Source organism: Budorcas taxicolor, chromosome 11 (assembly GCF_023091745.1).
Source record: "Budorcas taxicolor isolate Tak-1 chromosome 11, Takin1.1, whole genome shotgun sequence".
NCBI lineage: Eukaryota > Metazoa > Chordata > Mammalia > Artiodactyla > Bovidae > Budorcas > Budorcas taxicolor.
In genome coordinates this window covers 15973480-16117658 of record NC_068920.1, presented here as the reverse complement: position 1 = coordinate 16117658, position 144179 = coordinate 15973480, and the positions used below count along the sequence as shown (strand labels likewise).

Genomic DNA, 144179 nt, shown 5'->3' with positions numbered 1-144179 from the left:
CTTTGAACAAAATTCAGTTGGAGGTTTTGATCAAATTATCACTTAGGCTAATTCAGCTCAGAACAAACACGGACTGTGTGTAATTAAATAGTTCCTGGTGAAAGAAGCTTGGATGGTTGGAACTGCATATTTAAGTCAAAAGTAGAGTTAGGCTGCCTTTGGGCGAACATACAGAGGGTCTGTGCAGAGGGTGGCCAGCTAAGATGTGTGTGTGTTAGTAGATTGAACAGATGATCCAATGTAGATGGTTCTGAGGAGAAGGAAATGGCAACCCACTCCACTGTTCTTGCCTGGAGAATCCCAGGGATGGGGGAGCCTGGTGGGCTGCCGTCTATGGGGTTGCACAGAGTTGGACACGACTGAAGTGACTTAGCAGCAGCAGCAGCAGCAGCAGCAGCAGATGGTTCTGAGTAGAATGAACAGTCACACATCACTAGTGAGGTCCATGAGCTTGTCTTGGGACCTTCCCATCTTATCATCTCTTGCTTTCTCTCTCCCTTAGAAGCACAACGCTCAATACCTAATATAGATGCTCAATGTATGCGTTCTTTGCCAATGACTTGATGTTGCCTCTTTCATTTATAGTTAATAATAATTAGTAACATATTATCTCAAGAACTGTGTAACTGCCTCTAAAATCTGGAGAGCTGTAGTATCTTGAAACTGGTCACCATATCTAGCACAGTAACAACTCAGCTCAGACTAAAAAAAAATTCCCCTCTTTCACACTGGGGGTGTGTGGTAATAACATCAGAGTCCTTAACCATACAATGACAGAGTCACAGAATGCTCGCAACGGAGATGGTTATCAGTCAACATTTAAAAGGTTTTTTCATGCACTCTGCAACTTGGAATTCCCCATTCTCCCACCACCTTGATGTCAAGAGGAGTTACACTTGTGGGTCAGCTCTGTAAAGGGCCACACAAGTAAATCTGAGATTACCCTGGAAATTCCCTCCCATGGGTGTGGTGGTGCAGTGGAATGACAGGTGATTTTAGGGGGCAAACGTCTTTCAATATAACACACATTTTAAACAGGACCAAAAAAATAGCACTAAAAAATAAAAAAAGCAAAAATAGCATTAACACTGTGCTTTTCTTAAGGCTTCTTATATTTCAAGCAGGTCAACACTTCTCATTTATTGATTAAAAAAATGAAGAGTTTCCTGTGTATTAGTGGGATCCCATGTGGGTGCTTGAGCTCATGAAGAAAGAGAGGACAGAGTGAGAAAGGAAGAAATTAAGGTCCAGGAACCACAACATTTAATTGTTGGAGCATGAAAGATAAAGTTGAAAATGGTCTCCCAGAAGTGCTCAGAAGAGTAGGAGAAAATTTAGGAGTACATTAGGGGTCTAGAAACCTAGGGAAGAAACAGTTTCAAGAAGGTTGGAGTGGACAATACTCCTAAATTCTATGTAAGGTCAAATAAAATAAGAAAAAGAAAAAATTATTTCGTATATTATGGACTGAGTTCCAACCCCAAAGAAAGGCAATGCCAAAGAATGCTCCAACTACAGCACAATTGCACTCATCTCACACACTAGTAAAATTCTGGCTCAAAATTCTCCAAGCCAGGCTTCAACAGTACGTGAACCATGAATTTCCAGATGTTCCAGCTGGTTTTAGAAAAGACAGAGGAACTAGAGATCAAATTGCCAACATCTGCTGGATCATGGAAAAAGGAAGCGAGTTCCAGAAAAACATCTATTTCTGCTTTATTGACTATGCAAAAGCCTTTGACTGTGTGGATCACAATAAACTGTGGAAAATTCTGAAAGAGATGGGAATACCAGACCAACTGATCTGCCTCTTGAGAAACCTGTACGCAGGTCAGAAAGCAACAGCTAGAACTGGACATGGAACAACAGACTGGATCCAAAGAGGGAAAGGAGTACATCAAGGCTGTATATTGTCACCCTGCTTATTTAACTTATATGCAGAGTACATCATGAGAAACGCTGGGCTGGATGAAGCACAAGCTGGAATCAAGATTGCCAGGGGAAATATCAACAACCTCAATCATGCAGATGACAGCACCCTTATGGCAGAAAGTGAAGAAGAACTAAAAAGCCTCTTGATGAAAGTGAAAGAGGAGAGTGAAAAAGTTGGCTTAAACCTCAACATTCAGAAAACGAAGATCATGGCATCTGGTCCCATCACTTCATGGGAAATAGATGGGGAAACAGTGGAAACAGTGGCAGACTATTTTGAGGGGCTCCAGAATCACTGCAGATGGTGACTGCAGCCATGAAATTAAAAGACACTTACTCCTTGGAAGGAAAGTTATGGCTAACTTAGACAAGTGTATTAAAAAGCAGAGACATTACTTTGCCCACAAAGGTCCATCTAGTTAAGGCTATGGTTTTTCCAGTAGTCATGTATGGATGTGAGAGTTGGACTGTAAAGAAAGCTGAGTGCTGAAGAATTGATGCTTTTGAATTGTGGTGTTGGAGAAGACTCTTGAGAGTCCCTTCGATTGCAAGGAGATCCAACCAGTCCATCCTAAAGGACATCAGTCCTGGGTATTCATTGGATGTTGAAGTTGAAACTCCAGTACTTTGGCCACCTGATGCGAAGAGCTGACTCATTTGAAAAGACCTTGATGCTGGGAAAGATTGACGGCAGGAGGAGAAGGGGATGACAGAGGATGAGATGGTTGGATGGCATCACTGACTCAATGGACATGGGTTTGGGTGAACTCTGGGAACTGGTGATGGACAGGGAGGCCTGGCGTGCTGCGGTTCTCGGGGTCGCAAAGAGTCAGACACGACTGAGCGACTGAACTGAACTGAACTGAACTGGACTGAGTTCTACCTTTCCAAATTCAAATGTTGAAGCACTACTGCCCCATTAACAGTTTTTTGAGACAGGACCTTTAAAGATGTAATTAATGTTCAATGAGGTATTGAGGTTGGGACCTCATTCAATACGCCTGGTGTCCTTATAAGAAGAAAAGGAGAGTCCGGAGACGCGTGTACACAGAGGAAAATCTGTGTGGGGACACGGGGAAAAGGTGACCGTCTGCAAGTCAAGGAGAGAGGCCTTGTGAGCAAACAAAACTGCTGGCACCTTGATCTTGGACTTCTATCCTCCAAAACTGTAAGAAAACAAATTCTGTTGTTTAAACTGCTTAGCTGTTTCATTACGGCAGTCCTAGCCAACTAATACAAGCAACAAGGGTCTTAGATTACCGATGATAAAGTTGTTATGGGAAGAGATGGAGATGAAAAAGTAGATTGGAGCATGTTGAGAAATAAGTGGGAGATGAGTAAAGAGAGACAGGGAGCAAAGTTAACCCTCTTAAGACATTTGAATGTGAAGGAGAAAACCAGAGACAGGATGATCAACTGCAGAAATGCAGGGTTTCAGGATTATTAGGATTAAACTTGAAAAGTAGCAAATAATGAATGAGATCATCTATGCAAAAGCCACATTAAAAAGACAAACCATCTCTCAGAGTAAAGATCAGGATTAGAAAACAGTCATAACAGCAACAATAAATAATAAAAAATAGTGATATACCAATAACAGTATCACTTATCAAGCAACTCATATAAGCCAAGTTATGAGGGTCACGCTTTATAGATTTTACAAAGTTTTATCTTCATAGCACAGTGCCTGCCACCTACCATGTTCAATACACTTTTTCTGACTCAATAAAAAAGACTCTACAAAATAGATATTATTATTCCCAAGTTATTCCCCATTTATATATGAGGAAATTAAGACTCACATAGTTTCAATAACTTATTCAAGGTTTATGTGGCCCTAAAGTCTAATCAATAATGTAGACATGGCCAAAGGAAGATGCGCTAAGTAAAAACACAAAATGAGAGGTTAGAAAGGTAAAAACTGAGCTCACTTTTATTATGCTGTCCAGAGGAGAGGATACAGGTCAGTGGTGCCACTGGCTTGGAGAGAGCAACCAGCTCGTGGGGAAAGGTGTGGGAGGCTTCAGGCTGCTGGCGATTAAGGTCATTCCACCATGCCCCCTCTGCCTGGGATCTGGGGACCAGTCTGTGGACCTTGTAGACACCTGTAAGAACTCTCAGGAGGATGGGAAACAGTTGGAGGATTTTAAGAAGAGGAATTTTATCATCTCATAAAAGCTTTCTAAGGCTGCCACAAGGCTGCTTTCAAGGCTGGATGGCATAAACAACAGAACTTTATTTTCTCATAGTTTTGGAGGCTGGACATCCAAAGTCAAGGTGCCAATGGGGTTGTCTACTCCTGAGACCTCTCTCCCTGGAGGCAGCCTCCTGTGGTGTCGTCACACGGTTGTCCCTCAGTCTGGGTATCATCTGTGTCCTAATCTGGTCTTCCTAGAAGGACCCCAGTCATATTGGATTATCATGGCCAACTCTCGTGACTGCTTTTTAACCAAATTACCTCTACAAGGACCCTGTATCCAAACACATGAATTTTCTGATGTACTGAGGATTAGGGCTTCAACATATGAATTTCGAGGGGACACAGTTTAGTTCATAACACTTCACCTGGAATTTTTTAACATGAATTTTTAACATCATGGAATTATTAACATGGAATTTTTAGCATGATCACTGGGTGCTGTGCTGAGAATAGATTATAATGCTGCATGGATGCAAGAGGGCAAGTGTGTGTGTGCTCAGCCGCTCAGTCGTGTCTCTTTGCAGTCCCATGGACTGTAGCCCACCAGGCTCCTCTGTCCACGGGGTTTTCCAGGCAAAAGTACTGGAGTGGGTTGCCATTTCCTACTTCAGGAGATCTTCCGGACCCAGGGATTGAACCTGAATCTTTTGTGTCTCCTATGCTGCAAGCAGATTCTTTACCACTGTGCCACCTGGGAAGCCCCAGAGTACAGGAGGGGAGAGCTATGGAGGTGGCTCAGTCCAAGGTGACAGTATCATTGAGGTGGTAATATAGGTTTGCAATTGGGAAATATTTTTAAAGCTGAGCTGAAAGAAGTTGCTCTTGAATTGAGTACAGGCTACATAAGAAAGAAGTTCAAGAATAACTCCAGGGCTTTTGGCCTGAGTAGCTGGAAGGAAAGAGTTGCCATTACCAGAGATGGGCAGATTATGGAAAAAGCGAATTAGGGTGAGAGGATAGGAATTCTGGTTAGGACATATTAAGTGTGAGATGTTAATTAGACATCTAAATAGAGATGTCAAGTAGGCATTTGAACATGAGTATGGAATTTGCAGCAGAGGTGTGAACTAGACATAAATTCTGGAGTCACTATTGTATAAATATATCTTATTATAAGATAATATTTTTTTAAGAAGCTGTATGAAACTGCTGAGGGGAAGGATAGAAAAAAAGTCCAAGGGTTGAGCTCCAGAGCACAACAATGATAAGAGGCCAAATGCATGAGGAAGAACAAGCAAGAGACAAAGCCTGAATGACCAGGGAGGGAAGAGGAAACCCAGAAGCCTACAGTGCCTGGAAGCCAGGTGATGTCATAGTTTCCAGAGCAGAGAGAGTGACTGCCAAATGCTATGGATAGTCCAGTAAGATGAGGACTGAGATCTGAGCACTAGATACAGCGGTGCGGAGGTCAACAGTGACTCTGAATATTTGTCTGCTTGGTGTGAGTCAGTGCATAAGAGCTTAATTAAATCTGGAGCGCTGGAAAGTTCAGTTTGTGGATCAAACTGTAGAAAGGATAGTGCCAAGGAAAATGTAACCCTCATGGCCTGCCTGCATGTCCAGCTGCTTCTTTAGTAATCTGCTGCCTCTTTCCAAAATTAAACCACAATTTTTCTACGTCTCAATGATGAGATTGGATACTGAGTCAACACTTGGTCTTTTAAGGTCTCTGAAATCTCTTCAGACCTCAAATATTTGTTTCTGTTGTCATTAAATGCTACCACAGTGCTTGGCACATGTTAGACAGCCAATAAATATCAAATGAAGGGTTTAAAAAATGAATGCTGTTGGTTACATAGGTATCAGTCAACAAATGACTGGTTTCCGTCCTTTACCTTGTGCTAATCTGAACCCCAATGAGAGACTCAAGATGAGATCTCCCAAAGGGACATGTTTCTGGGAGAAGGATAGGGAACGAAGCAGAAGAAGCTAGAAGAGCCAAGACCTTGGAGAAGAATGATGAAGGATGATGATGGAGATGAATGATGAAGGAAGGATGATGGAGAAGGATCTCAGACTGCAGTGCAGTTTTAAGGAAGTATTGGCAAACTTATTGGGGAGGCCTTGAGCCACAAGGGCTTCCTCAAGCCACAAAGAACCTGCCTGCCAGTGCAGGAGACACAAGAGACTCGGGGTTCAATCCCTGGGTCAGGAAGACATGACTGAAATGACTCAGCATGCATGCATGCACAGCCACAAGTGTCCATCTGAAGAGTCCCTGTCTTCCAGGAAAGGGTTCAAGTAATAACCCTGCCTCCCTCACTCACTGGCCTCGGAGCAGCCCATGGGAAGCAAGGTCTTGGAGCCAAAGTAGTGGCGATGCATTTCTGAATGCAGTAGCGGGGCTGTTGGTCAGTTATGCCCCCTGTAGCTAAGACCTGAGAGGCAGTTTTCACAGCCACTTCATATGTCATGTTTATTTTTAGCCTCCTACTGAATATTTTATAAAAATGAGTGAATACCAATAAAACTCCAAAGGAAATTGAAAAAAAAATTGTCTTTTTCAGAGTCTCTAGTCAACTACCTGGAGAAGGCAATGGCACCCCACTCCAATACTCTTGCTTGGAAAATCCCATGGATGCAGGAGCCTGGTGGGCTGCAGTCCATGGGGTCGCTAAGAGTCGGACGCGACTGAGCGACTTCACTTTCACTCTTCACTTTCATGCGTTGGAGAAGGAAATGGCAACCCACTCTAGTATTCTGGCCTTGAGAATCCCAGGGACGAGGGAGCCTGGTGGGCTGCTGTCTGTGGGGTCACACAGAGTCGGACACAACTGAAGCAACTTAGCAGCAGTCAACTACCACAATATTACTGTGTTAAATATGTCAAACAAAGACAACAAACCACTATTTAGGCAACTTAGAATTGGTATACAATTAATCTTTGGTCATAAACATCTACAATATTATCACTATCTCATTAAGTACTGATTTTGTATCTTTAATAGAAGACAAGGTAAATAGAAGCCACTGGGATTACTAGTGGCTCAGATGGTAAAGAATCTGCCCGCAACGTGAGAGATCCAGATTCAGTCTCTGAGTTGGAAAGATCACTTGGAGAAGGAAATAACTTCCTACTCCAGAGTTCTTGCCTGGAGAAATCCATGGATAGAGAAGCCTGGTGAGTTACAGTCCATGATGTCCCAAAGAGTCAGACACGACTGAGCTACTAACACTAACCAACAAGGTAAATGAAAAAAACAAAGAAAGAACATGCCCTCTCTTCTGCTTCCCACTTATCCTGTTCGTTACCAGCCTTGAATTAGTGCAAGACCCCAGCTTGCCTCCTCTTGCTTTCAAGCCCTCTCCCCACTAAGAAGTCCCTGTCAAGGTTACCCCTTGGATGGCTGCTCAACATCTGTCCCAGAAAGTCAAACAAAGCCCACTGTTCTGAATCCATGTTGTGAATGATACCTTCCGCCCACAAATGCACCTTAGTGCTATTATAAGATGTGATTCAACAACCGTATGCTAAGAACTTATTCCTTGTAAGATTGGAATTGATGAATCAAAAGTTAGTGATTTTTTTCAAATAAAGAAAAGTCTGACAGAGAATATCTGACCTGCTTTCCTCAGCACTGTGTGCTAAGATTTTGTAATATGATGTAGTCATTTTCCAAAGAAGCAAACTGAATCGTGGGACAAAGAATGATTTTACTTTCACATTTTCTTGTCAGTCGATATCCAAGTCAGAAATCATACGTTAGGTTCTCCGCTCCTGCCCGACCTCCGTCACTGCCCTGAGACGGCACTGCCTCTACAGGCTGAGAGCAATACTGAGAATCACACTGTGCACGAGAGGACAAAATCCCACACTTTTGAAAGAATATTGATTCTTCAGAGGTCTGTCATGTTAGACATACCATTTCACTTGAATGAAGCAAATTTTTTTTCAGTGTTGCAAGAGGGAAAATGTTGGTGCAGGATGGACTTCCCTGCTGATAGCTCAGCAGGTAGAGAATCCGCCTGCACCGTAGGAGATGTAGGAGATGCAGCTTCGATCCCTGGGTCAGGAAGCTCCCCTGGAGGAGGAAATGGCAACCCACTCGAGTATTCCTCAGTCCATAGGGTTGCAAAGAGTCAAACACGACTGAGCAAGCAAGCAAGCAAGCAATGACTTAAATGAGAACTTCCATTTTTAATTTCCCAGTAACCATGTTAGGCCCTGCTTTTCTCATTCTCCCCAGGAATATCTATGCATTTAGGATTTAAGGCAGGAGGTAAAAGGATTACAGATAGAGAAAAATTGGGTTTTTCTTGTTTTCAAGGGTGAAGGAATTTAGGAATTAATGATTATATAATGGATTTTGTAATTTTCCTTTTTTATCTAAGAATTGAAAGCTCAACGGCCCCTATCAACATAGCCCTGACACCAATATGTATTTCTCCAGATGAAACAAAAAAAAAAAAGCCTCACTTACCTTACTGAAAGTGTTTCTTTAGTTTTCATTATTCCATGTTTAGAAGTTGAACAATTCAGAGGAGTTAAAACAATTTTCTCAGGTCTTCAAAAGACCATCCTTATTTTGGAGCCTCAAGGTCCTCCGTGCTAGAAAGGTCCCTAAGATGTATCACCTATGAGTTTGTTCAATACAGAAATCGTCAAAATACAGCTTACTGATAGAAATCAGATCGCTATGCACAACCTTCCACAGCGAGTTTGAAAATGGCCACTCTGAATTGTGATGATTAGACGTTAAACAGTATTCTTTAAAAGACATGATAGAAAACTATTACACAGAGAAATATGAAAACTGAAAAGAAATCTGTCAGTTTTATTCACATAATATTGATAAATGACCGGATTTAAAGTGTAGCTTTTTGTCAGTGACACCAGCGAATTGGTTCACACCCTTATTTAGTTTGGCCGCACTTACTGAAATCCTATGGGTAGAATTAAACCTGGACTTCCTGCACAGATGAATATCTGTACAATCTTTCATCTGGCTTACAAAGACCTCAGAAAGGGAGATTATACAAGTTTTGTTCCAGAAAGTTATTTCTCTATTTTTTTTTCTCCTTTTCAGTGATTCTTATTTCCTTAAAAGTTTTTTTTTTTTTTGCTTTCTAGGAAACGTACATGAGTATCTCGATTAAGCAGCTTCTCCACCAACTTCCCAGGCAGCCATCCATCACATCATCATTATCAAATTATGATTTATTCAAAGATCTTATATCCCAAACATATAGAACCTGAAAGACTTTCTTTTTATTAACTCATGCAGTAAATTATTCAAGTGTCTAACTCTGGTGAGGCCCACCCTGGTGTCCTGGAGAAATCTCTGGGGATGGTCTCTGGGGTAGTGGCTCATGGCCTGGAGCTATGCAGGCAGGACACTCCTTCTCAGTGCTTTCAGCTTGGAGTTCGCTTGATCTTCACATTGTTTGCTTGATCTTCACATTGTGAGCAGAGAAAGAGAGGTGGTGGGGAGGGTGCTGGGGGGTAGGTAGGAAGGGCTGCCTCTTTCTTCAGTACCTCTTTAAAAAAAAAACTGGGGGAACAAGGAAACTTTTCCTAGAAATCCAGCAGAGCTTTCCCCTATTTTTCCTCTAGCCAAGGTGTGATTCCAGGAGCACTGCTGAAACTAGCACTAAGGAAAGAATGGGACCAAAATGTTTGGCTTAGACTAACCATTTCACAAGGAGTAGATACTGAGAAACCAACCAGAAGAGCTACAGCAGGCATGTAAACAAATCGTAAAGTGCAAGATAGAAAGTGCTGAACCGTTAAAGTGATGTAACTAAAGTGTTTTGGTGTTAAACCTGGAGAACTTATTTCCCATCTGGGGATGAAGAAAGAAAAGACTTCTGAATTGAAGACTGGAATCAGGAACAAGAGAATGAAAGACATCATTTTGACTTGCCAGTCAAGAAAACAGTAGTGGGAAAGAAAGGGGCCTGCAAGAGGTTACAAAATACATCTGGCTGGGACAAGAGAGGTACCTCGGTTAGATTTTACTGTGATAACAAATAAGCCCCACGTCTCAGACGTTTATAACCACAAGTTTTGTCTTGCTCACAGATCTTCTGCTTGTCTGTAGCTCTGTTTGGTGCTGCTTCAGGTATCTTCTTCTGGGAACGAGGCTAAAGGACCATCCCTTACCTGGGATATGCTCTTCTCGTGACTGAGAGCAGACGCCCAAATCTATGGGGAAATTTCTAGGGGCCCGGCAGGCTAGGGGATGTTGAGGTGCTCCGTGGAGATGCAACTGAAGTTGCATCGTCTTACGCCTTCTACCAAAGAGTCAAACACGACTGAGCGACTAACACATACACACGCGCACACATGCACACACACACACGCCTCCTACCACCGAGGGGCACGAGGTCTGGTAGAAACAGCTAGATACAGCAGGTAGCACATGTCACAGTGAAGTGTGCGGTTCTAATCGATTTAGTGAGTTTTATTAAGTCAGACCGTTTTGCCAGGGGTTGAAAACAAGAGCAGGGTCTGTCACACATCCAGACAACTATTAATGCATAAGCTGCTCTAAAACTTGGGTGTTTTGATCTAGCACATCAGATGGTGAAAGAAGTCTGAGATGCTGGATTAGAAATCTAAAAGCCTGGATAGGAGACTCATTCTGCAGACCTATTAGATGAATAGCGACGTCTGTCTTCTTCGGCAAACTAACTCTTGAGTTGGCCAGAAAGTTCATTTGGGTTTTTCCATTCACTATGGGGAAACTGAGTGAACGTTTTGGCCTATCCATACTATTCTTCTTGTGGAAAACTGTTCCTGGCTTGCTCCTGGTAAAGAATAAATATTTGATCATGAAAACCAAATGACCACCAGTCAGAATGTAATCACCTCCGTAAAATAATGGCTTCTCCTGCCCCCTTCCAAATCTCATACAAATAACTCACGTTGGCACATTCTAACCTGGAGTAATACAAAACAAAGGTCTCAGTTCAGTTCAGTCTCTCAGTTGTGTCCGACTCTTGGCTGGGTCCATGGACTGTAGCACGCCAGGCCTTCCTGTCCATCACCAACTCCCAGAGTTTACTCAAACTCATGTCCATTGAGTTGGTGATGCCATCCAACCATCTCATCCTCTATCATCCCCTTCTCCTCCCACCTTCAATCTTGCCCAGCAACAGGGTCTTTTCCAAAGAGTCGGTTCTTCACATCAGGTGGCCAAAGAGTTGGAGTTTCAGCTTCAGCATCAGTCCTTCCAATGAATATTCAGGACTGGTTTCCTTTAGGATGGACTGGTTGAATCTCCTTGCAGTCCAACAGACTCTCAAGAGTCTTCTCCAACACCACAGTGCAAAAGCATCAATTCTTCAGTGCACAGCTTTCTTTATAGTCCAACTCTCACATCCATACATGACCACTGGAAAAACCATTGCTTTGGCAAAGTAATGTCTCTGCTTTTGAATATGCTGTCTAGGTTGGTCATAACTTTTCTTCCAAGGAGTAAGCGTCTTTTAATTTCATGGCTACATTCACCATCTGCAGTGATTTTGGAGTGCCAAAATATAAAGTCTGCCACTGTTTCCATTGTTTCCCCATCTATTTGCCATGATGTGATGGGACTGGATGCCATGATCTTAGCTTTCTGAATGTTGAGCTTTAAGCCAACTTTTTCGCTCTCCTCTTTCACTTTCATCAAGAGGCTCCTTAATTCTTCTTCGCTTTCTGCCATAAGGGTGGTGTCATCTGCATATCTGAGGTTATTGATATTTCTCCCAGCATTCTTGATTCCAGCTTGTGCTTCATCCAGTCTGGCATTTCTCATGATGTACTCTGCATATAAGTTAAATAACCAGGGTGACAATACACAGCCTTGAAGTACTCCTTTCCCTATTTGGAACCAGTCTGTTCCATGTCCAGTTCTAACTGTTGCTTCCTGACCTGCATACAGATTTCTCAAGAGGCAGGTCAGGTGGTCTGGTATTCCCATCTCTTTTAGAATTTTCCACAGTTTATTGTGATCCACACAGTCAAAGGCTTTGGCATAGTCATTAAAGCAGAAATAGATGTTTTTCTGGAACTCTCTTGCTTTTTCGATGATCCAGCAGATATTTGCAATTTGATGTCTGGTTCCTCTGCCTTTCCTAAAACCAGCTTGAACATCTGGAAGTTCATGGTTCATGTATTGCTGAAGCCTGGCTTGGAGAATTTTGAGCATTACTTTACTAGCGTGTGAGATGACTGAAATTGTGCAGTAGTTTGAGCTTTCTTTGGCATTGCATTACTTTGGGATTGGAATGAAAACTGACCTTTTCCAGTCCTGTGGCCACTGCAGAGTTTTCCAAATTCGCTGACATGTTGAGTGCAGCACTTTCACAGCATCAGCTTTTAGAATTTGAAATACCTCAACTAGAATTTCCATCAACTCCACTAGGTTTGTTCATAGTGATACTTCCTAAGGCCCACTTGACTTCGCATTCCAGGATGTCTGGCTCTAGGTGAGTGACCATACTATCATGATTATCTGGGTCATGAAAATCTTTTTTGTACAGTTCTTCAGTGTATTCTTGCCACCTCTTCTTAATATCTTCTGCTTCTGTTAGGTCCCTACCATTTCTGTCCTTCACTGTGCCCATCTTTGCATGAAATGTTCCCTTGGTATCTCTGATTTTCTTGACGAGATCTCTAGTCTTTCCCATTCTACTGTTTTCTTCTATTTCTTTGCACTGATCTCTGTGGAAGATTTTTTTTATCTCTGCTGATCTTTGGAACTCTGCATTCAAATGGGTATGTCTTTCCTTTTCTCCCTTGCTTTTGGCTTCTCTTCTTTTCACAGCTATTTGTAAGGCCTCCTCAGGCAGCCACTTTGCTTTTTTGCATTTATTTTTCTTGGGGATGGTCTTGATCCCTATCTCCTGTACAGTATCACCAACCTCCGTCCATAGTTCTTCAGGCACTCTATCTATCAGATCTAGTCCCTTAAATCTATTTCTCACTTTGACTGTATTATCATAAGGGATTTGATTTAGGTCATACCTGAATGGTCTAGTGGTTTTCCCTACTTTCTTCAATGTAAATCTGAATTTGGCAATAAGGAGTTCATGATCTGAGCCACAGTCAGCTCCCGGTCTTGTTTTTGCTGACTGTATAGAGCTTCTCCATCTTTGGCTGCAAAGAATATAATCAATCTGATTTCAGTGTTGACCATCTGGTGATGTTCATGTGTAGACTCTTCTCTTATGTTGCTGGAAAAGGGTGTTTGCTATGACCAGTGTGTTCTCTTGGCAAAACTCTTTTAGCCTTTGCCCTGCTTCATTCCGTACTCAAAGGCCAAATTTGCCTGTTACTCCAGGTGTTTCTTGACTTCCTACTTTTGCATTCCAGTCCCCTATAATGAAACGGACATCTTTTTTGGGTGTTAGTTCTAGAAGGTTTTGTAGGTCTTCATGGAACCGTTCAACTTCAGCTTCTTCACCATTACTGGTCGGGGCATAGACTTGGATTACCGTGATATTGAATGATTTGCCTTGGAAACGAACAGAGATCATTTTGTCATTTTTGAGATTGTGTCCAAGTAGTGCATTTCAGACTCTTTTGTTGACTATGATGGCTATTCCATTCCTTCTAAGGGATTCTTGCCCACAGTAGTAGATATAATGGTCATCTGACTTAAATTCGCCCATTCCAGTCCATTTTAGTTTGCTGATTCCAAAAATGTTGACATTCACTCTTGCCATCTCCTGTTTGATCACTTCCAATTTGCCTTGATTCATGAACCTAACATTCTAGGTTCCTATGTAATATCACTCTTTACAGCATTGGACCTTGCTTCCATCACCAGTTACATCCACAACTGGGTGTTGTTTTTGCTTTGGCTCCATCTCTTCATTCTTTCTAGAGTTATTTCTCCACTGATCTCCAGTAGCATATTGGACACCTACCAACCTGGGGAGTTCATTTTTCAGTGTCCTATCTTTTTGCCTTTCATACTGTTCATGGGGTTCTCAAGGCAAGAATACTGAAGTGGTTTGCCATTCCCTTCTCCAGTGGACCACATTTTGTCATAACTCTCAACCATGACCCATCCTTCTTGGGTGGCCCTACACGGCATGGCTCATAGTTTCATTGAGTTAGACAAGGCTGTGGTCCATGTGATTAGATTGGCTAGTTTTCTATGATCCTGAGATTCTGTGAAATGCAGAGGCCCTAGGAGGGGTGGTGGTAATGCCAGATCGGGAAAGGGTAATGACATTGGAGAGATAGGTCGTGACTCAATCAGAAATGGCCTTAAGTGCTGTACTGAGAGAAAAAAAAAAAAGAAAGCAACAGAGAGTCTTCTAAGGATTTAGGATGAAGAGTGGCATGAGCTGGGGTTATTCTGAAGCTCCTTCAAGTTCTCTGTATATAGAAAGGCCACAAGGGGACCCGAGAACCATGACAGTTTCTCCTTAACTGTGGTCTTTTGTGCCTGACCCTAAAATACCTCATTTTATTTAATCTTTCGACTGAAGTTCTTTTAATAGTTTATATATTATCCTGGCAAAGTAGACTTTCTCAAGATCAGAAAACTGAGACACAGACAGGTCAAGGGACTTGCTCCTCTTTCCCAGCCTAGCAGATAGAACCGGGTACCTAAGTAGGTTTTCCTGGTCTCAGTGTCTGAACACCTCCACTCTGTAAGTCTGTCTCTTCCTGTGGACTGAAGTGTGGAGATGAGAGCCCACAGCCAGGAAAAGTCCATGGCGTAGGCAGCTCTGAGGGACTGACATCTCTTTACATCCATTCATTTATTCCTTCATTCAACACATCATTAGAGGTTACCTGTTAGGCAATTCAGAGAAGATTTGAAGGGCACTATTTTAGCATGCCTTCAACTGTCAGTCTTCAGATGCTATATTTAACTTGGGTCCAGGTGAATCAAACTCAGTTACAAAAACTACTGATTTGATTGTCATTTGCTCTAATATTTAAACTCTAAGAGGGCAGAGTAGAACATGTCTACCATATCCCCAAGTGTCTGTGTATGTTAGTTCCTCAATCGTGTCTGACTCCTTGTGATCCAGCCAGCCTCCTCTGTCCTTGGAATTCAATCTAGCGTGTGTATGTGGTGGTGGTTTAGTTACTAAATCACATCTGACTCTTGCAACCCCGTGGACTGTAGCCCGCCAGGCTCCTCTGTCCATGGGATTTTCCAGGCAAGAATACTGGAGGGGGTTGCCATTCCCTTCTCCAAGGGATCTTTCAACCCAGGGATTGAACCTGGGTCTCCTGCATTGCAGGCAGATTCTTTACCACCTGCACCGCCAGGAAAGCCCTCCAAGCATCTAGTACATAGCAATTTCTCAATAAAGATCTAAGGAGTAAATGTGGGAGCACCCGAGGGACTGGCTGAATCAAGGAGGAGAACCACAGAGCACTCACTTCTGTGGTGGTGAGAACTAGCCGGCAGTTGATCTGCTGCTGAGACTCCTTCTGCAAACCCAGAGCAGGAACTCTCCCTCACACGCAATGAAAAGCCTAATAACTGTCTTCCAGCCTGTGTCACTTCCAGCTAGTCCCCAGCCACAAGCAAAGTGAAACGTCCAAAACAGACACCTAGTTACCATGTTATTCTCCCAATGATCAACTGCTAGAGATCTTCCGCTTGACTCCAAAGTTTGGCATAATAGTTAGGGACTTTGGGAAGGTCATGTACACACTGCTAGATTTATAGGTCAGTTGGCAAAGAATCTGCCTTCAGTGTAGGAGACCCCAGTTTGATTCCTGGGTCGGGAAGATCCCCTGGAGAAGGAAATGGCAACCCACTCCAGTACTCTTGCCTGGAAAATCCCATGGACAGAGGAGCCTGGCGGGCTACAGTCCACGGGGTCACAAGAGTCAGAGGTGATTTAGTAACTAAACCACCACCACGTACACATGCTAGATTGAAAATGGATCACCAACAAGGACCTGCTGGGAAGCACAGCGGAACTCTGCTCAAGGTTACGTGGCAGCCTGGATGGGAAGGGGGTTTGGAGGAGAATGGAAATATGTATATGTATGGCCAAGTCTCTTCACTGTTCACCTACAACTATCACCTGGGTCTCCCTCATTGCAATCAGATTCTTTCCCGTCTGAGCCACCAGGGAAACCCGTTTTGTATCGGGGTATATAAAAGTTTGTATATATATGAACGGTAAAGAATCTGACTGCAATGAGGGAGACCTGGGTTTGATCCCTAGGTTAGGAGGATCTCCTGGAGAAGGGAAAGGCTCCCCGCTCCAGTATTCTTGCCTGGAGTATTCCATAGGCAGAGGAGCCTGGTGGGCTACAGTCCATGGGGTCACAAAGAGTTGGACACAACTGAGTGACTACAGTTTTCAATACAAAGTGTTTTTGGTATTAAAAAAAAACAGTTTGGCAGAGGACCCATGGGACAGAGGACCCATCAAAGGCCCCTTTGGAAGTCTGTCTTCAGCCCATCTTTCCATCACTTACCACCAGCTCAGCAACCCAAACCTCCAGACCCTCCATCCATATGGGACTATTTGCAATTTCTTATACTGCAGGCCCTCCTCCCTTTTTCCACCAGAACTCCCACTTACCCTTCAAGTCACAGCAGCTCAGAAATCCTATCACCTCATTTAGAGTGAGTCATGCCTTCTACTGAAATAAAGGACACCTTGTTTATAACTATCTTCCCATACTGCATTTTGATTAGGTATCCATGTCTATGGCTCCCTAGGTGTAGAGAAGGCAATGACAGCCCACTCCAGTGCTCTTGCCTGGAAGATCCCAGGGACGGGGGAGCCTGGTGGGCTGCAGTCCATGGGGTCGCTAAGAGTCGGACACGACTGAGTGACTTCACTTTCACTTTTCACTTTCATGCATTGGAGAAGGAAATGGCAACCCACTCCAGTGTTCTTGCCTGGAGAATCCCAAGGACAGAGGAGCCTGGTTGGCTGCCGATTATGGGGCCGCACAGAGTCGGACACGACTGAAGCAACTTAGCAGCAGCAGCAGCAGCAGGTGTAGAGAGAGCTCAGAAGTGAGACTTTATCTTCACATAGCGGGCTCCTAGAGAGGCAGCCAGCACGTCACAGGTGTTCAGCAACTGGTGGTTGGATGAATGAGCTTATGGAGTGAATGGCTGGAGGTTTCTGCTTAGCCACCAGGTTTTGGTCCAAGCTGCTTTGCCTGGGTGTCCATACTGGTTACAGACGGTTCCAGGGCCCTGTATCTGCCGCTGCAAGCAAAGGAGAAACTGTTCCTGGATGCTCAGTGTATATGTTATATATTTTCAGCCACAAAACCATACTTTGTTGGTGCTAGTAACCTGGGGTGGTTATGCTGGCAACCAGGAAGGAAATTATCCTCTGGGTTAAATCTGAGATGCTAGCCTTTGCATCAGCCTGACCCGCTGTCACCCTGGCTTTGCTGTTTTGACTAAATGGCCTTGTTGTGCAGGCTAATTTATGAAAACAGAAAACACACAGATGAAGACTCTGTGAAACTGGTGACCGCATGCCATTCCATCAAGGAGCCATCTAAAAAGGGGGCAGAAAAGATGTTGCTGTTTTTAACGTCCAGCGACATTGAGGATATGACTAGACACATTTCTCCCTTTCAGCTGAGAAATATTCCTCTGTCCTTTGTAGCAAGTAGAAGGATGACAGCAAACTTTCCTCTTCCCTGACAAGATAACTCAGACATATTTCTCAGGGAAAGGCAGCTGATCACTTGGCTGGGCTCAACGAAAACGTGGAGTGTAATCAAAGCACTCCTGGCCCCCCTCCTTACAGCTGCCATCTTTGAACACATGCGAGACACACAGGATATTCTTCATTAGACAAGGAGCACACTTACGATTTTTATTCCTAAAAGGCTCTTGAGTCCAGGGAGCTCCGACAAGAGGCCATTTCTGCTCTATAATGCAGACCAAAAGACCTCTTCTCCAGCCCCCAGACATGACCCTAACCTACCTACTCCGATCGACCTTCATGTCTGTCCTCTCTGAACTCTTAAAAGCTCTTCCTGCCTGAAGCGTACTGCAGAACATCATGGATTCTACTGAGCCACATGCCCTGCTCTTACGATTCATATTGTTTCGGGTAGATTTAAAACTTCTGAAGGACAGAGGACCCACCATATGCTTCTTGGGTAACCCCTAGAGTGCCTAGCGCAATGCTGAATACATACATACTTCATGCTCAAAAAATAATCTGATCAAAACATTTCCAAGCACCAGATATGTAAAGGTTGTGTGGGAGATTAATCATATTATGTCAGCTTCTTTTTAGGCAACTTCATAAGAAGCTATCACAATCTGTAACTTCACAGTGTCTCTTTAGGAGACCTAGATAACAAACATGGAGAAGGCAATGGCACCCCACTCCAGTGCCCTTGTCTGGCAAATCCCATGGATGGAGGAGCCTGGTGGGCTGCAGTCCATGGGTTCACTAAGAGTCGGACACGACTGAGCGACTTCACTTTCACTTTTCACTTTCATGCATTGGAGAAGGAAATGGCAACCCACTCCAGTGTTCTTGCCTGGAGAATCCCAGGAATGGGGGAGCCTGATGGGCTGCCATCTATGGGGTTGCACAGAGTCAAACATGACTGGAGCGAATTAGCAGCAGCAGCAGCAGCAGCAGATAACAAACAATGTTCCATGATCAATGACTCATACAATTTTCTGTCAGCCTAAAGCTGGAACCCTAGCTTGTGCTAACATGGCACTGTTTTTAACAAGAGGATTAAAGCAGCATCACATTCTTGAATCTAACCAGGACACATGTACCTGACGAATTCTGTGTGTCACTCTGTTGTTATAACTTAGAACAATAGTCAACAGCCATGGAGATCTGCGAGAAGGCGTTTTCAAAGAGTAATGTGATTGGATGCATTGTTTTAAGAAAATCAGTTCAGTTCAGTCACTCACTCAGTCGTGGCCGACTCTTTGTGACCCCATGAATCACAGCACACCAGGCCTCCCTGTCCACCACCATCTCCCGGAGTTCACCCAGACTCACGTCCATTGGGTCAGTGATGCCATCCAGCCATCTCATCCTCTGTCGTCCCCTTCTCCTCCTGCCCCTAATCCTTCCCAGCATCCGAGTCTTTTCCAGTGAGTCAACTCTTTGCATGAGGTGGCCAAAGTACTGGAGTTTCAGCTTTAGCATCATTCCTTCCAAAGAACACCCAGGGCTGATCTCCTTCAGAAAGGACTGGTTGGATCTCCTTGCAGTCCAAGGGACTCTCAAGAGTCTTCAACACCACAGCTCAAAAGCATCAATTCTTCGGCACTCAGCCTTCTTCACAGTCCAACTCTCACATCCATACATGACTACTGGAAAAACCATAGCTTTGACTAGATGGACATTTGTCAGCAAAGTAATGTCTCTGCTTTTGAATATGCTGTCTAGGTTGGTCATAACTTTTCTTCCAAGAAGAAAACATCTTTTAATTTCATGGCTGCAGTCACCATCTTCACTGATTTTTGGAGCCCAGAAAAATAAAGTCTGTCAGTGTTTCCATTGTTTGTCCATCTATTTGCCATGAAGTGATGGGATCGGATGCCATGATCTTTGTTTTTTGAGTGTTGAGTTTTAAGCCAACTTTTTCACTCTCCTCTTTCACTTTCATCAAGAGGCTTTTTAGTTCCTCTTCACTTTCTGCCATAAGGGTGGTATTATCTGCATTTCTGAGGTGATTGATATTTCTCCCGGCAATCTTGATTCCAGCTTGTGTTTCTTCCAGCCCAGAGTTTCTCATGATGTACTCTGCATATAAGTTAATAAGCAGGGTAACAATATACAGCCTTGATGTATTCCTTTTCCTATTTGGAACCAGTCTGTTGTTCCATGTCCAGTTCTAACTGCTGCTTCCTGACCCACATACAGGTTTCTCAAGAGGCAGGTCAGGTGGTCTGGTATTCCCATCTCTTTCAGAATTTTCCACAGTTTATTGTGATCTGCAGTCAAAGGCTTTGGCATAGTCAATAAAGCAGAAGTAGATGTTTTTCTGGAACTCTCTTGCTTTTCTGATGATCCAGTGGATGCTGGCAATTTGATCTCTGGTTCCTCTGCTCTTTCTAAACCCAACTTGAACATCTGGAATTTCTTGGTTCATGTGCTGTTGGATCCTGGCTTGGAGAATTTTGAGCATTATTTTGCTAGTGTGGCTAGTTAACTTCCACATACAAAGTTTACAAAATCACAAAGATAAAAATGTAGTGACAACAGGATTACCTATCAAAAGCTATAATTCTATTAATACCATTGGACGGACTGATGCTGAACCTGAAACTCCAATACTTTGGCCACCTGATGTGAAGAACTGACTCACTGGAAAAGACCCTGATGCTGGGAAAGATTGAAGGTGAAAGGAGAAGGGGACAGCAGAGGATGAGATGGTTGGATGGCATCATCAACTCAATGGGCATGAACTTGAGCATATTCTGGGAGAGAGTGGAAGTCAGAGGAGCCTGGCATGCTGCAGTCCATGGGGTTTTGAAGAGTCTGACATGACAAAGCAGCTGAACAACAACAAAGACACTTGACAAACAGCAGGTCTGGAGAATCCCTCATTGAGTGATCATATGATTAAAAACATAAATAAAACTTAGAAGGATTGGAATCATTTAATGTTGCACAGAATCACAACATATTATTTAAGGAAATCAGGAATACTTGAGGTTCTTGTGCTGAAAGCCAAATTACCATGTTTTCCCACAAAAGTCTTACTCCCTGGCCTTCTCAGACATACAGTATTGAGGGGATGGAGAGTATTGTGTTTCCCTATTATTATATGTTTTATTCTTTATCTCCAGTTTGAATTTTCTTTCCCTGGATTCCTACAGAATTTTATCTGTACCAACTTATACTAAGTAATCCATATGCGCTCTGCCTTCTATAAATATATGCATGTCATTTGCTCTAAGAGGTCCTTAGTGACAGAACTAATGATGATAAGGATGATGATGATATAACATAAGATAGCATTTATTATACTGTTACTCTGTGCCATGCTTTAGTGGGTTTCATTGATTCAGATTCATTTAATCACCATGCACTCAGCTTTGCATGTCCATTAGGCCTAACAGTACTAAAATAAAATTATCTATGAAATCAACAAATGGTAAGTAAGTTAAATTGTTTATTTTCCCTTCAAGTAGCCTGGGAACATGGGCAGATTTGTTTGAGATCCAGATACATGACTGGCTTTTCTCCTTAAAAATTTTCAGAAGCCTCTTCTATCATGCCCCAAGGGTCAGGTCTTCTGAAGGTATGTTTTCCTCCAAGTCCCTAGTGCCACAGTAGCTACCTAACAGGTTCTCAGAAAATGCCCTTAACTTATATATTCCACAGCAACAATTACGAAAAGTGACTTGGCATAAACAATAATGATCTGAGGACGCTGCTAAGGCCTGTAGACAGTGAACAGGCTACCCCTTCAAACCTATAAGCGTCAAGAAGATCATGAGGGATATACATATACATATATTGGGTTGGCCATAACATTCATTTGGGTTTTCCCATAACATCTTACAAAAACCCCGAATGAACTTTTTGGCTTACATGTTTCAAGTAAGCCCTGTGATGAGTTTGAGAGGTCCCTGGATGTTTCTAACTAATTTGACTATATCTTTGTAACAAATTCCGGGAGATAATGAAGGACAGGGAAGCCTCCTATGGTGCAGTCCAAGGGGTTCAAAGAGTCAGACACGACTAAACGACAAACAACACATTCTAGTCAATCTAAAATGTTCTAAAATGCCTGGGTCTGAAACCTTTTAATACCATGAAAATACTAAGAAACTGTGTGTGCTATTCTAATGCTCCGAAAAGCTTAAAAATAAACTTCAAATATCTGAAAGAAACTCCCACTCTTGGGGAAATTACTAACTTGTGAGTAACGTGAAGACATTCTCAATAGCTTCCTAGTTACATATCCCATTGCCTTCACTGTTTACTCTTTAATTAAAGTGAGTCCATCCTTTATCTCTCATGAACTCCCAAAGACACATAATGGCTCGACAAAAATAATCTCTCTCCCTACTCCGCTTTCTGCCCCACCCCTGCTCCCATCTAGCACGTCTTCATGGGGTTAGATTCTCCTGAACCAATGGAGCTTGGGAGAGAGAGGTGGGGGGAGAGGAAGCCAGGGAACCATGGCAACCATGAGCTCCCTTATCATCCTGGAAAATTCTGAAATGGCCTATCTTTGTAACAATCTATGGAATTTGCCTCAAAAAGAAAGCTGGAGAGTTTCCTCCTTTTCTGATGAGGGGAATCTTAGATCCTGGCCTCCGAGTTTATTTCTTCTTGGTGATGGGCGGGAAGTCAAGTGGCTCAATTCCCAAGCCTTCTGGATCTATGTGAAAGTTCTCAGCCTGTACCCAAGCCTTTTTCTCTGCCAAGTGGTGCAACGAAACTTGTGAGAACAGGTTTTTCTTGCGAGGTAGCTGATGCATCTGTACTCATTTCTGGCAGAAAACCCAAGTAAAAAAAAAAGATTTGGAGAAAAACTTACAAATATCGAAAGGGGCTTGATAGGAATTTGCTCTAGAAATTTAATGACTGCTCAAGGGAATGTGATTCTTGTTTGACCTTTATCTAAGCTGTTTCTCTCCAATCGTGGCACTTAAACGTAGCTGTAATTCAGCTTTACCAGCCAGGACTTAGGCAAACCACGTTTATTTAGATGAATTATAAGACTTTTACTAGTTCAACATGATCAGCATGTGGTCAAAGAAGTCTTTTTCAACAATGACATTCTACAATAATAAAGCCTTAAAACTGTATAAGCACTGGAGATTTCAAAGGCCTTTGACGTGAGTTACCACTTTTAATCCTAGGAGAGAATTGCTCCAACTGTACAACAAATTCATTGATTCTAACACTTCAGTTAAATAAATATTTTCTGTTTCCCATCCTTTCTCTTTGATAAGAAAAAATATCAAAAGGGAAATATGTATTCTTGTCTTTTATTCAGAAATGCATGGGGACACAGCTAACTGCTACGTCTCCTAAGCACTGGGGTCTCAACCAGCCCTTAGTGGTATCAACGGAATCAGTTTTAACTTTGCTTCCCCTCCACTCAGACTCAAGGACGGTCAGTCACTGAGAATCTGAGAAATCCCCACCATCCTCTTCTTCGTTCTGCTGTAAGAAGCCCACCATTATCCAACACACACTTGGCGGAGCATCCAAGTAAGGCTCAAGATCATCAACCAATAAGTTGATAAAGACTTATAAAGTGCTTAACTGGTTACCTCATTGAACTCTTAAAACAATGCTTAGGGGCAGACACTACTACTGGTCACTTTACAGACAAAAAGTCAGAATTTTAATGAGACATTCACAGAATCACATAGAACTTGGGCTGAATCCATGTCTCACGGCTCTTTGATGTTTGGGGTAAATCCACCACGTCCTTCCTCTTCAGAGCACGTTCTGGGCACCAGCAGCAATTGCATTACCTGGGAGCTTGTTAGCAATGCAGAGTCTTAGGCCTTCTCCAGAACTGCTGAATCTGCATTCTGTCTAAATCTCAGGTAGTCCGCCTGCACATTAAAATGTAAGGAGCACCACTCCACAACATGACTATCTCTATCCAGGAGAGAGTTCAGCTGAAGTTCAGGGGAAGTTCAGCTGAAGCTCCAAAAGCAGAATAACCAAACAAGAGGGATGTGTCTTAGGAGGGACATTATGGCCAGCTCATGCTAATGCTATATTACTCATTTGGAGCTAATTCCAAGATTTAAAACTCTCCACCTTTCCTAAGTCTAGTGAAACAGAATCTCCCTTTCTGTGGGGCAGGCGCGTCTCTACTCAATGCCTCTGCTCTGGGGTGGGGGTACGAGCTGGGGGAGGATGGAAAACATCATACTCATGTGAATCTTTTTGAAGACCCCTAATGGAAAGAGGCTCTCCTATCAATGCTAGTATCCTAGCTGATGTTGATTTTTTAAAAACCTGCTTAGTTTGAATGCTATTGAAGATATTTATAGATAAACAATGTCAATTTCTATTTGAACGAAAGCTACCTGGTAGTTTCAGGAAGTGGGAAAGGGTTGGGGGGAGAGGAACAGTTCTGGGGATCAAGGAGGAAAGCTGCCTCTGACTTCACTCTCTTGCCCACTGAACATCTCCTACAAGACAGAGCTGAGTAGGCTACTTAGGGTCTACTTTTGTATGAGTGTGTGTGTTTGTTGCTCAGTCATATGCAACTCTTCATGACCCCATGGACCGTAGCCTGCCAAGCTCCTCTGTCCATGGAATTCTCCAGGCAAGGATACTGGAATGGGTTGCCATTCCCTTCTCCAGGGGATCTTCCTGACCCAGGGATCGAACCCACATATCCTGCATTGCAGGTGGATTCTTTACCATCTGAGCCACTGGGGAAGCCCCACGGCCCACCTTTAAGGTGTTATAATCCAAACAAAAATATTTCTGGGGACCTCCCTGGTGGTCCAGTGGTTGAGAGTTCGCCTTCCAACCCAGGAGGTGCAGGTTCAATCCCCTGGGCAGTTGGGATCCCACACTTACTTTTTTTCCTTGAGGCCCAAGAGCCAAAAGCAAGGAACAGAACCAATATCATAACAAATCCAGTAAATCTCAAAATTGTCCACATCAAAAAAAGAAGAAACCTTAATTTTTAAAAAGTTTCCATTTTCTTTTCACCTTCTATCCTTCCCACTTTTCCAAAGAAGCAGTCAGGAAATCAAACAGAGATCGGGAAGATTCCAGTTATCCAAAATGCTCCTCACATTGCCTGTCCTTCAATTCCAGGAATTCTACTAATTAGTATTTCTGCTCAAGGTTATTTTTTATTTATCACAATTGGAATAGTCCTCCTTTTCTCGATGTTGGCTTGGGTGTTGGGACAGCTAGAAGATCCAAAATGGCCCCAGTCACATGGATGCTAGTCATGCTGGTGGTTATGTGGGGGCTTCACTGGACTATTATCTGGGAGCCTCTGTTCTCTTCCATGTGGGTTTGTCTATGTGTCTGCTTGGGCTTCTTCCCAGCATGGTTGTTAGAGTCTAAGAAGGAGCCTTCCAGAAAGTCAAGGCAAGTAGTTAAGACCTTGCCTTGGAGGTACACAGTGTAATTGGGAAATATTACACTAATCAAAAGAGTCACTTCCTAATCCAAAGAGAGTAGAGAGGGAAATAAGCTTCACCGCTTTACAAGAGGGTGGCAAGATTATAAAGCAAGAAGGCTGTAAAATGAAAGACATGGTGTACACACCTCGAAAACATAACCCATCACAGGCCAAGTCTTCCTGCAGGACTCAAACTGTTTAACACAGCAGGAAAGACCGTTGCAAGAACAATACACGTTGAAAGCAAATCAACAGCAGGAAAAATATCATGATGTCACTGTAAGAACATAGAGGGTGGAAGGCCTGAGATTTGGCGAGCTCTCAGATGAGTTCTAGAAGTACATTCTTACTCAACAGATGCAACGCATCTCCAATCAGTGCATGGGAAAAGGAAAAGTCAGGGTTCATTTTCACTACTTGACAAAAACAGTCAGCTGGGACTGCCAACTAGTGGAACACTGCATGTGTATTACCCTACGGCGATACACGGTGCGTGCTCCCTACACCTAGCACCAGACGGGGTACCATGGGTGGCACAGGAAGAGCCAGTGCTTGCCTTCTAGCACTTGTATACTTAGATATATGTTTGAAATGAGAATCCTATTAGAATTGAGCTCCCTAAAGTCTACCCAGTCACATACTCCTGAGGAGTCCTGGGAAGTTAGCTTAAATCTATCAAGAGTTTAACAAACACTTAAATCATTTAAGGAATCAAGGCTTGTCTTGCTACAATGCTTCAAAAAAGGAATGGTTAGTAGAACCTGATCTAGGGTGAGGTACAGACCATTATTTGGGGGGAAGGAGTCATAGTAGCAAAATCAAATTAAAACCAGAGGCTACATGGGTGTTCAGAGGAAGAAGGCAGAACCTTGAGGATGTTATCCAGGCATGTGACTCCCAATTGCCTACCTCTTATCCTTATTACCTAGCATAGAATCAGAAGCTCTGTTGGATGATCTGAACCTAGACAAAAAGAATACTTTCAAGCATCTTATTACAATAAACTCTGGCAAGAACAGAGCTGGCACTCTGTACAGTGATCTGAACATTTATCAGAGTACAAGACTATAGAGGATTTGTCTGTTGGCAAAATACAAAATCTATTCATTTTTTAGAATAAAAATGTACTTAACTATGTAATGTCTTATGGTAACATTCTTCCAAGATAGGGAAATGCTCCAGATTCGTGGATAGGGTCTGTGTGTGCATGCTCAGTTTCTCAGTTGTGTTTGATTCTTTGCGACCTCATGGACTGTAGCCCGCCAGGCTCCTCAGTCCATGGGATTCTCCAGACAAGAATACTGAAATGGGTTGCTATTTCCTTCTCTAGGGGATCTTCCCAACCCAGGGATCGAACCCACATCTCTTGCATTTCCTGCATTGGCAGGCAGAGTCTTTCCCACTGAGGCATCAATAGGGTTTCCACCTTTCATAGATATATAATAAAATGAGATTTGAACTTCTTGATATGGAGTGTCTCGTACCCCTTTCTACTTGGATTAGAAGGTCACCTTGGGTTTCCTAACTTGTGTAAGAGCAGCAAACACATAACAAGCATTCAGCGACTGCTACTGAATGGATAATTTCATGACTGAAACAGACAGGACAGCTTCTTTGGATTTTCCAGGTCTCACCACCTGCCCCCAGCTCCCATCTCACACACACAAACCGACCATTTGAGTTGCTTTCAAAGACCCAAGAGACTATAAGCTGCTTCAGATTCTGAGGCATTTCAATTCAAAAGTAGAGTAAATATTCCTCAATCTGAACCACACAGACTGCGTTCATTCAGTTTACTACTTTGGAACAGTTGTTTTCTGTAGCAAGACACTCAGCAGTTATAAGTAAGAAATAGGGCTCAAGTGGAAAATATTTATAAAGGGAACAAAAGCAAATGGTGTTGTGTTTGCCAATGACATCTTGGAGAACCAGTGGGTATTAAAAGAGGAAAAACAAAGAGGTCTGATATTATAATATGCCTTTCTTTCAAGCACACAGATACGCACAACCAAAATAAGGCAACCCCCTTTCAGGCTCTGAAAGGGGGAACACTTCTGGCAGAAATAATTGCTCTGTACTTATTGCTGCTGGAACTGTGGCCCAACAGGGGAATAGAAGGTACAAGGCAATGAAGTAGAGCTGCAAGGGGGACCAATGGGCACTGAACAGTTTACAAAAGGCTCAGTTTGTTCTACCTGGAAAGAGAAGTGTATATTTTAAAAAATCACATTTAATTAACACTTGAAGAGAGGAACCTAATGGCTCACACCAGTAATTCTAGGCAGCTTTTGTATGAAATAGATGAAGGGGAAAAAACCTGATTAGGCACTGGCCGTAAGCACAGTTTCCTTGGATTTCCTTTTTCCTCCTTACCATATAATAACACGGCTGAAAATTAGTTCTGACAGCTAATCAGTGTGAGTGGCTCTTTCTTTTCTTGGAGTGGTTAACAAGTACTGTGCGCTATGCCAACACACCATACTGCTGAATGGATGTAAGAAGGAAAGAACTGATTAGTTATTTCACTGCAGCTCTAAACCTCTGTTCAGTTGGATCAGAGGGATTCTGTGGTACTTGGGTCTGTTCTGTGTCTGAGGCCAACCTAGAAGTGTCAGAAGCCAGCTCTGCTAATATAGCAGCCCCTCCTCCTACCTACTGGCCCAGGCCCCACACCACCCCTCTCCAATGCCTCCCACTCAAAGTTACTTCTGTTCCTGATGGCACATTGGAAAGCTGAACTATGAAGATGGAGTGCTGAACTAAATTTAGCCTGTTAAATGATGAAACGGGAATTAGCTAAAGACAAAAGAAGTAGATCAAATCCAAGAGCTTGGACCCCAAGAGGCTGGCTCAGACCAGGCTCAGAATTTGCATGTAACAGGCAGATGTGAGCTAAGGCCATCCCAAGTGAATGGGCAGGAGTTTCCTTACCCAAGGAGTGTCCTTTAGTTGGCTGAAGGGAGTCTGCTTGCCTCACCAAGAATTTTGTTTTTATAGCTTGGAATGCAAAAAAAAAAAAAAAAAAGATTGTTGCTAAAAAGGGCTGTGATGGAATGGAATGGTGGTAAAGAGCTTTAAGATTCTCCAGATGAAAGCTGTGCAAAGGGGTACAGTGATTGCCCCACCAATTAAAAATAACGGCAACAGCAAAGGTGGCCCAAGGGGAGGTGTGTGGGCCAAAGAGCCCACGGGATTCCAAATCCTACCCCAGAGCTGGGTCTCACTCGAAATCCCAGGAAAGGTGCCTGAAACTATAGCTCCTGACATGTTCCTTCCTAGGGCAGGAGCCCAGGGAAAGTGTTATGAGCTTAGCAGGGCCATGTCATAAGCCAAGGCCTGAATGTGGCACCCCCCCACCATGAGGCTGAGAGTACCTATGTCCAAGGAATCAAGCTGGGGTGCTCTGTCACAACCCAGTTAAGCTCTGGGTCTGGTTCCTGGAATATTTCCCTTTCAAGGTGTCCCTCCAGGGTGGAATGGGCACTCATATTCTCCAGGCAGGCTTCCCTGGTGGCTCAGACGATAATGCGTCTGCCTGCAAGGCGGGAGACCCGGGTTCAATCCCTGGGTCGGGAAGATACCCTGGAGAAGGAAATGGAAATCCACTCCAGAACGCTTGCCTGGGAAATTCCATGGGCGAAGGACCCTGGCAGGCTACAGTCCATGGGGTCGCAAAGAGAGACACGACTGAGTGACTTTTACACTTTCATTTTTATTCTCCAGTTCAGTTCTCCTTGGCCCTCTGGAGGGAGGTGAGCCCCTGAAACAAGAATGAGTCTTCTTCAGAACCAATGTCCTGGCATTTTAGGGCTGTGTTTTGCTATGTGTATGGCAGAAGGTCAAAGAAAAAAGAAAAACCGAAATCACTTTTAAAATGCACAAGCTGTGTCTTGGCTAGATAAGCATTTGTCCTATTTTTTTTAAATTGTGATAAAATACACATAACAAAAAACTTATATTTTAATCATTTTGAAGTGTACAATTCAGTGGTATCAAGTACATTCATAATGCTGCTCAACCATCAGCACCATCTGGTTTCAGAACTTCTTCATCACCACGAAAGGAAACTGCTACCCACTGGCAGTGACTCCCTCATTTCTACCTCCCCCAGTCCTTGGCAGTCACTCATTCGAATGCTATTGCTATAGATTTGCTCCTTCCTATGTTTCATATAAATAGAACCACACAATATCTGGCCTTTTGTGTCTGGCTTCTTTCACTCTGTATAATGTTTTCAAGGTTCATCCATGTTTTGGCATGTACTTCATTCCTTTTATGGATGAGTAATATTCTGTGGTATGGATAGAGCCCATTTGGTTTATCCACTCATCAGTGGATGAACATTTGGGTTGTCTACAGCTTTTGCATGTTGTGAATAAAGCTGCTGTAAACATCTGTTTTCAAGCTTTTGTTTGAACATTTGTTTTCGATTCCTTTGAGTATATACCTACAAGTGGAATTGTTAGGCCCATATGACAAGTCTATATTTAACTTTTTAAGGGACTACTACCCTTCTATATAGATGCTGTGCAAGGCTATGGTTTTTCCAGTGGTCATGTATGGATGTGAGAGTTGGACTGTGAAGAAAGCTGAGCACAGAAGAATTGATGCTTTTGAACTGTGGTGTTGGAGAAGACTCTTGAGAGTCCCTTGGACTGCAAGGAGATCCAACCAGTCCATTCGGAAGGAGATCAGCCCTGGGATTTCTTTGGAGGGAATGATGCTGAAGCTGAAACTCCAGTACTTTGGCCACCTCATGTGAAGAGTTGACTCATTGGAAAAGACTCTGATGTTGGGAGGGATTGGGGGCAGAAGGAGAAGGGGATGACCGAGGATGAGATGGCTGGATGGCATCACTGACTCAATGGAGGTGAGTCTGAGTGAACTCCAGGAGTTGGTGATGGACAGGGAGGCCTGGCGTGCTGCAATTCATGGGGTCGCAAAGAGTCGGACACGACTGAGTGATTGAACTGACTGACTGATTGACTGTATCATTTTACATTGCCATCAGCAATGTAGGAAGTTTTTGATTTCTCCACATCCTCATAAACACTGGTCATTTTCTGTTTTATAATGGCCAACTTTGTGAATGTGAAGTGGTATCTCATTGTAGTTTTGATTCGCATTTCCCTAATTATGCAGAGTACATCATGAGAAACACTGGACTGGAAGAAACACAAGCTGGAATCAAGATTGCCAGGAGAAATATCAATCACCTCAGATATGCAGATGACACCACCCTTATGGCAGAAAGTGAAGAGGAACTAAAAAGCCTCTTGATGAAAGTGAAAGAGGAGAGTGAAAAAGTTGGCTTAAAGCTCAACATTCAGAAAACAAAGATCATGGCATCCGGTCCCATCACTCCATGGGAAATAGATGGGGAAACAGTGGAAACAGTGTCAGACTATCTTTTGGGGCTCCAAAATCACTGCAGATGGTGACTGTAGCCATGAAATTAAAAGACACTTACCCCTTGGAAGAAAGTTATGACCAACCTAGATAGCATATTCAAAAGCAGAGTCATTACTTTGCCGACTAAGGTCCGTCTAATCAAGGCTATGGTTTTTCCAGTGGTCATGTATGGATGTGAGAGTTGGACTGTGAAGAAGGCTGAGTGCCGAAGAATTGATGCTTTTGAACTGCGGTGTTGGAGAAGACTCTTGAGAGTCCCTTGGAATGCAAGGAGATCCAACCAGTCCATTCGGAAGGAGATCAGCCCTGGGATTTCTTTGGAAGGAATGATGCTGAAGCTGAAACTCCAGTACTTTGGCCACCTCATGTGAAGAGTTGACTCATTGGAAAAGACTCTGATGCTGGGAGGGATTGGGGGCAGGAGGAGAAGGGGACGACAGAGGATGAGATAGCTGGATGGCATCACTGACTCGATGGACGTGAGTCTGAATGAACTCCGGGAGTTGGTGATGGACAGGGAGGCCTGGCGTGCTGCAATTCATGGGGTCGCAAAGAGTCGGATATGACTGAGCGACTGAACTGAACTGAACTGAACTGAATGACTAAGGATGTTGAGCATGTTTTCAAGGGCTTGATGACCATTTGTATATCTTCTTTGGAGTTGTACAAATAACTACTGAAGTTATTACCTATTTTGATACTATTTTGTTGCTGTTGAGTTATAGGAGTTTTTATATGTTTTGAATATTAGACCCTTATCAGATATGTAATTTGCAAATAGATTTGTCCCATTTAACATGTTGTCTATTTACTATCCTCACTGTCCCATTTTCAAAGAGGGAATACCAAACAAAGCATTCAGATGCTTTTAAGAAAGGACTGCCAAATAAGATAGTAACAACTGTAACAGTTCTGAGCTAAGGAAAGTCTCCCTGCTGTCACTCTTTTACTCTCCTGGCCACAGCCCAACACTCCTCGAAATAACTAAACCAACAAGTCATATAAAGAGCCCATGTGCCAGACTGGGTGCTGAGTGCCTTAATTGCATTTTCTGCCATCCTTGTAGCTATATAAGTGTTATGACTCCCATTTTACAGATGAGGAAACTGAGGTGCAGAGGTGTTAATGAGTGACCAAAGGTCTCAATGATCACACACACCAGAGTCAGAATCTAAACGCAGGTTTGCCAGACTCCTTCCTACTCATCCATGTGTTTGTTAAATATTTTCTGGGGAGCGTTAGGGCCTCCATGTGGGTGCCTCTGGGGTTTTCCTGAACACAGAGAGGGGGATCAGTGAAGGGTTTCGGTCCTGGGGCCAGCACCCACTCCAACCACAGGCCCTCTGCTTTGATCTCTTTTGTAGTTTGGGGCTCAGAAATAGGACTTTGGGGGGGAAAAAAAAGAGGCTTCCAGTGTTAAAAAAAATGTTTGAAAACCACTGCTGAATCACGCTGCTTCATGGGAGGAGAACCCAAAGCTCTTGCAACTTCTTGTAAAATAGAGGTTTAGTTAAAGGAAAACCAGTTATAAATGTGGAGCTGTTGTTCAATGGGTATAAAGTTTCAGTTATGCTAAATGCATAAGTTAGAGAGATCTGCTGTATAACATATGCCTACAGTTAACAAGACAGGGCCGTGCACTTAACATTTTGTTAGGAGTGTAGCTCTCATGTTAAGTGTTCTGATCACAAGAAACAAAAACAATTTTAAAAGCCTAAGGAATACCAGGAAAAGTTGGGAGGTTTCAGAAATGTCTGCTACCTTGATTATAGTGATGGTATCATGTCTTTGCATACATCTGAACTCACCAGTTTGTACACCTTAGATATGTGTGTGCATGCTAAGATGCTTCAGTTGTGTCTGACTCTGTGTGACCCTATGGACTGTAGCCCACCAGGCTCTTCTGTCCATGGGTTTTCCCAGGCAAGAATACTGGAGCGGATTGCCATGCCTTCCTCCAGGGGATCTTCTCAGTTTAGGGATCAAGCTCGCGTCTCCCATGTCTCCTGAATTGGCAGGCAAGTTCTTTACCACTATCACCAATCTGGGAATCCCTAGATATGTGCGGTTTTCTGTATACTGATACTTCAATAAAGCAACTTCAAAAAAAGGGAATCCGGTTTTTGGCTTCAGTGATAGAAACCTTTTGTGCTGTATTCACACACGCACACATACCCTCTCCCTCCGTCGCCCTGTTCCTGTACATTCCTCCTTAAGGTGGACGATGCCAGCTCTGCAGGGTGTTGCCTCTGAACACCCACTCACGAAAAAAAAAAAAAGTGGCTCTTGCCAGCGACTGTGTCCCCACTTCCTGGGAGCCACAACTGTCCCCATTCATCAGTCAGGCATGCTGGCTGCTTACCTTTGAGAGCATTCTCACAAGCAGCCAGCCCCAGGGACTCCCCAGACCAGTGTCGCCCTTCTCGTTCTTCTATTTTGCAACTTAGCATGTGATGACCGTGGTTGGGAACAGAGCCATCCCTGTGGAAACAGCATAAGGTGAGGCTAAGTCTTAAGAAAAACAGGTTGCAGGTAAACATGCTACCAGACCGACAACTGGCTGGGACAGAGAGGTGGCTGCATCACCAGGTAAGCGGGCGAGGGCACTGCCCAGCCCACTCAGCGTTTCTGACCTTTGGGCAGAGGCGGCCAGTGGCCAGCGGAGCTCTGGGTTGGAAGACCCCCCTGCACGCAGGAAGCTGGTGTGGTCTCGACTCCCTGCCTTTCACTCTTAGGAAACTCGGGCCGCCGGACGTGAGCTCCACGCCTGGGAGTTGGCATTTGAACTTTATTAGGGTGTGAAGATGAGCAGTTGTGGAGAGGGCAAGGGGCCCTCCGGTGGGTGGGCAGCGACGTGGATTTGTGTGGCTTCTTAGAACTCCAGCTGGGGTTTCTGAACATTTGTTTTCTGTGCCAGTGAAGTGTTGCCAGATGTCTGCTCAATTCCAGTTCTCATGTGAAATCGCATGGAGAGGTTTAATGCCTTTTAAACTTCTTTGGTCAAAGATAACGGAGGGGTGAGAGGGTGATGAGGAATCTCCCTGCCCACTAGATACATTGAGATCTAAGAGCAGGATGCCCTTTCCTCCTTCACGTGTCATTTTCTCCAACTTAAACACTACGCAGGGCATCTTGTTTCTTTGTGTTCTTAAAATACCCACTGACAGTGAGTATCTATTATCAAACTCCTATAGGGTAAATGTCAGCACAGTGTCATAGAGATGTGCTTTCCGAAACACTGAAAGGCCTTCCTCACCTGCGCATCCTCCCCAGTGATGTGCTCAAGTACTCCTCCTCCTCTAATTTAGTGAAAACTTTCCTAAACTTTAAACCACTAAGTCACTATTGTGTTAGCTCTCCAATACAGCACTGTTGCCGCCGGAAGGCCCCTGGCAAGTACACCTGTCACTGCGGACCCTGTGCTGCTGAGTGACCATCTCTGGAAGGTCTAGACCAGAAAAACCCAATGAGGCACAGAGAAGAGCAAGCCAGGGGTGTCCTGCCACTTGCTCCTTTGGTGTTCACACCACTGCTGCTGCTGCTGCTGCTGCTGCTGCTGCTGCTGCTACGTCGCTTCAGTCATGGCCGACTCTGTGAGACCCCAGAGATGGCAGCCCACCAGGCTCCCCCATCCCTGGGATTCTCCAGGCAAGAAGACTGGAGTGGGTTGCCATTTCCTTCTCCAATGCAGGAAAGTGAAAAGTGAAAGTGAAGTCACTCAGTCATGTCCGACTCTTAGCGGCCCCATGGACTGCAGCCTACCAGGCTCCTCTGTCCATGGGATTTTCCAGGCAAGAGTACTGGAGTGGGGTCACACCAATGCTCGGCCACACCAAACACACCAATGCTAGGCCACACCAAACACACCTACCCAGCCAAGCTGTAGTGGGAGGGCCTCAGGCACCCAGCGTTTGAACGCTCCATGAATCATCTCTGGAGCACTGAGTGCGTACAAGTTGAGAAATGTCCCTTTCCTTCATCATTCTTCCTTTCAAAGCCTAGGCATCCAGCTGTAATTTATTCTCTTCTTTACAATCAGAAAAGGGCTTCCCTTGTAGCTCTGCCTGCAGTGAGTAAAGAATCTGCCTACAGTGCAAGAGACCCGGGTTTGATCCCTTACTCAGGAACATCCCCTGAAAAAGGAAATGGCAACCCATTCCAGTATTCTTGCCTGGAGAATTCCATGGACAGAGGAGCCTGGCGGGCTACAGTCTATGGAGTCGCAAAGAGTCAGACACGCCTTAGCGACTGACACTTTCACTAACACAATCAGAAAAAGTTTCCCCTATACCCTGAGAAAGAATGAAGCTAAGAGGAATTTAGCACCGTCTCGCCTGCCTTATTTCCCGATGTCCCAGGTATTGACATGCACCATGGTGCCTAGTGTTTTATTCTTTTATTTTTCAATCAACGAGATGAGTTACCACCAACGAGCCAGGGAAAGCTTTTGGTGGCAAAGTTTCCAGCTGGGAGCAGCAGAGGGGAAGAAAAGGGCACCCCCCACACACTGACTACTGGCCCCTAAGTGCCCCTCATCAAGCCTGATGCACCCCGCTCCACCCTGTCACAGCTCTTCAGCCTCTCAGCTTAAAAGGGATGAAACTGATAAGTACTTGAGAAACACTGAAAAACATCCTTAAGGTGTATGAGAGAGTGGGGAAGAAATCTGTTGGTGGACCACCGTGGCCCCGGAGGGAGGGGAATAGGATAAGGTGCTAAATTCACGTAAACCCTCTGTATCACAGTTTACCTTGCTGGTTAGGGTGAGTCGTGGTGCTTCTCCTGTTAGGTCTTCCTATTGAACTAAACCAGCAAATCTCAGGGATTTGATTTAGAATGATCAATACTTTTCTCTCAGGACTGACATGCTTTCAGTGAGCAGCAAATCATAGAATTCTGCTTGAGAATATGACTTCTGTGAAATCAAGCAACAAGAAACCTTCCTCTCTCACATCATGAGGCTCTCCCTAAAGCCCTCTGGCAACCCTGAGCCCTCAAAACATAAACTTAGGCAGCATTTCAAAGTAATCACAGGGCCAATCTTATTCAGAGGGTTAGATACACAAAATATGGTTACTGCAAGCATTCTTGCTCAATTAACCATGGCCTGCCAAATTAATTCCTATAAGCAAAGAAAGAAGTTCATTTTCTAATGACCCACATTGACTTTTCGAGGTCATGCATGTCTCTGAACAAAGAAAAGAGAAGAAAGTGGTGAAAGTGAATATTGAATTGCAAGAAGACTTTACGAGAAGCCTAAATTTGAATTGGGGTTTTATTTCTATTTCAACAATAACTGCTGCTAAGTCGCTTCAGTCATGTCCGACTCTGTATGACCGCATAGACGGAAGCCCACCAAGCTCCCCCGTCCCTGGGATTCTCCAGGCAAGAACACTGGAGTGGGTTGCCATTTCCTTCTCCAATGCATGAAAATGAAAAGTGAAAGTGAAGTCACTCAGTCATGTCCGACTCTTAGCTACCCCATGGACTGCAGCCTACCAGGCTCCGCCGTCCATGGGATTTTCCAGGCAAGAGTACTGGAGTGGGGTGCCATTGTCTTCTCCCCAACAATAACTACCATTCTCTTAATCAGTAGGCATACATAAAATTCTATCTTCAGAACCACGCCCTGTGTTCATGCTGGTACAGACAGGTCTGGATATGCTCAGGATCTGGGGATTAGGCTCATCTATTTAGGGTCTGTACGCTTACTGGGCTTAAGAGGTTCCTAGGAAGTGAATTATTCAACTGTCTCTGTCCTCCTGATTACATAACCCATCTGTGGCAGAAAGGAAAGTGTACAGTTGTGTGTCATCAGCTGTCTGTGTTCTTTTAGTGTCTCTTGGTTCTTTTAGTGTGTTCTCTTGGTGTCCCAGCGTCTGACCTAAGTCTCACTGTGAACCACAAATCAAGATATCTGATTTAAACAATTGTTTTTGGGGGGCTTTCAGGGTTGTGTGTGGCACAGTTGTTAATGAGACATGAATTTGCAAATAATTCTTCAGAAGCTTAAGACTAAAAAGGTATAATTTCTAAAGGATTTAGCATATTGAAAATGGATACATTCAAAACAAGCTTCCTTCTTGAGAAAGAAAATCAATTCTAAGTGTTGCGTCATAGAAACGTGGTGTTGCATCTGCATACATCTACACCCACAGCCACACACTCCGCCCCTCCATTTCCCCATTTCTAGCAATTCTGTGACAGAGGTCACGTTTCTGAGCTGTTGTCACCATGTTATAAAGTCAAGACTGTTTTACTTCACTTTCACTTTTCACTTTCCTGCATTGGAGAAGGAAATGGCAACCCACTCCAGTGTTCTTGCCTGGAGAATGCCAGGGATGGGGGAGCCTGGTGGGCTGCCGTCTCTGGGGTCGCACAGAGTCGGACACGACTGAAGCAACTTAGCAGCAGCAGCAGCAGCAAGGGTGCCTTGGTGATCACCCATTCCCACTGTCTCCTCCAGTATTTCTGGAGATATGAGTACAGCCCAATTACGGACTGCCTGCATGGGAGGGGCGGGGAGGGGATCTTATTCCAAAGGCTGATTCTTCCCCAGACCCACTGAAACAGAATCTCTTGGGTTGGCATCAGAGGTTAAAAAAGATCTCTAGCTAATTCTTGTGCACAATGAAGTTTAGTGACCGCTGACAGCAAGATCACAAGTCCATAAAGGAGCCAGACCCAATGCCTTGATTTCATTCTCATATGTATCTCAGCAACTGTATCTCCAGTTCACCACCATCCTCCAATGGTCCAGTGATAAGAAAAAGAAATGTACAGGAAAGGTTTAAATGTGAAGGAGCAAAATAAGAGAAATAAAACCTAAGTAATTCATGCTAAAATGTGAAACAAGATAATTTTTAACTCTTTTTAATGACACCAAGACATCTCAGACATAATTACTTTTAAAGCCATTGCGATTCAGGTAACCAATTGACTGAAATTACAAACACATTTTAATATGGATGCCGATTTAGAGCAAATGAACTAGAGACATGAGAACAGCAAAGCAAAGCAAAATAAGACAAAACAAAAAGTGGGGTTTTTCTTCAAAATATTTTTTAAAAATGCTTTATTAAAACATATGGATAGACAGTAAAAGTGTTAGTTGCTTAGTCGTGTCTAACTCTTGGCAACTTTATGGATTGTAGCCCACCACGCTCCTCTGTTCATTGAATTATCCAGGCAAGAGTACTGGAGCGGGTAGCCATTCCCTTCTCCAGGAGATCTTCCAGATCCACCGACCGAACCCTGGTCTCCTGCTTTGCAGGCAGGTTCTTTACCATCTGAGCCATCAGGGAGCCCTGGATAGATAGTTCAGTTCAGTTCAGTTGCTTAGTCGTGTCCGACTCTTTGCAACCCCATGAACCACAGCACGCCAGGCTTCTCTGTCCATCACCAACTCCCAGAGCTTACTCAAACTCATGTCCATCAAGTTGGTGATGCCATCCAGTCATCTCATCCTCTCTCATCCCCTTCTCCTCCCACTTTCAATCTTTCCCAGCATCAGGGTCTTTTCAAATGAGTCAGTTCTTTGCATCAGGTGGCCAAAGGACTAGAGTTTCAGCTTCAACATCAGTCCTTCCAATGAATATTTAGGACTGATTTCCTTTAGGATGGACTGGTTGGATCTCCTTGCAGTCCAACAGACTCTCAAGAGTCTTCTCCAACACCACAGTTCAAAAGCATCAATTCTTCAGTGTTCAACCTTCTTTATGGTCCAGTGCTCACATCCATACATGACTACTGGAAAAAACATAGCTTAGACTAGAGGGACTTTTGTTGGCAAAGTAATGTCTCTGCTTTTTAATATGCTGTCTAGGTTGTTCATAGCTTTTCTTCCAAGGAGAAAGAATCTTTTAATTTCACAACTGCAGTCACCATCCACAGTGACTTTGGAGCCCCAAAAATAAAGTCTCTCACTGTTTCCATCATTTCCCCATCGATTTGTCATGAAGTGATGGGACTGGTTGCCATGATCTTAGTTTTCTGAATGTTGAGGTTTGAGCCAACTTTTTCACTCTCCTCTTTCATTTTCATCAGGAGGCTCTTCAGTTCCTCTTCACTTTCTGCCATAAGGGTGGTGTCGTCTGCATATCTGAGGTTATTGGTATTTCTCCCAACAATCTTGCTTCCAGCTTGTGCTTCATCCAGCCCAGCATTTCATATGATGTACTCTGCATACAAGTTAAATAACCAGGGTGACAATACACAGCCTTGATGTAGTCCTTTCCCAATTTGGAACCAGTCTGTTGTTCCATGTCCTGTTCTAACTGTTTCTTCCTGACCTGCATACAGATTTCTCAGGAGGCAGGTCAGGTGGTCTGGAATTCCCATCTTTTTAAGAATTTTCCATAGTTTGTGGTGATCCACACAATCAAAGGCTTTGGCATAGTCAATAAAGCAGAAGTAGATGTTTTTCTGGAACTCTCTTGCTTTTTCAATGATCCAGCAGATGTTGGCAATGTAATTTCTGGTTCTTCTGTCTTTTCTAAATCCAGCTTGAATATCTAGAAGTTCACAGTTCATGTACTGTTGAAGCCTGGCTTGGAGAATTTGAGCATTACTTTGCTAGCGTGTGAGATGAGTGCAACTGTATGGTAGTTTGAACATTCTTTGGCCTTGCCTTTCTTTGGAATTGGAATGAAAACTGACATTTTCCAGTCCTTTTCCTGCGCCCACTGCAGAGTTTTCCAAATTTGCTGGCATATTGAATGCAGCACTTTCATAGCATCATCTTTTAGAATTTGAAATAGCTCAACTGGAATTCCATCACCTCCACTAGCTTTCGGAGAAGGCAATGGCAACCCACTCCAGTACTCTTGCCTGGAAAATCCCATGGACGGAGGAGCCTGGTGGGCTGCAGTCCATGGGGTCGCTAAGAGTCGGACACAACTGAGCAACTTCACTTTCTCTTTTCACTGTCATGCACTGGAGAAGGAAATGCAACCCACTCTAGTGTTCTTGCCTGGAGAATCCCAGGGACACGGGACCTGGTGGGCTTCCGTCTCTGGGGTCGCACAGAGTCGGACACGACTGAAGTGACTTAGCAGCCACTAGCTTTGTTCATAGGGTGCTCCCTAAGGCCCACTTGACTTCGCATTCCAGGATGTCTGGCTCTAGGTGAGTGATCATACCATTGTGGTTATCTGGGTCATGAAGATCTTTTTTGTACAGTTCTTCTGTGTATTCTTGGATAGACAGTAGTTACCAATAAATATACATATACTGGGGACAGAGATCAAAAGTTTTCTTGATCAGAATACAGACTCAGAGGTGTTGGGAGACTACCGCTTTATTTCATTCCTTCACAATCTTGGTAGTTCAGATCAATCTAATAAATTTTTGAATTACAAAATGATACTAATATATGGTCCTCTGTGACCCTTCTTAGAAGATATCTGTATTTTAACAGAGGACAATGCTTACTCCAGAGGAAGCCACTCAAGGTGAGTTTCAGGCTTGCTGGCTGGCAGGTAGATGAGACTTTGGGGTAGAGAAGACTTTCCCTTGGCTGGGAGGAGGAAATCAAGACAGGCATGATTTTTCAGTGAATTCACCACCAATTACCTTCTTTTTTCCCACCTGAGTGGGCTTCAGACTATGCTCAAGTAGGTTACTGGTGATGCCCTCAGATAGTCTGAGGCCAAGTGTCTTATTGGTGTTTCCTATATTCATACTTTTATTGCAGTTTTACATGGGCTATTTCAGTTTGAAGAATCAACTCCATGAGCACATCAATCCCTTCATTTGAAGAAATATTTTATTTGTGTTTTGCTTGGGAAGGAAAACTCAGTTCTTAATCTTGCCTCTGCGTTTCTCTCCCTTTCACTCTACATTATAGCCAGCACGGGTCTAATTCATGCTTTCAAAAATGCCAAACATATTTTGCAAAGGGATCTGCTTAGAGTGATGGAGTATCCTGGTTTGCCTAGGATTGTCTTGTTTTAACATTGAGTGTCCTGCATTCCCAGTCTTGCTCACCCAGAACCGCACTATGATATGATAGTAGGATTGCCACTTTGTTGTGGTTTAGTCGCTCAGTCATGTCCAACTTTTGTGATCCTATGGACTATATTCAGCCAGGCTCCTCTGTCCATGGGATTTTCCAGGCAAGAATACTGGAGTGGGTTGCCATTTCCTTCTCCAGGGGAGATTTTTGACCCAGGGATCAAACCCACACCTCCTACACTGCAGGCAGATTCTTTACCACTAAGCCTTCTGGACTTCCCCACTAGCCACATGAGGCAAATTAAGTCTCAGTAAGTTAAAACAGATAAAACAGCTTCTCACTTGCACTAGCTATAGTTGAAGTGTTCAATAACTACATGTGGCTTGTAGTTACCTTATTGGCCGGGGTAGACGTAAAAATCTCCAGCGTTGCAGCAAGTTCTGTTGGGTAGTGCTGAGCTAGAGGGTTTTTCCAGCAATTACCTAGAACTAACATCTTTGAAAACAGTACCCTGGTCAGGCATCACCAGTTGGTTGAGCAAACTCATGTGATGGGGCCTGCCGTCTCAGTGAACACACAGAGTGTGCTAGCTCAGCAAAGCCTCAGTGAAAACTTTTGTTTTTCAGAGTTCACATTTCCTGATGCATCAGGCTTCTGGAACCATGCCCCCAATCTTCCCGGCTCCTGGGGATTCATAAACAGTCGTTGGCATTTAGTGAAAATGGGGACATGGCGTATGAAACGAACATGACAGCAAGAAAAGATAACCTGCCTCCTTTTAAATTGTGTCCATGAGGGATGAGGGAGCACACCAATTGCGTTCCCATGTGTGGGTTTTCCCCTGATGCACAGCACAGCAAAGAGGGGAGCTGGACCTGACCGAGTTAGAGCCAAAGGAGGACATGCAAGAGGAAAACTGTCTTAGGAACAGGTGCTTTTAAGTCAGTTGCATCCCGACCCCAAGCCATCAGCTGGCTATAACAAGGCTGCTGCTTCTCTTACAAAGTGGCCAAGAGTCACGGAGGACACAGCACTTTGGCAACACCCCTGCTCCCCCAGGTCTAAGGAGAATTAGAGACAGAAGCAGGAACAAACCGCCCATTGGTCAGAAGTCTTTACTGCAAGATCTAATTGTGAGCACAGGGATTTATTTGTTTCAATAATAGGTTAAGCACCTATTATTGGCCCTGCTCTTGAGTCATTCACTGTCTAGGAGGGGGGATTAATATGTTCGCTGGCTTTTAAAATATAAAGTAACCAATGGTTGTTTGTGAAGACAGTGATGTGATAATGATGGCGGTGATGACTAACATTTATTGAGAGCTTTCCACGTGGTAGGCTCTACTCAGTGTTTCACGTGAAGAAATAAAAGAAGAACACTTTAGGAATATAGATGCCGGAAGGACCCCCAGGTGACAATGTAACACACTTTCAAAATTTCCAGGAAATTTAGCAAATAAGCAAAGCAAAACTCTCACAAGTTGCTTGAAAAAATAGTCTAGTGAATCGATTTAGACAATGGGTTTTATTTTTCAAATAACCTTCTTTATTTTGGAATGACTTTAGATTCACAGAGTAGTTTCAAAGAAAGCACACAGAGTCCCCATATGATAATTGATTTCTGAGTCAGAGAGAAATGCCTTCAAGTCCCAGTTCTGCTATTTATTGTTGTGCCCTTGGATGAGTTATTTAACCACTCAGACCCTCAGATGCGGCTTCCTCAATTGTGAAATGGCACAATAGAAGCTACTTTGGAGGGCTGTGGGAAGGAAAACAACGAGAGAATTTGTGTAAAGTGATTTGTACATGCCTGGGTCTCTGAAGTGCTTACTAAACAGTGCGTTATTATTTATGTGGATCAGATCTTTGTTTAACGAATTAATGAAAATAATATGTCATAATAGTTTTAAATGGCCAATATTTAATAGCTCTGGTTTCAGCTGGGAAAGATTGAGAGCAGGAGAAGGGGACGACAGAGGATGAGATGTTTGGATATCATCACCAACTCAGCAGAGTTTAAGCAAACTCCGGGAGATAGTGAAGGACAGGGAAGCCTGGTGTGCTGCAGGCCCTGGAATTGCAAAGGGTCGGGCACAACTGAGCGACTGCCCACCAATAAGCGCATAGTTTCCGCACGTCAGAGGACATGCTCTATTTCCTCATCTTGTTCCTTTTCTCAGGCAGTTGAAGAGGCCCTCAGTCTACCCTTCAACCAGATTCCGTCCGCACCAGGCCAAGCGGGTCCACTGTCACGTTGTCTCACGTTGTAAACATGTCTCTGCCCACCCGAAGAAATGGAGGGCCGGTGGAGTGTATGTAGCCACTGTCTTAGATAGCTCAGGCGGATATAACCAAAACACCGCAGACTGGGTGACTTAAGCACAGAAACTTATGCCATGTGGTTCTGGAGCCGAAAAGTCCAAGACCAAGGTGCCCGCAGACCCAGTGTCTGGTGTGAGATCACTCCGCAGCTCGTAGACCATTATCTTCTCTTTGTATCTTCACAAGGCAGAGAGCAGAGACAGGAAGCAAACTCTCCCGTGTATTCTCATAAAAGAGCACTAATCCTGTCTTGAGGGCTCCAGCCTCATGACCTAATTACCCCTCAAAGCGTCTCCAAACACCGGCCAATTGGGAACTAGAGTTTCAGCATGTGAGTTCTGAGAGGACACAAACACTCAGTCCAGGGAATCCATGCAGGATGGGAGGCTGAAATACCTTCCTCTGGTCTGTGCAGCGGAGGCTCCCTGAGAGGGCCCACACTGCATCTCCTCGGGAGCTCTAGGCATGGGCCCAGGGGCTCCTTCTTCTGTGGGCTTGGGGAAAGTTCCATAGCTCAGCGTCCCACTGTCCCCCTGCTGGGCTGGGGCTGGAAGCGGCAGGGCAGAGATGCGAGGACCTTTCGCAACTTCTTCCCTTTTCTTCCCAGTCTACGATCTCTGTGGTCCTGAAAGCTGTTCCTCTGTTTCTCAAACTCAGAGAACTCCCAGGAGCCTTGGGCCCCTGTGTGGTCCATTAGAGCCACACACGTGTGTCCCCATCTGAGTGGAGGAACAGTCACTCCTGCTGTCCGATTCCTTCAGAAGAAAATACTAACTAGATACTATTTGGGCTATGAATTCAAAATCAGTTTTCAGAGGCTTCAGAATTTGGTCAACAGTTGAACACACATGAATTTTTCCATATGTCACACTGTTAGCAGAAGACTTCTGACTATTACTTACAATCCTCCTTGATTAAAGCAAAGACTCCAGGTCAACACTTACCATTTACTTTTCTTCTTACCTACCCTTGCCCACAAGAACTCGCCCCCATTACACATACACACACACAAAGAGGTGTGATAATCCACAAACCTTGGACTTCACGTCTATTTCGGTTGCTCTTTTCAATTCCTAAGAAACCACTCAGTGGGCACTGGGGAATTCTGAGTTACAGGCTTAATGGAAAGCCCCAGGTCAAGAGTAACAGCTCTTCTTCAGTTTACAAGTTAATGTTGACCTTAAGAGAATTCTAAAATATGCTTGAAAATCGTTCCCATCAAATGTTTTCTGGAAAGAGTTCAGCCTTCTTGCAATGAAGAACCTATGACAGATTCAGCACCTCAACATGCCCTTCAGCAAAGATACACTGCGAAAGTCGGCCCTGCCACTTTCCGTTCCTGTACTTTCTAGTGGTGAGGTACCTGTTGGTTAGACGGGCATTCTGACCAGGTGCCACCTGTGAGGACAGACAGGCTGGGGGTAATTCCCATCATAAAACCTAACACTGACTGAATACTTACTTAGCACTTCACATGTACTGTCTCATTCAATCTGTGATGAGTTGGGCGTTCTTATTATCCCATTTTACAGTTGAAGAAACTGAGATTCAGAGTTTCATTCACTTGCTTGCTGTCACATGGGTGAGAAGAAGTGAAACTAGGGTTTGAAGAAGGACACACTGACTTTGGAGCCCACACTCTTGGCCATTAAATGACCGGGCTTTGCCTCACTTCACTCTGGAGTCCATGCTTCTTTGGAAGTCAACATTTAGCTGCAGACCAGCAGGTTCACCAAACAGAAAGCAATCTGAGCACCACCCAAATCATCCAGCATCTTGCAAACCTTTCCTCAGTCATCCCCTCTCTCTCAGTATCCCCGTAATGATGTCACTGATGGGAGAAAAACGGCAGTGCTGGGACTGAGCGCTGGGTTTTCCTGTGTAGCTCCTGAGATGGTCCTCCCTTCGAAAGCTACAACTAGACTCATAGGACCAGGGATGCTCACTTTAATACCATCAGAGAGCCAAAAACTTTGTAAAAACTGTTCCGTGTTATTACAACAGTTGGGAGTCAATAGGCCTGCTGTGAAACAATCACTGTTTCCAAGAACATAGAAAAAGTCACCTCCTCAGCACTTCAAGTAGCTCGTTGGCAAAGAGGTTTGAGGTCAACCTTGAAGACAAGTGGCTAGGCTTCATCTGCTCCCTATGTAAGCCTTTTCCATGTCATTTCCACATTACTCCCTCTGAATCTCGGAAAGCGGACAGGGAAGGGGAAAAGGCGGAATATCATGGGAAAAGTTTTGATATCTTTGAAGACAAGTATACAAAGGGTTGATACTGGAGTACAGGGTCAGGAAGAGACCTTACCTCTGACCAGCTGAGACGCAGCTGCATTTCTGTCCACAGGGGCTCACAAGCTATAAAACATTCTCATCCTGAGCAGGCCAGGTTTCAAAGAAATCTACTGTTGTTGAAGGTAAGAGAGAGATGCTGAGTTTATTCTGCATTGGCATGTGATTTATTTTTGGCACCAATAAAAACCGGAATCCCTTTGAGTAACCCCAAAATGCCATGATTCTGGAGGAGAATGATGGAAAATGTACCTCCACCAACCAGACAATGTGAAACATTCTAGATGAATAATTGATACATAATGATTCAGACAGGGTTGGCAGACAGAAAATGCCAAAGGGGCCTACAGATTTGACCTTAAACTTCAGCCATTTTGTAAACAAGTGTTCTGGGAGGTTTCACTTCATTTTCATACAGGTCAAGTGCGGCATTTCTATTCAGGAGTCAGTTGAGTAAATTATTAACCAAAACAACTCCTTTTGACCAAATGAGTCAATTCTGCAATAAACAGTTTGGCAGTTTGTATGCATTTTTGGATCTTTTTGTTTACTTTTTTGTTAAGGGGATTAAAAAAAAAAAACCACAGCAACCTTTTCCTTGCTTTTATGAAACACTGCCCTATGTTTCCAGGCAGAAAAGCAAAAAAAAAAAAAAACTTTCAAAAGGTTGCCTGATGTCATTTCAGCAATGCAGAAATAAGAAGAAAACCAACTAACATGAAAAAAAAAAAGTTGTATCAGATAACAATCTTTGGCAGATGTCTTAAAGCAGAATATATAAACATGCCTGCCATAGACGTAATACTAAGAGGATTTCACCTTGAAACTCGATAGCTGTAATTCCTTAATAAAGACCACTTGTTTGTCAAGGGCTAGATTAATCTCTGAGCTGGGTTCTACTGGAAATCAAACTCTGGTCCATTATAGGAGTCATTATCAATATCCTCCCTGAGTATAAATTTGAGATGGAACAAGAGGCAAATGAAGCCTTTCCTCATCCCAAGCCAGTGCATGTAAACACAGACTGAGATCCTGAGGTGCTTCTCTAAAGCTTCAGGGGAGAGCATACTCCCATCTCCCCACAGGCTCATGGCCTCTTCCGTATGGAGGACATTGAATTCTTTTGATTTCTATACAGTAATGGTCTTCACTTTAGGGATGATTTTCTCCCCATGGACTTTTGGTAATGTCCAGAGATACTTCTGGTTGTAATATTGGGACCCCCAGTGGCACCAAATACACAAAGTAAATAAAGGTAGCATCACAAAGGCTCAGGAAATTAGGTTGTCATTAGAACCATGGCCTACGAAAGTCAGGCCAGGACCTATGTGCTAACCCTAAACAGGGTGACTGATTGCTCAAATAAAAGGTTTAAATAGGATTCAGAGGGTCTTAAGACAATAATCAAAATTTCTAGGATACAACTGAAAACCCTGGCCATATCAAAAACCGGAAAAAGCACAGCTTGAATTCAAAGAAACAATCAACTTCTACCAACAGAGAAATGAATAGGATGTTGGAATTATCTGACAAAGAGTGTAAAGCAGCTTTACATTAATTTAATATGAAGCATTAAAAAATGCTTTAATGGGCAATTGAAAATTCTCTTGAAACAGATGAAAAATAGAAAATATCCACAAAGAAGCAGAAGCTATAAAGAAGAACCCAATTAAAATTATAAAATTGACAGATACAGTAATAGAAAACAAAAAACAAAAAACCTCACTGAATGGGCTCAGTACCAAAGTAGAGATAACAGAGGATACAATCAATTAACTTTTTTTTTTTAAGGAAGCTCCATTTATTTATTTATTGAAGGAATATTTTTTTTTATAGAATTCTGCTAGTTTCTGCCAAACATCATTTCTGGACCAATTTACTCAAGTCAAAAACCAGAGAGAAAATAGACTGGAAAAACAAAACCTAATTAGAAGAGCCCTTGGGAACTATGGGACAACAAGTAAAGATCCCAAATCCATACCACTGGAGATCAGAAGGAGAATAGAAAAAGAGCTAGATGAAAGAGCATTTTTTTTAATGGCTGAAAACTTCTCAAATTTGGTAAAAGATATAAATCTACAGACTTAAGAAACTACACAATCTCCAAATATGGGAAGTCCAGAGAAATTCAAGCCACAACACATTGTAAATACCCTTCAGGAAACTAAAGATAGTTTTCAAAACAACCAGAGACAAATGAAGCATTAACCATAGCGGAACATAGATTCAAATACAAGCATATTTCTTACCTAAAACAGTGGAGGCCAGAAGGAAGTTGCACAGTATTTTCAAGTGCTGAAAGAAAAGAACTGTTAACAGTGAATTCCGTATCTTAAAAACTATTCTTTAGGAATGAAAGGGAAATAAAAACATTCTCAGATGAGGGAAAACTTAAAAGAATTTTGTTACTATCAGACTTGCCCCTAAAACATGGCTAAAGAAACTACAGTCAGCCCTCCATATCTATAAAGACCCTGGTGGCTCAGATGACAAAGAACCTACCTGCATGCAGAAGACCTGGATTCGATCTCTGGGTCGGGAAGATCCCCTGGAGATGGAAATAGCAACCCATTTCAGTATTCTTGCCTAGAGAATTCCATGGACAGAGAAGCCTGGCAGGCTACAGTCCATGGGGTTGCAAAGAGTCAGACACGACTGAACGTGTCCAAATCTATGAGTTCCACATCTACAGATTCAACCAACTGCAGGTCAAAGATACTCCCCACCTCCCAAAATTCCAGAAAGTTCCAAAAAGCAAAAGGTTAATTTGCCAGACAGAAATTATTAACATAAAATTTTTATTGTATTTGTAACTATTCATAGACATACCTCATTTTATTGCACTTTGCTTCATGGTACTTCACAGAAAATTGTTGTGTTTTGTTTTTTTTTTTACAAATTGAAGGTCTGTGGTAACCCTGCATCAGGTAAGTCTATCAGCACCAATTTTCCAACAGATCTGTCACTGTGTGTCTCTATGTCACATTTTGATAACTCTCACAATATTTCAGACCTGTTCATTATTATTATATCTGTTTGGTGTTCTGTGATCAGTGAGTTTTGATGTTTCTACAATGACTCACCAAAGGCTCAGATGGTGACTAGCATTTTTTACTAATAAAGTATTTTTAAAATTAAGATATGTACATTCTTTCAGAAATAATGCTACGGCACACTAAATAAAGTATAGAAGGGTGTAAATACAACTTTTATATGCCCTGGGAAACCAAGAAATAGCAAGTGACTCACTTTATGATGTTATTTGCTTTATTATGGTGGCCTGGAACTGAACCTGTAATATCTCCAAGATCTGCCTGTACATACCATTTATTCTATAGTAAGGATTCTAAGTAATCTAGAGATGTAACATGTACAGGAGGATGTACCTAGGTTATAGGCAAATGCTACACCATTTTATATAAGGGACTTGAGCACGTTTGGATTTTGGATCTGCAGGAGGTCTTAAAACGAATCACCCGGGGATCTTGAGGGATGTCTATAATTCTAACTGGAAGACGATGACAGAAGGATGAAGCTTGAAGCATCAGAAAGGATGAAAGAACAGTGTAGAGAGCAGATGTGTGGTGTAAACAATAGGCTAACTCTTCTCAGGAGTTTTAAAAATTACTTAATGAGTAGAACAAAAATCGTAACACAATCTGATTTCTAAGACTAGGATATTTAAAAGTGGGGAAGGTAAAGGGATTAAAATGGAAGCAAGGAATCCAAGAGGCAAACTGTAATGCCAGGAGGCCGTAATAAGTCACATATGTATATTGTCATACCCAGAGCAATCATTAAGAAAACCATACAAACAGATACACTCAAAAATACTATAATTAAACCAAGGTAGAATCTTAAAAAGTGTTTAATGAACACACAGCAGGCATGAAAGGAGGAACAGTGGTAAAAAAAAAAAAAAAAAAAAGAGGAAACAAGGAGAAAACAAGTAACTAAATGGAAAACTTAAGTCCTAATAAACTAAAAACTCCCTTAAATGTAATTGCCTAAATATATCTATTGAAAGGCAGAGACTGGCAGAGGGGGTTAAGAAAAACCTCACAACTCGTCTATGATATTTACATGAAACTTGCTTTAATGTCAACAAAATAGATAGGCTGACAGTAAAAAGATTTAAACTATGTACCATGTAAGTATTAATTTCAAAAAGAAAGAGTAATAATATTAATATCAGATAAAGTTGACTTTGTCTGAGCAAAGAAACTTACTAGAGACAAGGTGGTACATTACCAAATGTTAAAAGGATTAATCACCAGGAAGATAAGTGATTCTGAAGTTGAATATACCAAACAATAGAGTCTTATCCCAGGGACGGGGGAGCCCGGTGGGCTGCCGTCTATGGGGTTGCACAGAGTTGGGCACGACTGAAGCGACTTAGCAGCAGCAGCAGCAGCACACACATAAAGGAAAGACCGAGAGACTGGAAAGTAGAGATAGCCTAATTTATAATTATTGTTAGGGCCTTCAATACTGCTTTTCAACAAATGGCATAACTATTAGATAAAAAATCAGCAAATCAGAGTGCAGTTTCTATATACAAATATACATGACTCAAACATGGTACTGTACAGACTGCTAAAATTAGGTAGCCAGAGCTTAACTGCTTAACTTCTTGTGGTGAATTTCCCAGGAAAATAGGCAGTCACATGAGTTTTAAAAGGTTGAAATTGGAATTGCTGATTGGTCAGTATTGAATACATTTCTTAACTTTGCTGATTAGTTCAACATGTAAAAGTCTACCTGAAATATCTGAGTTCTTTCATGAGAAAACTCACACATTTCTGATTACACAGTTTTGCAAAACATGAAATCTGACATAGCATTAAAAAAGTCATTTGTAGGAACACAATTTCTCTTTAATAACTTCATCAGACCTCACATAATCAACTAATACACTAATTAAAGCAAGAGAAATACACTTGAAAATTTTAGAACTTGGGTACAAAACAAAGCAATTCAAGAAATAGTGAAAACTCACTGGCCCGATTGTTAAGACACGTGTGTTCTGGTCATTGCTCCCCTCATTAATAGCTGTGTGATTTGGGGCAAGTCCCTTAACCTCTCTGAGCTTTACTTTCTCATCTGACCTCAAACGGTTCTTTCCTGCTCTAAACCTTCAAGACAATGTGAGTCAATTTCATGGTTATAAACAGGAAGAGTCCTTTGGCCTTGCAACTGAAAACACACCATCAAAATTATCGAGAGAACGCTGCTCCTTTGAGTGGGTCCAAGAAGGTTAATTCAGACACTGCATTCCACTGCGAAAGCAGAGCTGGATCAGAGAGTAAGGTATATCTGGATGGGGTTTCCCGATGCAACAGCCAACATGAAGGGCCAGAAAAGTCCTCATAGATTGGAAAAGGGAAGAAAAAAGGTTCTGATGTCTTTCAGAGTTGGCTTGGTATGGTGGCTGGAAACTCACACATGGTTTCACCAAATGGACTTCAGATGGGAACCTTTAATAAATGTTCTAGCTTTTGAAAAGCAGGGCAGTAACAATGACCTCCGAGAGAAACAAGTGCTGTTAGATGGGACATAAATAACCCAAAGGGTGAAACACTTCATTCTAACTCAGTTCTCAGCCACTTGTACAACAAATGGATGAGGGGCCCTTAGGGATGCAAATTCCACTGGAGGGAAGATGCTAATCTCCCTGAAACTGGCTTCAACTGGGCATGACAAAGATTTAATTATTTCCAGAAATACTACTTTTTATTGGGGGAAAGAGCCATTAAAAGATTGTGGGGGTGATATTGGTTCAGAGGCAGCAGGGCTTCTAGATAAATACAAACAGCTCTGGGTGATGAGAGCAGTAACGATCAGGAAATCCAAGGGTGAGAGAAACTTCCCCTGCCCCAGGCAGATATTAAGAAAACCACAATACCAGAACTGATCCATGCAAACAAAGTTTATTAGCATCTAGAATTTACCTGCTACCATAAACAGTGCTGGCTTCCCAGGTGGCTCAGTGGTAAAAAAAAAAAAAATCCACCTACCAATGCAGGAGACGCAAGTTTGATCCCTGAGTCGGGAAGATCCCCCTGGAGAAGGAAATGGCAACCCACTCCAGTATTCTTGCCTGGGAAATCCCCTGGACAGAAGAGCCTGGTGGGCTACAGTCCACGAGGTTACAAAAGAGTCAGACACGACTTGGTTACTAAAGAGCAACAAGTACAAAGTGCTGAGGACCCAGAGGTGTATCAGACACCCCGGGAGGAGCGCAGAATCTGACTGGCTCCCCAGAACTGCAGCAGAAAGAGGTGGCCCCCACTCAGCCGGGAATTTAATAATGGGACTGTTCACTAAACGGTGGACGAAGTGAAGAGAGTGTGCAAGGGCTGTGGAGGTACAGATCAACTTTGAAAAGAATGAGCCAAATCGAAATGGCTCTATATAGTTTAACAGGGTAAGTGGAATACAGATAAGTCCCACCAACTTGTCTTGAAGCTTAAAGGGACGAAGATTTTCCAGTTAGTTTGCTTAGCATCATCAGCTGGAGGGGTCCCTCCCTTGCGCCAGAACGAAACCATAATCCTTCAGCCTTTTCGCCATAACCTCAAGAATTCTGAGCTCCACAGCCCTTAATTCCCTCTCACCATTGTGCTACCTGCGGCCATCACTGTGAAGGGTCTTCCACTAACCCTTCCTCTGTGATTGGCTCTATGGCATGCCTGGGAGTGGGTGTGCATCTGTGGGGGCATGGGGCTTCCCTCCAGTCTCTTTGGAGGCTAGCCCTCTTCAACTACTCCTTTAGCCCAGCAGACATCCCGGTTTTAGGAAGCGAGACAATCACCATCTCTTACTTGAGGGAATTAACTAACACCCCAGTGGAAGCCAATGTCTGACCAGCTCAAGGTCACGCAGTAGACGCAAGCCCATGTTTGAGCCCCTGACCTTTGCACTTCGTCATTCTGTGACTGGCCTAGGAATGGGTTATCATTTCTGTCAGACAAAACTGTTCCCTGTGTTGGTGGCCATAACAACTTTCTTCAGGGAGATTACATTCATTCTTGCTTTCTCCTGCACAACCTCCAGAATCTCCCCTGCTTTAGTCAATGCATTCATCTTTAACTCCGTCTTCTGTATATTTAGAATGACAGAATAATTTGCAGGCTAATTTAGGCTCCATTAGTACGCTATGCCTGCCTCTGTTACAGTACTTATCACATCATGCTATAATTTTTTGTTTATATATCTGTCTCTGCCACTTGACTGTGAGTTCCTACAGGGATTAGCCTATGTCTTACTCATTGTAGTATTTTACCCCCTCCCCAGAAGCCAGCAGCTGAACATTTTTAATATAGTAGGTATTTAATGAATGAAACAGCTTTATAGTAAAGTTCAATAGACAAGGGGCTTCCCTTGTGGCTCAGCTGGTAAAGAATCCACCTGCAATGCTGGAGACCTGGGTTCGATCCCTGGATTGGTTCGATCCCTGGATTGGGACGATCCCTGGAGAAGGGAAAGGCTACCCACTTCAGTATTCTGGCCTGCAGAATTCATTAGACAAGCGCACCTGGTATGCACATATTCATTTATTCAACAGATATTTATTAAGTTCTTATTGTGTGCTTGGAGAAGGCAATGGCACCCCACTCCAGTACTCTTGCCTGGAATATCCCATGGACAGAGGAACCTGGAAGGCTGTAGTCCATGGGGTTGCTGAGGATCGGACATGACTGAGCGACTTCACTTTCACTTTCATGCTTTGGAGAAGGAAATGACAACCCACTCCAGTGTTCTTGCCTGGAGAATCCCAGGGACGGGGGAGCCTAGTGGGCTGCCGTCTCTGGGGTCACACAGAGTCGGACACGACTGAAGCAACTTAGCAGCAGCAGCAGCATTGTGTGCTTAACACTATGCTAAGCTCTAGGAATCAAAACACACCACCTGTATGTGTTTGAGAGATAATGGAACACAAAAAAAGATAAATTCCTAATTGTTATCGACTGTGTTTCTCCAAAATTCATGAGTTGAAATCTTACCCCCAAAGCGATGGTATAGGGAGATATCACCTTATGAAGATGATTACGTCATGAGGCTGGAGCACTGGTGATGGGGCTAGGGTCACTACAAACGATGCCCCAGAGAGATGCTGGCCCCTTCCCACATGTGCAGCAATGTGACTGTCTGGGAAGCAAGCTCTCACCAGACAGGATCTACCGGCACCTTGGCCTTGGACTTCCTAGCCTCCAAAACTGAGATAAATAAGTTTCTGTTGTTGATAAGCCACTCAGTCTGCGGTATCTTTGTTACAGCACTGAGACACTAGCCATCATGCAATTTGCAGAGATGCACAGGGTATTAAGGAAGACTGGAAGTGGCTATTCAACATGGCCTGGTTGGGGAGAGGTTCAGCTAAGGGTTCTAAGAGACGGAAACTGCTGAGCTGTATTAGTAAATGGTTATGGGATACCAAGTCAAAGACATGTTGGAAGGAGGCCACCAGGGAGAAGAAACAGTAAGGGGAAGGGCACAGGACGTGACATAGCTGGTGTGATTGGAAACTCTGCCAATTTGGGTTGTCAGAGGAGCATTAAGTATGAGACAAGAGTGAGGCAGGAAAGAGCATCAAAGCTAGGTGAGAGGGGCCACTTCATCAAGTTATGGGACTTGGATATTATTCTATTAATGATACCGACACAGTAAAGGGACCTGAGTTGGGGAAAGAGAAAGATGTTGAAGGTTGGCATTTTAGGTTGAATCACTCCGTGACCATGTGAAGAACACAGTTGGGGGATGAGACTAGAATTAGGAAAACCAGTTAGAAGAGAGTTACTGCAGTACTGGAAAGAGATGAAGAAGACTGCACTAGGGTAGCTGTAGGAGAAATGGAAAGAAGAGGCCTGACTCGAGCTGGACTGGGGAGATGAACTTGGCATCTTGAGAGGGAGGAAACAAGGAGGACTCTCAGGAAGGAAATGGGTCCATACGCACAGAGAAGGGAGGGAATAGTCAGGTGTGGGGTAAGGTAGTGAGTTGATCTTATACATCTTGAGTTTGGGGTGCATCTAACTAATTGAGGGAATGTCCAACATGTAGCTGAAGATATGTTTGAAGCTTGATGGGGATGGGTAGAGGGTTGGGACTAGAAGTATAAAATTTTGGTCATAAGCTAGAAAGCAGTGGTAGAGACCAAGATGGTGGCAAAATCACTGTGGTCAATACATAGTGTGAGATGGACAAAGGGCTGGACCAGCTCCCTGGGAAACGCCAGGGAGACTGAGGCCTTTATCTCCTTTCCTTTCCCAATATTTCCTCAAATCCTTACCCATCTGCAGACCTGTGTTTGAGATTTTGTATAAAGAGATAAAAGTCCCTCAATCTATGATGATGCTTACTAGGAATCCACCCTGGGGGACATAGCACAGGCATCCGCATGAGCACCGAGTTTTAAGATGTATCTGATCCTTTCCTGAGAAAATTTTCTGATGGAAGAAGTAGAGGATTAGAGCGGGCTTAACAGAAACTGGAGAAATATTGCAAAGGGCGTCTGAGGGTGTACAGAGCAAGTATGGTTCCTTTGTGGTCAGGCATGATGGCTCGGAGGGTAAAGAATCCACCTGCCATGCGGGAGACTTGGGTTCGATACCTGGATTGGGAAGATTCCCCAGAGAAGGGAACGGCTACTCATTCCAGTATTCTGGCCTGGAGAATCCCCACGGACAGAGGAGCCTGGTGGGCTACCTACCGTCCATGGGGTCGCAGACTTGGACACAACTGAGCGACTTTCACTTCACTCTGTTTAGGGTTCAGACTGCAACTCAACCTGCCTCTTAGTTTCTGTTGAATGTATTCAGCTCGGGCTTCAATTTCCTCATCTGAAAGTGAGGGTTACAACAGAACATACTTCATAGCAGTGTTTAGAATGTTGCACAAAGCACTTGGAACAATACCTCCCACATGGTAAGTACTATATTAGGCAATATTATTATATTCAGTGTTAACTTAGGCTGTGGACCTGTGTGTGGGATTTTATATTTCTCATTTCCCAGACTACCCTTTCCTTTGAGAATGGTTCCAACGCAGACCCTATACTGTTGGCTCAGGCTTGCTCTTCCCTCGTGCTTAGCACCTGATGTTTGGGATCCAGTGCCTGCTATTCTTTCCCCTAGTTTCTGTGAGCTCTGATTAAATCACCGAGCACCGCCCACTCCAGACTTACTAACTGCACCAGGGGCACTTCCTTTAGGGATCTGCTCAGAACCCTCGGAGCCAGTTGCCCGGGGGAAACGAGCTGGTGATGTCACAACATAGACACTTCCAGACCTCTCTGAGGTCCTCTCCTTCGGGCCTGTGGCAGGGCCCAGTTCTGAAAACTTTGCCCAGCCTGAGCATATTCTTGTCCACTCCAAGACAATGCAGAGACCCTCATTCCCTTCCAGTGGTGTCCGAACTCAGGTTTGTTGGGGTTAGGGCCACATGTCTCTTCCTGTTCTCTGGCTACAGACCTCTTGCTGTACTTCTTCCCTCCCAGGGAATAGAAATCCCTATGCAAATAGAGTGTGTGGGACAGCTCTCAGTAACTCTTGGTTTTCTAGGATACAGATAAAAATCTGTGGGAGTGGGGAGGGGCAGCTAAAACCCTGGGGCTGATCGATAGAGGATCAAAGGTTATTTCAGATTTCAGAGGGCCTCAGAGACCTTCAGAGCAAGATTATAACACCATTCCCATTTCTAGTTACTCCCGTCTGTGTGCTAAACGTACCCACAATCTCTTCCAGCAGGTTTGCCAACCTCATTCTCATTCTCTCAGGATATATTACGGCAACTTTCTCACACTTTCCTTTCCCCAAAGGAAAGGGTAGAAAAGAGAATATTTGGCCGTGAGGGTATTTCACTAGACTTGACTTACCGATGAGGTCGTTGAATCATGCCCCACCCTAGCCAAATAGTGCAAAGGGCACTTCTTGCATGGCTCCCTGCCCTCTTCAAAGCCTAAATACTGACATGCACAAGCAGAGCTTCCCAGCTGTGTTGGAGTTGTCAGTCTCAGAGGGGTGTGTTTTACAGCGCTCCGTCTCCCGCCTGCCCTAGGACTTCAGCTGTTACAAGCACTTTGGAAGGAAGCTGCTCACAGCTCTCTGCTTAGACCTAGCCACGACGAGGACGTCTACGTGTGTATACCACTTGTTTGTCTTGAGCTGGTATATCTTCCTCAACTTTTATATCTCACCAGAAGGAGAGGATCCGCGGATATCCCTAATCTTTCAAAATGGGGGAAAATGGAAGTACCTAACATTGCTTAATCTGGTAAGTACGCATCAGGAAGCAAGCTATTTGTTTCTAATATCAGTGCCTTAAACGTTAACACCCTTTGATTTCATCCAGTCCAAAATTCCATTATCTTTCTTCTTCATAGTTTGTGAGTTTGGACATTCTCTTTTATTTGGCAATTTGCTCTGAGAAACCCACTTTGGGAGTTATCCATAGTTACCTCTTGTGTTGACTAATTGTGAAACACTTTTAAAAGTTATTTTTAAAAGAATCTTATCTCTTTAAAAAAAATTATTAAAAATTGTTACTTTCTTAAAAAGTTTAACTGGAAGATAATTGTTTTACAATGTTGTGTTGGGTTCTGCCATACTACAGCTGGAATCAGATATTAGTCAGTGAGTCAGTTCAGTCACTCAGTCGTGCCCAACTCTTTGTGACCCCATGGACTGCAGCACTCCAGGACTCCCTGTCCATCACCAACTTCCAGAGTTTACTCAAACTCATGTCCATTGAGTCGGTGATGCCATCCAGCCATCTCATCCTCTGTTGTTCCCTTCTCCTCCCACCTTCAATCTTTCCCAGTATCAGGGTCCTTTCCTATGAGTCAGCTCTTCACATCAAGTGGCCAGAATATTGGTATTTCAGCTTCAACATCGGTCCTTCCAATGAACATTCAGGACTGATCTCCTTCAGGATGGACTGGTTGGATCTCCTTGCAATACAAGGGACTCTCAAGAGTCTTCTCCAACACCACAGTTCAAAAGCATCAATTCTTCGGCGCTCAGCTTTCTTTATAGTCCAACTCTCACATCCATACATGACTACTGGAAAAACCATAGCTTTGACTAGACAGACCTTTGTTGGCAAAGTAATGTCTCTGCTTTTTAACATGCTGTCTAGATTGGTCATAACTTTTCTTCCAAGGAGTAAGCGTCTTTTTATTTCATGGTGCAGTCACCATCTGCAGTGATTTTGGAGCCCGAAAAAATAGTCTGCCACTGTTTCCACTGTTTCCCCATCTATTTGCCATGAAGTGATGGGACCAGATGCCATGTCTCTGGAATCAGATATATGTATACATATATCCCTTCCCTCTTGAACCTGCCTCCCACTTCCCCCGTATCACCCCTCTAGGCCATCACAGAGCTCCGGGCTGAGCTCCCTGTGTTACACAGCAGCTTCCCACTAGCTATCCTTTTGTCAACTGGTGATGTCCATGTTTCAATGCTACTCTCTCAATTCGTCCCGCCCGCTCCTTCCCCTGCTGTGTCCACAAGTCCTTGCCCCAATTGGATGTTTATTTCTCCTCTGCTCAAGCCCCCTCATGAATATGCAGGTTCCCTTAGCTTAAACCTTCCCCAGTTTTGCTATTTGGGGAGACACTACTTGAGGAGAGATCCCCAAGTGTTCTCCTTACTTGCTGCAGGTAATAAATCCTTCCTTCTCAGGGGTAAAAAAAAGAATCTTACCTTGAAGTGCTTCTCAGATGAGCCTAAACGAGGAACTAAAGTCATGGTTTCATGGTTTCCTGATGACATTGACAACATATGCAGAAGAGATTTTGAACTTTGCTTGGGGAAGTCTGTGAGGGAAGGCAGAGTGGCGTATGTTGCGTAGGAAGTGCAATTTCCAGTGGAGGAATAATGCCATTTTACAGCACACCCAGACTAACAGATTTATCTAAGAAAAGCAAATACATTTTGCCACGTTCAGATCCCACTTCAATTTTTTTATAGGCTCAGGCTCCATCTTAAAGGACAAATCACCCAACCAAATGGCAAATGCACATTTTCAACTGTCCACAAACCAATCACATCGCTTGCTCCTTGCTTCTCTTCCTAGCCCAGCTGACCATAATGGGATGAATGAAATGATGAAGTATAAGTGAACGGGGGAAAAATAGATTTCTAAAAAACATTTGGGGAATATGTAACATTATTTTTAGAGTTAAAAGCTAAGAATGCTGTATCCTTTGGGGATGCTAATTTAAGTTTTGGAATTTTTAACCTAAATGTAGGGTGCAATATAAAGTATTTGATTCCAATTCTTTGGCATCATAATCCAGGCAGACGTAATGCATGGTAAGGAAAAGAAAAATGACTCTCTGTAATGCTAAGGAGAGGAAATTCAGAAAACTCAGTTCACAGAGGCCTGGAATTTCAGCTTCCTCCTCACTGGTTATCTGACTTTGGGACCTGAAATTTGAGATTTGAGCTCTGAGCATGCTAAGTCGATTCAGTCATGTCCAACTCTTTGCCAACCTATGGACTGTAGCCCCCAGGCTCCTCTGTCCATGGGATTCTCCGGGCAAGAATACCGGAGTGGGTTGCCATGCCCCCATCCAGGGGATCTTCCCGACCCAGGGATCAAACCCTTGTCTACTGCATTGCGGGCAGGTTCTTTACCCCTAGTGCCACCTGGGAAGCCTGAGTACAGCTCTACCATGCTTGAAAAATATCAAGGTGACTGCCTGTTTCAATCATAGAATTTTATGAAAACAAATAAACAGAAAACAATAACAAAAAATGATTTTGTAGAATTAGAATAATACAGCAAAAGTCTCACCTTTCTGTATCTTTTTGCTTTATATTAAGGAGGGTCAATGTAAAAGGAGCAGCGTCAGCCAGGACTGATGATCTAATCAAATCTAAATTCTAGTATGGCTGTCCTATGTCACTCTCAGTTCAGTTCAGTCACTCGGTCGTGACCAACTCTTTGCAACCCCATTGTACTGCAGCACACCAGGCCTCCCTGTCCATCACCAACACCCGGAGCTTACTCAAACTCATGTCCATTGAGTCGGTGATGCCATCCAACTACCTCATCCTCTGTCATCCCCTTCTCCTCCTGCCTTCAATCTTTGCTGGCATCAGGGGCTTTTCAAATGAGTCAGCTCTTTGCATCAGGTGGGCAAAGTATTGGAGTTTCAGCTTCAACACCAGTCCTTCCAATGAACATTCAGGACTGATTTCCTTTAGGATGGACTGGTTGTATCTCCTTGCAGTCCAAGGGACTCTCAAGAGTTTTCTCCAACACCACAGTTCAAAAGCATCAATTCTTCAGCGCTCAGCTTTCACTATAAGCGTGGCTAAGAGTGGACTCATCACCTACTCCCTCAAACCAGCTTACTGACTTCTAGCTCAGTTACATGTCCCAGAGCCATCACATTTCCAAGAAAGGAGAAAGACACTCATCTGTCGAAGACACATTCAGTTCAGTTTAGTTCAGTTCAGTTCAGTCACTCAGTCGTGTCCGACTCTTTGCAGCCCCATGAATTGCAGCACACCAGGCCTCCCTGTCCATCACCAACTCCCGGAGTTCACTCAGATTCACGTCCATCGAGTCAGTGATGCCATCCAGCCATCTCATCCTCTGTCGTCCCCTTCTCCTCCTGCCCCCAATCCCTCCCAGCATCAGAGTCTTTTCCAATGAGTCAACTCTTCACATGAGGTGGCCAAAGTACTGGAGTTTCAGCTTTAGCATCATTCCTTCCAAAGAAATCCCAGGGCTGATCTCCTTCAGAATGGACTGGTTGGATCTCCTTGCATTCCAAGGGACTCTCAAGAGTCTTCTCCAACACCACAGTTCAAAAGCATCAGTTCTTCGGCACTCAGCCTTCTTCACAGTCCAACTCTCACATCCATACGTGACCACAGGAAAAACCATAGCCTTGACTAGACGGACCTTAGTCGGCAAAGTAATTTCTCTGCTTTTGTTGGTCATAACTTTTCCAAGGAGTAAGCGTCTTTTAATTTCATGGCTGCAGTCACCATCTGCAGTGATTTTGGGGCCCGAAAAAATAAAGTCTGACACTGTTTCCACTGTTTCCCCATCTATTTCCCATGAAGTGATGGGACTGGATGCCATGATCTTCGTACATTTCCTAGTGCTAATTCCCTGAGTAACAAAAGGAAGACTTTTCTGCATTCCTGAGCAATATAGACTCTTTGGACATCTTCGGGCCCTTTGAAATGGGCAGAGAGGGGCTTACCTGTGGATGTTTCCTTTTTGTTAGGTGTCATCTTGAAAGAGACTTAATGAAGCATTTTCCAATTGATAAAGATGGGTTAAAAATGTTTTTAGAGGATTCATTTAAGGTCAGATTTCAAATATGTGACTTCATGTATGAGCCACATATGAGTAATGAGCCACCAAGTCCTGTTTTCCCTCTTGCTAGGTTCTCCCCTTCTTCCCGAGTCGTACCGCCTCTCTCATTATTAGTTGGTACCTAGATGACTAGATCATCTCTTCACTGTCCTCTCACTATCAGCGCAACCACCCATCACTCAGATTTCAGATTAATCTTCCCAACAAATGGTTTTGGATTTATTTTGTTTCAAACATCGTGAGCCTGATTGAGAAGTTTGGTCAGCTATTCAAGAAACTAGAGTGGCTCCCTCCTACCTCACAGGACCAATCGAAAGTCCTGATCTAGGAGCTCACCTGCCTACTTCACTCTCGTTCTGGCGCTCCCCTCCCCAGTAAGTCTGGTCCCTTCTCCAGGAAGCCCTGTGTCTTCTCCAGCGTTGGTCCCCAGGGTTTCCGTGGTCACTGCTCTATCCAGTCACACCATCCGTGAATGAAAGGCCCCCCTGCTTCTCCACCACGTTGCTGTTTTCCCAGACCACCTGAAAGAAATCTCAGATCTTCCTTAAAAATCTCTGCTGAGCCACTTTGTTTTTCCCAGATTTGTTTTTCCCTTTCCCTGAGTTTTTCCAGCATCTGTTAGTCTCTGCTTATTTATGTATTGTTTGCACGTCTCCACCCACGTGTGATTCTTAACATTTCAATCCATTTGTAAATAGCTCTAGAACAAGAGTTTAATCTCTGAAGTCTTCACCAGCCCTAACGTTCTACGAGTCTACATTGTATTTGCTACAGTGATGGGCACAGATTATCCCGTAAAAAAAACTTGGTGTCTAGGAAATGGCAATCCACTCCAGTACTATTGCCTGGAAAATCCCATGGACAGAGGAGCTCGGTAGGCTACAGTCCATGGGGTTGCAAAGAGTCGGACACGACTGAGCGACTTTACGTTCACGTTCACGATCGTATATGGACTGGACTTGACCGCAGACTTTTCTGCATTCCTGAGCAGTACAGTCTCTTCGGACAGCTTCAGGCCCTTCAAATGGGCAGAGAGGGGCTTACCTGTGGCTGTTTCCTTTTTGTTAGGTGTCATCTTGAAAGAGTGACTTAATGAAGCATTTTCCAATTGTTAAAGATGGGTTGAATATGTTTTAGAGGATTAATTTAAGGTCAGACTTCAAACATGTGACTTCACGTGAAATACTGGGCCTTAAAATTTGTAGCTCTTGAGGTCTTAAAGGATTGTGTTTCCTAATGATTAGTGTTAGCAAATGGCTAATTAACTAATGGTTGCATTTATAAAGTCACGGAGGTCTCATAACTTACTATAACACTCTTGGATTTATTTTACGTAAATTTACTGGTCAGTACCCCATCCTGCTTCCAGGAAATTTACACCCCTCCCCTTTAAATGGGGCTTCCCAGGTGGCTTCTTAGTGGTAAAGAACTGCCTGCCAATTCAGGAGACATGAGAGATGTGGGTTCGATCCCTGGGTCAGAAAGATCCCCTGGAGGAAGGCATGACAACTGACTTCAGTATTCTTGCCTGGAGAATCCTATGGACAGAGGATCCTGGTGGGCTACAGTCCATGGGGTCGCAAAGGGTCAGACACGACTCAAGTGACTTAGCATGCCTGTACTTCTTTAGACAGTCTTAATTTCTAGTGGGCTGAATATCCATTATGGACCCTGAGAACAAAGTCTGACTTAATACAAGTCAGCATTCTAAGAGTGTCCCATTTCTTTCTGAGGCCACATCAAGGGATTCAAAGGATTGATGCCTGGGGTGTGAGGTGATTTGTGGGAATTTCACAAAGAACTGGTCACCCTGACCGATTCCTGCCTGGTGCCTAAGGAGAGTAGAAGAAGGAGAGGAGAGATGTGAGTCTCCGAGGGAGTAAACTGACCCAGGGAAGAGGCAGCCAATTCTCTGTGGAGAGGGAAGGCAGCGTAGCCTAGCGTTATCACCATGGGCTCTAGGAGCATGGGTTCTGTGGGTGGCTCCTCAGTTCTACCACTCCTGACCCCGGGCTGGGTATGTCTTTGTCTCTTACTTCCAAATCTGTCAGACAGAAATAAAAATAGTGCTTAACCACAGACTGTGAGGGACAAGGGACGCGCCCAGAATGGTGTTAAGCAGTAAACAGTGGAATGAGAAGGTGGGAGAGTGCTGGTGAGTTTCTAGCCATCTCAGCTAGAACAGGAGTGGGGCCGAGGGGAGGGGATTTTGTGGGACATCAGTCCCCTCCCTGAGCACCATGGGTGGTGGGTCATGGATTCAGGCAAGGATCAGCCATCTGCCCCACTGCTCAACTATCTGCCTCCTTGGGCTTCGTGCTCCAGCTCCCCAGCTGGCAGAGCCCCCCAGTGGAGGCACTGCTTTATCTACATAACAGATGCCCAGTGGATGCTCAAGGGGATCGGGGGCCGGGGGCACCCTAGGGGAGAGCCTGCAGGCTCAAGTAGAGGGCAGTGAATCCCACCGAATGGGAAAGCCCCCACAAGGTGGGCGTGGAGACCAGGCAGTGCTGTCGGACACCCTCCGGGTGCTCATGTTGGCTAGGCTTCCAGAGCCCGGATCTTCCGCAAACGTTACGTTCTCTCTGCTGTGTCCGCTCCACTTCCATCCAGGGGCGGTCCTGGATTCCGCAGGGAATGCAAGCTGGGGAGAGGAGATAGAGGGAATTTTCAGCTACAGTTTAAATTGGCTTGCAGAATTCATACAGTTTGCTGGATTTTCCTCTTTTGAAAAATCAACTTCCTTCTGAAATGTGGTTGGAGGTGGCGCCTCATAACTGGGATCTCCAGGGGAGATTCTGGGCGAGGCCCTTCCTGTTTCCCACACCCCACTTCACCGACAGAGGCACTGACGTTTCCCTCCGCTCTTCATATAAAATTGCCCAAGTCAGGCAGCTCTGACTTGAGTATCACCAAGCTCTCTGGCTCTTTGGCTTCCCTGGTGGCTCAGATGGTAAAGAATCTGCCTGCCAATTCAGGAGACCCAGGTTTGATCCCTGGGTCAGGAAGATCCTTTGGAGGAGGAAATAGCAAACCCACTCCAGGATTCTTGCCTGGAGAATCCCATGGACAGAGGAGCCTGGTGGGCTACAGTCCATGGGGTCACAAAGAGTCAGACAACAACTAAGCTACTTTCACTTTCGCTTTCAAGCTCTCAGGATGACAACAGCAACTCCAACGCATAGGTCCTTGGAGATGGCAGAGCAGGGCCAGGGGAAGAGAGATGCTTGGGGACATTTCATCGTCCAAAGTCCAAGGTAGCCCACGAACAGTGAGAAGACAGGGATTCATTTACAGTATCCAGAGTCCACTTCCATACTTGGGACCAACCCCTGATTTCCATCATCAGTCTAATATATTCACTCTCACGCTCAAACAGAGTCAGAAATACACTTAACTGTCTATTCCACAAAAACACTTGCGATCACTGTTCGCAAGAGCGTGGAAAGAATGTGGGCTGATAGGAGGAGAGAGTCCCCACTGGCACCCAAATAAAAGAACTGCAATTTATTGAGTAACCACGACAGCCTTTTGGTAGGTTCACTCTGCACAGTATAAAGACTAGGGGCTGAAGGAAGGCCTAGCTTCCTGGGTGCCCCTCACTTGCTGTGTGCTCCTGAGTGAGTTACCTACCTTCTCTGTGCCTCATGCATAGTGGCTGTGTGGTGTGGCGAACGGACTCCCACCCTTCCCAGCCTCAAGGTACTCAATCCCCAGCTCCTGGGAGGAGGGTTGACTGCTGATGCCTCACAGGCGAGCGCCTGTCCCACAGCTATCCTCAGCAGAAGGGAGCCACCAGGACCAGGGCTTAAGGCCAGTGACCGGCGGACCTGGGCTCCAGAGGCTGGGCTCCAGGACAACTCTGAAGGCAGGGTGAGCTCCAGAGCCCCTTCCTGGAGTGCGAGAGCAGCTGATGGCACGCAGCTGAGCCGCCCTTCCGGTTCTCCTGACTCCCTCCCTCTTGAGCCCTTCTCTTTGAACGCTCGGCAGGTAGCCCTCAGCATCTCAGATACTGTTTCTCGAGAAACCTGACCCACAAAATGTGAGTCAGTGTACAGAAAAGGTTCCTCCGCCGCTGCCTCTTTCTTCTTCTTCCTAATAAAGACATATTAACATAGAGCTTGCCCTGGTCTGTATCATGTCTAATTTCTGGCACCTAACAGACATTCTGTGAATGTTGGCTACACAAACAAATGATTAAAACATAACTCCCACCAGTAAGAGTGACTTTCTAGAGAAGCCCATCCCACTGGTAAGACAGTTTACCCCATGGCCATGCTGCCCCTACACGGAAGCCTGCTGTGACCAGCTGCACAACATGGGCCAAGTACTCTGACAAATATATCTTCCTTCCAATCTGTCCCTCAGTGTTCTTAATTCACCACTGGATCTCCAGGAAAGCCCCAATTCAGATCCATTTGGCAAAGCCTTCCTCTACTTGCCCCAAGCCCCACCACCCTGACCACCACAGTTATATATTAATAAAACTTCTTACAACTAGTCCCCAATTGCTGCTTTATTCTGGATTAATCTCCACTGCAAGTGTGCATCATTCTGAAGGCGAGACCTGAGAAAGTCCCAGCCTGTCTGAGTCAGGCACGGAGAGCTGAGCTGGGCGTTGTATTACTTGACTCATTCAATCAGAGCTGTAACGTCTTGCTCAGGAAACTTGTGGAATCTCCCTCTGTGGAATTATTTTTAAATGAAGCAATTCTCATTTCCTGGGATAGGTTAATAGGGTTCTGGCTTAAAGCAAGGAAAATAAACTTGATGGCTTAGAAAGGTTAATAAGCTTCTGTGTTCTCAAGATTTTTGTGAATCTTGTGAAGACGTACAAATGTAAAAACTGAATATCCTTTAGCTCTGGTTTCTTAAATTGCACTAGTTATAAAAAAAATGTAAATTAAGCTCTCCCAGGTGGTAAGTTTGTCAGCTAGCAATAAAAACGGAAGACTGCGAACAAACTTAGATCAGCAGCATTTCAGAAGAAGGCACCAAAAAACCAACGGAATTAGGGACGAAAAGATAAATCAGAGGGCAGCAACTCTGAAGTAAACCCTGACTGAGAAGATACCATCAGCTCTGCTTTTCTGAGCAGCCAAAATAGTTGAGGAATGTAAACAACAGTAGTTTTGTTGTAAGAGCCATAAAAGGTGGCCAGTTGTTCTATCTTCTTTTAATGCCACTGTATTAATTTGCCGCTATAACAGCTCACCACAGGCTAGGGGACTTGAACAGCAGAAATTTCCTCAGAGTTCTGGAGGCCAGAGGTCCACGACCAAGGAAGCGGGGTTGCTTCTGCAAGCCTCTCTCCTTGGCTTGCAGATGGCTGAGTCTCCCTGTCTTCACGTGATCTACCCTCCGTGTGGCTCTGTGTCCTTATCTCCTCTTCTTATAAGGACTCCGGTCCTAGTGGGCTAGGGTCCACCCTACCGTCCTCATTTTAACTTCATCAGCTCTTTAAAGGCCCTGCGTCCAAACACAACCCCTTTCTGAGGTACTCAGGGTTATAACTTTAACATGTGAATTTGGGCAGGGGAGTGGGTACCATTCAGTCCGTAACAGCTGCCGTGTTCCCCCTTGACTATTCCTTCTGTGAGTGTCTTCTCAACATTCCAGTGTATTGTCCTTAGAGAATGAGCAGACCAGTGTCCTTTTGGTGAGCTGATTCAAACCTGGCGTCGAGGCCCTGCGTGAAGCCTCCCTCTCCTAGCTCCCAGCTCAGCTGTGAGCATCCTCTAGGCCCTGTGTGCATGCTCAGCCGCTTCAGTCCGGTCTGCCTGTGTGGCCCCATGGACTGTAGCCCACCAGCTCCTCTGTCCATGGGATTCTCCTGGCTAGAATACTGGAGAGGGTAGTGATGCCCGCCTCCAGGGGATCTTCCTGACTCAGGGATCAAACCCGCACCTCTCATGCATTAGCAGGCGGGTTCTTTACCTTTGAGGGCTTCCCTGATAGTTCAGTTGATAAAGAATCACCTGCATTGCGGGAGACCTGGATTCGATTCCTGGGTCGGGAAGATCCCCCAGAGAAGGGAAAGGCTACCCACTCCAGGATCTGGCCTGGAGAATTCCATGGACTATTATAGTCCATGGGGTCTCAAAGAGTCAGACACGACTGAGCACCTTTCATTTTCTTTACCTTTAGGGCTACCTGGGAAACCCTCAAGCCCTCATTCTCCCTTATTTATTTCTCTTGGCAACCCCCTATCACCGGCCTCCTGGGCTCCTCCGCAAGGGCCCGGTAGAGACTCCTTGTTGACGTAGACGGTGGCGCGGCCCTGCGGGTGCAGATCAGCAGAGACAAGGCTGCCTCACCTCCACATTGGGCATCTCTCCAAGGCAGCCTCCGCCTGCGAGCTGAGGGGAGAGGGGAGACGGGGTTGGCGGGTTTGTGGCGTGGACTCAAGTTGTGTAGGAGAAGGAGAAGCCCCGGAGGCTCTAAGAGCGGGTGAGAGCCCAGTTTCCACGTTCCGCGATTGGGAAAAGGCAAGAGAAAGGCAGGACGCGCCTGACGTGGGATGACACGAGGAAGGTCCCGCTGCGGAAAGCGGTCACATGGACTTCACATGCTGGGCGGAGGCCGCTCTCCCCGAGGAGGGAAAGCCTGGCAGACGCTCAGCGCCTGATGAATTGCCGTGTTGACAGAACGGTGCAGGCCTCCGCACCGGGGCCCAGGCCCCCGCCGGCCCTCCCTGGCTCCAGCAGCTGCCTGCGCTGTCCTTGGGGTGGGGTGGGGGGTGGGGGGGGGTGCCGAGCTGAAGGCCGCTGGGGAGGAAGGAAGGCGAGGCCCCGTGGCCAGCTTCCACGGGCAGAGGCCGCCCCCCGGTTCTGCAGCTCTGAAGGGGCCGAACAGCAGGAGTGAACGACAAGTACGGGGTGGTGGCAGCCTCTTCCTGGCCTTTAAAACTATTGCCCACGGTGGTGCTAGTGGTAAAGAACTCGCTTGCCAATGCAGGAGACTTAGAGAGACATGGGTTCGATCCCTGGGTGGGGAAGATCCCCTGGAGGAGGGCATGGCAACCCACTCCAGTATTCTTGCCTGGAGAATCTCATGGACAGAGGAGCCTGGTGGGCTGGGGTCCCATAGCGTTGCAAAAAGTCGGACTGGACTGAAGTGACTTCCCACGCTTTGCTGCACACCCACCCTTGCTCAGGGTCAGAGAGGGGTTCTTGCATGTTCCTGCATTTCTACCATCTGGTCATTCTCGGCTACTTTGCGGCCCCTCCTGCCCCTTAGAGGAGAGCGTTTCCTCAGCCTTGGCTGTCCGCTTCTCTCGTCCTCCCTCTGTCGTCTTTTCAGAGACCTCATTCCACCATGGAGCTTCACTTTCTGCTTCTGGGCAGCCCCGCCTCCCTGGAGACTGCCAGGTCTGCGTTTGCAAAAGCAAGTTCCTCTAGACAAGTGATTCTCAACCTTGGCTGCTCTGATTGAATCACCGGAGAGAATGTTTTAACATCATGAAGCTAGGTTGCACCCCCAGACACATCACATTAGAATCTTTGGGGGCTGAGAATCAGACTTTGGCATTTTTTGAAGTCATTTTTAATTCTCCCACCTGGAGATAGTGGTCTCTGGTCTGAGCTCCCACAGTGCTTTCGTCTTTGCTCTTAGACAACCGACACATGGTTTGTATGTTTGTTGGTTGTAAAGTCGGCTTGAAAAACAAACTGGGTTTCCTGGCCTTGATATTTATCAACCATGAGACTTCAGGCAAGTTTGTTCAGCTTCAGTTTTCTCATCTGTAAAATGGGATGCAGAGAGGAATAATACTGCTTACCTCAGGGGGTTGCTACAAGAAACTGAACGCTTAGATCAGTGCCTGGCATAAAACAGGAAATCAATAAAAGTCAACTATTACCCCCCCAAAACAGCTATCATACTTTTGAGTAGTCAGTAAGATTTGTAAATGATAAATTTGTGTCTAATCCCATGGTTCTAGAACCTACTAAACCTTTACAAAGATCACCTGAAGAGATTATTAGAAAACAAATTCCTGGGCCCTATCCCCAGAGTCTCTGATTCTGCAGGCTGGGGGTGGGGTGGGGAGGGGCTGAGCAACCTCATTTCTAACAGACTGTGGGGGTGTTGCAGGTCTGAGGACCCAGGTGGGAGCGTCCCTGCCCTCTTCCCCCAGCATCCTCTCCTGCTCACCCCTGCTGCCCAAGGAGGGGCAGGAGGCCAGCTCGGCTAGAGGTCTTCTGGGGTTCCAGACACCGAGGTTGTTTTCTAGCCACCGACGTGGTTGATCATTAATTAGTCCAACTGCCCAGATACCAGAACTTGCCTGACTCAGACTCAGAGCAGAGTCCAGGCTGTTCCTTCCGTACCAATCAGAGCTCTCAAGGAACAGGATGGATTCTGAGGCAATGACTCAAAACCAGCTCCTAGTCTGTACTGTCATGACACTTCTTAGAAGCTGTGGGTGTGTGGCAAACTGTGAGAATGGACAGAGTCTGCTCTGATTGTGATCTATGTCCTCGAAAATGGCCTTACTTCTTTTTTAAAAAAAATATTTTTAATTGAAGGATAATTGCTTTACAATATTAGTTTTGTTTCTGTCACACATCGGGGCAGGGGCGGGGGCAGGGGTGGGGGCTTCCCTGGTTGCTCAAACGGTAAAGAATCTGCTTTCAATGCAGGAGACTCAGGTTTGATCCCTGGGTGGGGAAGATGCCCTGAAGAAGGGAATGGCAACCCACTCCAGTATTCTTGCTGGGACGGTCCCACAGGCAGAGGACCCTGGTGGGCTACAGTCCCTCGGAGTAGACGGCAAGGAGTCAGACGGCTGAGCGACTAACACTTTCACTTTCACTGCCAGATATCAGCAGGAATTAGCCGTAGCCATTGTACATATGGCCCCTCCCTCTTGAACCTCCCTCCCACCTCCCACCTTTCCCCTCACAGGCGAGGAGAACAGACTTACGGAGAAGGCAGTGGGGAGGAAGGAGAGGGTGAGACGAACAGAGAGAGTAACGGAAGCATATACACCGCCATCTGTGAGACAGATAGCCAGTGGGAATTTTCAGTATGACGCAGGGCACTCAAACTGGTGCTCTGTAACAACCTGCTTCTGTTTTACCCTCAGGGTACTCAGAGATGTACCTGAGCCCACCAAGCGCTCTATCCCCATGGACTGAAACCACTCCCTCAGACAGATAGTCTCTGCAAAGCCTTTGGATTGCCTCTCTTTTTTTTTGTTTTTAGTTTATTTATTTTAATTGGAGGCTAATTACTTTACAACATTGTAGTGGTTTTGCCATACATTCGCATGAATCAGCCCCCACTTAATGAGGTGGGGAGGGGGCACTGGCTTCTTCCTCAGACAAGCAAGATGCTGTTGTGGGGGTCTCCCCCGGGGGAGCACAGAGCTCCTTCATGGTGCTCTTGACCCTGATTCTGGCTTCTCTAATGAGATTGCAACACCAGACATTTAAAGCTATTTTCTTCCTAGGAAGGAGCCAGAATACACCCACCATTGAGTCTGGTGCTGTGCCCTTGTGCTGTTTATTTGGTTTTCCCTTCCTCTGTGCAGCCAGGGCATCTATCTCGTTACATTCTCCTGTTAAGCTGACTCTATTCTGTTTCCATTTTCACTCAAGTCCATTACGCTAACTACTGTACACATTATTATCCCCTAAACAACTTTACACAATCCGTTTTAGTGAGCAAGGTCAGGGCCCAGTGAGCTGAAAGACCAGCCTTCCAGTTGGCTCCCAACCAGAACAGCCAGCAGCCCCCTGCTTCTCAAATCAATCCTGCTCCCAGAGGGATGGTGCTTCACCTCAGTGAAGAATGTATTAATTAAAGGAAATGAGAATGTGCTCATTTGTTGTAATGAATTTAGCTCTTGCAGGCCATTTTCTTCGGGGTGGCCTGCCTGGAAGATGTGCTGAAAAGAACCAAAGGGGAAAAAGACATTAAGTTCATAACGGCCTTCAGAGACCTGCTTTTCACCACACTGGCTTTTCCAGTATCCACAGTAAGTTACAAAGATATGCAGGTAATATAAGGCACGTGTCATACGGACCAACGCTTCTCCTAGGCAGCAAGAGCCCATTACTGTAATCCCTGGCAACTTTATTTGCATAAATGGCCCGAGGACTGCATTGCACTGCCCAGTGTCTTGGGGAAATAAGACAAATCACTGCCAAGATTTTATCATTAGCTTTTGTATCTTTGTGACTGTTTGATACGAGATCCTTATTATTGTCTGGCAGGGAAGTCTAAAGGACCTTTCTTAACCAATATACATCCAAGATAACCTTGGTTCCATCAGGATGATGGGAATGGAGGGTGCTAAAGAGGGAGATGAGTAACTTGCCTTTCATACATCTGGTTTCACTTGAACAATAAGCATTTGTTACTTTTGCAAGTGGAAACCATTTTTTTTTTAAAGGTATGAAACCTTTCAAAGTTGACATTTTGAGAGGAGAGAGACAGTCTGTCTGAAATACCTGGGGTAGGGCCCACACTGGGTGGGGCCTCATGCCTTTTGTTGAATGAGTGAACATTGGGAAAAAGCAAGACATATGCAAGGGGCAGTTGTAGCTGCTACTGTCCACATTTCTACAACATCACTTATGATTTCATTCATTAATTAGAATGAAAACAAACTGAAGCCAGGCACACCAACGGCCCAGCAGGACCTGTAATAAAAAATTACTATCTCCTTCCACCTGTCATTGTCCTGTTTCCTACAGTATTGAAACTTTAAACTTAAATCCAGCATGAACCTCTCCAAGCACTAGTGAGTTCTCAGAGAGCAGAGCAAGTACTGGCATTCCAATCTTACTTTGCAGGACACCTCCTCCACCCCCAAAATCTTCTAAAGGCCAAGTTGCTTAACAATGGAGTTTATTCATTTTTTTTAAGAGTTAGAAATTGAGCCTTTGGAATTTAAGAAGATAGGACGATCAGAAGATTAATGGTTTTTTTTTTTTTTTTTTCATCTCTGCATTGATTTTGTAGCATGGAAGGCAGAGACTTTGAAAAGATAGCCAAGGGGTACAAGAGGATGCAGATCAATCCAGAGTTCTGAGCAAGAAAGAGATCCAACTGTCAGTTAACTAGCTTGGTGGATTATCCTGGGGGCTTGTCACTTATCCTCCCCACTACCACCCCCCAACCCTGACCCCAGTCTTCCTGCTTCCCCTGGCCACGCCTACCTAGAGTGTGGGCAAGCCACATGTAAGGCTTAGCCACTCCATTTGGCTGCTTTCAACCCTTCCGGGGAAGCTTAGAGGAGAGAGAAGTCATTGGTTAAAATGAAATGACTTAATGATCTGCAAATCCTGTGTCTCTACATCCTCTTTGCCACAGTGACAAGTGATTCCTAACTCTCTGAAGTCCCCAGAGACTGAGCATTGTAATTCTATGATAAATAATTTTTTCCTTCATTTAATAATTCTATATAAGAATGTATCTTTAAAGCTGGTATCAATTTTTATTTTGCTATGTCTTCTTGACTATCTTAGGAAGCACTGATTGAAAATAAACCTAATGGTGTTATTTTTCTGTTCTATTTTGCAGTTTGTATTTCTTTCATTCTGGATTATCTTTCTCTACGATAGAGAACTCATTTACCCTAAGGTCCTAGATACCATCTTTCCAGTGTGGTTGAATCATGCAATGGTGAGTAAAAGGCAAATTTAGTGAATCCTGAAAAGCAATAGACTCTGTTCTGAGAACTCCAAGTGCCTTATTTATGTTTCCAAGCTTCTCATCAAGCCCCAGCATCCTGTTCACTCCTCCGGCTCTACCCTGTCACTGTTTATTTAAAGAGCACACTGAGAATATGAAATGAACAAAAAGTGGTGCTGTAGTCAGAGTCACTGAGAGCAGACGGGATGTCCAGGCAAAATTCTTTGCCAAGTTGCTTATGAAGTCATTGCAAAGACATGAAACCAAAAGGACAGGCAACTTCTTGGAGGTTCCAGTCCTGAAAGAGAAGCAACTTCAGCAAATATTGATAGCATGCAATGAGATTCCTAGCTAGGAAGTGAATCAAGCAAGCTTTAAAATTAATCCATCCTGAATGTTAACTAGACTTACCATGGTAAACATTTGCCAGTACATACGAACATCAGATCATTATGTTGTACTCCTGAAACTAATATGTAATTCGTGTCGATTATACTTAAACACCCATCAAACCACCCAAATGTTCAAAGCATATGTCACAGCTCAGAAGTAATTTCTTAGTTGATACCTGATCAGGAATATTTATCACAAATGTTCTGCATAATTCTGTTTCCCGTTTGATTTTTTTTATTCATGCATTTATTTTTGAGGAGCTGAAGAGTAAACAGGACCTGTTCTGAGTTATTCAGGTCATGGTATCTGGATACCAGTGACAGTGGCCTGGACAAGCAGAGCTGGAGCAGGACTGCCCAGGTCTGGGATGAAGGAGGAGGTCTGAGTCATGGGCACAAAGCAATTGTTCAGAGAGCTTGCTCCACTTCTCAATATTTACAAAATGCATTTCCACATTAGTCAGGAGTTCAGAAGGAGGTCCGAGAGTCTGTGAAGCAAATGATGTTTAAAAACCTCCGGGAAATCACAAGGGAGTAGCGTGTCAAGGCAAAAGGAGAAGGGGTCAGCAGAGGAGGAGATGGTTAGATAGCATTACTGACTCAATGGACATGAATTTGAGCAAACTCCGGAAGATAGTGGAGGACAAAGCACCTGGCATGCTGCAGTCCTTGGGGTCACAAGCAGCCAGACTTGGCTGAGCGACTGAACAACACAGGGTATGTCAAGGCTCCTCGGGCCCACAGGCTTTCTCACACCCTCAACTTTTCCACTGTCCGAAACTTACATGATTAGCAGTTTGGAAAAGTGGCTCAGTCCACTAACTCTGCTCTACCACGTGGCCTGCCTCTTAGGAAAAAAACATACTTTCACTTTAAATATGTTCTCAGTGAGATACTAATTATTAACTAAGGTATACAATTCCAATCTCATTTAGAGTTCGGGACAAAAAGCTGTGTATTAAATAAATCGCACCTCTCAGAGACCCCTCCTACAACCTTCTCTGTGTCAGATCACCTCCTCACCTTCCCAGCTTCCCATGAGCATTAATCTGAAACCCTTACATAGGGAATATTCTGAATATTTTAGGGCACTTACACTATGTTACATGGGCTTCCCAGGTGACTCAGTGGTAAAGAATCAGCCTGCCAATCTGGGAGACACAGGAAATGTGGGTTCAGCCCCTGGGTCAGGAAGATCCCCTAGAGGAGAAAATGGCAACCCATTCTAGTACCTGGACAATCCCATGGACAGAGGAGCCTGGTGGGCTACAATCCATAGGGTCGAAAAGAGTAAGACGTGACTGAGAATGCACACACACACACACACACACACGCACACACACACACACACACACACACACACACACTGTTAAGCCTTTTCCTCAAATAGGAGCCCATTTAATTCACACAACTTTCTTTCAATAACAACTATAATCCTGATTTTTTTTCCAAATTTAAAAAATACTCAGAAAATTTAAGTGATTTACCTGGGGCCACTGAACTCATAAGTGGGACAGTATTTAAATCCAAGGCTGATTCACTCTTCATTGCCTTATGTTACAGTAAGTGCAGAACTTTCGGTTCGATCTGGTTTCATAATTCACCAGGCAATCAAAAAGGATGTCACTTTGCTTGATTAACGTAGCAAAGTGAGAATTCTCACTTAAAAAAAATCCAAAACCCCCATCTGCCTGCTAATAAGCCAAAGCACTACTTAAGAAAATGAAGCTATTTGAGACAACTGACTGAGCTAGACGTTACTGAAATAAAAAGGCAGAGTATTGAAAGTGTCTTTTATCTGGAGCCAAATACATGTATCAAATAAATACCTTTTCAAGGTTTTGTTAGCCCAGCTAGTAGTTTTCCTACATCTATTGCAAGCTTCCTACCTCTTTGGGGTACCATTTTCCCACATGGAAGTAAAGTTAGGTTTCTTCCAAATAGTTGTGATGGTGATGCCCAGCACGTGTGAGCTTGCTTAACAGCCATATGGGTTTTTGGTACTTTTGGAAGCAGACAGCTTCATAATGTACATCCTATCCATCAGTTAATTAGCAAGGCAGATACTATACAACACAGAACATAAAATAGTTGTGTACCTTCACAATTAGGGGTTTCTTTGGACCCTGCTCCTTGACTTTTGGCCAACCAGGTAACCCGAATCCTTTAACGTGAAAGGGCTAGGGTCAAAAAGTGGGATGAGAGTGAAAAAGAGAGCAAAAAAGGCACCCTGCCCTGGGTTAGACACAGACTCTTCTGTGATTTTGTTAATTTAATTGGAAAATCTCTCAAGAGAGCCATTTCTAGTGAAAATGTTGGTGTCAGCAAAACCAGCGTTGGGTACTCCCAGTGGGGTCATCCCCAAAATTCCAGGCTCCTTTTTATATCTGATCCACATCCAATGTGCTCATGACTGCCTCTCATCCCTCTTCCCCCAACCTGCGACCCTTACTCTGGACATTTTCTGTCCTCAGTATTAAAGTCTCCTGGTCTGTGGCCTCAAGGAATGCTCCCTGTTAATTTTCTAAATACTAGTACAAAAGAATACAGAAATGACTGTTGCTGGGTTAATTTGTTAACACTTCCTACATTTTAACAGTGTCCTTGCATGACAACTCAAATGAGTAAATAAAAATACCCAGAAACCACCACTGTGGCAGCCAAAGTGATGATGGGTAGTCAAAGCGGACATTGGTCTCGTTGCCTCCACGTGGGGCTGGGCCTGGCCTTAAAAGGAAGCGGCATTGTTCCTCTGTTTTCTTCCCGCACTATAAGAATTACTGCTGTACAAAACCAGTGCTATGCTTTCCTGAAAGGGTCTTTCATTTCACAACAGCATTTACGTTTGCTATTCCTTAGCTCTGGAATATTCTTCCTGTTGCCATTAGCGGTGCTGCCCTGGGTTTTATGAGTAATATTTGTCAAATTAAGAAATACCACTCTCCCCTTTGACACAGTGTAGTTCTAAAACCTTTGTGTTTCAAGTCTTTGGTCTCCTTCCAGCCTAACCCCTCTAGTTCATCATAGACTTGCCACTACAGTAAGACCATTCAAAGCTGATCATCATCTTTAATTGATGTTTTTCTATCCTTGCTGTACATTCAAACCAAACAGCAACATCAGTGAAATGTCTACATCCACCATGGTCAGGCTGCCTTATTTAAAGTAGATCGATCCAACTGTTTCATTGCCAAGCATTCTCCAGTCTTCATGAAAGAAGGGAAAGAAACAACAAAGTATTCCACCAGGTTTTGCCAGGAAAACATTAATGCCTCAGGCATTATCTAAAAGACTACTAAAGATAGAACCAGGAAAGACAGATTTAAACAGCAGGAGGAGGACTCAGTAACTGAGAAAACAGTTAGATCCTAACCTGGGGTGTCTGGGGAACTTATTTCTCTGGAAATCAACCTACATCATTCAGGTTTCTCCAGATGAAAGGTGAAAATATCAGAGAACCACTCCCCTCTCCCCCACCACCAGAGGCCCTTTGCTTTTGAAAATACCACCCGATTATTGAGCATGTGTATATAAGCACCTTATAGACTACCAAGGACTGCATAAGTATCAATATCTGTTATCATGTAAGACTCTCTGTCCGTGATCACAGAGCTTTAGAACTGAAAAGCCTTCATTTACATTGATGGAGATTTCAAAACTATCTGTTCTTATGAGATAGGCCTTATCCTGGCTCTTTAAATTGGAGTAAATACCAAATCCAGCTACCTAGTTATTTAACGTGTTGTCATTTATTCATCTGAAAAAATAATGAAGTAGTGACCATATGGATAATGCCATGATGGATATTTGACAAGAGTTTTGACTTCTGGCACCCTTAAATCTTGTTGAGCCTGGTCTACACGTGCAAAGCTGAGCTAATAGAGACAACAGTAGACACTAATTCAGAGGTGGTATTATGCAGTGGTATGTGATAACTGTCAAGTGGAGAAGGTAGAAGGGAGGGCTGCTGTGCCCTGTATGTCCCAGCCTGGCTGAGGGTCATGACTGGGCAACCTGGAAAGCCTTTGAACCCTGTCTGAGAGCTTGCTGGGGAAGCAAAATGTCAAGGAAGTGAAACTCCAATTCTTCCAGTTTCCTCCTCATTTACAGCATGCAAGACATTGTCCATCACTAAATTCAAGCTCAGTTTCAGATTTTTCTGTCCCACCCGTAAGCTTGGTGTGAAACTGTTGGGCCGCTAGGTAGAGGCAGGTGAGTCCTGATGAGTATAGAAGGTCGCCTGTGGGAATATCCGTATTAAACGGCCACCCTTTGTCCTCAACATTACAAGCCCCTCACCCATGCCTCCCTGGTTCCTCATCCCAGCCCTTCTGGGCAGAGAAGACCCACAATCTAGGTATCTCTGGATAGCTCAGTGGTTTTCAGCCTTTAGGAAATAGAACCCTTTGTGAATCTGAGGAAGTCTATGAACTCTTTCCCAAGGAAAGCACAAATAACCACAAAATTTTGTGCAGAGTTGTAGAAGGCTCTTAGACCCTCAAAGTTCCATTTATGGACCTCAGATGAAAATCTCCTGATATAACTGAGCATATACTTGAAAAATGGGCCCCCAAGTGAGTTCAAGTAAAATTAAGAATTATTCATGGGCAGACAAGAGAAATATTAGATATGATTCCAAACCTCAAGAAGCTTATGGTTTATCTATAAGCATGTTCCTACCTATCCTTTTAACCTGCTCTAAGCAGAGCCTGTGGTCTGCAGCATCTTTGGTAGAATGTTTGCCACAGTTAAAAAACAACCGCCTCTTCTCCAGTATTATTCCCCAGAAAGTCCAAGTCTGAAAAGAAAGAGGGTGTCCTGGCCAGGGTTCCTATGACAGCCTCTGCCTCCCATCTACCTCTCTCTCCATAAGATATAGGACAATAGCCAGAGCATGTTCTGCCGATAAAGCAGTGTTCCAGCCCATGTCACTCATGGGATGGTAGGTGAGATCCTTTGGAGGCTTAGTCTGAGTGCGTGGATGTGCTGTGCTGGTGTTCAGTATAGACCTTGAATGTAGAATCATCAGGATTCACTGAATTGTGGCAAAAAAGGGAGACAAGATTATTAGCTTAAGACACATAGAAGGTAAGATGGTAGGGGAAGTGCAAGGGTTGTGGAGGACACGTGTTTTGTTTGGACATGTTTGGGATGCTCATTGGTCAACAAAGTTTAGATGCCAAATAAGCAGCTGGACGTATAAGCCTGGGAGAGGGGGGCAATTTCTGGGTTGGTTACATAAATTTGATTGTCTTCATTATAAAAATTGCTTTAAAATTAAATAAAATCACCTACAAAATAAGTATGGTTAGAGAAGATACCCCAGGACTAAGTCTTAGGACTTTCCAACTTTCAGTACTTGTGAGGAAAAGCAAGATAACTCAACAGAAGAGCTGGAGGAGATGTCAATGAATTAGGAGGAGATCCAGTGCAGCTCAGTCTCCTGGAAGGCAGGTATAAAAATATCTCAAGAAAGACGAAATATGCTGTGTCAAAAGTTGCTGAGAGGTCAAGTGAGAACGTCACTGGCAGACGATCCCTGGATTTGCAGCAGTTATCTCTGGTGACTTGCAGGAGAGAAGTTTGATCCAGGGGGCCCAGGAGAGCTCTGGTGGTGCTGTGTGTATTACTTTCCTGCTGCTGCTGTGACAAATTCACACAAACTTAATGACTTAAAACAGTACAAATTACTGTTTTACAGTTCTAGAGGTCAGAAGTTCAAGGGGCGTCCCTCGTAGCTCCGTTGGTAAAGAATCTGCTTGCAATGCAGGAGACCTGGGTTTGATCGCTGGGTGGAAAAGATCCCCTGGAGAAGGAAATGGCAACCCATTCCAGTCCTTTTGTCTGGAGAATCCCATGGACAGGGGCGCCTGGCAGGCTACAGTCCATAGGGTTGCAAGAGCTGGATATGACTTAGCGACTAAATCACATGCTCAAAATGGGTCTTAGATGGGATAAACTCAAGGTGTCAGCAGCAGCGCTCCTCTGGAAGGTCTAGAGCAGAGTCTGTTTCCATGCCTTGCCCGTCTACAGTTGCCCACGTTCCTCGGTCCATGGTCTCCTCCTCCTTCTCATCTGTTGCACCATTAAATTCTTAAACCTTCTCTGAACATTTTGTTCTCTAGACCAAGTCCACATTAGAAAAAGAGGCCGTGACCGCCAACAATGGCCAGAGAAGGGTGTTGGGAAATAACCTTTCGTGTGACTCTGCAGAGGGAAGAGCGGCTCTAGCTAAGCCAGTGACTGGATGTGTTGATGCTGTAACCACGGGAAAGACCCTTTTTCAGGGCCCTGTCCTAAAGCTCCTGGGCAAGAGTGAAACTAGAATCATTCATCACACCTTGATATTGACTTGGGTGTTCTTTCAGGTTTGATCACTACAGTGTTATTTATAAGTTGTCCTCTTGCTTTAAAATACCTTATTCTTTCCATTCACCTCCTAATCTAAGGTAGATTAGGCTCTCCAACAGGACTAGAGAAACACTGTGAAGTTAAATGAATGCTTAAAGCTCAGCAGTGAAATCAGAAGCTAAGCTGGGATTAGAAGGCAGAGTGAGTTGAGTAAGGACAATAAAGCCATCTTACCCTTTAGGAAGTCTTAAGGTAAACAGAGGAGATTCTGATAATGAACTTCCAAAGGATTACCAGTCCACTTAAAGTTTTATATAACTAGAACCAAGCAATCACAGTACCTGCTTTCTTCATCACTTGAGAGTAGGAACCAGAATGGTGAAAGTATATCTTTTTTTTTTTAATCTCAATTCAGAGAAATTCCAACGTATGCTAAAGAGTAGCTTTCTTTTAAAATTCTATTATCCAGTGATACTCTATCAAGGGGCTGCCTTTTAAATAGAAGAACACCAGTAGAAAATACATCCCAATTTCAAAATCAAGGTCAAAGATTTTTAACGATCAAAAATTATACATATCTTCTAAGAAGTTACTGGGAATTTGAATAACTGAAATCATTTGGTGCCCTTGAGGGTTTGCTAGCAGTTCTCCCCTCCTGTGTGATGTAATTAATCCCTACTTCCATGACAACCATGTGCAATACCACCAAGAGGATGCTAGAGAATAACCAGGATGGAGAAACTCACAATAGAAGATCCTAAACCTCCCTGAAATTCCAAGACAAATAAATAGAATCTAAGTAGGTTCAGTTCAGTTCAGTTCAGTTCAGTTGCTCAGTCGTTTTCGACTCTTTGTGACCCCATGGACTGCAGCATGCCAGGCTTCCCTGCCCATCACCAATTCCCAGAGCTTACTCAAACTCATGTCCATCGAGTTGGTGATGCCATTCAACCATCTCATCCTCTGTCAACCCCTTCTCCTCCCGCCTTCAATCTTTCCCAGCATCAGGGTCTTTTCAAACGAGTCAGTTCTTTGCATCAGGTGGCCAAAGTATTGGAGTTTCAGCTTCAGCATCAGTCCTTCCAATGAATACTCAGGAGTGATTTCCTTTAGGATGGACTGCTTGGATCTCCTTACTGTCCAAGGGACTCTCAAGAGTCTTCTCCAACACCATAGTTCAAAAACATCAATTCTTTAGCACTCAGCTTTCTTTATAGTCTGACTCTCACATCCATACATGACTACTAGCAAAACTAAAGCTTTGACTAGACAGACCTAAGTGTAGGGGAGCATTAAAGTCCCATGATCTCAGAACAGAAGTGAAAATGCCCACAAGCAGCCTGGTGGAAGGCGGGAGAGCCTTCTCTGATAGATCTGAATGGACATCCCCTTCCTAATTAGGGAGCCAGCACAGAAAAGCCCCTTCATGCTTCTAGCTGCTTCGTAACCCGGCAGCAGACACTGACAGCTGCAGAGTCCTACCCTTGAATAGGGAGCTGCTGCCAGACTCTCAACCAGTGCCCACATCTCTTTCCCTGGTCTCTTTATCTTCTCTGCCTACAGAGCAATCACTCATGCCTGACTGGGAACTGAGCCTCTCCGAGTCCTCTAATCTTCCTCTCACCTCCAGGTCTTACTCTCATCTCCAGGAGAGGATTTCTATGAGCTTTCTTGGTGACTCAGGGGTAAAGATTTAACCTGCCAGGGCAGGAGTTGCTGATTCCATCCCTGGGTCGGGAAGGTCTGCTGGAGGAGGAAATGGCAACCCACTGCAGTATTCTCGCCTGGGAAACCCCATGAACAGAGAAGCCTGGTGGGCTACAGTACATGGGGTTGCAAAATGTCACACAGGACTTAGCAACTAAACCACAACAACAACAAGATGATTTCTTTTATTTTTTTTTTTACTTTTGGTATATTGTTGGCAGATTTTTTTTAAATGTAATGCCATTCTGCCTTTATTTCCTTTATTTATTTATTTTTGTAATAATTTTTTTTCCTTTATTTTAATTTACAATACTGTATTGGTTTTGCCATACATTGACATGAATCAACCATGGGTGTACATGCATTCCCAAACATGAACCCCCCACCCACCTCCCTCCCCATAACGTCTCTCTGGGTCATCACCGTGCACCAGCCCCAAGCATGCTGTATCCTGCGTCAGACATAGACTGGCGATTCGATTCTTACATGATATTATACATGTTACAATGCCATTCTCCCAAATCATCCCACCCTCTCCCTCTCCCTCTGAGTCCAAAAGTCCGTTATACACAGCTGTGTCTTTTTTGCTGTCTTGCATACAGGGTCGTCATTACCATCTTTCTAAATTCCATATATATGTGTTAGTATACTGTATTGGTGTTTTTCTTTTCGGCTTACTTCACTCTGTATAATCGGCTCCAGTTTCATCCATCTCATCAGAACTGATTCAAATGTATTCTTTTTAACAGCTGAGTAATACTCCATTGTGTATATGTACCACAGCTTTCTTATCCATTCATCTGCTGATGGACATCTAGGTTGTTTCCATGTCCTGGCTATTATAAACAGTGCTGCGATGAACATTGGGGTACATGTGTCTCTTTCAATTCTGGTTTCCTTGGTGTGTATGCCCAGCAGTGGGATTGCTGGGTCATAAGGTAGTTCTATTTGCAATTTTTTAAGGAATCTCCACACTGTTCTCCAAAGTGGCTGTACTAGTTTGCATTCCCACCAACAGTGTAGGAGGGTTCCCTTTTCTCCACACCCTCTCCAGCATTTATTGCTTGCAGATTTTTGGATCGCAGCCATTCTGACTGGTGTGAAGTGGTACCTCATTGTGGTTTTGATTTGCATTTCTCTAATAATGAGTGATGTTGAGCATCTTTTCATGTGTTTGTTAGCCATCCGTATGTCTTCTTTGGAGAAATGTCTATTTAGTTCTTTGGCCCATTTTTTGATTGGGTCGTTTATTTTTCTGGAATTGAGCTGCATAAGTTGCTTGTATATTTTTGAGATTAGTTGTTTGTCAGTTGCTTTATTTGCTATTATTTTCTCCCATTCAGAAGGCTGTCTTTTCACTTTGCTTATATTTTCCTTTGTTGTGCAGAAGCTTTTAATTTTAATTAGATCCCACTTGTTTATTTTTGCTTTGATTTCCAGTATTCTGGGAGGTGGATCATAGAGGATCCTGCTGTGATTTATGTCAGAGAGTGTTTTGCCTATATTCTCCTTTAGGAGTTTTATAGTTTCTGGTCTTACATTTATATCTTTAATCCATTTTGAGTTTATTTTTGTGTATGGTGTTAGAAAGTGATCTAGTTTCATTCTTTTACAAGTGGTTGACCAGTTTTCCCAGCACCACTTGTTAAAGAGATTGTCTTTACTCCACTGTATATTCTTGCCTCCTTTGTCAAAGATAAGCTGTCCATATGTGTGTGGATTTATCTCTGGGCTTTCTATTTTGTTCCATTGATCTATATTTCTGTCTTTGTGCCAGTACCATACTGTCTTGATGACTGTGGCTTTGTAGTAGAGCCTGAAGTCAGGCAAGTTGATTCCTCCAGTTCCATTCTTCCTTCTCAAGATTGCTTTGGCTATTCGAGGTTTTTTTGTATTTCCATACAAATCTTGAAATTACTTGTTCTAGTTCTGTGAAAAATATGGCTGGTAGCTTAATAGGGATTGCGTTGAATTTGTAAATTGCTTTGGGCAGTATACTCATTTTCACTATATTGATTCTTCCAATCCATGAACATGGTATATTTCTCCATCTATTAGTGTCCTCTTTGATTTCTTTCACCAGTGTTTTATAGTTTTTTATGTATAGGTCTTTAGTTTCTTTGGGTAGATATATTCCTAAGTATTTTATTCTTTTTGTTGCAATGGTGAATGGAATTGTTTCCTTAATTTCTTTTTCTACTTTCTCATTATTAGTGTATAGGAATGCAAGGGATTTCTGTGTGTTGATTTTATATCCTGCAACTTTACTATATTCATTGATTAGCTCTGGTAATTTTCTTGTGGAGTCTTTAGGGTTTTCTATGTAGAGGATCATGTCATCTGCAAACAGTGAAAGTTTTACTTCTTCTTTTCCAATTTGGATTCCTTTTATTTCTTTTTCTGCTCTGATTGCTGTGGCCAAAACTTCCGAAACTATGTTGAATAGTAGTGGTGAAAGTGGGCACCTTTGTCTTGTTCCTGACTTTAGGGGAAATGCTTTCAATTTTTCACCATTGAGGATAATGTTTGCTGTGGGTTTGTCATATATAGTTTTTATTATGTTGAGGTATGTTCCTTCTATTCCTGCTTTCTGGAGAGTTTTTATCATAAATGGATGTTGAATTTTGTCAAAGGCCTTCTCTGCATCTATTGAGATAATCATATGGTTTTTATTTTTCCATTTGTTACTGTGGTGAATTACATTGATTGATTTGCAGATATTGAAGAATCCTTGCATCCCTGGGATAAAGCCCACTTGGTCATGGTGTATGATCTTTTTAATGTGTTGTTGGATTCTGATTGCTAGAATTTTGTTGAGGATTTTTGCATCTGTGTTCATCAGTGATATTGGCCTGTAGTTTTCTTTTTTTGTAGTATCTTTGTCAGGTTTTGGTATTAGGGTGATGGTGGCCTCATAGAATGAGTTTGGAAGTTTACCTTCCTCTGCAATTTTCTGGAAGAGTTTGAGGAGGATAGATGTTAACTCTTCTCGAAATTTTTGGTAGAATTCAGCTGTGAAGCCGTCTGGACCTGGGCTTTTGTTTGCTGGAAGATTTCTGATTACAGTTTCAATTTCCGTGCTTGTGATGGGTCTGTTAAGATTTTCTATTTCTTCCTGGTTCAGTTTTGGAAAGTTGTACTTTTCTAAGAATTTGTCTATTTCTTCCACATTGTCTATTTTATTGGCATATAATTGCTGATAGTAGTCTCTTATGATCCTTTGTATTTCTGTGTTGCCTGTTGTGATCTCTCCATTTTCATTTCTAATTTTATTGATTTGATTTTTCTCTCTTTGCTTCTTGATGAGTCTGGCTAATGGTTTGTCAATTTTATTTATCCTTTCAAAGAACCAGCTTTTGGCTTTGTTGATTTTTGCTATGGTCTCTTTTGTTTCTTTTGCATTTATTTCTGCCCTAATTTTTAAGATTTCTTTCCTTCTACTAACTCTGGGGTTCTCCAATTCTTCCTTTTCTAGTTGCTTTAGGTGTAGAGTTAGGTTATTTATTTGACTTTTTTCTTGTTTCTTGAGGTATGCCTGTATTGCTATGAACTTTCCTCTTAGCACTGCTTTTATAGTGTCCCACAGGTTTTGGGTTGTTGTGTTTTCATTTTCATTAGTTTCTATGCATATTTTGATTTCTTTTTTGATTTCTTCTGTGATTTGTTGGTTATTCAGAAGTGTGTTGTTCAACCTCCATATGTTGGAATTTTTAATAGTTTTTCTCCTGTAATTGAGATCTAATCTTAATGCATTATGGTCAGAAAAGATGCTTGGAATGATTTCGATTTTTTTGAATTTATCAAGTTTAGATTTATGGCCCAGGATGTGATCTATCCTGGAGAATGTTCCATGAGCACTTGAGAAAAAGGTGAAATTCATTGTTTTGGGGTGAAATGTCCTATAGATATCAATTAGGTCTCACTGGTCTAATGTATCATTTAAAGTTTGTGTTTCTTTGTTGATTTTCTGTTTAGTTGATCTGTCCATAGGTGTGAGTGGGGTATTAAAGTCTCCCACTATTATTGTGTTATTGTTGATTTCCCCTTTCATACTTGTTAGCATTTGTCTTACATATTGCGGTGCTCCTATATTGGGTGCATATATATTTATAATTGTTGTATCTTCTTCTTGGATTGATCCTTTGATCATTATGTAATGGCCTTCTTTGTCTCTTTTCACAGCCTTTGTTTTAAAGTCTATTTTATCGGAAATGAGTATTGCCACTCCTGCTTTCTTTTGGTCTCTATTTGCATGGTATATCTTTTTCCAGCCCTTCACTTTCAGTCTGTATGTGTCCCTTGTTTTGAGGTGGGTCTCTTGTAAGCAGCATATAGAGGGGTCTTGTTTTTGTATCCATTCGGCCAGTCTTTGTCTTTTGGTTGGGGCATTCAACCCATTTACGTTTAAGGTAATTATTGATAAGTATGATCCTGTTACCATTTACTTTATTGTTCTGGGTTCGGGCTTATACACCCTTTTTGTGTTTCCTGCCTAGAGAATATCCTTTAGAATTTGTTGGAGAGCTGGTTTGGTGGTGCTGAATTCTCTCAGCTTTTGCTTGTCTGTAAAGCTTTTGATTTCTCCTTCGTATTTGAATGAGATCCTTGCTGGGTACAGTAATCTGGGCTGTAGGTTATTTTCTTTCATCACTTTAAGTATGTCTTGCCATTCCCTCCTGGCCTGAAGAGTTTCTATTGAAAGATCAGCTGTTATCCTTATGGGAATCCCCTTGTGTGTTATTTGTTGTTTTTCCCTTGCTGCTTTTAATATTTGTTCTTTGTGTTTGATCTTTGTTAATTTGATTAATATGTGTCTTGGGGTGTTTCGCCTTGGGTTTATCCTATTTGGAACTCTCCGTGTTTCTTGGACTTGGGTGATTATTTCCTTCCCCATTTTAGGGAAGTTTTCAACTATTATCTCCTCAAGGATTTTCTCATGGTCTTTCTTTTTGTCTTCTTCTTCTGGGACTCCTATAATTCGAATGTTGGAGCGTTTCATATCGTCCTGGAGGTTTCTGAGATTGTCCTCATTTCTTTTATTTCGTTTTTCTTGTTTCCTCTCTGATTCATTTATTTCTACCATTCTATCTTCTATTTCACTAATCCTATCTTCTGCCTCCGTTATTCTGCTATTTGTTGCTTCCAGAGTGTTTCTGATCTCATTTATTGCGTTATTCAGTATATATTGACTCTTTTTTATTTCTTCTAGGTCCTTGTTAAACCTTTCTTGCATCTTCTCAATCCTTGTCTCTAGGCTATTTATCTGTGATTCCATTTTGATTTCAAGATTTTGGATCATTTTCACTATCAATATTCGGAATTCTTTCTCAGTTAGATTCCCTACCTCTTCCTCTTTTGTTTGGTTTGGTGGGCAATGCTCCTGTTCCTTTACCTGCTGAGTATTCCTCTGTCTCTTCATCTTGGTTATATTGCTGCGTTTGGGGTGGCCTTTTTATATTCTGGTAATTTGTGGAGTTCTCTTTATTATGGAGCTTCCTCACTGTGGGTGGGGTTGTATCAGTGGCTTGTCTAGGTTTCCTGGTTAGGGAGGCTTGTGTTGGAGTTCTGGTGAGTGGAGCTGGGTTTCTTCTCTCTGGAGTGCAGTGGAGTGACCAGTAATGGGTTATGAGACGTCAAAGGTTTTGGAATAATTTTGAGCTGCCTGTATATTGAAGCTCAGGAGTGTGTTCCTGTGTTGCTGGAGAATTTGTGTGGTATGTCTTGTTCTGGAACTTCTTGGTCCTTGGGTGGAGCTTGGTTTCAGTGTAGGTATGGAGGCATTTGATGAGCTCCTATTGCTTAATGTTCCCTAAATTCAGGAGTTCTCTGATGTTTTCATGCTTTGGACTTAAGCCTCCTGCTTCTGGTCTTCAGTTTTATTTTTACAGTATCCTCTAGACTTCTCCATCTATATAGCACCGATGATAAAACATCTAGGTTAAAGATGAAAAGTTTCTCCACATTGAGGGACACCCAGAGAAGTTCACTGAGTTACAAGGAGAAGAGAAGAGGGAGGGGGTAGTTAGAGGTGACTGGAATGAGATGCGTTGAGGTCAAAAGAGGAGAGAGCAAGCTAGCCAGTAGTCACTTCCTTATGTGCGCTCCATAGTCTGGACCGCTCAGAGGTATTCACGGAGTTATACAGGGAAGAGGAGAGGGAGGAAGTAGACAGAGGTGGCCAGGAGGATAAGAGAGAGGAATGAGAAGGAGAGAGACAAATCCTGCCAGTAACCAGTTCCTTAGGTGTTCTCCACCGTCTGGAACACACAGAGATTCACAGAGTTGGATAGAGAAGAGATGGGGGAGAAAAGAGACAGAGGCCACCTGGTGGAGAAAAAGGAGAGTCCAAAGGAGGAGAGAGTGGTCAAGCCTGTAATCTCACTCTCAGGTAAAATTGGGTAGTGAAGTTTGGGTTTTTAAATGTACAAAATTGACAACAAAAACCGAAGAGCAAAGATTAAAAATCTAGAGAAGAGGTTGGATTTTCAAAAATACAACATTAAAGAAAAGAAGCAGAAGGAAAAAGGAAAAAAGAAAAAAAAAAAAGCCATAAGAATTATTTAAAAAAAAAAAAAAAAAACACCAATAATCACCGAGAGACTATATATGGTGTTTGCCTTTAAAAAAAAAAAAAGTCTTTTTTTTGAATATTAATAATAGGTTATAGAAATAAAAATTAGAGGAGAAATAGAAGACTTAACTATTAAAAAAAAAGTCAGAAAAAGAAAAAAAAAGGAATGATTTTAAAAATAGTAAAAATATATCTGGCCCTTCTATGATGTTGTGGGCATTGTGGGGTCACTTCCAAGGCGGTTCCCTCTGTTTAACTTCTTCTTTATGCTGGTTTTTTAGGCTCACTAGTTCAGTCGCGCTGTGGGGAGGGGGGATGCTGCAAACAAATAGCGCTGTCGTGTGCACACAGTGTCTCAGCCCTGCTGGACCTGTCCCTTCTCGCGGCGTACAAACCGCTCCGGCTCTACGATGCTCAGCTGGGAACCGTCTGAGGCCGGCCCTAGGCTGCGTGCACTTCCCCGGTCTAAGCCGCTCAGGTTCGGCGCTCAGGTAGCCCTCAGAGGCACAGATTCGGTTGGGACTGCGTTTTGTGCCCTTCCCAGGTCCGAGTAGCTCAGGAGTTTGGCGAGCGCGATCGCTGCGACTTGTCGCCTTTTCTGCCTCTGCTGCTCAGTTTTCTGGGTGGCCCGCTGGCGTCCTCCATGAGGCAGATGGTGACTGTCCAGCACCCCCAGAAGTCTTAGCAAAGAAGCCTTCTTGCAGTTTGGTAAGTGAAGTCTCTCCGGGTCTGCAATTGCCCCTTTCCAGCCCTTATGGCTCTGGCTGCCTGTCCCTGGCAGGGGATGGTCTGCAGCCGGCTTTTTCCGCTCCGTCCTTTGTTCTGTGCTCGGTCCTGGAGGTGTCTTATGTTCGAGCTTTTCGCATGGTAGCTATCCCACAGTCTGGTTTGCTAGCCCCAGTTAGATCGTTCTGGTTGCGCGTGGGGTGTTCCTGCTGGATTCTCACAAAGCACTGCAGCCCGCGCCTCCCGCGCGTCCCTGCCCTGCCCCCACTTCCCAATGGCGGATGCAGGCGTCTGTGCTGCTTTTCCGCTGGGAGAGTTACTGTTGGGCTTGTAATCTCTTGGTTTTAATTATTTCTTCATTTTTCCCTTCCTGTTATGTTGCCCTCTGTGTTTCCAAGGCTCGCCACAGACTCGGCAGGGAGAGTGTTTCCTGGTGTTTGGAAACCTCTCTTCTTAAAATTCCCTTCCCGGGACGGGCTTCCCTTCCCGGGATGGAGCTCCCTCCCCACCTCCTTTGTCTCCTTTTTCATCTTTTATATTTTTTCCTACCTGTTTTTGAAGACAATGGTCTGCTTTTCTGGTTGCCTGATGTCCTCTGCCAGCCTACAGAAGTTGTTTTGTGGAGTTTGCTCAGCTTTGAAATGTTCTTTTGAGGAATTTGTGAGGGAGAAAGTGGTCTTCATGTCCTATTCCTCTGCCATCTTAGGACTGCCTGGCCAACAAGATGATTTCTATAGAGAATTATCTAGTCTATTTGATGGTGATTCCACTTGCCCACATATTATATACACCGATCACATGGTTTCTTAGCTCTCACATGCTTATATTCAAAGTTTTGAATTCCCAGCCCTGTCCTCTGTCCCTCCCAACCCAATGGGCACATTCATTTATATATAGGTACTTGCTTGCCAGCTGCTTCCTAAATCTCAACAGCTCTTCCAACCCACCGTAACTTACTTACCAGCTTCAGCCCTTTTCTATCACCTTCATGTACTCACTAGATTCATTTGTTTTCTCTAAAAGTTTATATTTAGAGCAAAGCCTAAGAGAAGTGAGAACATGGAGACGAGAATGAGCTCTTTCTCTAGGGACCTAGGGAGTTCGTGAGTGTTGAGCCTCGTGAGGCAGGGGTGACTGCCAGAACCTATGAGAGTATGAGCAAAAGGTTTGCTCAAAGAGAAGATCCTGTTCTTGTGATCAGTGATTCTGCACTGAGTGCTGGATGTATGTGCACCATCTTTTAATACTGGTCTGACAGCCAGTATGGCCCAGATGCCGCTAAAGAGCATCTCCATTATTACAAAAATCTATAGGCAGGTAGTGCCCACTCCACCTAGTCACTCAAAGAATCAGCTATCTAATTATGAATGTCTAATAACAGAATAAAAACCTGACATTAGAAACAAGGCTGCTGATGAGGAGCAAGAGGGCATGGCCATTGATTGCTTGAAAATACTGTTTTTGCTATTGTTTTAGGACATGTGACTAACAGACAATAATGTTGTGATATTTCCCTTTTTACCCAATTCGTGCTTGACATTCTTTTGTAGCAGTGATTGGCAGAGCTGCTAAAATACTTAACCTATCAAACAGTATTTAATAAAAGTCTTTTGTCTCCATTCAACCTAGGGAGTTTAGTTTCAGGCTTATATGTGGGAACATTTTAAATTAATATGCATACTTTTTCTGACATATTTTAAAATACTTTGCGAACCTAATCATGTCAGAGTTAGTGGCATTAAAATATCACGGTGATCACAGAAATTGTAAGCTTAGCAAAAAAGGTGCTTAAGAAATATTTGTTGAATGATACTTGACAACTGGAATATTAAGCTGCATATCCAATGGGAATGACACAATATCTTTTGAGACAGTGACTTTTAGAGCATGGTATATATAGTCTAAGACAACTCCAGGTGCAGATCATCAGGAAATGTACCATCTGGTGAACCAAACTCTATTTTCACATAAGTCCTTTCACATCTGTTAAGGTTCTTCTTAGGCTAGAAAGTTAGGATGGATACATATTAGGAAGAAAGGTGTTGGACCTTGATCCCTAAACCTTAGTTGGGGATGAATGGAAGCAAAATGTCTTGGCTCTGGGTCTCAGTTGCAGAAATGGTCCATCTCAGATCAACAAGTTTTCTACAAGTTAAAGTTTGATTTAATGTAAAGATTTTTCTTAGGTACCAGACAATCTCAGTTCTAGCTCCATTTCTGGGATTGTCTTGCTGTGTGGTGTTTGGAAAAGCTAATAGACTTACATTGGGATTTAATTCCTTAAAATAGGTGTGTTTACTCTTCTTAATCCTCCCTGATGCTATTGTTGTTCAGTCACTAGGTTGTGTCCAACTCTTTGTGACCCCATGGACTGTAGCACACCAGGCTTCCCTGTCCTTTACTATCTCCTAGAGTTTGCTCAAACTCATGTTCATTGAGTTGGTGATGCCATTCAACTATCTCATCCTCTGTCTCCCCCTTCTCCTCTTGCCCTCAATCTTTTCCAGCATCAGGGTCCTTTCCAATGTGTCAGCTCTTCAAATCAAGTGGCCAAAGTATTAAGAGTTTCAGCTTCAGCATCAGTCCTTCCAAGGAATATTCAGGGTTCATTTCCTTTAGGATTGACTGGTTTGATCTCTTTGCTGTCCAAGCGACTCTCAAGAGTCTTCTCCAGCATCACAGTTTGAAAGCATCAATTCTTTGGCAGTCAGTTTTCTTTATGGCCCTACTCTCACATCCGTACATGATTATGGGAAAAACCATAGCTTTGTTGACAAAGGTGATGCTATTAGGAGCAGATAAAATGATATGTGTGCAATATAAAATGCTATCAGGGATATGTAGCAACCTATGCCAAACTGTTGTGAACTTGGAATCATAGTCCCCCCCTTCTCCATCCTCTGTGTAGCAAGAGGTAAGCTTGGAACCACACGCCAGCTCCTAGAATCCCTTTCTCCATATGGTTCCAGGTAAGAGTCAGTCAATGAGAGGCACACCCATGAGATGTAAAAGTGGAGATGTAAAATAAGGAAGCCGTTTTTATCTAATGTTCATTGAGAACAGATGTGCAGATGTGAGGTTAGCATCAGCTCCTGGACAGGCACCCAGGAATCGCAGGCTTTTATCCTCAGTGGCTAAGTTCAAGGGAGGCAGTGCCCAGAGACTGCTGAGATTTGCTGCAGCTCCTTGGCCAACTCCCTTGATCGTTATCTCGTAGTGGAAGTCTCTGTGACTTTTACCACTTCACCCTTTCCAATAACTGCCAAAGCCTCTGGAATCTTCATGCTTGGAAACCCTCAGTGGGCTCCCCGTTCCTGCGGGATCCTGACTGATAATGAGAGTGAATTCCTGCATCTTTCCAAATCATGCCCTCAACCCTTAACAAGAGGAGAGAGTCATTCATCCAAAGGAAACAAGGTCCTGAGTGATGGCAGTTTCTGGCTACAGGGAGCAAGAGTAGCTTGAAGCAAATACACGCACACGCACACACACACGCATGCACACACGCACACACACACACACAGACTTTACAAGACACCTCAAATATCAAACAAAATATTTTAAAAATATTAGTAAACATTTGACTTACAAGAAAATAATGGAAATTCCCCAAAACTAAAATAAAATAGAAGAGGAGCTAAGGAAGAGTGATGTGCAGGCAGTATTTGAAGAGATAATCACTCATTATTTCTTGAAATTTATGAGAAATGAATCCTCAGATTCAAAAAGTGCAATTAAAAAAAAGACACACACAAGACACAGAGCATCCATCTCTTGTATGACATCACAGATACCTTAGACAAAAAGATCCTAGAAGTAGCCAGACTAACAAAATGCATCTTCCCAAAAGAGAACACTGCTACACTGATAGCTGATTTCTCGATATCAACAAAGAAGCCGGAAGAGGTGGAATCATAGCTTCAAAATATCGAAGAAAAAAATAGCCAACCTATTTCCTCACTGAAAGTATCTTCTGAAACAGGGACAAAGTAAAGACGTGTTTAGACACACCAAAACAGACCTTATCACCTGCAGACCTACAGTAACGGAAAATGCTAAAGGTTATACTGCAGGAAGATAGAAAATGGCCTCAAAAGGGAAGTGTGAGATACCAAAAGTGATGACAAGTAACATGTTCAGTTTATGGTGATTTTAAAAAGAATGAACTAAAATCTGGGTGAAAATATGGTAAGTTGAGAGAGAGCTGATTAGAAGTAAGTTATGCCCCTCCTCAATTGCTGGTGGGGAGGGCTAGAAATAATGATTTATATTAGCCATTACCACATTAAATAAGCATGTTTTAATGTCTAGAATGGGCTTACCTGGAAGTTCAGAGGGTAAAACAATCTGCCTGCAACTCAGGAGACCTGAGTCTGGAAGGTCCCTTGAAGAAGGGGATGTCTATCCACTCCAGTATTCTTGCCTGGAGAATCCCAGGGACAGAGGAGCCAGGTGGGCTACAGTCCGTGGGGTCGCAAAAAGTCGGACACAGTTGAGTGCCTAACACTTTCACTACACTAATGTCTAGGTTCAGTTCAGTTCAGTTCAGTTGCTCAGTCGTGTCCGACTCTTCAACCCCATGAATCACAGCACGCCAGGCCTCCCTGTCCAACACCAACTTCCGGAGTTCACTCAGACTCACGTCCATTGAGTCAGTGAGGCCATCCAGCCATCTCATCCTCAGTCGTCCCCTTCTTCTCCTGCCCCCAATCCCTCCCAGCATCAGGGTCTTTTCCAATGAGTCAGCTCTTCGCATGAGGTGGCCAGAGAATCGGAGTTTCAGCTTCAACATCAGTCCTTCCAATGAACACCCAGGACTGATCTCCTTCAGAATGGACTGGTTGGATCTCCTTGCAGTCCAAGGGACTCTCAAGAGTCTTCTCCAACACCACAGTTCAAAAGCATCAAATCTTCAGTGCTCAGCGTTCTTCACAGTCCAACTTTCACATCCATACATGACCAATGGGAAAACCATAGCCTTGACTAGATGGACTAGATGGCAAAGTAATGTTTCTGCTTTTGAATATGCTATCTAGGTTGGTCATAACTTTCCTTCCAAGGAGTAAGTGTCTTAGCCACATAGAAATGGAGTGTATGAATTCTACATCAGAAGAAAGGGAAAAAATGAATAGGAAAAAAACTGATAAAAATTCAAATCCATAGTGAGAGGCTACTCTAAGGTGTGGAGACAAGCATGGGAACGGGACCCGGCAAAAGGTAGATTTAAAGGAAACACCTGTTCTGCAGGATTAAATTCCCATGCCCCCAGAAGCATTTCTACTGTAGTGTTCTTGAAGGCACAGATCTCTAAATTACGTAACCGACTCCTAACTGAGCTATTCCAGTTAATAATGGAGTCAGATATGCTAGGGGGTGGGGATGGGTGCGGTGGCATTATGGGAAGGTCAGAATATATTTGAAAGGGAAACACAAAGTTTCTGCAGTACTCATTTTAAAGGGGTAGACAAAAGCAAAGAAAGAATTAATGATTAAATCACCCTTTTTGTTCATCCATTTATTAGGGACAAGAGCCCCATTCTCTCAGGCTTATTCCACAGGCTGCTATTTAATAATACTAAATTGTGATTATAGATGATTTTGGTGATGTGTTCTCCTTTCTACTTCTGGCAACTGTCCCTGGAGAGGAGGTCCTGAGAGTTTCCTGGCAATTAAGAAGAGGCTCTTGATCCTAAAGTGATCTCTGGAGGTGATCAAATTGCCTGCCTTTCATACTAGGCAATGTAACAATTAAGCACAAGTTTGTTACTTTTTTTTTTAAATATTCTGGTACATGCTGTGTATTTGTTCATATATAATTCAAGTTTCAGGATTGGGTTTTAAAGTCCCAAGATTGCCTGATTTACCTTCCTGTTAATGTCAACAGGGAAGTTCTGCATACACATGTGCAGAATAATCGGGATCTACTAGTGAGTGGAGGGGAGAAATGCATGTCCTACTTGTTAACTGGGATTTCTCCCACTGAGAGAGCTAACTGGAAACCAAGCTCTCAGCTCTCCCCTGAAGCTGCCCAGTGCCCCCACATGGAGACTTTATCAACAGAGGCATGTGTGCATGCTAAATCCCATCAGTCGTGTCCAACTCTGTGCGACCTCATGGACTGTAGCCCACCAGGCTTGTCTGTCTGTGGGATTCTCCAAGCAAGAATACTGGAGTGGGTTGCAGTGCCCTCCTCCAGGGGAATCTCCCCAACCCAGGGATGGAACCCACGTCTCTTGTGTCTCCTGCATTGGCAGGTGGCTTCTTTACCTCTGGTGCCACCTGGGAAGCCCTCTGGGGGCTAAGAAAGAAAGAAAGTGAAAATGAAGTCACTTAGTCATGTCCAACTCTTTGTGATCTCATAGACTGTAGCCTACCAGGCTCCTCCGTCCATGGAATTTTCCAAGCAAGAATACTGGAGTGGGTTGCCATTTCCTTCTTCAGGGGATCTTCCTGACCCAGGAATCGAACCTGGGTCTCCAGCATTGCAGGCAGACTTACTGGGGGCTGTGGGGTTGGCTAATTAGGAATCTCTTTCAGGGCAGATACTACTATTCCAGCCACACATACTAGAAGCAGGCGTGCCTTTCCAAACAGAGCAGCGCCCAAGAGCACTGCCCCAGACCCACACGTGTTCCCTGTACGTTCTGCTCATCCCTTTCACTCTGCTCGCCAAGTGTCCCCACACCGCCAAACCCAGGGCTCCTGCATCTGCCCCCACCTTAGTTACGGCTCAGCAGCATTCAGCCTACTGCACTTCTCCTTCCCTGAAACTCTGCTTTTTTTTGGCTCTACTGACAGCAGACCGACTAGTTTTCCTCCTGCCTCAGTCTCTGACATGCCCTCTGCCTGCCCTAAATGATGGTGTTCTTTAAGGCCAATGCCCTGGTGTCCACCTTCACTTCTCATCTAGACCTCCAAACCGGTCTTCCTGCTTCCATCCTCAACCTTCTCTGTAGAGCAACGCAATAAACAGGAAATCATGTCTCTCTCCTAGTGCCTGCAATGGCTTTCCATTATACTTAGAATAAAGCTTGAACTTCTCCTGGGCCCGGCTGAATGTTCTAGACTCTGATGGAGCCTGTCACCCCCGACCCTGTGTTACAGCGGTTTCAGCTCTGCTTTGTTCCTGCCTCTTTCCCACACGAGGGCCTCTGCATATGCTGTCCCCCATCCCTGGAATGTTCTCTGTCCGCTCTTCCATGCCTTGCACTTATCACATAAATCCCAGCTTAAAAACCTCTTCAGAGTGGCCTTCCTGGACTGCGTTATGGAAAAGCAAGCACCTCCCTCCACTTTCCTTCTGATGCGTACATTCCTGTTTGTTTCTTTAGCTCACTTATCATGACTGGAATCTATGTGGCTGTTTAGTTGTTTATGGAAAATCTTGCTGATTAAACTGTAAGGTTTGTGTACATTTACTTGCAGCACCTCGTACAGCACACAGCCTGGGGTAAACATGTCATGAATTCCGCTGCACCAAAGAATGAATGAAGTTTTTCCCTCTTGCCCTGGTGGCTTCTCTGTGCCCTTCACTGACCCCAGAGTTCCTCCTGTGGTACAGGGTGAGGTGTGTGGGGCTAAAGGGCATTGAAGGTGGAGAAAAAGCCTTTAGCAGCCCTGCCTTCAGAGTCTGTGGCTGATATTATATGCTTGAAACTTTGAGGTGTTCTTTTGTACAGAAAGTTATAAGTGACGAAAATTCTAGAGAGATTATTGGTACCTTGAAATATCTCTGGTGCTTTTAGTTGTTTTATGTGAGATATAGGACTGATTTATGCTCAACGAGTTGTACAGAGTCATAGTAATGACATATCTTTTATTAAAACAGTTGATATTTGTTCTAATTTGGACTGAACTGTGGCTCAAACACAGTTCTGGAGAAACCATCTCCAGGCTTACACTTTCCTCTGTTATCACCATTCTCAGCTGTTAGTTAGGTAACTGAGTATTCAAGTAGCCAAAGAGAGTTCCAAAAAAACCATTAAATCAAGGAGGAAGGGTGGCAAAGGCTGAACTTAAGAAGAGGGATAAAGAAATGACCACAGTGGTAATCAGATGAAAGAAAAGTGGTCAAAGGGAAGAGGAGAAGAATCAGTTGCAAAAATAGCCTCTTTATTTATTTATTTTTTAACTCTATGAAAGTGTGTAAAAGGTCAGTTTCCCCTTCCTCTTTCTGGCTGGGCTAGCCCTGGCTCTGAGACAGATTCTTGATAAGATCCAACCAAGGGTTCTTGTTAATGGGCAGAAGCTAGTAAGTAATGGGGTGCATTAGTATATGTGAAAAGTAAGCCCAGTAGTGTGGAATTCCACCAAGAGAAAAAGAACAACAACTTAGGTGGCTTCATGGAACCTAATGTTTTAAGAATCCATCATAATGAAGAGCCTTATGTTGAGGGCAGAACAGAAAGTGGGAAAAAAAAAAAAGGAAGGCCTCATAAAGGCAAGGGAGATTTTAGCATTTCACTTCCCTTACTGAGAACAGAGTTTACCAGTGAAAATTCAGATCTGAAAGCTATACAAACTAAACAGAAACAAAACAAAAACCTTTGCGCTATTTTCCCCCTGAATTTGGAAACCAGAAAATGCAAAATCATTTCAGAGGGGCATCCTGGAGAGCTCAGCTAGCACAAACTGGTTGAGAATAAAAACTCGTGTGTTTAGAGCATCTCTCTCCAAACACATCTAGGAACTCATAAAAGCCGCATTTTACTATTCCATGGTAAGATGGAATTTTGTGACCTTTTGAGAAACTTTGTTTTGTTTTTCCTAAGAAGACCACAATAAGGAAGTCAGCCACATTTCTTGGCAATGGAACATTATTTCAGTCCCCCAGGCTGGCATTCCTGGGAGTGGAGAGGGCTCTGAACAAGCGGACTTGTCATCAGCTTGTCCCACACGCAGGCTCCCAAATTTTACACTTACAAACATGTCTAGATTTCTGCCCACTCCTGGGGATTTGTAGAACAGAAGGTCATGGCAGCCACAGAAGCATCTTTATGTTAACCTTCTCCCAGACGCAGGGGCTCCAAGGTCCAAGCCTAACAATACTATGAAGAGGAGGTCGAAACCCAAAGATGCAGGAAACTGGACCAGAAACATGAGAGTCAGCCTAAGAGGAAGAAGGAGCAACCGGGGACATGGTGGCAAGCTCCTCTCTGCTCACCACGTGTTCTCAGCCCTAAAGCCAGGGGCGCTATACCTTTCCTTGGCATTGGGCCACATCTTTTTCTCAAAATACTCTCTGCCTTTACCTTACTGCCAGACTGTCTGACACTCCTTTTCAACTACCTTTGCAAGATGGACTTCTTCTGTCCATCACTTAAATCAGGGATTTTCAACTGGGATTGCTTTTGCTCTCCAGGGAGCACGTGGCGATATGTGGAGACAGTTGTGATTGTCACAACCAGGGCTGGGGGTGGGAGGCGCTCCTGGCTTCTAGTAAGTTGAAGCAAGGACTGTGCCACGCCTCCTACAAGGCAGAGTCAGCCCTCCATGACCAGGTATTCTCTCTCCTTCAACATCAGTGGTTCAGAGAATGAGAAACCCTGGCTTTCCCAGTGTTTACTTCTAGATTCCCTATTATTATTCTCACTCTCACGCTTTCTTTGGGTTATCTCATCAATTACCACTAAAAAATCATCCTCACTCTGATGGCTCACACAGCTCTATCTCCAGCTAGCTTTCTCTTTTGAGCACCAAACTTGTGTACCTACTGTCCTACCAGGCTTCTTCCGTATGCTATCCTATAAAGATCCCTTTTGTTTTCACTGTTGGGCTTTTTGATGCTCAGCAAGAAAAATAATTGTTCATAACTGAAAAAGTAGTCTGTGATTATAGTTATCTGCTTTTAATAAAACAGAATGAAGATTGACTGTTATTTTGAGATAACAAAACACAGCTTAGTGACTGTCTATGAGACGTTAAGACACAGACTGTCTTGACACTCCTTTTCTGGGATGCCTCAAAAGCTGTTTGAGAGAAACCCTTGAGTCTCTTAGGTGTGATGAATTCTTACCTAGTGTGTGAAGGAGAAGCAGGTGGTCTTTGCGGTGAATGACAACTTGTTCTCTTTGGACATGGACTTCAAGGGCTCAACCCAGTGCCGCCTGCTGCTGCTTAATGCTGTCAAAGCCTCCGTGACAGAGAACCTGCCCAGGTCTGTGTGCAGCCTGTAGTGTTAGAGTCAGTGTAAGTTGAAATTCATCAGTATCTTTCTGAGTTCCAAGACCATATCTTCTGGACCTTTTAATGGCCTGGAATGCTGAAATCTCTGCTGCTCACGAGGTGGTTGATGGATATCAGATGAGGGCATTTCCCAAGCAAACTTTTCTTTTGCTTCCAGACCCCATTCTGATCCATCTCTTTCCTATACGTGGGAGACACAGTGAACTCAGGTACCCGCCTCATACAGACTAACTTATAGGCTAACCCTCAATCAACCACTTACATACATTTGGGAAAATCCTCAGTGAGCAACCACCATTCTTGCCAAACAGCGGGTGAGTCCCTTTAGGAATACCCTGATGGGTTAGCAAGGAGAGCTGGAGGCAGGAAAGAGACAGCGTGGAAACGGTCCACCGCAGGATCCATCACCTGGAGAGTTTGGAACTTTGCCCCCAGTGCCTGTGTTTACCCGGTGCTCTCCCGATTCACTGCTGTCTCCCAGGGAAGCCAGCTGCCTCCACATCGAGACCTTTAGCGACACAGGGAGGAGAGAGTCGTCGAGAAGACAGGACAGCGTCTTGAGAGACGGGGGCTCTAAAGCAAGGGCGGATTCTTGCGGTTCCCAAACTCTCTTTCTTGAAAAGAACAGTCTCCTTCCTACAACTTGGAGCAGCTTTCTAGAGAGCTGCCCATCTGTCTATGTCTTAAAAACAAGTCTCCATGTGTGCTCTGTGGAGCCAGGCACAGCAGCATGGAGAAAGCATGGATTACAGATGGACAGAGAGGAGGGGGTACAAAGAGGACAGCGGACAAAACCTGGCAAGTTTCCATCTGGGGCAGTCTCAGAATGGAGGGCCCCAGCCAGTGGGCCCCAGAAAAAAAGAGTCTGCTGACTCAACACCTCCTGACTTCCTGCAGGGCTGCAGGGAGGGTGACCCGTCTTTATTGAGTCTATAGTTTAGTTGACATCATGTGGGCACCCAGAGGTTGTTCCCAGGAATCACATTTTCTTACAGGTACTCCTGTGACCCACAACATACCCGTTTTCAGGATTTGGAGTGCCATCTATAGCTTCCCTGGTGGCTCAGTGATAAAGAATCTGCCTGCAATGCAGTAGGTACAGGAGACGCATGTTCAATCCCTGGGTGGGGCAGATCCCTTGGATGAAGGCATGGCAACCCACTCCAGTGTTCTTGCCTGGAGAATCCCATGGACAGAGGAGCCTGGAGGAATACAGTCCATAGGGTCACAAAGAATCGAATGTGACTAAAGCAGCTCAGCATGCATGCACACACTAGAGCCATGTCAGAGGGTAAAGGTGGCCAGTCTGAAGTGGGGTTGACTGCGGCCCCACTAACCACGGGCACAGCCTGATCTGCGCCTGCCAAGGCCAGCTGTGTCTAGCCTGTGGCTGTTGTCCTCTCGCTCTGGAACACTGACTGTCTTCCCAGGCTATGCAGAAGAACCCTTCTTTCTCTTCTGTCCCACTCTGCTAATTCACTGATTCAAGCATTAATGCCATAGGTATTCAGTGGCCAGAGAGGTTGAGCCCTGTGTTAGATACTGGAGGTCACCTGGAGACAGCCCTCAGCCTCGAGTTGTTTCCATCTCTGGAAGGTCTGGCTAGAATTGGTCAAATGAGGTAGTGTGATGCTGTGATGCAGTTGAGCAGAGGGGTGATCCAGCTCTTCCAAGGAAGGGTGCCTGCTAGAGGTTCCGTTCTGCCCTGGAGGCCATGATACCTACCCTGAGCCCTACAAGGGGAGAAGGTGGAGGGGGCTGAGGAAGGAGAGACATAACTGTGTGTAATGTACCACGGGTGAGAACGGGGACCGTGGGTGGAGGGCAGTGTAGTCGAGGGGTAAGGGCTGGGTGAAGGTCGTAGGACAGGGCTGGCGCAGGGCAAGGAAGTCAGATGGGGCAGGCAACCGGATCACAGGGAGCTTTGCAGTCCATATTAGGGGGTTAATTCTTCTTTGTAACACACAGGTTCCAATGAAGAAAATCAGTCAAAAAGTATGTATTGATCAGAGGGTAAAAGGGAGTCCTGAAAACAAAAAATAAAAGGAAGTGAGAGCTTTGACCTTAAATTGTTTATAATCTAATTGAGAATAGAAGAAAAATACATGAAATTAACAGTGTAAAAAATGAAAACTGAATATAATTAAGCACAGAAGAGCCTAATGTAAACCAAAAGAGCTGCAGGAAGAGCAGGGGAGAGTCTGCATCTCATGCAGAAGCAGGATGTGTCAGGGGTGTGACACGCCTGTGACTTGGGCCCCAGAGGTGGCAGAAAGGGCTGGGTGCTCAGCTCTGAGAGGCAGGATGGTTTCTGTGGTGAGGCTGCTTATTTGCAATAAAAGAATGTCAGCACCGCCACTGACTCTGAATTCCTGCAAGCCTTTAGATCTCTGCGGCATCATACCTACACTCTAGGGTCTAAACAGAGAAAGAAACACTGGCTGTTGTCTGACTCACAGAGTGAAAGCCAACAAAGGCACTCGTGGCACAGATGTTATTTCTGGAGTCCCTCTATCGCTCTGATCCTTAGAAGCCTAGGTAATCGTACAGTGTTATCCCCTTACTGGCAGAATCCCCCTCAAAGTATGTTTTATAATTTTGCTTCCAGATTGTATCAGATTGTATCATTTTAGGGTTCTGAGGTCTCTGAAATGTTCTGCTATGGGGACACTGGGGAGACCAGTGCACTATTGCTTTGGTCAGTCCAGTCACTCAGTCGTGTCCGACTCTTTGCGACCCCATGGACTGTAGCACACCAGGCTTCCTTGTCCATCACCAACTCCCAGAGCTTGCTCAAACTCATGTCCATCGAGTCGGTGATGCCATCCAACCATCTCATCCTCTGTCGTCTCCTTCTCATGCCTTCAATATTTCCCAGCATCAGGGTCTTTTCAAATGAGTCAATTCTTCGCATCAGCTTCAACATCAGTCCTTCCAATCTATATTCAGGACTGATTTCCTTTAGGATTGACTGATTTGATTTTCTTGCTGTCCAAGGGACTCTCAAGAGTCTTCAACACCACAGTTCAAAGATATCAGTTCTTCGGCACTCAGCTTTCTTTATGGTCAAATTCTCACATCCATACATGACTACTGGAAAACCATAGCTTTGACTAGACAGACCTTTGTCTAGTGGCAAAGTAATGTCTCTGCTTTTTAATATGTTGTTTAGGTTTCTCATAGTTTTTCTTCCAAGGAGCAAGCGTCTTATAATTTCACGTCTGCAGTCACTGTCTGCAGTGATTTTGGAGCCCAAGAAAATAAAGTCTGTCACTGTTTCCATTGTTTCCCCACCTATTTGCCCTGAAGTGATGACATGAAGATGCCATGATCTTAGTTTCCTGAATGTTGAGCTTTAAGCCAGCTTTTTCACTCTCCTCTTTCACCTTCATCAAGAGGCTCTTTAGTTTCTCTTTATAATAAAATGCAACAGAAAAAAAGTTCTTTGAGGCCTAATTACTAGTGGAAAAGCTTAATTTCCCCTAGACAAGGAACTGTATACGTTCTCTCTCTTTTCATTCTGGCTCTGGAATGTAACTGCTAAGTCTGAATCTCAACCACAGCAGTCCAGCAAACCTCTGGCAGGCGCGTTCCTGTTCCACTCTTCTCCTGGGTCTTCATGACCGTTCACATCTTCTCATGTTAATGTGTGTGCTTTTGGCTGGGAGGCATCTCAAAGGTGTGTGGGTCTGATTGAGAGGGAAGAATTGAGAAAAGAGTTAGGTCGATGAGAAGAGGGAGGAGTTCTAGAGAAGGAAACAGAATGAAACACCATAATGAGGAGCTGGGGTTGAGTGGAAGCCTGTGAAGATACTGTGGGAAATGCGAGAGACAGATGAGGTCAGAGGAGTGGACGGTGGACTAAGGCAACAGGGAGCCACAGAAGTAACATGAAACTTGCCTTAAGAGGCTTGGTCTAATTGCAATGTTGAGTATGTACCAAAATAGGAGAAAGTGAGCAAGGTGATACTGGGGAAGATAAAAGGAATAGGTGGGCATGGGAAGCATCTGAGGGGGAAAGTGAATCGAGTTTGGATTGAGAAGGAAAAGAAATGCGTCACTGATTACAGCTGGTGTCTGGGGTGTTATTATTGCTGGAAAGAGTCAGCTTGGAGGAAGGGGTTTGGGTGCTTTGGAGAGGCAGGGACAAAGAGGAGGAGAACAGGAAGAGGCAGGCATATTCCTGACTGCAGGGTCCTAAGAGCCCAGATCTTTCTTTTGTCTCACCCTTAACTGGATACACTCTAAATGGGCACTTCACCAGGCTGGACACCATCAGAGCCAACTAGCTTCCTATTAATAGAAGAATGCTGCTTTGAAATGTTGGCTAAACTACTTATTAACCCTAAGGACAATAGCGTAGTAAGTAAAAAATCACTTAGAAAGTTCAGAAGATTCAGAAAGTTATCATTTAACCACCTGCTCAAGTCACATACAAGTTCAAAATAACGGCATGCTTTTCTTCCTCAGCCCAATGGAGCATTCATTTTGCTTTCCAGGTCAGTAAGACTATTCACATCGCTCCCAACATTTTATTAGGAATATTTTTAAACATAAAGCTCAGCTGAAAGAATTTTATAGAGAACACTTGTAACCTGCCTGTTAGGTCCTACTATTAACAGTTTACGGTATTTGCTTTGTCATAAATCTATGTATCTATCTATCCACCAACTCATCTTATTTTTGGTGCAATTCAGTTCAGTTTAGTCGGTCAGTCGTGTCCAACACTTTGCGACCCCATGAACCGCAGCATACCAGGCCTCCCTGTCCATCACCAACTCCCAGAGTCCACCCAAACCCATGTCCATTGTGTCAGTGATGCCATCCAACCATCTCATCCTCCATTGTCCCCAATCAGAGTAAACTGCAAACATTACTACTCTTCTGCAATAAATAAAACTTTTGTTGTTTAACTTCTGTTCTCTGAATTTTTACCCAAAGACCCTGAAGATCAAAGAGAAGCTTTTAGCTCTTTCTGTGGGTGGCTTATCTTCCCAGTCCCTCATACCCAAGCATTGACACTTTAATTACAGTGGTGCCTAACCTGTGCCCTTGAGTTCCTAGAAAGTAAAAAAGGGAATTTTTACAAATCCAGTTATCTTTCATAAATTCTCGTACTTGAGATGGAAAAGACTCCTGGTGGAAGAGTGAAAAAAAGTCCCTCAGAAAAATAAGTAATATAACCTATGTCTACATACCTAGATTACCATCTATGCAGCAAAACGGCACCTTTAGTAACATGACAGCCACAGAGCATACCGATGGTCTCTGCTTTTGGATACGAAATATTCCCAGAAAGACCATCACTGCTGTCCCAAACTTTGGGATTTAGAGGCAGAAACTGCAGTGAGAGAAGCCGTTGAGGAGTGAAGTCAAGTTTTCTAGCTGGCAAATGGATATGAGCAAAGCCAGAGACTGCCTTACTAAGACTGACAAAGCAACCATTCACTGTGTGTGTTTCACCGTGTATAGTTTTCAAGCTTAAGGAACACGATCTGCCGTTGTAATGACAAACCCGGGTACAATGGTGTTCTATTAAGATTTGTTTTGCCTCCATTTTCGTGTCTATTGTTTTATTTATGTTTACGTTTTAATTGATGTTTTGACCATGTGTTTGCCCTGAGGAGATTTTGTGAAGGTTTCCATTTTGAAACACATTTTAAAAATAATATATTTAATATACAGTAAGCCAAAATCTTCTTGTGTATGTATCCAGAAGGAAAATGTTACTGGTGCACTAAAACTTCATTTTAAATGTCTATCCATTAGTATGATAAACAAACCAAAGATGTGATCTTACTCGAGAGAAAGAACCTCAGTCTGGGGAGAGCCAATAGAAGGAACTAATTCTCAGATCCAAGTGTTGCCGAACAGAGAGGAAGGAGGGAGAAGACTGGAGCAAATGTGAACTGGGCAGTGTTACATCAGCTCAGGGCTAGGAACAGCACATGGAGGGAAAAGCCTCTCAATGACCAGTCTGAGAAGGTGGAGGCTGGCGTATTTATATTGGTCAACTCAACCTAAGAGCTGGTGTCATAAGGAAATGAAATAGAGGAAAGAGGCAGAGAACTGACTTTAAAATGTTATTGTCTGATTTTTAAAATGTCTCAGCTCTCTGGGTTTCTTTCGCTGAAAACAATTAAGTGCTCTCAGATCCCCAAGAATCTAGGAGATAAGAGTGTGGCTATCCTAGCCTTCCGAAGGAGGGAGATTTGTTGCCTCTGTGCGCAATCTGAGTGATCAAGACTTGTGTCTTTCTCAATAGTCAGGCAAATGCATCCTGTTTTAATTTGAGCCTCAGACACAGGGAAGCTATTTAGAGCAGCTATTTGTCTACAATGAAGTTAGTAAAAATAAATGCTCATTACTTTCCGTGTTGCCATTCATATAACCTTACAGGAATTCTCCATAGGCTGGCAAATTTTAGTACTTATCTGCAAGGCTACTTTGCAACCACGGAATCTGAAGTGCAATTATTATATGAATACTTAAATCAATCTTTCATGCTTATATTTCTGTCTCCAAGATGTTCAGATGGAAGTGGGTATCACACAAAGGATAGAAGGACAGGTGTAACTTAGTAGAAAAGATGAAAAAAAAGAACAACACTTGCCTTTTAATCAATGCTTCTGGAATGAGGTATTTAAATAAAAATCGACCGAAATGATGGCTCAGTTGATGAGGAAAGATAGCTTCCTCCCATCCCCTCTGTTTACGCATACTATTGTTTCAGCCCATGATGTTTTGTTTACTTTGGAAGGAAATATTTTACCCCCTCTGAGATAATTAATTTTTGTCAGCTTCACTGTTTATAAGGGAAACTGAGAAACTGTTAATTGAAATACAGAATGAGTCACTGTTTTCAGTAATTTTTGGCAGCATTCTAATTTGTGTCAATCCCAGCCTAATTATTAGATTTTTTGGAAGCAGAAAGCATATTTGATTTTTCTCTTACTAAATTTTTCTCCTGTGTTTTCAAAAATATGTACTGCCTGACAAAGGTTATGTAATTTATGTCAACCTGAGGTGAAATGCCAGTACCTCTGGAGTACCAAGAGGTTTATGGCGTCACACCTGGCTCTTCACAGTAGCTCCATATTTAGAAAGCTCACAGAATACAGTCTTCCTCTTTTCCACATTCCTACCCCTCTGCCCTGACCAAACAATGTGATTCTTTCAAAGACCTTTTAGCTGGTATTAAGCCACAGTATGTGGCCCATCACTAATGACATCACTGAAGTGAACTTCCCAGAAGCCATCAGGGAGAACTCATATGGAAATCCAATTGAATGTCACTTGCAAAGGGCAGGCTCCTAGAAGAGGCGACCAGTCATGCATTCCTGAGTTATTTGTCGTAAAAGCATTAATCACTGTGAACTCATTTGCTCCCCATGCAAACACACCACACTGTAGCACAGGAATTCTGTTCCAAGCGATCATTAACGTAGAGAACAGAAGCTGCTGACTGTGGGCAGGGAAAATAAACTGCATCAGATCAGTGGCCAGTATAATGGGACTGTTAATGGTTCCTAATAGAAGTCGGACCTTCCTGACGGAGTGAAGGCGGAGCAGAGAGGCAGGCAGCTCTACTGGGCAGACAGCCCCATCTCTGGCCTGCTGGAGGATGAAAGGGGCATCAGTGTCAGTCACAGAGTATTGCTAGGGCTCTGAGGTGGCCATCGCTGGGAGCATGGGCAGCAACTATGGGTTGAGGAGGGACCTGTGGAGACGCAACCACACTCCAGCCGGTCGCCCGCCGCAGGCAAGGTTGCCGTTGGACATCTGGCGCTGTGGACATCCGGCGCTGTAGATGTCCCAGAACCTTGAACTCACCCCACTCCACACTGGGTCACCATTGACAGGGAGGATGGCAATCACAGGGACAATGGCACAGCCGGGCACGGGAGCATGTGATGCGGCTCTGTGACATTCCGAAGCCCCGGCCACTGCTGTGATTGAGGTGCTGACACGGCTGTGCTGGGGCTCAGCAGTGGGGGTCGGATAGAGCTGGCGGATGCATCTATTGATGCGAGAGGCTCCCAAGAGCTGAGGGAACTGGGGAGCAGGGATGGAAGAGGGATGCTCGCTCTAAACGTAAACAGTGTAAAATACTAACACTGCGGGATGTTTGCCAATAAGCACAGAGTACCACAGAGGAACTGAATAAACGCGTTTAATAGATGAAAGGACGTTGCCAGTAGACTCCAGTCACCTTTCCCAGATGAGTTCCCAGAAACCAGAGTGGAGTGGGACACGGCAGTCTTTGTGCCAGAAAACACCACTCATCCTCGATTATGTCGTTTAGTAAAACCTAGTGTTCAAGAGTTTGAAAGATGTGAGAAAACAGATGGTTATAAAGAAGGAGGTGAAGCAGGGAAGGCGCGGGGAGAGGACAGTTTTCAGAGGAGCCTCTCCCCGCCCCCTGCCCAGCACCCGTCACTGTCAGCAGGACCGTCCCTCGGAGCCAGGAGCCCCGTGGCGAGCAGAGACGGGCTGATGGCTTCTCGGCCTCTCGCCCACAGAGGCAACGAACACGTGCCGAGTGCTAGACTCCAGGCACTGGGTATAAATGCAGCGGCATTGCGGGAGCGAAACCAGCGAGAGGGAAATTCAGAGACAGTGGCGTGGAAGACTGCGCTGGCTGCGAACAGCGTGGACGAGATGAACCCGGGCGGGTGGGGGGTAGGCGGAGACACGCTCCACAGACTGTCGAGGCATGAACAGGGGTGTGAAGGGGGAGCAGGCACGCTGAGTGCAAAGAGGGACGGAAACAGCCTGGGTCAGTGACAGAGTGTTGCATGTGCGTGCGTGCATGTGTGTGTGTGTGTGTGTTAGGATAGCGGAGCAGCAGGCAATACGCAAGGCCAGAAGGGTGGTCGCGTGTTACAAAGAGCCTTGGTAGTCAGACAGAGGAGTCCGGATCGATGTGGCGGGCAGTAGAGACCCACTGTAAGCCCTTGGCGTCTGAGGAGCAGAGCCAAGCCAAGTTCTGGAAAGTTTCATCTGGTGTCTATGTAGGAGGGGAGACTGGAGAGAAAGAGAGAATTGGAGGGGTTGCTGCGGGCAGCTGGGGCGCCCTGACTTGACGAGCTCTCACGCTTCCTCCTGCAGCACACGTTCATCCTGCCCTTCTCGCTAGTCGAGGTCATCCTCAGACCACACAGCTACCCGTTGAGGAAGAAAGGACTCACTCTGTTGACTGCTGCTGGGCTCACCTATGTCAGCAGGTAAGACTGGCAGAGAGGAAAATCAACTTGGACTGGTCATTCCAGACTCTGAGGAATATTCCAGAAGCAGCACACTGTTCTATAAGTGTGCCTTTATCTTGGGACAGCAAGGATTTTACCATCTTTTAATTTGCAAGAAAAAATGAATCTTATTGCTTGCTTTTGCCGCCCATGGAAACATCACTTGCCCGAGAATACGCAGGTATGCATGCGTGCACACACACAGCAGGTCACGAGCTCTCCCACCCCCTCCATGAAGAATTCATCAATGTAAAGCTATGCATGTTACCTTCCCTAGAAAAACATTGATCTTTGGTTCCATCTGTAATTAAAATGTCTGAATGGTTGAATGAGCTAGGGCATCTAAATATATTCCATCTGAAAAGTCATTTGACAGATTGAGCAGCCAAGGTTTGGTCCATCCCTCTTGCCTGGATCACCGTGGGCTTATTTGCATCAACATCTGGCACTCGAGCACCAAGAGGGCATTTGAGCAACTGCCCAGGGGCTTGCAGAACAGCCTAGCTGGAGGCCTGGGAGATAATTCAAGGAGCTGGCCTAGATTTCATCATTCAGCCACCTGGCGACACTAATTCTCAGAAATTTTGCCCAGTGTCTGTAGTCAAGGGAAAGTGCTTGGCCATGCACCCGGTAACTGGAAACCCCCCTTTCCATTCCACAGCCTTCTCATCCATGGCCAAGCTCTGGCTGTACTGGGAGGGGCGTGCCAAGCAAAATACCTGCAGATTGCATGTAAATCACGGTGTTCCTACTCTAGCCTCGACTCACCTGAGCTTCTCACATCTGCCAATCTGGCTAACTCCCCAACCCCCACTGGGGGAAAGTTTCACAGGGCAGTGCACTGGTAGAGACAAAAGCCTGGAAGAGAACACAGTCCACAGGATTGGTCTCCAGCAGCACCTGCTTCCCCAGCCTTTGTCTTAGAGCCGTAAGCTTTGTGCCCAGAACTCAGGTGCTGGTTCCTCTCTAGCCTTCCCTTCCCTTTTGCAAGATATGTTCCTCCCACACTTCTGCAGCCTTCTTTCCCAGAGGACAAAGTCCCTTCAGGTTTCTCCTGTCCCTAAGAAATCACTCGCTCAATAAATCCACCCCAGCTCTCCACTGACCTACACTGCTCACTAGCCTGGGCCTCTGCCTTTTAACAAAGGACGTTTTGAGAGAATAAAGCATAAATTGGGGACCTGCTGGTAGCTGAGGTCTGGAGCATGGTGTCGAGGAGGATTCTGGGGCCCTAAAAGACTTGTGCTATCACCTAGCAATATCTGCCAATAGCATGTAACTGGAGAGTGGTGTTGGAAAAGACTCTTGAGAGTCTCTTGGACTGCAAGGAGATCCAACCAGTCCATTCTAAGGGAGATCAGTCCTGGGTGTTCATTGGAAGGACTGATGCTAAAGCTGAAACTCCTATACTTTGGCCACCTCATGCGAAGAGTTGACTCATTGGACTGATGCTGGGAGGGATTGGGGGCAGGAGGAGAAGGGGACAACAGAGAATGAGATGGCTGGATGGCATCACTGACTCAGTGCACATGAGTTTGGGTAAACTCCGGGAGTTGGTGATGGACAGGGAGGCCTGGCGTGCTGTGATTCATGGAGTCGCAAAGAGTCGGACACGACTGAGGGACTGAACTGAACTGAACTGGAGAGTGGTGGGACATGTACTGTGTATTTTCTAAGTCTGGCTTAACCAAAGAAATAAATCCCTAACTACAGAATATCTAGGACCTGGGGTGGGGTAAGCATATGCATAAAAGATTCATTTTTTTCTCTTGTGTGTGTTGAGAAGAAGCAGGATGGTAGCTGCACATGAATTTCCGTACTGGTTTTTTTTTTTTTTTTTGGTGGACTTTCAGCTGATTTTATTCTTTCTTGCCAAGGGTAACTTTGAGACTTTGTATATAAGATAGGATTTTTGGTCTATTAATTTTTTTCTGCCTAAGGACTTGGGAGTTGATCATCAATCCTCATATCTACCCTCACTCTTTCTCCTCAGAAACCCAGGAGGTCAAACAGCACCTGAGGCCACTGGTATTTGGAGAAAACTGTGATGCCCATAAAGATGAAACACAGTGGTCAAGAGGGTTTGGCTCTTAGCTGCCCGGGCATGTACCCTGACATGCAGGGAATGTGGGTGTTGGAGAAAGGAGGTGTAACAAGAAGGCACTTATTCCTCACTGCCAGGCATTGAGCAAGGGTATGAGGACGCAGAGACATACAAAATACCAGGCTGCCTTCAAGAACTGCCTGAGGCAGAGGAAGGAAAAGAGACGATGGTCAGACAGGGTGATGAGACTCTCAGAGGGACAAGCGCAGGGTGCTGGGGGATGTCGAGGACTGGCTTCTCAAGGGAGGCGGTGTCTAAGCTGAGACTCGAAGAATGAGTAGAAGTTAAGTCAACAGCAATGTGGGAAAGAGCGTCAGGCAGAGGGAAGGGCATGTCTGAAAGGCTGGAGGAGCTGAGGGCGTGGCTGAACTGGAAGACAGGAAGGAATTAGATCAAGAATCCACATCAGTGGGTTCAGACTTCTAAACGGAAGGGGTTTTCTCTGTGAAAGTTTTCGCAGACAGGTGAAATGACGTGGCTTGTGGAAGAAAGATGACTAGAAAGATGATTCTGGCTGAAAAGTGTGGAAATTAAAGAGGAACAAGACAGGGAAGCCGGTCTGCGGCATTTGCAGTAACTCAGGAGAGTTGGTGTTGGCTTACAGATGGCGATAGCAATCAATCTCCAAACAGAATCAGAGAGGGTGGGTGGTGGAAGGCTCAGCGGATTAAATGACATGGCCAAGGTCACATGGCGAGGGAAAATCAAAGCTGAGACTTAAATCAAGGACTTTCAAATCCAGTTCTCTTTTCAGTGTATTCAGATGGCCAAGAATTTGTTCACTCCCTGTTTGGGGCTTCCCTGGCGGTTCAGATGGTAAAGAATTTGCCTGCAATATGGGACACCCAGGTTCGATCCCTGAGTCTGGAAGATCCCCTGGAGAAGGGAATGGCCACTCACTCCAGTATTCTTGCCTGGAGAATCCCATGGCAGAGAAGCCTGGACTAACACTGTAAAACATACGCTACTACTTGCTAGAGGGTGAGAATGCAAACAATCTTACCATCATCTCTAGAGTCTAAGAGCTTGCATGAAGTCATTCTTGGGTCTGTGCTCAAACTGTACGTTACCGTGAAATAATGGAGCAAATGAAGGGAAGGGACGGAGCCCTATCACCAGCAGGAATGTAGGCTGGTGGACCCTGACAGGGAGTTGAAGTGATTTGGGATTTGGGTTGTCTTATCATTAATGAGGGGCTTCCCAGGTGGCTCACTGGTAAGTAAGCTGCCTGCCAATGCAAGAGATAGGAGTTCGACCCCTGGGTCAGGAAGATCCCCTGGAGAAGGAAATAGCAACCTGCTCCAGTATTCTTGCCAGGGAAAACCCACAGACAGAGGAGCCTGGTGGGCTACAGTCCACAAGGTCATGAAAGAGTCGGACACAATTTAGTGATGAAACAACAATAACAGCTCGTTAAGGAAGTACAAAATCAGCACTCTGGACAGTAGGCCTCATTTTTGCTGGAATGGACCAAAGGCACCTGTACGCCAGCTTTCTATGCTGCCCTCCTGTTTGACAGCTCCCCACTCTGGCTGTTCCCTCACCAGGGGAGCTCAGATTCATTGCTGCCAGCTGCCTCGACCCTTACATAACACTCTGGGGGGCACATGGGCCTTCTCAGCCACAGATGGCCATCAACAAGTCCCACAGACTGTGGATATCCATGGAGATATTTTAGGGTCATCTGTCAGGCGTGTCTGTTTGGATGCTCAAATAGGGAAACCGCATAGCAGGAATGAGGTAAAGAATATGATCCCGAGCCAGAGAGAGCGTGGGAAACCAACATGAGTCAAAAAAATGGCAACAACCCTGACCCAGGGAAGCATTTCTCTGCTGAAACCACATTACAATGACTTAAAAATAGTCCCCAAGACCATGGGGACGGCCTCCTATGTGGCACTTGCTTTTTTGTTATTTTTCAGATTGCAAAATTGGAGGGTTGGCCCCGAAGAGGGAAAATAAAGCTTCGCAAAGTAGTAATAACTGTAAATCTTTCATTTCCTTTGGAAAGCATTAGTCATCTATAAATATGGTGGCCCACTCACTCCTCCCTTCTCTCTCGCCCCGGAACACCTCACCTAACTCTCTCTGAGGCTGTGCTGAAGAGCAGAAAAACAGAAATGTTCCTCCTGCTGGCTTTTATTCACTCTTTTATTGAACAAATATTTCCCCTAACACAGGACTGGTCCGGCTGGGAAAAGCAAAGTTACATAAGGCCAAGCCCCAGCCTGGAGGGGGTTTGTACTTAATAAGTGGAGATGAGCCATGCATACAAATTATAAGAACACAAGATAGGAAGTGATAAAATGTCATAACAAGTACAAGGAGCCAACAGGAACACAAGGAGGAAGCGGTTACGTCTGGCTGGGCCATGTGGGAAGGACTTCATCAAAGGTGTCGTTGGATCTGGGCTCTCAAGGACTGGCTGGGTTGGAGCAGCAAAAAAAAAAAAAAAAAGAGAGAGAGAGAGAGAGAGAGAAACTGAACAACACAACCCAATTGCAAAGCCAAGAGGACACAGATCATGTTAAAGCAATGGTTTCACTTTAGCCGGACCTACTAGTGAAAGAAACTAACAGGAAATGACCCTGAAACTGCCCACTCACAGTCTTGCAGATGGCAGGCTGGAGGGGGTTGGACACGCTATAGACTATGTGAGATGTGCCTGTTGCTGCTGTTTGTTTGCCGTGCCGTTGGCAGTGAGAATCGTAACTTGGCCAGAGAGTCATGCTTTAAAAAAACGATCTTGACAACAGTACCTATAATGGATTGAAGCGGCAAGACGTAGAAAGCAAGAATCAAGCAATGTCCAAATAAAAAGTCATCCAGAAGACTCTGAAGTAATCTAGTTCAGCCGCAATGGTTTATTCGTCATCCAAGGATATTTCGCAATTTCAGTGTCACCCCACGTCAGGATGCTTGGAACATCCTTCTGCAAGGGGCCTAGTCCTCCAAGACCTCCATCTCCAAGGGATCTTAATAACTCAGTGAGTGTTCACACATGGCCCTGTGTACACTGTCCTGAGCATTCCTCTCCCTCATGGACTGTAAAGTCACAGTACCCAACCTCCGGGATCCAACACCCCCACAGGGACCTGCCTTAAAGTCAGCTTACACCCCGCCGCTGTCCCGGCCCACACTGCCCCTGCCCATCAGTCTCCGCTGTTGGCAGAAGTAGGATGCTGCTGCTGCTACTGCAGCAGCCCCAGCTGCCTGCAGCACACCAACACCTTGCTCTTGATAGACCAGAAATCCGCTGGTGCAGTAGGTGTCTCTGCCAGCGTGTCCAGTATTCCATGCCAGGCGCAAGTGTCACAGAGATAGGCAGCTATAACCCAGCCTGGGGAGAGAGATCTGGAAAGTCACTGCTCAACTGCAGTTCTTATGGGGAAAGAAATGATTTTTTTCTTCTGTTCTGTGCTCACTCGGGTGTAATAACCCTCTAAGTTTCTGCATCCATTTACACATGCATAGTTACACACATAGACATCTTACCCAGAGAAGACGTTAGAAACTGCCAGAAGGGCGAACTGAGCTGAGTTCCAGGACCAGCCTCCTTGTTATACACGCACCAACAATCCTCTCCTACCCCCTCTGGTGCACTGTGTAAATTCCCTCCCAGAGCCACTGTGACCCTTTCCTGAGATGTGACCTTAGGCCAAGACCATCTAGATGGCACCATTGTTTTACAGCCTACAAAGTTGGGGTCAGAATCCTAGCCTCATTTTCCACAGAAGAACTCCTTAGCCCTTATGTAAATTAATATAGGAAAATAAATATGAAGATGCCACACAGCTTCCCCTGTTATCAGGATCTGGGGTCCAGGCCAGCCTATATGCAAATTGAAGAGGAATGGAAATGGAGGGCTAGGCGTGGAAATGAGTGTCTACACTTTTCATCCTTCCTGTGCAAATCTCAACTCCTGCTCTCCCAAAATGCCTGTTACAAAAGTAAGAGATAAGAAGAGGTTGAAAAGGGATATAGCTGTACAATTAAGAATGAGGGACATACCTGAGATATATTGTTGGTGGAACAGAATGGGGTTTTATGGATTGATTGGTGTGTAGTAGGCTAATGAAAAGGAAAAATCAAGGAGAATTCTCAGGATTTTCAGCTGGTGAACTGAGAAGATGGTGATTCCATTAAAAGATATGGAAAAGTTAGAAAATAAATAGTTTTGGGGTATAATGTTAAGAAGCCAATTTAAAAGCCCATATCTGGGTCCCATTCCAGAAGATTCTGGTTTAATTGGTTCAGGATATGTCCTGGGCATCAGAATTTTTAGAATCCCCAAGGCAACTCTGGACTCAGCCTGGTGGCTCAGACGGTAAAGAATCTGCCTGCAATGCAGAAGACCCAGGTTCAATCACTGTGTCGGGAAGAGCCCCTGGAGAAGGGAATGGCTACCCACTCTAGTATTCTTGCCTGGAGAATTCCATGGACGGAGGAGACTGGGGGACTACATTCAGTCCATGGGGTCACAAAGAGTCGTGGCTGAGTGATTAATGCCCTAAAGACAACTCTAAATCTTCAGTCGAAGATGAGCCACTTGTCTAGAGGAACTTGCAATTGGAAATGCAGACCTGGCGGTCTCCAAGGAGGTGGGACTGTGGAGATGCAGGAAGTGGAGCCCCCGTGGTGGGATGAGGTTTCTTAAGAGGCGACAGAGGGAAGAGGAAAGAAGTAGGCAGCAAAGGCTGAGGAAACGCCCTCCTCTAAGGGGCCGAAGGGGCCGCAAAGTAGCCAAGAATGACCAGATGGTAGAAAACCAGGAAGATGCAAGAACCCCATGCCCCTGAGGGAGGAGGAATCTTTGAGGCAGAAGGGAGCCTTCCAGCAAGGGTGGACAACAGTTTTAAATGCTATGAAGAGGCTGCCACCCCTAACAACTCTCATTAATGCTGGTATTTTAAACATCCATCCAGGTAAACTGTTTATCTAACACTCTAGCTTCACAGTTTCTTTTCACTCCTTTAAAAAAAAAAAAATTATTTATTTATTTATGCTTTTTGCTTCCCACCTAAGATTTATTTGAAAGTAAATCATGCAGGAAATTTATTTTTAGGGCACTAGTAGAACTTCACAACTTTATATTAAAAAAAAAATATTTAACTCTCGTAGTTATTAAAGCTAGGAAAGTGAAAGTGTTAGTAGCTCAGTCGTCTCCGACTCTTTGTGACCCCATGGACTGTAGCCTGCCAGGCTCCTCTGTCCATGGAATTCTCTAGGCAAGAATACTGGAGTGGGTTGCCATTTCCTTCTCCAGAGAATATTCCTGACCCAGGGATCAAACCTGGGTCTCCTGCATAGCAGACGAATTCTTTACCGACTGAACTGCCCGGGAAGCTATCATCCTTCATATTTCATTAGGAACAGAAACCCTGGACAGATAGGTGAACTGAGGCAGGAGTTTTGAAGTCAGTACCAGCTCCACCTCCATGCGAAGGAGTCACCAGGTAACAAGTTCTCAGGGGTATTTTCAGTGCAGGAAGTCTTCTGCTAACTTGTCGAATTTATTCGCAAAATGTGAATGCAGACTGTGCTTGCTTTCTGGCATCAGATGTAACTGTGACCCTCTCACAGGGTTATTTATGAAGTCTACGAAAACATGGAACCAGAGGATCCTATCATTCTGTTTATTCTGCTGGTCTCGAAAGATATGACATGAGAATTAAAACGTTGAGAATTATGGGCCTGCAGCCGACCAAACCCTTAGTTATCTACTAACCTCTAACCCAACAGACTTCCACTATTGATAAGATACAGAAAATACAAATTTCATGATCATCATTTGATGCTACAAGATTTAGGATGAGGAGATTATAAAAGATTCATGTTTGGCTACCACTTTATGCCCTCCTAGCCTGACTCACATAGATTCACACGGCAGACAGCTCCATATACAGTATTCATTGCCGAACTGAGGGTCAGAAGCATTGGCCTCTTCAAAGTATTAATAAAATGAGAGGCCAATTAACTGCTATTTGAAAGGCTACTGTTTACACTTCTGCGGTGTTCCTGATGTGTCAGTGGCCAAGGCCTGCCTGTAGAAGCCGCAGCGCACAGCAGTTAAAAGGAAACACTGGTGCTCATAGTGCCACCTCAACAGTCATTTATTTAAAAATAAGGAACTTGGGAAACAGATAACACATATCAGATAAAATCCCCGTCCTCATAGAGGTCCCAGAAGCCCTGAAGGAAGCCAGACGAATATGAGACCAGGGTAAATTCACGGTTGGGGGAGCGCATGGCATGGCAGCCTAATCAGATGGGGGTGGTGGGAACTGTGGGAAGAATGGGCAGGAAACTTTTTCTGGAGAAATGAGCTTTTAAGCTGAAATTCAAACGTGAGGGAGATCCAGCTAGGGACAGAGTGAGAAGTGTGTCCTAGGAACGGTGAAGGTCAGAGTTGTTCCAGAGACGATAGCAGGGTGCAGAAGCTGGAGAGCTTGGTCCGCTCAAGAAACGGAAATGGGTCCGTAACGGTCGGGCTGCAGATCTGAGGACAGGTGGGTGGACGGGTGGACAGGTCAGGGCCAAGTAGGCTGGGGGAGGAGCGTGGGCATTTTCCTGAATCAATGTGGATCCCCTAGGAGGAGGGGGAGTGCTAGGAACAGGTATTTCCCTTTTAGAGACATTATTGAGTTGCTGCAGTATGGAAAGTGGACGGAATGAAGGATCCTGGATTGAAATCATGAAATGAGTGCCCTGCAGAAATACCTAAATAGGATTCCATGGGATCAGATTGGTAGCTAGGGAGGACCTGGGGCTTCCCTCATAGCTCGGTCGGTAAAGAATCTGCCTGCAGTGCAGGAGACCTGGGTTCGATAGCTGGGCCGGCCCCGGAGAAGGAAATGGCAATCCACCGAAGTACTTTTGCGTGGAAAATCCCACAGACAGAGGAGCCTGGCGGGCTACAGCCCATGGAGTCGCAAGAGTCGGACACGACTGAGCAACTAAACCACCACCACCACCACCAACAGGGAGGACCTAACACTGAGGGGGAGGACCAGGACCATTCAGCTGCACACAGGCTAAGTGCCTTTCCCTCCCTCCCCCACGCCTCCCATCTTCCGCCCTCTCCTTCCGTCTCTCCCTCCCTCTCTCTCTTCCCTTTTTACATATATTCTGGCAAGCCATAAAGAGGTAATAGCACCTGAGCATGGCTATCTCTGCACTCAAGCCTCTCTGTGGACCGCCCTGCGTTAAATTGACTGCCGTCTCCCCTGACACTCTATTTGTATTTACATTACTTTCCCCGCCATCAGTTATCACACTTAAAACTTTCTCTGCACCTTCTCTGGGAAAGCACAGACTTCATTAACTTGCCTCAGGAACTTTCCTTTACAAACCTTACTCTGGAGGAAACAAAAAGTAAATAAACAGAAACTTTCCAGGCCTCCAGGGGAACGTCCTTATTTGTAGACTATCTTATATAAATGTGCATGGAAACTAGGAAGCCCTAAATTCAACTCTAGGAAGTAAACAAAGCAAACGAAATGATGCAACCCGTTTGGAGTCTGTTTGGAGCTCCTCACCAACCCCAAACGCCTGGCCTTAGGTACCTGAGGGTATTTGCTTTCTGTCCCTAAAATGTCCCTTTCTGTCCCTTTCTCTGTCCTGTCATGCGACGCAGCCAGGCAGGAAAGAAGTGGCATGGGCGTCCTTCTAGAATGCACCCATGGGATACACGTGTCACAGAATTCCAGCATTAGTCATAACGCTAATAACTGTTATTGTTTTCAATCCAGTCCTGTTTTGAGGACATGAAAGCAGCATCTAGACAAGTCCAAGGCAGCAGAGCGGCAGCAGCAGGGCCACAACGAGGGACACACACAGCATGAAATTTACCATTCCAAGTACACAGTTCGGGGGCACTAAAGACATTCTCACTGTTGTGCACCCTTCACCACTATCCTTTTCCAGAATGCTTTTCTTCCCAAACTGAAGTTTTGTACTCCTTACACAGAAACTCCCCATTCCCTCCTCCCCTCAGCCCCATTCTGCTTGGTCTCTGTGCGTTTGATGACCCTAAGCACTTCACATAAGTGGAATCATACAGTATTTATTTGCCCCTTTGTGACTGGCGTATCTTACCTAGTATTCTCAAGTTCCATTCATGTTGTAGCACATGTCAGTATTTCCTTCCTTTTGAGGGTGCCATAGGGCTTCCCTGGTGGCTCAGCAGTAAAGAATCTGCCTGCAATGCAGGAGACTTAGGAGATGTGGGTTTGATCCCTAGGTCGGGAAGATCCCCTAGAGGAGGGCATGGCAACACACTCCAGTATTCTTGCCTGGAGAATCTCATGGACAGAGGAGCCTGGTGGGCTACAGTCCATAGGGCTGCAGAGTCGGGCACGACTGCAATGACTCAGCACACGCACATGCAAGGGCTGCATAATATTTCATTGTGTGTGCACCTGTACCACACTTTATCTGTTCATCCTTAAATGGACCCCTTGGGTTGCTCTCATATTTTAATTATTGTGAGTAATGCTGGTACTCATAGAACATAGGAGTACAAATATCTCTGAGTCTTTGCTTTCAATTCTTTTGAGTCTGTGCCCAGAAGTGGAATTGCTGGATCATATGGTAATTCTAGGTTTAATTTTTTGAGGAACTGCCACACTGATAGCAGTTACACCATTTTACATTCCCACTGACAACAGTGCCCAGGGGTTCCAATTTCTGCGCATTCTCTTCCACACCTGATGTGTTTTCTTTCTTTCTTTTTTTTATAGAAGATAGTCTAATGAGTATGAAGGTAGTATCTGACCGCAGTTTTAATTCACTTTTCCCTAATGACTTGTGACACTGAGTATCTTCTCCTGCATTTGTTGACCACATGTATATCTTCTTTATTGAGAGATCTATTCAAGTCCTTTTTCCATTTTTCACTGGATTTTTTATTTCCTGTTGAGTTCTAGGAGTTCTTTATAAATTTGCATATTCCGGATAATCATCTTTTATCAGATGCATGATTTGTAAATATTTTCCCCATTCTGTAAGTTGCCTTTTATATTCTGTTGGTTGTGTCCTTTGATATTAGAGGTGAACTTAGGTTCACCTCCCTCACCTCACCCTAGTCCTGGCCCTGATATTAGCCCTTCTCTCTTCCAACAAAGCATTTGACAAAGTATTTGAAACAACCAAGAATGCTTGGGTTCTAAAAGGTGAATTAAGTGCATGATTTTCATTCCTCCATCTGAACTCCTATGACAACCCGGGATATCCAAATCTCAACATCGTTTCTGAAGCATAAGCTAGGCTGTGCTAAGTTTTACAAGGGATGAGTAGCCATAAAGAAATCGCTGAGGCATGCCCGCTGTGCCATTCCTCGGAGAAGAGAAGCTTTTTAACTCTTATAGAATGATAACGATATGCCAGGCACTGTTGTGTGTAATTTGCATGTGTTAAATTAACACCCTTAATCTTTACAATAGCCTTATAAAGTGTATGCCCTGGGCACCCCCACTTTATACAGAGCTTAGCGGGAGAGGAAAGCTTAATAAATTAGTGAAGGCAGCATGGCTGGTAGGAAGCAGAACTAGGATCCGAATCACAGCAGCCTGATTCCGCATTCTGTACTCTTAACCAGCTATAAGCTGTAGCTGCTATATCATCTTCCTCATATTTGAGGAGTTATTTCAGACTCTGGCATCTTCTGACGCAGATTGTTTCCAGCAAACTACATTTTTAGGCTTCACTTAGACATCACGGCTCCTCTGCTAGCATTTCCTTTCCTTCTCTTGGCTGACAGAAATGACTTATATTTTATCGTCACAAGAGCAAAATCTGAGCCTCCTGGAGATCCATCCATTCCTGCTTAATACTCTACCCATGGCTGTTTCCCCGAGCTGAAATCGAGGCCAGCAATTAAGCCCCAGGCCTACTGTATTACAGTAGCAGTGCTTGATCTCTGCCCCTCCTACCCCAACGGGCTTGGGGGAGCTAATGGAAAGCCACATTTAACTCTTGGGGACAGAAAAGCAAACCCCACTTATCTGGCTGAGAGTGAGCATACTGGGCACCATCTTAGCAAGTTCAATGTCTCAGCAGGTCACATCTCTCAGGGGAAGAAATAATCCGTGTTCTCTTACATTTTGTTTAGCTAATGATGTGTACAATATTTTCCCATATTCTTTTACAATCGTTGAATTTTAATGGATTGGGTAAAACGGCCCAGCCCAGTGCATAAAACAGAAGGTCTCAGTGAAACAGTCTAGTTATCCAAGAAATACTCACTTCTGTAGCTTCAGAAAACACCTCAGCTGTTAAAAAAAATGTCCCCTGGGGCTTCTTTTCCTCTGCCTGGATTTCAGAATCTCATTGGTCTTGAAGGGACTACGGCTTTCTCCCTGTTGCTGTCCTAACCATTGTGATTTGTCATTTTTTGCAGGATCCTATGGATCTACTCTGAGACGGGTACATGGGTATATCCTATGTTTGCCAAACTCAGCCCAGTGGCTCTAGCAGCCTTGTTCTCTCTCAGCCACATCTTTGTCATCGGCATCTACCTATTTGGAGAGAAGCTCAACCACTGGAAATGGGGTCAGTGCTTTTCTCTTTTACCTACAGAAACATTTCTTTGTTATGTGTCTTTACTCCTCCTGAAAACAGAAGGGTACCCAAGTAAAGCAGAAGGCAGTAACGTTTGATGCTTTTGTCCAAAGTAGGAAAAAGCCTGGGGGAAGTTCCCACTTTGTCAAAAGACCCCATCAAATTATCTCCCCCATTGCCCCTCCAAACAACACCTCATTTAACTTTACAGCTAAACGCCATCTTGTTTAGAGAGCTTTGGATCCAAAGAGCATAGTGTCACCATCCCCTCCATGAAAAAATGGACTCAGAACCTCCCTCTCTTGAGTGAGGACTTGAGATTCACAAGCTCTTCAATGTCAAGATTTCTTCTTCGACTGAAATGGGTCCAGGTGACCTTCTGAGCTCCTCCCGCCCTCAGCTGTGCCTTCCCTGAAGAGTTACCACCCCTCTCCCACTAGGTTGCTTCTCAGACTTCAGTGAAGTGTTCATCAGGTAAAATCACACCCTGTACTTGAGATTAGAATTCTCGTTGGAGGTTTTAGGCAATGTGAGTATGTCAGAGAGCTGAGCTTTCTAATTATAGGTAGGCAGAACTACGTTGCTTCTTCATAGCAAAAAATAAGCCTAACTTAGTTGGTTTTAAAGTGAAAGATTTCATTCTCCTCCCTGCTTCCCCTACTGCTCCCACCCCCAGAATATTTCCTTTTGGAAAAGTAACCACGGAAAAGTCAGGTTGCGAAATATCCATGATTTGTTACCTACCCCAGGAGAAGTGCAGGAATTCCACTCTGATTTTGTACATAAGGAAGGCAAGAGTCACACACAGTCCCCCACCACACACCCACGAGCCATTCTGTTCTATTAAAATAGAAGTGGCATCTTCCGCCCAATCTATGAACTGGTGTGAAAACATAAGCCTGGGTATGCAAAAAAATTAAAAAGAAAAACCAACAGTCTGAAGGTTCAGTACAAGAGTGTCTATTTCTGAGAGGAGACTGAGACCCTGGAGAAATAAGCATACAGCTTGGCTTTTTCACATATTTTCGACTCTTGGAGAATTTAACTGGTTAAGAAAGCCTCAAAGGCAATATTCTCCTTGAAAGTAAACACTTTAAAAGAAAAAAATGAAATACTAAAAATTACACAAAAAATCAGGATTTCAAATCACAGGAAATTATCCAGAAAAAAAAAAAAAAGTGTTGACATTTCAGATGTGCTGACTTCTGATTCTAACTAGTTTTGGCTTCCTGAAGTTCTGGGTAGGTTTTTGATGCCTTCCCAAAATCTATATTAAAAAAAAAAAAAAGAAAGGAAGGAAGAAAACTAATCCATTTAAAACTTGGCAGAAAATGTGCAGAGAAAAAAGTGATTACTCAGAGCTTGGAAAACAATAACTTTTTAAATCAATTGTATTGAGTTCAGTAGGATTAATTTTAAAATTGACAAGCTACAGTGACTTTTAAACATTTTATTGAATTAAAAAAAAACACAATTTTCACTGCATTCATATTATTGAAATTGCTGTTTTCAACACAAAGCCCTTTTAACAAGCCGAAAGCCCCAGTGAGCAAATGAGTTAGTGTCAACATGTGATCACTCATTTGCATCAGGCATATATGAATATTCATGTTAGCGACAGACACTACCATCAGTGGCTATGTTTCTCTCTTCTCTCTAGATTTTTAACTCCTTAAGAATAGAATGGGTATTATATATGAATTCTATGTAGCATTGGAGTAGGATGTGTTATATTCTGAACTGATCTTAATTATAAATGGTTCAATAAGGAATTAAAAGAGAAATTAGATCACATAAAATTCCAATGGCAGTAAACACTGGCTTGCATGTTCATTCACTCTGTCATGTCCGACTGTTTGTGACCCTGTGGACTGTGGCCCACCAGGCTCCTCTGTCCATGGGATTTTCCAGGCAAGAATACAGGAGTGGGTGGCCATTTCCTACTGTAAGGAATATTCCCGACCCAGGGATTGAAACTGCGTCTCCTGAGTCTCCTGCATTAGTAGGCAGATTCCTTACCACTGAGCCACCTGGGAAGCTAGCCATGTCCCCAGTGAACAGTTAAATCACCTACAACTAAACAGAGCTAAACATGTGAAAACATTTCTCACTTCCTATTTTGCTGAACTTCCTGATGTTCAAGCTGGTTTTAGAAAAGGCAGAGGAACCAGAGATCAAATTGCCAACATCCGCTGGATCATGGAAAAAGCAAGAGAGTTCCAGAAAAACATCTATTTCTGCTTTATTTCCTTTGACTGTGTGGATCACAATAAACTGTGGAAAATTCTGAAAGAGATGGGAATACCAGACCACCTAACCTGCCTCTTGAGAAATCTGTATGCAGGTCAGGAAGCAGCAGTTAGAACTGGACATGGAACAACAGACTGGTTCCAAATAGGAAAAGGAGTACGTCAAGGCTGTATATTGTCACCCTGCTTATTTAACTTCTATGCAGAGTACACCATGAGAAACGCTGGGCTGGAAGAAGCACAGACTGGAATCAAGATTGCTGGGAGAAATATCAATAACCTCAGATATGCAGATGACACCACCCTTATGGCAGAAAACTAAAAAGCCTCTTGCTGAAAGTCAAAGTGGAGAGTGAAAAAGTTGGCCTAAAGCTCAACATTCAGAAAACGAAGATCATGGCATCTGGTCCCATCACTTCATGGCAAATAGATGGGGAAACAGTGGAAACAGTGTCAGACTTTATTTTTGGAGGCTCCAAAATCACTGCAGATGGTGACTGCAGCCATGAAATTAAAAGGTGCTTACTCCTTGGAAGAAAACTTATGACCAACCTAGATAGCATATTCAAAAGCAGAGACATTACTTTGCTGACTAAGGTTCATCTAGTCAAGGCTATGGTTTTTCCTGTGGTCATGTATGGATATGAGAGTTGGACTGTGAAGAAGGCTGAGCACCGAAGAATTGATGCTTTTGAACTGTGGTGTTGGAGAAGACTCTTGAGAGTCCCTTGGAATGCAAGAAGATCCAACCAGTCCATTCTGAAGGAGATCAGCCCTGGGATTTCTTTGGAAGGAATGATGCTAAAGCTGAAACTCCAGTACTTTGGCCACCTCATGTGAAGAGTTGACTCATTGGAAAAGACTCTGATGCTGGGAGGGATTGAGGGCAGGAGGAGAAGGGGACGACCAAGGATGAGATGGCTGGATGGCATCACCGACTCGATGGACATGAGTCTGAGTGAACTCCAGGAGTTGGTGTTGGACAGGGAGGCCTGGCGTGCTGCGATTCATGGGGTCACAAAGAGTCGGACACAACTGAGCGACTGAACTGAACTGATTCTGCTGAAAGCCCCGTAAAGAAAGTGAAAGTGAAAGTCACTGGTCATGCCTGACTCTTTGCAATCCCATGGACTGTGTAGTCCATGGAATTCTCCAGGCCAGAATACTGGAATGGGTAGCCTTTCCCTTCTCCAGGGGATCTTTCCAACCCAGGGACCGAACCCACGTCTCCTGCATTGCAGGCAGATTCTTTACCGGCTGAGCCACCAGGGAAGCCCAAGAATGCTGGAGTGGGTAGCCTATCCCTCTGCAGTGGATCTTCCTGACCCAGGAATGGAACTGGAGTCTCCTGCATTGCAGGCAGGTTCTTTACCAACAGAGCTATCAGGGAAGCCTGAAAGCTCTGTAAGTCTTCCTCAATTGACAGATGAAAGTCTGAGTCTTCAGAAGGCTCACAAGGGTCTCTGTTAGTCAGGCCCTGCCTTGACTCTTGCTCACCTATCTGCGTTAATGCATTCAGGTCCTCAGTGATAAGATGACCTGTAGGAAGGGCAATTGCACAGTTCCGTTTGCCCAGGACTGTCCTGGTTAATGCCTGCTGTGCACATGTGAACAGAGTTTTACCCTGGCCAGGCTTGAACAACACCTCCTTCTACCTCTGAGTCCCTCTCCAAGCCCTCTGTTCTAGATGTATGGAAACATGTAGGTAGCCAGCTCCTCCGTCTGAATTGAGAGCTAACTCTGTTTCTGGCCTTTCCCACGGCCTGAGTGTCCTTGGATGAGAACAGAAATTGAGAGGAGTGCTTTGATGATGTGGTGGGAGGCAGTGGTTAGGAGAAAACTTCTGTGCCTGATTGCCTGGGCTCCTCCCTTGGGCTCAGCACTTACAGACCTGTGACCCTAGGCAAGGCACTCCATGTCCTCGCATTCTGGTTTTCTTTTATGCATCATGGAGACAATTTTAGCTCCCTCCTCATAGGATTCTGGCGGATCAGAAATGACTTGGGAAGTGTCAACTATCAAGAACAGGGTCTGGCACACAGGATTAGTCACTACTCCCATAATAATTACATTATTACTATTGCCGTAATAATTTCATTCTCACCAAGGAAAAATCAGTAACTTTCTTTTCTGTGTGGATATTCCAATCATCTCCTGCAACGGCATGCATACATTATCGGTTTTCTCCAGCTGAAGGTGATTAAAAGTAGCAACCACCTGCTGCTGCTGCTGCTAAGTCGCTTCAGTTGTGTCTGACTCTGTGCACCCCATAGACGGCAGCCCACTAGGCTCCTCTGTCCCTGGGATTCTCCAGGCAAGAACACTGGAGTGGGAGCAACCACCTAACAGAACGCAAATTGACAGAGGTAGTGTAGTTCCTTCTACATTGGAGACGGCGATGGCACCCCACTCCAGTACTCTTGCCTGGAGAATCCCATGGACGGAGGAGCCTGGTAGGCTACAGTCCATGGGGTCGCAGAGAGTCGGACATGACTGAGCAACCTCACTTTCACTTTTCACTTGCATGCATTGGAGAAGGCGATGGCACCCCACTCCAGTACTCTTGCCTGGAGAATCCCATGGATGGAGGAGCCTGGTTGGCTGCAGTCCATGGGGTCACGAAGAGTCGGACACGACTGAAGCGACTTAGCAGCTTAGCAGTGTAGTTCCTAAAGAACTTACAGAGTGAAATGGGAGGTCAGGCTAATTGAGGCTAAAATTAATTGGAATCTCTGCTACTGAAATCCTGAGCTACCCTCACCAGCCAGCCACCAGGTGATCAAGAAGTATCCCTTAGGACCCAGGTCACATGCAGGTGTCTCTCTAGTAGTTGTGCTCAAATGTAACTATGGATTTACAAAATCACTAGGGGAATTTTAAGAATACTAAGTCCCAAGCCCACCCCAGACCAATTAAATCTATCCATGGAGATGGGGACTTAGCATGGGTATTTTTCAAAACTTCTCAGTTATTTTAATTTATAGTCAGGGTCAAGAACCACTGTCACAGAACAGTGCCTCTCAAACTTGTATGCACCTGCAAATCTTGTTAAAATTAGGATCTTGTTAAGATGTAGACTCTCATTCAGTAGATCTGAAGAAAAGCTTGGAATTCTGTCCTTCCAGCATGTGCCCCCAGAGAGACGGACACTGCTGGTCTGAGAACAAGGCCCAATGTGCCACAGGACGCTGGACTCCTCCCAGCTGAGATAATTGAATCTACTAGCTTCCTTGTGCAATATGGTGTTTTCCCAAGTCAGCTGCTTGGACGAGAAGGGTGTTGGTAATGATGGTCATGTCTACACACTTTCTGCCTCCTCATGTGTCATGTCAGTGGGTGAAAATGAGGAGAAGTTTTAGAAGGGCAATAACCATGAGTGACACCAGGAATCAAATGTAAACTTGGAAGTGTGTGACATTCTCTGGGGGTATATAAATGCAGAGAGCAAGCCCTGGGCACCAGGAGACAACCCTGTCAGGCCCGTAGGAAGGTGCTACTAGCCTTCAAAAAGACATTGTGGCTCAGAAAGCTCTCAAGAGGTTCCAGAGGACCAACCTGCTTGAGTTGTTACCATCTCATTCCCAGACCTGTACTAGCTTTTCTGTGTCATGGAACAGAGGGGTGGACAAGCGCTGAGCCAGTTATTGTGGCCAGAAACCCACTGTGTAAGAATCATTTTCTATGTTGCAGGCAGAGTGAGGTGGAACACGGATTTCCATCACTGACGAAAGCCAACGGGGGGATGCAGTCTTTGTTAGATCACTGAAAGCTTGGCTCACCATGTCTGAGCATCTAGAGATGCTCTAGACAGATTGCTTCCACTCTGAATGCTCAGAGAGAGGGGCTGTCATGGGGTCCCAACACAGGCCCCCTTCTCTGCCACTCAATATTTAACTTTGCTTTTTGTTTTCCCCCCTTCTTGATAAGACATAAAGATGCTGACGCCAGAACACAAGTCCATCAGGAAGAAAAACCCAACAACCCACAAGAGATATCAGGTGTGAAAGGGGCCAAGTGCCTCCAGGCCAAAATGGAGAGCCTCTTATATGTAGGTGTGGCTGGAGAGGCGGTCAGCTTACCTGGGGCCCATGGTCCCTGTCCTTACATTCACATGAGGGCCATGTGCCAGGCATATCCTTTGTCAAGGCCCAAGACCACAGATTCTTTCCCCACCAGATTAGTTTATAAGCTGAAGATTCCAATCTGGCCAAGTAACCTTGTGATGGTGCCTTGGACAGAATGATATTAAAATCTTCCTTTAATATCATTTCCTATAGATCAGATTTATTTAAAGGAGATTGTATTGTTGAAAGCTGCTTAAAGGCCATCTAGTATATCCCCTCGGTTTTATCCATGAAGAGATTTGCTATAAGGTCTATCTTGCATACTGTCCCTGATCATTTCATAAAAAAGAATCCTACCGTGAGTTGACTCCACATGTATGTATAAAGCATAACCCCACTGGGCACCATTTAGTCAAAAAGAAGAAAACAGCTCCCTTTTGCATTTCTTGTCCTAACTTCATCTCTCTAAGCTCTAAGAGAGTCCGCTCAGGATTATTACTTTTCCCTCTTCCTCAGCCTCTTTTCCCTTGAGGATTTCTCCAGCCAGCTCTCAATTCCATCTCCTCCCACTACTTTCTGCACTGTAACTTGTACTCATCTATGTTCGAATCTCATTCTTCTAACACCTCATATCCCCCCAACAATCTGCCTTCTCACCCTTTTCCAAGCCAAGCCTTTGAAGCTCAACAAATGTTCTTCAAATTTTCAGCTCTAAGTCAGTAGCTTTTATGATTGTGGATATATAGCTGTCAATGTTTTGAAATAGTATGATTGTACTTATCCCGTGTTCCAACTGTACGAATAATAAGGTATATAATTATGTATGTGTTCATAGTGATGTTGACTAAAGGCGTGGTTTCCCTTACCATGCCCGCAGAAAATGTTTGAATCTTGCATGAGATGAACATTAAATGTTTGGCCTAAAATATCTCTACTCCTTGGTACTAACGGAGGATAAAGAGAGGACTGAAATAATTCAGGATGGGAGGAGATCCAAATGGGGTAGTAGGAGTATGCTGGGCTCACCTTCCCTCATGAACACATCAGAACCACAACTACATGTAGAGCGACTCTCGCCGAAATCAACCTGGGGACCAGCAGAGCAGCTATTCTACAACCCAGGCTGTAAAGAAAGATCCACGCAGAGCTGAGGAGGAGGGAGGAGAAGCAATCTGCTCAGGACCTCTCCTCACTGGTGGGGGACACAGGGGAGGGGGAGATATCATGGGCGAAGGGATCCTCCCTGGGGAACGAGGACTTTGAACCACATATCAGGCACCTCAGCCCTTGGGTCCGACACAGGAAAGATGAGCCCGCTTGGCTGGCTTGAAAACCAGTGGGGTTTACTAAGCGCTGTGAGAGACAGCCTCCTCTCTTAAGGAGGTCACACACAGGTCTGCGTCCTCCCCACGACAGCACAGAGGCAACTGGTTGCAAGATGCTTGGGGGCCGCCTCGGGGTGCCCCCCAGCCCACACCAGGCTCCGGCTCCAGCCCCTCTTGCTCTGCTGGCGCTGGTCTCCTCTAAGGCAGAGGCCACCATTGCCAGCAAGAATATGTGCACTTGAGGGCAAGGAACCAGCCTGGCCCCTGGCCCTGCTCTGACCAGGGTGGAGGCAGCCATTACCAGCTCATGAATCCCTGCCCACACTCCGGAAGGTGAGTGTCATTGCAGCAGGACAGATCCCCTCCGGGGGGCGGTGGGGCAGGATGGGGGTGGGGGGTCAGCTCAGTGGCATGGCATCAGCCTCTAACTGAGGGCACACACGGGGGAGAGAGTAAAACCAGCACCCAAGTGCGGCCCCAAGGCCCTAGGCCCTGCCTTCGTCCCAAACCAAGATGGAGACGGCCGTCACACCTGAGAGAAACCAGCTCCGTCAGCGGTCCTTGCTCCAGCCCCGCTGCCCCCAGCCACTGCCCCCCTCCAGCAGAGCAGTGACAGTCACTGAGCACAGAAGCAGCTCTGCTTGCACCTGGTTCTGGCTCTCGCCCCTCCAAAGCCATGACCAGCAGCACACCCTGGATGAAGACAAGCTCACTTCAAAGCCGGCTCTCCCACCAGAGCTGATGGGCTCACGCAGACTCCAGGGGAATGCTCCAACACAAGGACTTGACGTCAAGAGAGAGAGGAGCATCTGTTTCACCTGACTTCATACAGATGAAGAAAGTTAAACAAAACGAGAAGACAAGAGGACTATGTTTCAAATGAAACAACAAACAAAAAGTGCTAATGAAACAGATAAATAATTTATCTGACAAAGAATCCAAAGAAATAGTAATAAGAATGCTGAACTGGAGAAGAGTATAGATGAACACAATAAGAATTTCAACGAAGAACTAGAAAATACAGGAAAGAATCAGTCAAAATTGAAAAATGCAATGACTGAAATGAAAAATACTCTAGAGCGCATGAGCAGGAGATTACATGATATAGAGCAATGCATAAGCAGTCTGGAAGATAGAATAATGGAAATCGCCCAAGCAGAACAGCAAAAAGGAAAACAAACTTAAAAATAAATAAATGAGAATAGTCTAAGAGACCTCTGGGACATTATCAATTGTACTAACATTTGTGTCTTAGGGTTTCCCAGAAGAAGAGAGAGAAAAAAGCGTATAAAATGTATTTGATAAAATCATGGTTTGAAAACTTCCCAAATCTGAAGAAGGAAACAGATGCGCAGGTACAGAAGCACAGAGAATTCCAAACAAGTTGAACTCAAAGGGACTTATACCAAGACATATCATGACTAAAACGGACAAGGTTAAAGACAAAAAGAGAAGTCTAAGGACAGCAAGAGAAAAACAGAGCGTCACATACAGGGAAACCCGCCTAAGGCTATCAACTGATTTTTAGCAGAAGGTTTGCAGTTCAGAAGGGAGTGGCATGATATAGGTAAAGTGCTTAAAGGAGAAAATTACAACCTAGGATACTCCTCCCAGGAAGGTTATCCTTCAAAATTGAGGGAGAGATAAAAAGCTTCTCAGACAAGAAAAAATCAAGAGCTTGTCAGTACTAAACCAATCTTACTTCTCAGGTGGTTCACTGGTAAAGAATCCACCTGCCAATGCAGGAGATGCAGGTGACAGGGATTTGATCCCTTGGTAAGGAAAATCCCCTGGAGCAGGCCATGGCAACCCACTCGTGTTCTTGCCTGGAAAATCCCATGGACAGAGGAGGCTGGCAGGCTGCAGTCCATGGGGTCACAGAGTCGGACATGATGGAGTGCCTGGAGAGAGAGAAACCGATCTTACAAGAAGTGTTAAGGGGTGGTCTTTAAATAAAAATGAAAAGGCTATAAGAAAAATAAAATTATAGGAAGAGGAAAATCCTACTAGTACAGGCAAATATGTACTAAAGGCTGTGGATCAACCACTGACATAAGATAGCATGAAGCTTAAAAGATAAAAATGTAAAATAAACAATACAATAAACAGGGAAGGGACAGACATGAAGATATAAAATGTGACATCAAAAACACAAAACATGGGGATGAGGGGGAAAAATGTAGACCCTTTAGAATGTGAATATTCATTGGAAAGACTGATGCTGAAGCTGAAGTTCCAATACTTTGGCCCACCTGATGCTGGGAAAGATTGAAGGTAGGAAGAGAAGGGCATGACAGAGGATGAGATGGTTGAATGACATCACCAACTCATGGACATGAGTTTGAGTAGGCTCCAGAAGTTGGTGATGGACAGGGAGGCCTGGGACGCTGTAGTCCATGAGGTCGCAAAGAGTCAGACATGACTGAGCAACTGAACTGAGCTGAACTTTAGGATCTGTTTGAACTTAAATGACTACCAGTTTAAAATAAATGGATATAGTTACAGATCAGCATATATGAACTCCACAATAACCACAAGTCAAAAAACTGCAATGTATATACAAAAACCAGCTATGCATTGTGAAAACATGGTCAGAGATAAATTCTGAAGACTCAGAAATCTAGAGACTGTTGAGCCCCATGAGAATTCAGGACTAAGAACCCATCCCTACCTTCTAGAACCCAACAAAAAAATATTATTCCAGTGATAGTCACAGGGTGTGAGTGCCCTCAGAGCTTCGTGTTTGGACATGGAGACTCTGATCCAGTGGAAGGAGCCACCTGCCTTCCTTCCCCTGAGGAACTTCCCACTATTGCCTCCGCTCTTGCTTCTGCTGTTTCTCTCCAAGACGTCGTGTTCTGTTGTGTCTCTTGACTCGAGAAGGAATCCCCAATCCTTGGCACCCGGGGTTGAAGCAATGGTTCTGTTGTGTCTCTTGACTTGAGAAGGAATCCTCAGTCCTTGGCACCCGGGGTTGAAGCAATGAGCTTTTGATTACAGTTAGACTTGAAGTGCTGAGGGTTGGCAACAACATGGATAAACAAAGTTTTAGGTTGCCTCAGAGAAATCCTAGAAGGAACAACTTTGAGAAGTTTACAATGAGCAAATTCTTCAATACAAGAGAACTAACGTGTTGCTTCAGAGAAGGCAACGGCACCCCATTCCAGTACTCTTGCCTTGAAAATCCCATGGACAGGAGCCTGGTGGGCTTGCAGTCCATGGGATCGCTAAGAGTCGGACACGACTGAGCAACTTCACTTTCACTTTTCACTTTCATGCATTGGAGAAGGAAATGGCAACCCACTCCAGTGTTCTTGCCTGGAGAATCCCATGGACAGAGGGGCATGGTGGGCTGCCGTCTATGGGGTCGCACAGAGTTGGACACGACTGAAGCGACTTAGCAGCAATGTGTTGTGTACCTGAAAACAGATTCATTAAAGGCCCTAAATGTCTACTTCAGAAAAGAGAAGATATTGTGCTTATGTCTACAGACCTAATGTAGAGAAGACCTAACTGGGGCAAAGAGAATTCACATCAAAAATGTAAAACAAGTGGAAGCATCAATGAAAAGAACGTGAAACATGTAAAGCTAGATAAATCAGCAAGGCTTCACTTAAGTTATTGGATGTAGTATGGATTGACGAGGAACTGAAGAAAGGAGACTGTCCTTAAAGACATTGAGAGACATGAATTCGAAGGTGGCTGTGGGGGCTGAGTGATTAGGAGCTAGCTGCCCTAGAAAATCAGCGTGATGAGGCGGCTAGAGGAGGACCTCATGTCATCAGTCTCTAACACCTCTGAGAAGGGGGGTTCCAACAAAATGCAATGATAAGCTATTTAAAGTTTACTGTTAAGGATATAACTGATGGAGGGGGCAGGGTTTCAAGAATAAAGCCTGGAACTGCAAGCTGAGACTGTTGTGGTAATATGAGCCAGGAGTAACAGGGCTCTAGAAGGGCTGAGAAGAGGCTGAGCTGAAAAAAGACTGCATTTGGCAAGACAGGAAGGACAATGAGTTAATGAAGTTTCTGAAGTTTCAAAGTTTATGCGAAGATTTGTGATCATTAAAGATGGAGGTACCAACGGTTGGCTAAATGGAAGTCATTCTAGAAATCTAATGCTACAATTTCAGTAGAATATACCCCTCTAATAAGCTTACTAAGCACTAATCAATATGCCAGTACTTTTCTACCCATGCCAATAAACTGATTTGGTGAAAGGTCACAGAATGGCCCCTAGAATAGCCACACTTCTGTTTCCTCTCTCATTTGATTGATGTGGTCTCTTCATCTGCAAAGTCTCAAAATTTGTCGACAGACTATGTGCAGCCTTCAAACACATGCCGAAGGCAACAGCCATCAGTGGTTCACAGGAAATGTTCAGAGCCACAGGATGCCAACCGCCCCTTTGGTCAGCTGGGCAGCTGTGAGCCACGCCCCAAGCAGGACAGCAGAAATGTCCCCTCCTGTGCTTGCAGCGGTGCTGGTGGATTTCAGAGCTCTTCAAGTACATCATCTCGCCTGTGGAAAAGTCTCCTCAACTCTCCACACGAGAATACCCGTTAGGGAAGCCCTGATGACTGAGGTCTCTTTCTGTTCTCGTTTGTACAGGTGACAGAATGCAACCGGGGAAGAAGAGGAAGTGATCAGACACCGTTTTCCAAGAACTAAGAAGGAAGAAAACATGAGAAATTTTTTCCCATCTTTGTTTTATTTTTCCTGGTAGGGGAAGGTGGTGGAGCAACATAGGATAGTAGAAGGGACAGAGAATGATATATAAATTTTAAACAAGGGTTACGAAAGTAGGAGATTAATTTGAGGACTTTTGGCTTTTTGAAACATTTGCCCCTAAAACAATTCCTGCTCTCTCAGAATTTGTGACCTCTGTCTGACCTCTGGGGAGGATGGTCTGTGGTCAACGTCTCACTGAAGGCCAAAGAAACTCATGTAAATGCGGTGTCAGAGAATGTTTAGAGAAATGCAGTGTCAGAGAATGTTTAAAGAGAAAGGAACTTAGGGTCATCCACACTCTTCACAGAGAAGGAGCCTGAGGACCTAGACGGGAAGTTACCTCATGCAGCCAAACCTTTAGTGTTAGAACCAAGATAACAACTTTTATCTCCCAGATCTGCCAACTCCCAGTCCTGACCCATTTCTGAATAATCCCAATTTTCCTCAAAAGAAGCACTTTCATAAGCTAGTTATTTTCATGGGTTTCTCATCTATTTTTTTTTTTTTTCCTGTAAATGGAAATGTAGGAAGATGGCTGCTGCTAGCAAATTAACTGGGGCAATGAGAAAATAAGTTATAAAAATATTGGGAAATCTATCCCTTTGTGAGCAAGCATTTGGGGCAAGTAAACACGGAACACAGGGACATTGTTAGAATCTCTTACATGGGAACACTGATTGGTTCGTTAAATAAACGTACATTTTACTTGGGGAACAGTCTGGATGGGAAGTGACATGATTATGACTGCTGAGACTGCTTTGGCATGAAGCACTTTGCTGAGTTGTTGTTCAGTCGCTCAGTTGTGTCCGATTCTTTGTGATCCCAAGCACTGAGGCACGCCAGGCTTCCCTGTTCTTCACCATCTCCAGGAGTTTGCTCAGACTCATGTCCATTGACTCAGTGATGCCATCCAACTCATCTCGTGGCTTAGTTAGGTTATGGTTTACAAAAGCTGATTGTCAGCTGATTAACAAACGTGTTCATAAACCTGCTTTAATTTTCCTAGAGAATTTTTTCTTTATTTTCAGACACATTTTATAAAGAACACAAATGATTAGTGGTAGGTAATCACATTCGAGTCCATCAAAACTCCAGCAGACCCATATGGGTTGGGTGAATTGTACTTGGGCTTTCCAATCTAACATAATATAGGAGAAATGCGATAAAATGGACACCAAGGGCGGTTTGATGGATTTAGGGAAGAGAGCAGAATATTCCGATAGGGCAGGGAGTCCAGGGGAAGACCAGGACAGGCACCAAGAGGCCTGCCGGATCTCCACTCCTCTTCAGTTATGCAAATACGAGCCTCGAGTCTTTTGTTCTGAAGCTGGAAACACCACCTCCTTTCCCACACCAGCTGCTTCTGGACTCCACACACGTGGTCTCAGCGGGAGCCCAGAAGCAGTTGTCACAGGGGACATTCTCCAAAGGTGAAGCCCACAGGGGATCACCCAAATTTTCCGCATCCCCCAAATGACTCAGGCTGCCTATTTCTCAGAGTCATAGTAAGCTCCTGCCTGGGATGAGCCTGCAGATTTCTATTTGTGACTTCACTGTCCCTGGGACCAAATTAAACTCTGCTAGCTGCATGACTGGCCACCGTGCAGTAGCTATTCCAGCCCTAGAAATACCTCAGAACCATTCCCCACTGAGCACGGACGTAATCACACAGTGCTTCCTTGGTCCTGCTGTAGCTTAAGAAAGGAGAAGCAATAGAACACCCGTCACGAACACTAATGTGTTCATTAAAAGGGAGATAGTGTCAGCCGCCTACGTAAAGCTGTGTTAGACCCTTAGTGGTTAGAGAACAATACAAACCAAATGATAATGATGAGAAAACTGGCAATATTTGTACAGGATCATGAATTTAGAGCCACTCTCACCTCCAAGACCTCATTTATCTTGGGTGTAGTTCAGTCATTCGGCCGTGGCTGACTCTTTGCGACCATGGACTGCAGCACGCCAGGCTTCCCTGTCCTTCACTGTCTCCCGGAGCTGGCTCAGACTCATGGGCTGGTCTATCCTGTGCTTATATTCTGGAGTTGCTCTCTCCCATGTGACACCAATTTTGAGTTTGGGGAGAAGACTTGCCTGGTTTGCCTAAACAAACCAGGCATTAGCCCCATCCTCCCTGCGAATGGGTCATTCGTTTCCCAAGCTATTTTTGGCTCCTCTGCACCTACTTGCTTGCAATACTTGTCGTTACAGGAAGTCAGTTTCATACACTGTAATCCCCAAACGCGTGGTGCTGGCATGTGGAGAGTGTGGGGTGGGGGGAGGGGGGTTGAGGAAGGAGTGAGGAGGCCAGTCTTCCAGAAGACTGCCTGGCTGAGCGCTGAGCCCACTCCAATTCTGGGTACCCCCACTCCAAGGGCACAAGTGTCAGAAACCTGAGTCCATATCCAGACTTTATTTTCCATTCTCATGTAGCTGATGGTTCCTTTCTTTTTTTTTTAATAAGAGCATTTGAGTAGGCAGCAAAGCCAGTCAGAACTGTTTATTTATAGCAGTGGATTTTCAATGCTGTATAAATTAGAAATCATTGCTGAATGAGGCCCGCGCCCACTCACACACGCAGGGCCGCTATCTGAGAGTCCTTTCACACAGTTTGACTGTACACAGTCTAAAACGGGAGAAAATGACATGCTCCAAGTCAAATGATGGAGTCACAGCTAAACTGCAAAGCAGAAAACCAGCAATTATTTTTCTCCAGCACAATATGGGGAGTACGACAGGTGCAATTATCCAATATTATTTAACAGCACCGGTTTGTGGTGTAGGGAGAAAATAAAGGTTTCTGTGTCGTGAAGAGAAAAAAAGAAAACGGGAAAGAACTTGCCTCCAGCTCCTGTTTCTGTGGATTAAGCTGTGTTATGTAAATTGAAACTGGCCTGGATTCTAGAAAAGGAAGGAAGAAGCACCTGGCTCCCTCGGCCTGGCTCCCCGGAAGCTCCCCACTTGCGTCACCAGGGACTCTTGAGAAAGGCCATTTCCTGGGGATCCTGAGCTGCTTTCTCAGAGGCAGTGGCTCCAGGTAAAACTGCGTGGAAGGCTGAGCTTCCTGAACTCTTGTCCCTTAGAGGGAAAGCGTCTCCAGCAATGATTCCTCCACCCTCAACTGAATTAAGATGCAGTAAAAGCAAGGAAATGGCAACCCACTCCAGTACTCCTGCCTGGAGAATCCCAGGGATGGAGGAGCCTGGTGGGCTGCCGTCTATGGGGTCGCACAGAGTTGGACACGACTGAAGCGACTTAGCAGCAGCAACAGCAAAAGCAAAGGCAGACCACAGGAATAATTTTCACTCCCTTAATCAGATCTCCAGGATTTTGTCCTTCAGCACACTTCTATTTCCACCCCCAAGCCTTTCCTTTCTTGGCCATCCTACTTGGATAAGTTGGATGGCGTCGTCGACTCAATGGACATGCGTTTGAGCAAACTCTGGGAAGCGGTGAGGGACAGGGAAGCCTGGCATGCTGCAGTCCATGGGGTCGCAAAGAGTCAGGCACGACTGACTGCGCAACAACAAGCCTGGAAAGACCTCTCTTCCAGCTGTCATCAAAGAAGTTGTCCTTCGGGCTTCCAACTCTGTCTGAGTGTCACTTAGTTCTAAAAAGTTCTCTCTTGCCGGTCCAGGGCAGCGGGCTCTTCCTCTCAACTCCCACCGCAGGCCCCACCCAGCCTTCTACCGCTCTTTTCAACCTCTCCCTCTGGGATTCTGTTTCCATAACAATAAGGAACGCTGAAAAGAACCTAAGCATCAGAACCCCGTCAGACCTGAATTTAAATGCTGACTCCACCACTCAGTACTTATATAGAACCTGGGGAAAACAGTTTACTTTTCTGAGTCTTGGTTCCTTAAAATCACTTGATAATCCCGATGAAGTAAGATGACTTAAAGTGATGCATGCAAGTGTTTGGCATGTCCCCTCCCCATTCCACCTCACTTAACTGCAAACTCCTGGAGCCCAGGTAGTTGTCCGTATCCCCCATAATGCCTAACTCCATGCCATGAGAAAGTACTGAAAATACATGCAGACTCACTTGAGGATTACTTACAACTTCCAATTTTTACAGGCCTAATCACCAAAGAGGAACTAAAAAGCCTCTTGATGAAAGTGAAAGAGGAGAGTGAAAAAGTTGACCTAAAGCTCAACATTCAGAAAACGAAGATCATGGCATCTGGTCCCATTACTTCATGGGAAATAGATGGGGAAACAGTGGAAACAGTGTCAGACTTTATTTTGGAGGCTCCAAAATCACTGCAGCTGGTGATTGCAGCCAGGAAATTAAAAGACGCTTAATCCTTGGAAGGAAAGTTATGACCAACCTAGATAGCATATTAAAAAGCGGAGATATTACTTTGCCAACAAAGGTCCGTCTAGTCAAGGCTATAGTTTTTCCAATGGTCATGTATGATGTGAGAGTTGGACTGTGAAGAAAGCTGAGTGCCGAAGAATTGATGCTTTTGAACTGTGGTGTTGGAGAAGGCTCTTGCGAGTCCCTTGGACTGCAAGGAGATCCAACCAGTCCATCCTAAAAGAGACCAGTCCTGGGTGTTCATTGGAAGGACTGATGCTAAAGCTAAAACTTCAATACTTTGGCCACCTCATGCGAAGAGCTGACTCATTGGAAAAGACCCTGATGCTGGGAGGGATTGGGGGCAGGAGGAGAAGGGGACAACAGAGGACGAGATGGCTGGATGGCATCACCGACTCAATGCACATGAGTTTGGGTGAATGCTGGGAGTTGGTGATGGACAGGGAGGCCTGGCATGCTGCGATCCATGGGGTCACAAAGAGTCGGACACGACTGAGCGACTGAAATGAACTGAACTGAATCACCAAATAGCTTCCTCCTTTTCCAGAAGCTTAGAGTCCCAGCGTGAGATTCACTGTTTCATTTAAGATACTTTCTCCATCTTAAGTCCCAGAATCCTACTGACAATGGTGATCAAATTTTCATATGATATAGCAGTGGAAAGCATATGGATAGAATGGAACTTAGGATGAGTAAATTTTTATAAAGAAATAAAAAGAAAGATGAGGGAAGGCCTGAAGAATAAACATTGCATACAGGTGACTTTCCAGATTGGGCTATCAGAATGACATTGATTAACCCAAGGAGAGCCCATAGGATACTAGGATTCAAGTCAGGGAGACCTTTAAACGGTAGGGGGGAGGGCATCAAAAATAAACCATGTTTAGCTCTAAATTTATTTTCCTTTAGGTGCCTGCCCACCTCTTCCTCACAGATGATGCCTGCTGTCACTGAGGCGTGGTCTAGTTTAACTCTTACTTCATCATAACTAAGACTTCTTCAGTCACTCCATGGTATGAGTCTTCAGGGACCTTGGAAAGGGGACTCTGCCACCCCAAATATCTTGCCAATGTACAAAAAACCTCCTTCACTAGAAACTAAAACCTTTCATTTTACGTGGAAAGACATATTGAACATAAACACTTCTGAGGCCTTCCCTGGTGGTTCAGATGGTAAAGAATCTGCCTGCAATGCAGAAGACCCATGTTTGATACCTGGGTCAAGAAGATCCCCTGGAGAAGGAAGTGGCAACCCACTCCAGTATTCTTGCCTGGAACATTCCATGAAAAGAGGAGCCTGGCAGGCTACAGGCCATGGGGTCACAAAGAGTCAGATATAACTGAGCAACTAACACTTTCACTTCTTATAAGAGAGGTAACCTATTGACTTACACTCATCCATGCCCAATTATCAATGAAGGATATTTGATGATTTAAAAATACCTTTTAATATGGCAAGAGGCATGCTTGGAAGAATAAAAATGGGGATATTGTAAGAAAAGGAACAGTGCAGAAAGAGTCAGCTAGACTCAGAGGACAAACCTTACTAGTCCACAATGTTTTACCACCTGGCTGCCAAAAAATGACTGGCTATGTGTGCCATGATGCTCACCCCTCCTTCTGAGAGCTAATCTATGGCTGGAGTACCCCCAGATAGAGCAGACAGTGATCTTAGCCACTGATGGGTCAGAGAAACTCAGCATCCCTTTGAGGAAGCATGGCTGTGACCCACCACACTTGATGATTCCAGTCTTGACCAACTGGCTGCACCACAAGAATTTAAACTTTCTTTATGACTGGGGAGAGAAGTCACTGCAGGGTTGTTACCATTCTTAAGAAGAGAAGAGACAGCAAAGACAAAAAGTGATCCCACTGGCTCCTGAAGCAATTATGATGCCTTCAGAAATGCATTTTACATCATGACCCAGCAGAAACACACACACACAAAACACACTTTTAATATGTATGATAGACCAATTATTTTCTATCCTATTATTTTCTACTGTTTGAAAGATTTTGTGATAAATTGATTTCTTAATACAATAGCAATAGGGTTGCAACCAATCAGTTGAACAACACTGTACTCCATCATATTGTGGGATTCATTTGCTCATTGAATGAGTAATTATAAAGTGCCTACTATGTGTATGAACAGAGAAGGCAATGGCACCCCACTCCAGTACTCTTGCCTGGAAAATCCCATGGACAGAGGAGCCTGGTGGGCTGCAGTCCATGGGGTTGCTGAGGGTCAGACACGACTGAGCAACTTCACTTTCACTTTTCACTTCCATGCATTGGAGAAGGAAATGGCAACCCACTCTAGTATTTTGCCTGGAGAATCCCAGGGACGGGGGAGCCTGGTGGGCTGCCGTCTATGGGGTTGCACAGAGTTGGACACAACTGAAGTGACTTAGCTTAGCTTATGTGTATGAAAGTGGAAGTGTTGGTCACTCAGTCGTGTCCGACTCTGCGACTCCAAGGACTGTAGCCTGCCGGGCTCCTCTGTCCATGAGATTCTCCAGGTATGATTACTGGCGTGGGGAGCCATTCCCTCCTCCAGGAGATCTTCCTGACCCAGGGACTGAACCCAGGTCATCCGCACTGCAGGCGGATTCTTTACCATCTGAGCCACCAGGGATACTTTGTGTATGACCCTGGCCAAGTGCACGCCATGGCCTGAGGACAGGAATGTGGTGGCCATCATTGCATTAGGGCTTGGGGTGTGCAGCCTTTTATCTTGCTGCACCCCTGGGAATACAGAACCAAGCCTAGTTTTTCCAGCTCAGTCTGTTAGCAGCTGCTCTGCCAGGCTCAGCTCCTCTGAGATGCTGACAGGAAGAAGAGAAAAAACACTTCCACTGCGAGAGCTTACAAAACCTTCCGCTGAGGCTTAAGTCTGGCCTGAGCCAATATATTTGGTTACACTTTGGGGATTTGTTTTCACTCAACACTTAATTTTATTAAGATTCAAATGATGAAGTTAGATGACGCAGAGTTAGGAAAACAAATACTATACGACTTCTACCTTGCCAGGAATCTGGTACAGGATTCTGAGAACTCTCAGTCGAGGCATGTTTTATTCCATTTGAAAAGTTTTCTAACTAAATCCTAAAATGTACTCATGTTGGACATTTTACGTACATGCATTAATGCAACTTGGCCAATTTTTAAAATCATGGAGTTAAATAAAATTCTTTTTACTGTGAAATAAATTGCTTTGGCACTGCCTGCATTTTCCCCTGTAGACTTCCTGTCATCATGAACTTCCAGTGCCCTTATATCACCAAACCAAAAGGAAGAGGCCAAGAGATCTATCTGCACCCAGTTCAGTCACGGCCGCCTTGCTCAGCAGTGTGGGTAAGCCTCACTTTAAGGGAAAGAAAAGATGGGTTGAAAAATATTCTTCCCAGTTGCAGATGAACCTCACTCGGGCCCACCTGGGGGCCATATTAGACCATCGGCATGGAATGAATATAGGGGTTACTTGTGTGACTGTATCAGCAATGATGAAGGGAGACTTTGCTGTCATTCTGGTGGGTTTAATGAAAAGGCTACGTGCTCTTTCTGTGGCTGCTCACTGGGACAGAGATTGAGATCACAACTCTAGAAGCGGATGTCCAAGGATGAAAGCCAGCAAAGTCTGAGCTCTTTGTGTGTACATGTGTTTATGTGTGCATTACAAGAGTTGTGCTTGTACACCTGAGATTCAAGGGCAGCAAGCCCCTTTCCCCCGGTTGGTGGGTGGAGGTGCCCAGGGCAGGCAGCAACTCAACATTTCCGTGTTGCCTTCCTGCCTCTCCCCTTTCCCCCTCTACATGCTTCACTCATTAGTTCATGCATCTCTCACACAGTCACCCTTGAACACCCTCCCAGTGCTAGCAGTCTCAGCCCCTAGCATAGAACATCATCAGATAAGTTGTTTATCCAGTATCTAAATAATCTTAATTAACATTTAGCTAAAACAAGAAGGGGATGACAGAGGATGAGATGGTTGGATGGCATCACCAACACAATGGACATGAGTTTGAGTAAGCTCTGAGAGTTGGTGATGGACAGGGAGGCCTGGCGTGCTGCAGTCCATGGGGTCACAAAAAGTCAAACATGACTGAATGACTAAACTAAACTGATCTCTCTAGTCCTTCCCTGTCTGAAGGGCAGACATAATTATCCCAATGTTAAGGATAAAGAAACAGGCTCAATGAGGTTGACGAATATGACCAAGAAAGAAAGTTACCCTAGAAAAATGGAGCCCAAGCCCAGTCTGGTCAGTTCGGATGGCTGCTTTTCTTTACACCATGTAACTTCTACCAAATCTTGCTTCTGTTTTCTTCATGATGTCTTTCCCTCATGATCAGTCCTTTCTGCTGACTCCTCAAGATCATTTTATACCCTCTGATATGACATGGGAAGGTACAGGCCCCAGGAAAATCACATTATGGTGGAAAACTCTCTCTTCAGAGCCCGAGCAGCTCAAATGGCCATGAAAATGGGTTACATGGACATTGTGGGGAGCCTCATACAATGTGGGGAGGCGGGGAAGGAAATACAGCTGACCCTTGAAGGGGTTAAGAGTGGCGACCGCGCCCACAGTGGAGAATCGTGTATCTTGTATAGTCAGCCTTCTGTATCCGAGGTTCCTCCGTACTCCTGATTCCACACCCATAGATCTAACCAACAGCCGATCATGCGGTACTGTAGCATTCACTACAGAAAAAAAATCCATGTAAAAGTGGACCTGTACAGTTCAGATTTGTGTTTCTCAAGGTCAGCCGTAGTGCAAAGAGCTGCTGGAGCTGTATACAGAAGAGCTATTCAGTCTTGCCCGCATATTTGGAGTTATCTGAGACGCTTATAAAAATAATTTTGCCCAGATCCCTCCTCCAGAAATTCCAAATTGTTCTAGGCTTTGGATTAGGCATTAGGAGTTTTAAAAGCACTTCTAGGTCATTCCAATGGGCAGCCAAAGTTGGAAGCACTGATATACGGGAATTCTGTTTGTATATTATTTTGAAGTGGCAGCAACTGAGGCCTAGTTGAATATAGTAAGTTTTGATTGCTTTAAACATCACCTGGGAGAGCCCCCGCCTTCTATCCTCACTGCCTTCTGAGGCCCTGCCATCCTAGCACCCGGCAGATTGGGAGGCTTCATTGACGGTCCGCTCTGTTCAGATGCAGTATCAGAGGTGACTCGGGCAGAGTACGGGGCCAGCCTCTGAGGGTGGTTCACAGTCCTCTGCAGAGCTTTCTGGTGGGGTCTTCTCACAGCTGCCTGCAGATCTCATTGCAGTTGCCTAGCAGAGACAAAGCACGACGGCTAGAACCCAGCGGAGGCTCCTGTCGGGAACTCTGCTGGCAATCAGCCTTCGGATCTGAACTGCAGCACTGGCCCGCCTGGATCTCCAACCTGCAGGCCCACCCTGCAGATTTTGGACCTGCCAACCTCCACGAGAGCTGAGCCAACCTCCGTGAAACCTCTGTCTCTCTCTCTCCACCTACCCACCCACCCAGACACACACCCACACACCAAGACACACACCCACCCAGACACACACCCACACACCAAGGCACACCCACACCCACCCCCACACACACCCCCACCCATTGGCTCTGCATCTCTGGAGAACCCTGGCTAACACACCCCTCTCCCTTCCCCTCCCCAGCCTCACTACCTCCTCCTCGTCTGCACCCCTCCTTCCCAAGCCTCGTTCCACGCCTGCCCCTTATTCATTCACCCCTCTCTGATGACGCCTGCAGCCCCTGTGACTCACAGGCCTATAATAAGCCCTCAGCTTCCGTTTGACAAATTCTCTCTCCTCTCTTCATTGAAGAGTCTCCCCAGATCCCACATCATCCAATCAAGGAAACAACAGTCTGTCCTTCCTCGGATGAGTTCATTCAGTGGAACAGATTTCAGAAAAAAATCTAATGCATGAATGTTGCTTTGAAAATTGAATTCTGAGACTGTTCCACACACAACTGTAACAGGCCTCAGTGTATCAAAGTTCTCTGCTTTAGGGGCCAGGCTGCAAGGGGCTGGTTGTGGACCACAGAGATTCATCCTTGGCACATTCTCACACATGCTAATGATGCTCACAAGGCCATAGCTTTGGGTGTGACTTCCCAACTGAGGTGCTAACGGCCACTGCCCTCCATGGCTACAGATTTTACAACCAGCCTCACACTACCTCTGTCCATGTGACATTGCTTACCAGGTGCACTGGGTCAGAGGGAGTAAAGGGGTCGGACAAATCCGTAGGCATATGTTCACCTGCCTTCTTTCTGGGGGCAAAGCCCATTCTTACACAGTTCAGTTCAGTTCATGTCCGACTCTTTGCAATCCCATGGACTGCAGCACGCCAGGCCTCCCTGTCAGCCAACTCCCGGAGTTTTCTCAAACTCATGTCCATTGAGTAAAGGAGTCAGGAGTAAAGGAATAAAGGGGTCAGGACAAATCCATAAGCATGTGTTCTCCTGCCTTCCTTCTAGGGGCAAAGCTCATTCTTACAAAAGTTCAACACAAATGATCAATATGTTACAATTGCTCTTGAGCCTCGTCAACCCGACTTGTGCTTTACTTGCAGACCATTCCACAGTCAGAGGCCATTAGTATCTGAGATGAGAAGAATGAAGGGAAAGTGAAAGTTGCTCAGTCGTGTCTGACTCTTTGCGACCCCATGGACTATACAGTCTATGGAATTCTCCAGGCCAGAACACTGGAGTGGGTAGCCTTTCCCTTCTCCAGGGGATCTTCCCAACCCAGGGATCGAACCCAGGTCTCCCGCATTGCAGGCAGATTCTTTATCACCTGAGCCACAAGGGAAGCCCGAGATGAGAAGAATAGCCATGGCCAGACCATGGCAGTTATTGCAGAAGCTCTGCAAGGGTCATCACGGGCCCCTGCACAGGGGATGATGGAGGGCTGGGGGTCAGTATCTCTCCCTTTCCTACTGCACGTGCAGAGGGGCCTGGTGGTGCTGCTGCAGCTGCCATCACACCACACTTTCAGTGGGCATTGCAGAGGCTCATTGGAGGGGCTACTGAACACACTGCTCCACCAACGAGCTGCACTTTCAAAGGCTCCTAAATGGTCTGGGGAGAAGAATCCTTGGGTAGCCAGGGGATAAAGAACACACGAGTTAAGGGCATGGCAACCCACTCCAGTATTCTTGCCTGGAGAACCTTCTAGACGGGGTAGCCTGGTGAGCTACAGTCCATAGGACTGCAGAGTTGGACACAAACTGAAGCGACTTAGCATGCACACACATGCATGCAAGCTCATATTATTGAGGCTGGTCTGAAAGACGATGAACTTCACAGGTAAGCAATTCAGTGAGTCCACAACATTTACCGTCTTGGGTAACTCGTTCAACCTTTCAGATCTGGGTTTCCTCCTATATAAATTGAGAGAGCAATTCTTACTTTGTGTTAGAGTTACTTTAGGGACAGACTTTAATAATGAAACTAGAACACAGCCCAGTGTGTGGCCCCCAATAAACTTCCATTTCCTTCTCTGCTCTCTTAACTCAAAGGCTCTATTAAC

General features: G+C 44.6%; 1 protein-coding gene across 1 annotated transcript; it reads left to right on the top strand.

The window, feature by feature from the left end:
- Positions 1-54681: 54681 nt before the first annotated feature.
- Positions 54682-120337, top strand: ADTRP (androgen dependent TFPI regulating protein). The gene is made up of 8 exons (XM_052647467.1): positions 54682-54693; positions 55685-55870; positions 56181-56396; positions 70315-70449; positions 72000-72101; positions 107154-107269; positions 119794-119945; positions 120186-120337. The coding sequence occupies exons 1-8, from the start codon at positions 54682-54684 to the stop codon at positions 120335-120337; spliced, it is 1071 nt and encodes a 356-aa protein (XP_052503427.1).
- Positions 120338-144179: the final 23842 nt, after the last annotated feature.

Excerpts from the sequence above, each read along its gene's own strand:
- ADTRP (XM_052647467.1), top strand. Across the intron at positions 70,450-71,999 it reads TGGCTTTTCCAGTATCCACA|TTTGTATTTCTTTCATTCTG; the intron begins GTAAGTTACAAA and ends TCTATTTTGCAG. Across the intron at positions 107,270-119,793 it reads GGGCTCACCTATGTCAGCAG|GATCCTATGGATCTACTCTG; the intron begins GTAAGACTGGCA and ends CATTTTTTGCAG.